The following is a 121,896-nucleotide window of genomic DNA, read 5'->3' on the forward strand; positions in this document are numbered from 1 at the left end:
GTTGCTTAGGAGAAATGGAAGTAGAAGAACTTACCCAAGGTTAACCAGCAGCCTGTGGCAGTCAGAATTACAGGAGCAGAGTCCTCCCAGCAATGGCCCCGATCCGCCTTGGGAAGAAAGTCAAGGGTACCTGCAGCATCCTCTGGCCACACCCCAGATTCTAAACACAGGGCTAACCAGAAGTCTACGTTTAAACTAGAAAATTACATCTTGATACTCGCAAATCTTTTCACATGCATTCACGCATTCATTTCATCATTTGTTTTTGAGGATTTTTAAACCCAATAAAAACCTCACGACCCCAAAAAGGAAGTTTTAATGGTGATGTGATAAGTGACAGCTTAAGGTGTAAATCCATTAGCCATCCGATCACTCTGTCACTTATTTCTTTATTAATACAACCAAAATTGATGGAACACTAGCCGGGCAGTTCAGTGTTGCTGTAGCTCAAGCCTTAACGAGTACTGTGCTGGTAGATAGGGAACAGATCTTACATGACATGAAAGAGAGGATTTCATCCTGTAGTTAAGGGTTAGCTATTAGAAAATTTGGAGCAGGGGTATGACTTGATTAGATTTTCTTGGCTGGTTCTGGCAACCATCTGGCAGAGAGAGGAGAGAAGCTGGGGAAGTAGCCATTTTCAGAGAGATGATGAGAACTTAAGCTAGACCATTGGCCATGGGTATGGAGAGGCAAAGACAGATTGTGAGAGACATCAGTATTCACAGGGCAAATAAACAGGAAGGCATGAGTGGATGTGGGAAGCAAGAGAAGAAGAAAGTCTAGGGTGACTTCTGGGTTTCTGGCTTGGACAACGGGGTTGAAAGGCTGTACCATCTGGTGAGCCTGGAATCACACAAGGGAAATCAGGAGGGTGCTGGGTGGGGTGCAGCAGATGCAGGGGTGGAAAATGTCTTTATTTCAAAATATGCACAGTTTGGATGCCTGCAGATATCTGATAAACAATTTCCAATAAGCGGCTATATGGGTCCAGACCTCAAGGTACCATCTGTGTAACATAAAGATTTGATGGTTGCAATGCGGTGGACACTCACTCACCTTGGCTGGCCATGATTTTTTCACCTAGCCAGGATACGACCCTGAATGGTGGTTCTAATCTTTAGAAGTGAAAAACTAGACATGCTCATTCATTGGCTCTTTGACTTTATTTTTTAATGTCTCTTTAAGCCATGAACAAATCTAATGATCTTAGGAAGTACTGTGGAAAACATGCAGTCAAATATCAAGATGTGTCCAATAATCTCTGATATCCTTTTATATGTAAGTCATGGATGCTTCCCCATCTTTCCTTTATTTCTAACGGCTTCCTTGAGTATTTTTGACATTTGCCCTCTGCCTCTTGGGAGTCGTTAAGATAAAGTGCCTTGCAAGCTACAAAGCGTTGCACAAAAATAAAGAATTTAAATGGTCACAAAGATGAAGATGACTAGAATTTATACACTTTATAGACTTTATAAGCCATTTAACACAATGTCTTCACACCACAAATATTCGATCGATATTATTTGTCTTACGCACTTCAATGGCCCCAAGTGCTTACAGCATCTCCAGCACAATAAAACCAGAGTGACACTAATAATCAAATTGCTAGTTGTAAGAAATCAATTCTAAAAATTCCATTCACTTTGCATTGATTTGCCCTAGACAATATTTTAAGGGTTTCCTTCTGCTTCTGTTATGCTGTTCAGTGCACCAAGATGAGGCTTTTTTATTTTTAATACCATACTGGTTTCTTGGAATATGTCTACTGAAACAAACCCAAAGTTGTTTAATATTAAGTTTGGAAAGATAAAACTGAAAGTCAGGAATTTCAGTTGAATTCTGATTGATCTATTCCAGTGTACCCTGAAAGTTTTTCTTTAAAATAAACAAGTTGTCATTTGTCCATGCTTCAGGAAAAGGAAAGTGAGGGTCAGTCAAGACATGCAGAGTAATAGCGACACCAAGTGGTACCATAGTGGAAATGTTTTCCGATTTTCAATATCAGAGAAATTACCTGGGAAAATGGTTGTCATGACCAGCATCATCTGTAATCTGGCTCTAAGTGGATGAAGTTTTTCAATTATAATTACAACCAGTGCTTCTATATTGAAAATTTTGTCTCCATCCCAGGCTCAAACAAAAAATTCCATATGGACAACCATGATTCGTATGGAAATGAGCATAGTTAATGTAGCTTGTCTTTTTGGAAATAAGGAGGAGGCAGGTGTTATGCATTCTGCAGAGTTACCTGCTGCCCCTCATAGTAAGAGATGTGGATGGGAAGGTTAATTGAGTAACATCAAATATTCCTTTGCTGCTTATTAAGTATATGATTAGCAGCCCCTTGTTCATAATCTCTCATTAGTAACTTTTTTCCCATCCCTAAAGTGGGGAAACCTAAACTCATTGGTGCAAAGGGAGCCTGGTTATAGAAGGATCCGTTATCACTTTCAGAGAGCTGGACTCCTCTCGTCTTACCTTTACCTGGGGGCCCCCTGCCAGGTTCTCCAGGTTGCAAAGTGCTCTAGTAGGCGGGTAGATGATGGCAAGAAGCAGAGAGGAAACACCCTGTTGGGCCAATATCCACAGATGGGAGGATATGAAGCAGCACGGAATAGAAATCACACTATGGGGAGAGGCTCGCTACCCCTGAACTATTCTGTACATGTGAGAGAGAAAATGGGAAACAATGCGATTAGAGAAGTAGTGAGGGGAGAGACCATAAAAGGCCCTGTCACTTGAACAAGTTTGGATTTTACCATGAAGGTGCTGAAAAGTGGAGAATGGTACGAATGTACGTACTTTTTAAAAATTATGACCCTAATGCCTGTTTATGGATTAGATTTGGGAGGGAATAGAGAAGCCTGGAGCAGAAGAACCAGGGGCAGGGTTGGGAAAATGGCAGGTGGGGTGCCAGGTGTTGGATTGATCGAATGTGGGGGTAGCAGAGAGCTGGCAATCAGGGATGGTGATCAGGTTTCTCCTGTTGTGTCTTGGCAGGTGATGTTCTATAAACAGAGGAGACGCAAAAACAGTTCTCTGTTACCTCTAGTCTCAGGGCCTAGAGCAAGGCTCAGAACAGGCCAAGGGAAAGGAAGAGTTGTAAACAGCAGAGACTCTTCTGGAGTCTCATGCTTCGTGCTTTTCCTCCACACACATAATTGAGGACCGCCACTACCTGGATTTGTGCTGCTGGACACTAATTCCAAAACTGTTTAATAAACTGCTATGATGTGTAAGGCAGGGTGCTCAGTGCTAGGTGCTGGGCAAGGCACACAAACCCTCCAGATCTTAGATTCCATTGAGCAGAGGTGGCATTTAGATTATTCCTAAAATCCCTCCCTATTCAAATACTGAATCTCTGTGACGTTCTAATAAATCCCTTCTCAATCACTTGTCACCCTTACCAATAACAAAATTTGCCTGTCCCTTGCACTCATCACCGATAATATTTCTCCCCGCTAGCTACCTAAAGGTAAGAAAATGATCCTTACTTCAATCTCCCCTTGAAAGCAGAAGTATCAGAGGTTCTGGGTTCTCTAGAACCAACCTGATTCCAAACTGAACAAACCTGATTTCAACCAGAACTATCCTGATTTCAAACCAGGAACAAACAAAAAAAGAAAAACAAAAAAACTGATTTCAAATTTGTTTTTCAGGAAACAAACAAGGACACCTGGATGGGTGGCTCAGCCATTGAGCATCTGCCTTTGGCTCAGGGCGTGATCCCTGGGGTCCCAGGATCAAGTCCCACATGGGGCTCCCTGCATGGAAACTGCTTCTCCCTCTGCCTATGTCTCTGCCTCTCTCTCTCTCTCTCTCTCTCTCTCTCTCTCTTTCTCTCTCCCTCTCTCTTTCTGTCTCTCATGAATAAATAAATAATTTTTTTAAAAAAAGAAGAAGAAAAAAGGAAAGGAAAGAAAAGACAAGACAAGACACTTGCCCCAGTTCAGGATCTGGGGGGAAGTGACGGAAGTGGGGGCAGCTAGAAAGCTTTCTTTATGCACCTTCTGGAATGCTCTGTGACCCATTGGATCTGCAAGGCCTCACCCAGCTGAAGGGTCTACGACATGCCTCACTCACCAGCTGTGCTTGTCAGGAAGTGATAACCGGCTCAGCTGTCCCTTCTGCCTCTAAGACCAAGACCTCGAGGCCTCTCCTCGGGAAGACGCACGTAGGGTCTGTCAAATATAAATGAGCTTACTTCTAAACAGCAGCACTAAAGCACCAGTGGACTAAGCCCCAGAGCAGTTTTTTCTCCTCCACAGCCTGGTCCTATACCTGAATGCTGCCCTGTTTATGGGGAAGGGAGACTGCCCAGAGACCTGGATGCAAACACCAGCTGGCTTGCCCAAGCCCCCTTCTCTGTCAGGAGCAGCAGCCGTGGAGAACTGTTAGCGAAAGCCTTCATTCTATTGAGAGAAACTTCAAAGGCCCCAAATGAGGGAAGAAGTGTCACTGGAAAATGTTGAAATGACAAATAGCAATATTTCCACTGACAAAAGATGAAGATGAAACAAATGTTAGAACAGAAAACATGATTTTATTTTGCCATGCTCTCGCTGGAAAACTGTCATCAAAGTCTTTAACCGAAATGAAAAAGGTGTCGCTCTAACAAGCACACTAGAGCCAACTTAGATTTCTAGCAACGAAAGTCATCTTTGAAATAACAAAAGCTTACAAAGTAATGAAAAAATCTCAATGAAGAAAGTAAAGCGCGTGGTCCCAGATAGCCTTGTGCGGCGCGTTTATTTGACAACGTTCAAGCTGGAAGGCACTGAGGGATCGTCTGGGCAAACCCTTTCTCTCTACAGAGGAGGAGACTCTGAACCCAAAGGACTCTAAATAACTTGCTCAAGGTCATATCACTAGTTAGTAACTTCTGAGTTGCTAGCAACTGCTTCCTCTCCATCCAGGGAGACAACCTCTGAAGTCTTCTCTCTGCAAATCCATCTTTACCAAGTTATTGAGGTGGCCCTGATCAGGGATGAAAGTGAAGGTCACCAGATGCTGGCACCTCGTATTGGCCTCCCTGTCTTTGATCTGCTCAGGGTCATGCTCGTTGTGCCCCATACGGGCCCAGACAGGCTCAGTATTGTGACTCAGTGGGTACTGAGGGAGAGAGGGCCGAGGAAGACAGACCTTCAGGGGTTCCCGCTGGCTCCCTGGCTCCCACCTTCCTGCTGCAGCGTGATGGGAAATCCAGAGCTGCTCCCTGGGGAATACACAAGAGCAAGAACTTTTTGGTAAAGAAATGCTTAAAATCTGCCCTGGGAGAGGAGGTTTTAATATGGACACTAGAGTCCAAGAGTAGAATTCCTCTGATTCTGAAATTTGAGAGAGGTAAGATAGGGAGCAGGAGAGTGGGGCTCGTGAGAACGGGGACAGCCACACCAGGCTTCTCTGCCTGTACACCCTCTGGTTCAGATGCTGGTTGACACACTAATGAGCACATGTGAGGCATCTCAATGAAGCACACTTTTTGAAGGGAAGCCTACTGAGGAAACAGACTTACCTAGACACATGTAACAGTAGAGATGATAGAAGCGAGTTGCCTACGCCAATAATCAAAATTATTTGTTAATGCTAGGAATGGAGAAACTTTACAAGGAACTTGGAAGACTATCATTGGTTTACTATAGAAAGAACAATGCTGATACTCAGAAGAGTTGATCTGGAGGAAACAAGTTAGACAAGAATGTTAAAAATTCCCATTAGTATTATTGGTTAATTCAAGAACTCATCACACACAACTCACGTGTGCGTGTGCACACACAGAGACTGAAATGGAAAAGAAATTATCAAAAGGCAAGAAAGTATGTATGTTTGTGAAACTTAAAACATAATTATCCAAAAAAGTCAAGAGAAGGACTAGGAGAAAACATTCAGGAAATCTCTCTGGCTTTAAGAATAAAAAACAGAAAAGTTGAGCTTTACGTGATCAATTCAGAAAGTTCCATACTAGATGCTCATGCACTCTAGGCGGGAAGATAGGAAAGGAAAAAAAATAATCCCATCAACTGTACCACAATTCATCAATTCTAAAATGATCTCAGCTCTAAAATGCATTATTATTTCATCTATTGCTAAGGAAATAAATGTTATGCCAATCACATTATGATGTAATACCTTATTTCACTTGAATTTTTATTTTATAAATATGTAAAGAATTCTTTTAGGTGTATTTAGATGTAGATTGTATTATATCTTCTACTTGTTCATATATAAAATTAAATATTTATAAAATAAATTACAAAATAACCTTGAAACCTGTTCAGAATCTGGCTCTTTAAATAGTTCCAGGGCTTAAAAGCACAGATGTTCATTTTTTTTGGTTAGAGTATTGTTTATTATGCCATCAAGAACTTTGGCATGTGACCATTACCAAACATCACCAAACAACCAAACACAAGCAGACCGAGCACTAGCAAGCATCTTTAGGATTCTCTTCCAAACCGGTGACACCCTTTCTGCAAGATTTGATACGGGCAGGTGATGAGTAATCCTATAGCACAGCCTCTTCTACTTGCCCACTCTTAGGTTCTATAAATCACGGTCAGTCACTGCTTTGCAACAGAGTAGGGAATTTTTACCAATTCCACCAAACATAAGGATTTGCTTCTCTAAGGTCAAATTTCCCATCATTGCTCCACGTTAATAATTTTTGGTATTCACAGTAATTTTTTAGTGCCAAGTAATAATATAATTTTCAAAAATTAATGGAAACTCTACGCAACACATATAGCACCAACAATAACTTGAAGTGAAAAAAAATAAAAACGGTGACTAAGAACAGGTACAGAACGACAATGACGTCGAGACACATCTTGCTTTTGGAAGTGTAAAGATGTACAAACGTGACTCTTAGTGTGAGGTACAGTGTAGTTTTTATTCATCTAGTTTTTGTTATTTGTTTTTTCTATGTGTATTGAAAGAGGCAAGTTTAAATATTATCTTCACTGTGAATTGTACCCTTCTCTGTATCAAATGAGAGCATTTCTTCCTTTCAACTCATTCCCTTAAAGTCTACTTTTTCTGATGTTAATAGCTTGACTCCTGCTGTCCTTTTGTTTAAGTTTGCCTGATATATCCTTGCTCATTTTATGTCACTTTATTTGAGATATGATCATTAAAAACCACATTTGGTTAAATACTGTTCCTTACTTTCAGTCTGAAAGATTTTTGTCTTCTGATAGGGAAGTTACATTTAGTTTGATTATTAAACCTAATAGTCTTATTTTCTTAGCTGACTGCATTTTTTATCATACTGTATTATATACCATGATTTCTCCATTCTTTTGTTAAATTTCTTTTTACTGTGAAATGTATCATGCGTACAACACGATGGATATACCAGTGGACATATTTAAAGATTAATAGTAAATTTAATAAACATCTAATATCTACTACCAGGCTTAAGAAACTGAGCATCATGAATAACTTCGAAGTTTCCTATTGACTTGACTTATCACATTCTTTCCCTGCCCTGAATTTAATAGTATCCTATATTTTGCATTAAGAACTCCTTTATTTTTTATGGCTTTACTACATGTATGTATCTTTTAACAGGATAATGATCAGTTTGCTTACTGTTTAACTTTGTGCAAAGGCAATTGACACTTGTTATTTTTGCTCTGCATTATGCCTTATGCTGATAGCTGTGATTAATTCATTTTCCCCAATATATGGTATTCCATACAAATTTGTACAGCCTCCGAAAGACACCAGTACATTATGATCTATATGAAAGGTGCTAACAATGTGAATAGTGCCCCAGAGCTAAGCAAGGTGATGACCCTGATTCCACTCTATGAATACAACATAGCTTATACATTTTAATATTTCAACATTTTTCCGAGGTTTTTTTTTTAACATCTTTTCTTACTATGAGGACTAATAATGCTATGAACATTATTTTACATACTTCTTGAACATTTAGTTTCTCTAGTAGCAAACTAGCAGTGGGATGCCTGGCATAGTGTATACAAATACATGCAACAGTGAACTGTTTTTCCCTTGTTAATCTGTCTTTTTGCTAAAGAGTCTCAGTGAAAACCTAAGATGGGTAGAGGTCAAGTTTTCCTGCTCTACAAAAGCACAAGATGGAGTGGACCACCATTGCTAACTTGGAAAATGGAAGAAGGAGGCAGCCAAGAAGTTGAGAAAGATCCTGGCGACCACTAACAAGGAAACAAGAACTTTATTTCTACAACCACGTGGAGCTCAATGCTCAACCACCAGTAACCTGAATGTCCCCGAAATGGATTCTTCCTCAGAGCCACAAAGGAGGCAGGCAGCCCTGCCAGTCCTCTGACGTGGACCTTGCAAGACTGGTGCAGACGAGCCAAGTCTACTGACCTACCAAAAACCCAAGACAACAAATCCACATTGCTCAAGACTCTGAGTCACTGGTCACCCATCAAGGCAGCAAAAGAAAACCAATAGAGTAGGCAACCTTCACTTGTAATAATTTTGTTGGTCCAAATGCTTTTAAATGACCACATCAATGTTACTTTAAATTAGTTTTTTTTTTTTTCTAGTCATGTTTATCTTTGATTGATGGAACAAAGCCATGAACTAACACATATCACTGCCCAATTAAGGCCAAAACAGGTCGGGTAGAAAGCAGACACTTGGTGATCTTCCAACCGTCATATTATAATAACTTCCTGTGGTTCATCTGTATGATTTTGCAAGAAGCCAGGACTCAGTACATCCTCGCTCCTTTGTCCTTGTTGTTCATTCTAGGATAACTAAGTGACAAAAGGGTCAATCCAAACAATGGATGATGAGTTGAGGGATGAAGATCCACCTCAAGTTCTGTGGAGAGAAAGAAGGAATCTAACACACAAAGAAACAACAAAGTCAGAAATGGAGAGTGAGCCCAAGACACTTGAGTCTACCGTCCTAGTTATTCCTCAGGTATTTTTCTAACCTTGATAGGAGAGAATAAATTACTTTCTTCTTAAGTTAGACAGAAATGTGTTTCTGTCATTTGCAAAAGAAAAGCATCAGTGCTGAATACTTTATTAGTTTCTTGTTGATGCTGTGACAAATTATTTAACAATCTTGAAGATCTAAAACATGAATTCATGATGTGAGAGCTCTGCTGGTCAGAAGTCCAAGGCAGGTCTCAGTGGGGCTAGAATCAGGTACCCACGGTACACTCCTCTCTGGAGGCTCTAGGGAATCCCCTTCCCTACCTTCTTCAGCCTATCCATCCGCATTCCTTGGCTCAGGACCCTCTCCTCCATCTTCCAAGGCCAACAACATTGCTCTGCCCTTCCTCCATGGTCACACATCCTTCTGACCCCTCATTTCTATTTTAATTTGCTTTCATTAATGATATTGAGCATCTTTTCCTATGTTTATTGATCTTTTCTGTTTTCTTCTTTGTGAAGTAGCTTCAAGTCTTTCCCCATTTTTCCATTGGCTTGTCATTTTCTTACGGACTTTACCATGAAAATATGAAAATATGTTTTGTATATTTAACATATTTAACCATAACATATTTAACCATTAATATGTTAAATTATAACATATAAATATGTTATTATTTAAAATATATAAACATATATATTTAAACATTATATGTTTATATAACATATAAATATGTTATTATTATTATTTAACATATAAATATGTTAAATTATAACATATTCATGGTTAAATATGTTAAACTCCCATCTCCTGGTTTAAGCCTACATTTTAATAATTTTTATGGTGTATTTTAAATGTATTTTGAAGCACATGTATCTTAATGTAGTTGATTTTGTCAATCGTTTGCCTTGTTTTGCTTTTCAGATATCCTTTAAGATCTCTTTCCCTGAAGTCATAAAATATTCTGCTATATTTTCTTGCAAAGTTTATAAAGTTTGGCTTTTGGATTTTGGTATTTAATCTCTCAATAATTAATTTTGTTTCCTTTTATGTAGGAAGTTGTTCCAGCACATTATATTGGGCTGTTATTTCCCTGTTGACCTCTAATGCCAGTTCTGTCCCATTTCCCATTTTCATATATGAATGAGTATGCTTCTTGGCTATTAATCTGTTGGTCTATCCCTGTGTAAACACTGCACTATATTATTAAAACCTTATAAAACTCTGAAACTTGATCTTTTTCTTTAGAAGTGTGCTGGGTATTTTTGGCCCTTTGCTCATTCGTATAAATTTTTAAGTATACTTGTTAAGGTCCACAGAAAACATTGCTGGAATTTGGATTCGAATTATGTTACATCTATAGGACAAGTAGGGGAAAACTGATGACCTTTCAACTCAAGGTCTCTCCATTCATGATATGAAATGTCTCCTTCTTTTGGCCATCTTTAATTACTTTTAATCGAATTTCTTAATTTTCTTTTTTTAAAAGAAGATTTTATTTATTTATTCATGAGAGACACACAGAGAAAGGCAAAGACATAGGCAGAGGGAGAAGCAGGCTCTCTATGGGGAGCCTGATGTTGGACTCGATCCCAGGACCCTGGGATCACGGCCTGAGCCAAAGGCAGATGCTCAACCACTGAGCCACCCAAGCACCCACCATTTCTTAATTTTCAACATAATAGTTTTGCTTATCTTAAGTTACTATTGCTGAGAACTTTTTTTTTTAGTGTATAATTAACTATATTTTCTAACAATTGCTTTTTAGATGCACCAAAAATGCTATTGAGTTTTGTCTAATAATGATAGTCACCCATTACATGTTGGCTACTACTATGCCAGGCCATTGTTCCAACTTATTTATGTACCCATTAAGTCCTCTCAACAATTCTATGAAGTGGGTCCTGTTACATAATCACTTTTCATATTAGTTTCTTGAGTGTTATGCCTGGGATGTAGAATGGCCCTCTTAGGACCTATGCAGTTTTGAGACCCCATCTGGGCCAGGTTTCAGCTGTATAAACAGCTGTGGTATGAAACATTTCTACTTCCTGAGCTACCCCCAGCCCAGAGATTTGAGACCACTGAACTCTGACCTGGACACAGTGTTTCTGATCCCCTTGGGGACAGAGGGATCTCAACCTGAACCCTAGTCTCCTTCATTTGGAAATCCAAGAGGTCTGAGTAAAGGTTGACAGGTCTCCTTAGCTCATTGTCATTGTACAGACCTCAGAGGGCTAACTGACAGGACTTCCCATGGCCTGGGACCTGCCCACCAGTTCCTCGGTTTGGTTTCATGGGTGCATACATGTGTCGAAATTTATCAAACTGTAACATGTTAAATATGTAAAGCTTATTCTGGATAAATTATACCACAATAAAGGTATAGATTTTTTAAAATTAGAAGTGGATATGAGATTAAAACTAAAAGATGCAAGCTTTCTAGTCCTGTGGCTTCACCTCTAATCAACAGCTGAGCCACCCAGGTGCTTCTACAAATCCTTTTTTAAGTCAAAAAATACCATAGGGAGGCCCATGCATAAGTACAATGTGCTGGAGCCACACGTGAGCATATGTGGTTAACTAGAGGGACACTGCTCCTGGCCGGTGCTTCACGTGAAGGTGTCTGGTGTGTGTGTATGGGGTGCTTCAGAAGGAAAGGGAATGGAGGAGACTATATGGCACTACATGGTTCCAAGCTCTGCCTCCTAGCTCAGGTCTGAAGGTTTATGGCAAGGCCATGTGAAGTTGTCTTCACGGGGGACAGTGTGAACCGTGGGACGTGCAGGTGGTCTGTGTGACACTGACAGGGGAGAGGCCCCTCATCTCAGCCACCCAGGCTGCAGGGTTTGCTCTGTGCTGTTGACCTCTGGCTGTGGACACAGTGGGGCCAGGCTCTGGCCTCCGGCAGTGGAGGTGAGCAGAGCTTAGAGGTCACTGCAGGATGGGAAAGCACTCAGTGGGCTGCTTCCCGAATCCTTGTCATGCTCCTCAGGGCACCCGCAAAAATGAGAACAGGCCGTCCTCTGATAGGTAGGTGAGGGCAGAATCGATGAGAACCAGGAGCTGCCCGAACCTTCTAGTACAGCCACAGCCTTCTCAGCCCCCAACTTCACACATTTGACGCCTCAGTTTTTGCAGGGGCCACGGAATATTTGGTAAGGACACTCACAAACTTCCCAGGGACACACGCTTTATTTTGACATTCAAATGACCACAGCAGTTCGGTCAAAAGGAATGTGCCCGAAGGCCAGGTGGGCAGGAGGGGGGGCCGTGGACAGCCGCCGTGCCTCCTCACGGGGAGCAGAACCTGCCGCAGAACAAAATACTGTTGGTGTGGCGGTGTATGATGAAGAAGAGGAAAGGGTGGTCTGCACAGAACCTTGGCTCGGCTCTGCTGCACCGAGCATTCCTGACCACGGCCGTGGCCGCCGCCGCCTCCGTGCCCTCCTCATTCACCTCCACGAAGCACTTGTGTGCCACCTTGGACACCGGCACATTCTTCTTCGCTGACATTCCAGAAAAGTCCGCCTTGGCCTCCTCAAATGCATCAATCATGCCAACACTTCGAAGAAAAGACTCCAAGTCATAACTCTCCTCCAGCTTCAACCGGGGAAGGAAAACTTGAACTTTGTTCTTAGTCATGTTTTCTGGATCTGTCCAGGCTCTGAACTTCTCATACGTAAGTGCTTTTTCCACCTGACGTAAGAAGGAGCCAAATCTTAAAACGTAGAAACAACAGCCTGGCACCCACCACCCCCCTGACAGACAACGAGATGAGTCCTGGTCCAAGACAATGTACAGAGACTTTCCTCTTGTACACATACCAAGCTTTTCCCTCAAATTCTCATCTTTCTCCCTGCTTTATGGCTATATGAAGAAAATAACCAAAAAACACCTGAGACAGGGGAGTTGTGGGGTTTTTTTTGTTGTTGTTTGTGTGTTTTATTTTTTATCTGTACCAATCTCATTTCAAGTGTCTTTTAGTTTGGCAAGTTCTCATAACCAAGTGATTGTATGTGTGTGATGCACGTCAGCGTGAATTAGAGAGTGTTTGACAAAAGAGACAGAGAATGGCTCAGAACTCTGATGGGCCAGAGTGGGAAGACCAGGGACCATCTGAACAGGAAGGAAGACTCAGCTTCTGGGGAGGTGAGAGCAGAAACAGAGAGTTCAACAACACTGTGGCTTCTGCCATTCTTGTTGGTCTTCGGCCTGCCCTGGCATTCGCTTCAAAGCCTCCAAGACCCGTCACTCACTCTGTTTAGCCACAGTTAAGAAAGAAAGGAAGAAGGGGCTTCCACCCCTCTCGCCTTTCTCTTCACCACCTGGAGTCCAGGCAGATGCTCCTCTATAGTGATGGTTGTTTGGGTGTTAGCTCGAATTCCCAGACCCTCCTAATTTTCTTCTAAAGCAGCTGTGACAGATCTCACCCTCGACTCATGCCAAGAGCTTTCTTGATTCCAAAGAGAAACCAGGGCAATTGCGCAGGCCCCACCCTCGTCATCCTGTGCGTTTGTGTGCTGGTGCCGGCTTGTATCTCTGGCAGGAGTCAACTGTTAGACCCTCAGTAGCCTAAACTCAGCCAGATGGGAGGATTTACACCAAGGGAACCAGATGCAACATTATATATGAAGCCTTTCCCATCCCCAGAGAGCCAAGATAATAAGCACACTACTGGTCAGGACCTACCTACAAATTTATTTCCTCCCACTGTGAACTCGTTCCTTTTCTTTCATGGGAAAAGAGCCCCCTCCTCCTGTCTAAAGAAAATTCTTCAGCTGTACTTGAGCCTCTTGCTACTCAAAGTGTGGTCCCTGACCAGCAGCATCTACATCACCTGGAATCTTGTTAGAAATGCAGAATCTCAGACCATCGCCCCCCCCAGCCCCAAATCAAAAACTGCATTTTAATAAGACACCCAGGAGTTTCCTATGCACATTCATGTTTGAGAAACACTGCCCAGGGATGCCTGGGTGGCTCAGTGGTTGAGCATCTGCCTTTGGCTTGGGGTGTGATCCCGGAGTCCTGGGATGGAGTGTTGCATCAGGTTTCTGGCAGGGGAGCCTGCTTCTCCCTCTGCCTATGTCTCTGCCGCCCTCTCTGTGCTCTCATGAATGAATAAATAAAATCTTTAAAAAAAAAAAAGAAAGAAAGAAAAGAAACAGTGCCCAGATTAATCCCTGTCCATGCCTAGTACTTTACTTCAATAATTATTGGGACCTCAACTAGCCCCTCCCTTCAGAAAGAAGCATAGCATTCTTAGAATTTTTGAAGTCTCTCTTCTCAGCTTCATCAGAATGTGACCTCGCCCAATTCCACTCCTGGATACATACTCAACAGAAATGCAAACAGATGTTCACCAAGACATGAGATGCTGTTCATTCAATACTCCTAAAAACCCTCAACTGGAATTCCTCAAATGCCATCTGATGGACGAACATTAAAAAATGGGCTCAAGCTGTCTCCGCAGATGCTCAGACTCCCTGGCAAGGGCTTACCTCGGCGAGATCGGTGTTGTCATCTGGCAGCAGAATGACCATGCTCAGCTCCTCCCCCGCGTAGGGCAGCTCCAGGATCTGAGTGTGCACGTCATCCACATACCCCATTTTAAATTTAGCCTGCTTAAACATCATCTGCACCGTCTTTCTCTCCTAATGAAAATACGAAACTAAAATCAGATTGCTGGAAAATGAGCACAGCTTACTAAAGATAAGATCTATCTAATCTGCAGAACCCCCAGGTACAGAGAATTACTATTTCTGCACATTATGCTGATAGATGCAAAATCTTCATTCTTACATATTAGTATCGAATACAACATGCTATTGTCCCAGCAGATCAACCATTACCAAGTGAGAGAGAATAAAATTGAATAGAGAGACACAAAACCCTACATTACTTCCAGAAGAAGTTGCGTTTTTCTTTTCTGAAAAGATGCATTAGAGAAACACTCCTAGCAACCTTATAGTTAAACTTTATTTATCCAAGTTAAGGGGAGAATTAACTAAAAATCAGGTTTCGTGGTTGAAGGATGTGGTTAGAAAAGATGTATAGGCCACAGAGACTTATATTTTTATTGCTCAATTATATGATTGGCCTTATGGCTTTGGTTTTCTTGGAGAGGGGACCTTGACGAGATTTGTTGTGTCCACCATTTCTAAAGCTTGCATCAAATGCATTCTAGACTTTTAAATCTGCATGCAATATCCTATCATCAAGTTGATGCAAGTGAAATTTCAAGCTAATTGCTACTGACGCCAATTATTAACATACTTAACAGTGAAGGGACAAAAGTGTTTTTAAAGTTAGGCTTTAAGTCTAGAGATCTGATGTCCAGTATGATGACTACAGTTACTAATACTTGTAGTGAATATGGAAATTTGCTAAGAGAGTAGATTTCAGGTGCTCTCATCACAAAAATAATACGGTAACCATGTAAGGAAAGTGTATGTTAATTGGCTTGACCACAACAGTTATTTCATTATATGTTTTACATCAAATCATCATCTCACTCACCTTATATACAATTTTTATTTTTAAAAAATTCTAAAAATAAAGACAAAGTTAGCCTGAACATCTGTTAACACTTTTTTTTCTTGTGTTCAGAATTGTATGGCTGTGAATTATAAGTGAATATATAGGCATAGTTGTCACTGATATTGCAAGAAGGTATCTACGTCAATATAGTGATATTTCAGGACAAACGTAATGCCAAGGGTTAGAGGACATTTTCTTTCGATCTAAATAATAGGCCCAAAGACAGACGAATCAGTTTACAAAGGATGTGAACACAAAACTGTCAATATAAAAATGATTTTACCTTTTCTCTTCCCCTCTCCAACAAAAAATATACAGGGGGTATGAAATTCATTCAGAAATATAGTATGAAATCAATTATTTTTCCTATTCGCCCACAATCTTTCCCAGCATATCACATTAAGGGAGTAACAGTGCATCCAACAAATACTTCCCTACCTGGTTGATTTTAAAGGGCATTCCCCTTGTGTTCTTTCTGTCAAACTGTTCATGCCATTTCCCTTTGAAATAGATGGCATTCACGAGAACCAGCTTAGTCAGTGCATCAACCGTCCCAGCACCCAGGATCTCTGAAATCTTCCCTGCAAAGAATATGAGAGAAGTTTATCGCTATTTGGGGGGAGAAGGGAGGGGAATAAACATTCTCTTCTGACAATGCTCCTGACATATGAAGCTTGGCTTGGCTGATAGCCAGGCTGGAATCCTGCCCTCCTGGCTGTCTGAGGAAAGGGCGATGGGATGTAGTGCTGCGCCCAAACATGACATGTACTGCTTGTCCCTAAACAGCGATCTCGAAGCAGGCAGGTCAGCTATCATTTTGCCCTCAATTTATTGATCTAGAAATTCAGGTCAAGGCATTTGCCTGACATTTTGCCAAGGTCACATAGGTGGCAAATGGCTGAGCCGAGACAATAGCCCAAGAGTCTTGCTTCTAATTATATGGTTGCCAACCTTGATGCCGCTACTGACATTGTAAGCCAGGTACTTCTTTGTTGTGGGAAGTGTCCTGGGCATTGTAGGATGTTCCACCAGTAGCATTTCCCCAGTTGTGACAACCAAAATGTCTTCAGCCATTGGCAAACGTCACCTGGGGGCTGACTCTGGTTGAGAAAATTGCTCTATGCTAAGCTTCAAATCTCACTTAGGCGAGGAGAAGCTTCTGAAGGATGAAAGAATACAGACCCGTAAATGGATGAAAGCAGCCCTCCTGAAGGCAGTGAATGGGGGGACGGGATTAAGGGGTGCAATAAAGGGGCCCGAATTAAGTTATCCAATGAGACCAGGGACAAGGTGATGCCCAATGTCCCCTATGGCGCTGATATCTTGGGGAAACACAATGGTAGTCAATCTGATGAAGAGGAAGTGAGTAATGTAGGGAGGGAGTGTGATGTATGTAGAAGTTTCTGGCATCCCCAAGTGAAGTGCTAGCAGTGCTGGATCAACGGGAAAGCGAGAGACCACTGCACATATAACATAGGAGGACGTGAGAGGCTGTACCCTTCCCACGATCATTATTTGATTGGCGTTCAGTACAATCGTGGGTTCAGCTGCTGCCTGACATGAAGTGGGTGCACCATAAAGACAGAGTGGATACGGGGCGCCTGGGTGGCTCAGTGGTTGAGCGTCTGCCTTTGGCTCAGGTCAGGATCCCAGGATCCCAGGGTCCTGGGATCGAGTCCCACATTGGGCTCCCCACAGGGAGTCTGCTTCTCCCTCTGCCTGTGTCTCTGCCTCTCTCTCTCTCTCTGTCTCTCATGAATAAATACATAAAATCTTTAAAAGAAAAAAAAAAAGAACGGATGTACTAATGCAGGCTAGGTGAGCACATGAAGAAATAAGTGATTTAACACCCCCCTCCCCATACATACACTTCTAGAAGTTTCTAGCTTGTGTCAGGTACTCCGAGTGCTTTAAAGCATGCCCTTCCCCTGTGAACTCTAGCCAAGCACTGGCAGAAGGATTCCTGCTAAGACAGAGGGTGGTCTGGGCAGGGGAGGCTGCAGGTTCCTCATGAGCTGCCCTTCCAGAATCTGGACCAAAAGCAGAGAAGCTCTTGCCCTGAAAGCAAATTCCACCACAGTCACGTGACAACGGGAGGACAGCCCCATAGACAAGACTAGCCTGTCCTCGTCACCACAGGGGGGTGACGTGAAATGTGGCCCCATCTCAGCCTCAACCTAACCCGAACATCATCCTGCCCTCAGGGCACGACGAGGGCTTTCCCCTCCTCACCAAGAAGGCTGACAGGGACCATCAGCAAAGGAACCATCAGTCAGGGAGAAAAAGTGAATCCATATGGTGCTGATGAGTCTATTTCCCTAGCTACAACGACGAAAGGTTGAGTATAGACGGTGCCCCCAGCAGATCCCTGTTTCTTTCTCAAAAGCTTGCTAGAACGGGGTTGGTGTCAGTCCCAACCTCTGAGCCAGCCCAGTTCATCCACCCCAAACAGGAAGCACTTCTCAGGCAGTTTCCAGCACAATCCAGAAGGGGAGAGGGTCTGAGATTCTCACTCGGTTGATGTAGCTTTTGGAAATGACCACTCCGTGACCTCATAAACCTGAGAAAAATACCCAAGCCGCATGGCTGGTGGGCCTCTCTCACCTTCCGTCTTCTCTGTCACCCAGTGGTTTATGTGCTCCCGGCATTCTTCGGTGTCTTTGGCGAACGACAGCTCCTCCAGCTCCGCCTGGTAGAACTTCTGGCAGGATTCCCTGTAGGCCTACGAACACGAGTACAGGTCTGTCCTGCTCAGCCCAGGTCCCACGTCAACAAACTTGTCACCATGCTCCCCCTCAAGCACGACCTCTGAGTGGGGCATCCTGCGCTGTTAGCGATTGGCAAAAATGTGCAGACCGCGGAGGCCGTGGCTGACCCCCTGCCTGGGGCCCGACACCAGGGAGGACACATGACATTGGCCCCCAGCTGGTTCACAGGCCACTGGGAGAAACGACAGAGGTCCACACATAGTTCCAAAGGCTTCGAGAACGCAGATGGTGGTGGGCATGCATGGAACAGCCCATGAATGGTCCTGTCCAATGCTTCTGCTCCATGCTGACTTCCTGTTTGATGTTCTGTCTGCCAGGCACTCTAACTTCCTTTTACCTGTTTCTGTATCACCAACACCAACCACAGTGTCTGAATTTGTGAACGATGGAGAATACTCCATAGTGGAAACAGATCCTCCAGGAGTGGACTGGATAGGCCTAGATCACACCCGGGGGCGCCAGGGCTGAGGGGTGGATTAGGGGAAACAGTGGCAGGGGATGAGCTCTGAAATGCAAGTTCAAGTCAGGAAGGGCCTACACCCAATGCGCGAAAACCCAAAGATAACTCACCTCACAAAAACTTGGTTTCAGATATAATGTGCCTGGCAATTGGCTCCCATCCTCCGCCCATCTCCTGTCCTCAAATATTTTAGCTTCTACAGAAGAAAGAAAATGTGGAGAGAAAGAGAAGCCAAGCAACTGACAAAAAGGGGAGGTGAGTCCCTGTGTCCCCAAGATCCCCCAATTACAATACTCAAAGAGGAGGATGACGTTCAAAAATGAACATCAATTAACCAGAAGATTCCTGGGATCATTAGTGCTTGTCCTAGAAGACCCAGAACATTCTCCAATGCTACTTAAGCCCTAAACAGGCGACCTCTACAGCAGCCAGGACAGGGATGTATTTGAATCGGACAGAGGCATCCTTAGAACTGCCGGCCAGGAAGATGGCAGGGTTTGCCCCGATGACTCCATTGATCTGAAGTCGCCGCGCTCTGCAGAGTATGCAACATAATTTTTTGGCCCTCACTTATTGCGTGATGGCAGGCTTTTACTGCACTGGGGAGCTTGGGAATGATAGGCTTCAGTAAATAGGAAGTGCACAGACTTAAAGCCTCACTTTTATGAACCAATTTTAATTAAAAAGACTCTTATGTCACTAGTATGGAAGAACCTTGCTGGACTGGAGAGATCCATCAGGAAAGAATTTAATGGTGTAGAAGATACAGTGAGAGTGGACTGGACCCAGGCAGTGGTGGCGGTGATTCGAAGAGGGGACACATTTAAGAGGCCTTGAGAGACTGGCCCTGCAGGAACCACCCAACAACCAGAGGTGAGACTGGGGACAGCTGTATACACACAGGAGACGATGTGGTCACTGCGGCATAGGGGGTCAAGGGGCAGGGAGGCAGGTCCGGGTGCAGGAGGATGCACATATTGAGGTTGACATTTGGGAAGAATCTCTCAAAAACAACTTTTAAAAAGACTAGAGGCAATCATAAAATTCAAAATTACAGAAGATTACAATTCTGGGCACATTTAAGGCACCAGAATTATACTTTATCTCTGTTCTTCTGCAGTGTCTATCTTTTTTTGCCTTTTTTTTTTTTTTTTTTTTTTGACCTCAATATGTGAGTACAACTTACTGGAAGAAAATCACATGTTTCCTCTCCGAAGAGTCTGTTGGCGGTTCTGAGCAAGTACTGAGTGCCGGATTTGTTAACCTCCGCGAGGAGCGACCGGAAACCTTGGTGAATGTCTCCGTCTCTGCTCAAACAAAGCGCCTGGTAACAGACAAGGACGGGGCCTTGTAACATTGCCATTGCCATCTTGCTCCCACAAAGAACCAACCCCTGCGCTGAAGATCACAACGGCTCCCCCATCTTGAAGGGGGTTTGGTTTAACTCTCCCACAGCACTTCTCCACTTGGGCGCTGTTGCATTTGGGGTCAGATACTTCATTGCGGGGGCTATTCTCCGTGTTTTAAGAGATTGTGAGCATTTCTAGCCTCTAACCACTAGATGTCAGGAGGACCTCTCAGCTAGGACAACCAAGCTGTCCCGTCAGTGGCAGATGTCCCCTGGAAGACAAAATCGTGCCAGGGCGCAAACCACCCGCCCTGGCAGATTGACCCACTTAGAAAGGCGGGTGTGATGACTCAGGAGTGAGACACAACAGAACAAATAGGTAGCTGGAATGAATCTGGCATGACCCAGGGAAGACAAGAATGAGCAGAAATCAACAGAGACTACGTCAGCAGCAATTTCAGATGTTCTGCAGACCACCCTGTGACTTCCATGTCAAGTCAGAGTGGAAGTTAAGGTTGTTCCTCTGTCTCCCAATGGCCCTCGTCCAAGGCCTCCCTCCTCCAGGCAGCTGGAAGAAACCACCGCCCGCCCCCCCCCCAACAGCTGCCATCCCCAAGGGCACTTCCAGAAGGTGCCCACATACCCCTGCTATCAATGGGGAAGTCCTGGGCACTGGCCATGTTCTGGGACTGTCCGAGAAACTTAAGCTAACAAAAAGGTTAGAGATTACTTCCCTAAAGTGTTTGCCACTACTGCCTTTGTAGCTCAGGTCCTGGGGACCCGTTTCAGCTCAATCAGATTACACGTTCCTTCTCAATGATTTCAGAGACATAAGTCCACACTGTGGTGCTTTCTTCTTGTGCTTATGCCTAATCATACCCTAGAAAGAACCCATGTAACAGAAAGTTCGTTCAAACAGCTACATCTCAATTGGGTATTTGACGTTAGCAAAAATCTAAAATGTAACAAAGGTGAAATTTTCAGACTTCCCGTGGGACAGAATTATAGCTCACCTGACTTACCAAAGTCACCACTTTGCTATCACATATTGATGCTCGGATCTAGTAGCAAAAGTGACATAATGACTCGTTTGGTCAAGGTCCTGTAGGTGGGCTGTCAAGGTAGGCTGCAGGTTCTGAAACAATTCCCATTTCTGCTTCCAGCTGCTCTTTTTCCCTCACCAGGGTGCCTCCTGCCACCCACCAGCCACCTGCCAGCCGCCCTGGCTTCCATCAGCTGCTGTCACGTATGAAATGACCAGCTCTGCGAAAGAACCGAAAAAAGCGACCCATTGTTCTTCCTCTGCGACAGGCACACATACCTGGGACATCTGGGCAGCGGTGTTTCCTTTGGCCCCCATGAAGACCATGGCCAGGGCAGAGGAGATGCTCAGAGGGGAGCAGAACACATTTCGCGAGCTGTCCTCTCTACCCAACATTTTTAATAAGTTGATGGCAAAACTGCCATTTGCTTCATAGAGATCATCCATCAGGGAAGGTCTGTATCAGAAGGACAACACGGAAGCACATCAGCCAAGCCCACCGTTGTGTCATCTGGCCAACAGCACCCCTGTCAGTGGTCAGTGGCATGGCCAGAAGAATAACCACACCCCCACAGCCAGCCACGTTCAACCTCCCAAACCTTTGTTATCTGGCACAGCATTAGAGGCCTTGCAGATATGATTCACTGAATCAAGGACTTGAGACAGGGAGATTTCCTCCAGTATCCAGGTGGGCTCAGCGTAATTCCTGGGTCCTCCTAAGAGGAAGGCAGGAGGCTCAGAGCCAGAGAAGGAGATGCAACAAGAGAAGCAAAGGTCAGAATGACACGAGGCCATGGATCAAGGAATGCAGGCAGGACACAGACTCTGCCCCTGCAACTGTATCTCCTTAGGCCTTGGGTGAGGCGGGGGTCTCCTGGATGTCTCAGGGGCAGGAGAGCAAAGGGGAGCTCAGTGGGTGCAAGAGGACAGGGAGACAACTGTTTCAACCAGGGTTGACTGGTTCCTTGAAAGCTTCTTCTTAAGGCTTTTTTTTTAAAGAGGAGATAGAAGATGTCTCTGATTTAGGAAGAAAAAAAAAAGGGTGATGTCAAACCAACCAACCAAAGAAAAAAAAAAAGTATAAGGTTGGAGTCTAAATATAGATTCTACAACAGACCCAACCAGTGCAAATTCAGGTTTAAAAGAAATGATGTAACATATCAACCAAGGGGTGCTTGAGTGGGTCGGGAGGTTAAACAGCCAACTCTTGGTTTCAGCTCAGGTCATAATCTCAGGGTCCTGAGATCAAGCCCCGCCCCCCGCCCTGTGTCAGGCTCCATTCAGCAGGGACTTGGCTTGAAGATCCTCTCCCTTTCACTATGCCCCTCCTCCTGCTCACACTCTCTCTCCAAAATGAATAAATGGATAAATCCATCCATCTATCAATCAATCAATACAACATCAACCAAGAGAATAGTGGCAAAGCTTGCACAGTGGTATGCTATACTTCACAGGTCACTTCTTAGAGGACAACAGTGGAAGTTCCTCACTGTCCTCCTCTCTGGAAGCCTCTCCAGAACCTTCAGCTGCTCGGCTTGAACCCGAGGGCTGCAGGTGTGGGAACGCTGATGTGTCTGCAGTGGCCAAGTCCCATGAGGGAGCAGTGTCCAGCCTGCCTGCAGGCCACCTCTGGCCGCATATTTCCTCGCCTGGCATTGGAGGACTTTCAGAAAAGGAACAGCTAGGAGCCCGAGGGAGACGCAAACTGCACAGCACGGGGCCCAGCACAGGTGGCACCAAAGGGATCCGAGGGAGGAGAGAATTAGGTAAAGCAGAGGTGATAGACACAACTCTGGAGTTGATCCTACCTGAGCCTAAACTTAGGCGGCTGCGTGTGAGTGCTGTGTGTGTGTGTGTGTGTGTGTGTGTGTGGTCCTGCCTGAACAGGCAAAGGAGTGTACTGGAAATTCACACCAATGCCAACTGTACATTTTAACTGCTCCTAATGGCAAATGCCTTCTTCTGGTTCCTTCCATCTTCCTTCTTCCTCTTCCTTCATTGCATTTCCACGTGGGCAGGTGCTGGTCAGTAGCAGGGTATTTCCCATCAGCGTCTGCCCCATCCATCAGCGATGACACACTGGCACACACTTATCCCGAGGGTGCCTCGAGGGTGTGTCCAGGTCACACCCATAAAGAGGCAGGAGCTGGAACAGGATAACCCTATGACTCTCTTTCCTCGTGATGCCCCATTACTTTGTGATGACCCAATCTCATGTGCACATTAAGCTTTCGAGAGGGCTGGGCTTGAAACAAAGAGGAATTTGCCCGATATAAATCTAAAAAGGGATGAATTTCAACATGATATGAAACAACACCTCTGGGTACCCGTGTCACCATCCCACTGCATCATAAGAACACAATATTGTGGAAAGGTCTGATTTCCAGCCTATAGGGAGCCACAAAAACATAGATGGGTGGTTTCAAGCCATCCCTGTGCTCTGTAACTGGATCATTTATAAAGTCCTAAGGAAGCCCACAGAGAAGTGAAATAAATTCTCTTTAAAAAAGCTCAGGAGAAGGCGAGGGGTGAGCTGGCTTTCAGGGGCTGGGCAAGAGCTTCTGGGAGGTGAGGAAGGGGGAGGTGACGTTAAGGCCGCGGCGATGGGATTGGCGGGAGAAAGAAGGTGGCAGGAGGTGCAGGGCAGGCGATGTGGGGTGGGGGCGCTGGCTCTCTGTGGTCGCGTGACACAGGGTGGCTGGAGACAAGAAGCCTGACCTTGAGCTATGGTCCGGAAAGCCAGGTATGGTTTTTAAACAAATGTTTTTCTATGAGTACACTGGATTTTAGAAACTCGGTGGCTCACCACTGAGCCTGGAAAAAGGCTGGGGAAGCTGCTGGCTGCCTACTGCCATGGAGCAGCGGCTGCGGGACAGGGAGGAAGCACGAGCAGGACAGGGTGGAGGGTGGCACTGCCCGGGCCGGGTGACCCATCACATGAGGGGCACGTGAGGGACACGGAACAGGAGTCAAGGATGACACTGAGGCTGGCCAAAAACAAGACAACAGGCCCCAGGTGGAGTTGCTTATGCTCAGCCAAAGATCCGGAGTCTTGACTTCATTAGTTTCGGCTCTCCCCGAAATGGGATCTTAAACCTGTGAATCAGGAGCCGCTTAGTGAGGTCCCCTGCTGACAGTCCCCTGCCATCCCCTAATGGGAGATAACTGCAATAACCAACCCTCTGTTTTGCCAGGATAACTTCCTTAGTCCCTCTCCCCTTCTGCTTAGAAGTCTTCGATTCTGGACAGCTCCTCGGATCCTCCCACTGCCAGGCCAGACGGGATGCTGCCCCATTCGAACTAATCTGCGCTCAAGTGAACTCAAGTCTTCAATATGCCTCAGTTTATCTTTTAGCAGACTCCTAGCTAATCGACACTTTGGGCCGGCCATGAACCATTGGAGGTTTATCTGAGGAGCCACATGGAATGAGGAAGGTGATACATTCCATCTGAGATGTGTAGACCATGCAGAGCCCCTGGGTACCTAGGAACCTGTGAGGGAGACAGGGAGGGGTGCTGCTGAATCCAGGCCGGTTCCTGAGGCCCGGAGAAGTCCCAGAGCAAGAGATCCGGGCCATTAGCACCAGGTTGCCAGAGATCCTAGGCAAATGGGATGAACCTACAAGGTACAAAGAGGCCTACAGGGGAAACCCACCTAGGTTGCTGTTGTTGTTGTTTTAAGATTATTTATTTATTCATGAGACACAGAAAGAGAGAGAGAGAGAGAGAGAGAGGCAGAGACACAGACAGAGGGAGAGGCAGGCTCCCTGCGGGACGGGGTCCCAGGCCCTGGGGACCACGACCTGACCCAAAGGCAGATGCTCAACTGCTGAGCCCCCAGGTGCCCGACTCGCCTAGTTTTTAAGAATTTCCAGTATTTGCAGGTAGGAAGAGGAAGAAGATAAGGGCCAAGGATGAGGGGTGCCCCTGGGGACGGGGAGGGCGTGTGCCAGGGGCCAGGGCAGCGGGAGGGCGCGGGTGGGGGGGCGGGAAGGCAGCACAGGCGGCGGCGGCGGCTGCGCCCCAAGGCCTCACCCCGAGCGGGAGCGGGAGCGGGAGCGGGAGCCGGGAGTCCCTTCAACGGATTCTGGGGCCGCAGACCAGGCGCAAGCAGGCAAGGGAGCGGGTCCTCGAGGAGAGGCGGCCACTGGAGGCCAGGTGAGGGCAAGACTCCGGAAGAGACAACCGGGCCAAGGAAGGAAGGAGGGAAGCGCGGCGGGAGGGAGGGAGGGAGGGAGGGAGGGAGGGAGCGGCCTCCTCGGGGCGCGGCGCGGCGCGGACGGGCACCTGCCGGGCGGGCTCCGGGGGGGGCGGGGGGGCTCCCCGGTCGGGGGCGCCTCTGCCTTCCCGCGGGCTCCGCGCAGCGCAGGGGGCGCCTCCGGCCCGGGCGTGTCCGCACCCCCGCCCCCCCCCCCCCCCCGGCTCGGTGCCTCCCCGGCCCCGCGGGCACGGCCCCCCCGCCCCCCGCCCCCCCCCCGCCCGGGGACCCCGGGGACGCGCGCCTCCGCCCGGTACCTGCGGCTCCGGCTCCCGCGGCGGCTGCTCCCCGAGCTCGCTGCGCGCTGGCGGCCGCCCCGACCTGGGCCGGGCTTCCGGGGCGGACTCAGCCGTCGGGGTGCGGCCGCCCGCGGCCGGGTGGGGGGGGGCAGCGCCTCCCCGCGGTCGCCTGGGTCCCGGGCCGCGCGCTCCGTGTTCGGGGCAGGAGCCCAGAGCGGGTGCACGGGCGGCCCCGGGGCTCCGCGGTGTAGCGCCGCCTGCGCCCCGCGCCTGGTCCTGGGGACCCGGGGTCGAGTCCCGCGTCGGGCTCCCTGCGGGGAGCCTGCTTCTCCCTCCGCCTGGGTCTCTGCCTCTCTCTCTCTCTCTCTGTGTCTCTCATGAATAAATAAATAAAACCTTAAAAAAAAAAAAAAGCGACCCTCCACTCTGGAAATTTACCAAAAGCAAGGCCAGAGGGTAAAGGTTCTTAGGGCCCGTGGCTTCCAAACTGCTTTGGTAGGACTTCAGTGCAGCGTCCCGAGCATGCATCTCTGGCATCCGTATTCAGACTTAGATGTGCAAATAGGCTAAGTACTACTATAAACGCTACGAACACTTCACATAAGAAAAACATTTATTAGAAATACACATTTTTAAGTACTCAAAAAGTTATTTCAAGATCTAATGAAATCCACGAGATCCAATATGTGTCTTAACCTTAATTTAACGCTTTGAAATACAGTAACTTAAAGACCAGTTTTGTTTGTTTTCTTTTTTTAAGATTTTATTTATTTATTCATTCATGAGAGAGAGAGAGAGGCAGAGACACAGGCAGAGGGAGAAGCAGGCCCCATGCGGGGAGCCCGACGTGGGACCCGATCCGGGGACCCCAGGATCACACACACACACACACACACACACACACACTGAGCCAAAGGCAGACGCTCAACCACTGAGCCACCCAGGCCTTGTCCCAAGACCAGGTTTTTTGTTTGTTTGTTTTTGTTTTTTTTATAATAAATTTATTTTTTATTGGTGTTCAATTTACCAACATACAGAATAACACCCAGTGCTCATCCTGTCAAGTGCCCCCCTCAGTGCCCGTCACCCATTAAACCCCCCCCCCCGCCGCCCTCCTCCCCTTCCACCACCCCTAGTTCGTTTCCCAGAGTTAAGAGTCTTTATGTTCTGTCTCCCTTTCTGATATTTCCCACACATTTCTTCTCCCTTCCCTTCTATTCCCTTTCACTATTATTTATATTCCCCAAATGAATGAGAACATATACTGTTTGTCCTTCTCCGATTGACCTACTTCATTCAGCATAATACCCTCCAGTTCCATCCACGTTGAAGCAAATGGTGGGTATTTGTCGTTTCTAATGGCTGAGGAATATTCCATTGTGTACATAGACCACATCTTCTTTACCATTCATCTTTCGATGGACACCGAGGCTCCTTCCACAGTGTGGCTATTGTGGACATTGCTGCTAGAAACATCGGGGTGCAGGTGTCCCGGCGTTTCATTGCATCTGAATCTTTGGGGTAAATCTCCAACAGTGCAATTTCTTCAGAGAGTTAGAACAAATTATTTTAAGATTTGTGTGGAATCAGAAAAGACAGCGGAATAGTCAGGGGAATTTTAAAAAAGAAAACCATATCTGGGGGCATCACAATGCCAGATTTCAGGTTGTACTACAAAGCTGTGGTCATCAAGACAGTGTGGTACTGGCACAAAAACAGACACATAGATCAATGGAACAGAAGAGAGAATCCAGAAGTGGACCCTGAACTTTATGGTCAACTAATATTCGATAAAGGAGGAAAGACTATCCATTGGAAGAAAGACAGTCTCTTCAATTAATGGTGCTGGGACAATTGGACAGCCACATGCAAAAGAATGAAACTAGACCACTCTCTTGCACCATACACAAAGATAAACTCAAAATGGATGAAAGATCTAAATGTGAGACAAGATTCCATCAAAATCCTAGAGAAGAACACAGGCAACACCCTTTTTGAACTCAGGCCACAGTAACTTCTTGCAAGATACATCCACGAAGGCAAAAGAAACAAAAGCAAAAATGAACTATTGGGACTTCATCAAGATAAGAAGCTTTTGCACAGCAAAGGATACAGTCAACAAAACTCAAAGACAACCTACGGAATGGGAGAAGATATTGGCAAATGACGTATCAGATAAAGGGCTAGTTTCCAAGATCTATAAAGAACTTCTTAAACTCAACAGCAAAGAAACAAACAATCCAATCATGAAATGGGCAAAAGACATGAAGAGAAATCTCACAGAGGAAGACATAGACATGGCCAACATGCACATGAGAAAATGCTCCGCATCACTTGCCATCAGGGAAATACAAATCAAAACCACAATGAGATGCCACCTCACACCAGTGAGAATGGGGCAAATTAACAAGGCAGGAAACAACAAATGTTGGAGGGGATGCGGAGAAAAGGGAACCCTCTTACACTGTTGGTAGGAATGTGAACTGGTGCAGCCACTCTGGAAAACTGTGTGGAGGTTCCTCAAAGAGTTAAAAATAGACCTGCCCTACGACCCAAGACCAGGTTTTAAGTTCAGTTTATTTCTAAACTTGGATTGGTTGCTGTCAGAGAGAAACGCTTCTCAGGAAATGGTTTGATTAAAATGGGATAAAGTCATCATCATTGGTTCTGCTGACTAAACCTTGACATTTGATTTGCATTCACATACTAACTATGCAAAGATGTCTGGTTGAAATCTCAGTATTAAAAATCTATTTATCCTCCTGAAAATCATTGGCTTTGCAAACTCATGTTTTCCGACTTATATTTTCAATATTTGAACAGTGAGAAGCCCACCAAATCTTCTCTGTTTGGAAGACTTTCATGAAGTTTAGAAAATTATATTTGCAAGTTTTTTTAAGTGCCCATGTTTGAGAGTTTTAACATCTTTTTTCTAGTAATAAAATCATATCACGATGGAAAAACATCCCAATGGATGTTCTCAAATGATCACTTTGCAATTCTCCGCAAGCAGTTGATTTCACATTCATAGCTAAAATACACCTTTACCTAAAGGCAATCAATTAATGGCAAAAAAAAAAAAAAAAAAACCTTTCTAGGGGCACCTGGGTGGCTCAGTGGTTGAACATCTACCTTTGGCTCAGGTCCTGATCCTGGGGGCCTTGAATTGAGTCCTGCAGTGGGCTCCCCACAGGGAGCCTGCTTCTCTCTCTGCCTGTGTCTGCCTCTCTCTCTCCGTGTCTCTCTCATGAATTTAAAAAAACATTTTTTTTAACAACACTTTTTTACTGTAGATGTTCTACTGGTGTCAGCCACTTAGCATCACAGGAGAGATCAGTACGTTGGAACACTAGGCTTTTTAAAAAGAAATTAATAATAACAAGTAACTAATAATAATAATAAACTAATATTAATTAACTAACAAGAACAAGAGGTGAATTAAAAGGCTGAATTAGAACATCAGGAAATGCAGTAGAGAAATCCCTGCAGATGAATAGGTGAGGTCTGTAGGGAGCAGGACCTGACTGCTCTGACATCTTTTCTAAATATTTACAAAATTAACAATTTTACCAGTCAGAGCATTCTAACCCATTCACAATGAGTCATTTGTAGACAATTAAAAAATTTCAATGCATTTGACTAAAAATATTTGATTTCCATATGTCAAAAAGGTGCCATAAAATTAAAAGATGAATGACAAAATAAGAAAATATTTGAAAAAAATCTTTAAATGCCACTTAAATAGTTCAAGAGAAAAGTTGATTTAAAGAACCAAACCCCAGGAAAAACATGTACAAAGTACATTAGCAAATTTGCAACAAAGAAAGGCAATGGCTCTTGTAGTCCTGAAACTAATGTAACAATAGTGTGTCGACTATGCTCAAAGTTAAAAATTGAAAATCAAAGAAGGAAATAAGAAAAGCTATGGCAATCATTAGATGAAGTATTATCCTTGAAGAAAATATTGAATTTTTTTTAGTATAAACTATCTGCTAGATCCTATTCTAGAACTTCTCTTGCAAGATCTGAACAACTCTGGGAGGTAGGGGCTACGAATATCTAAGCAAACCATTGAACCTTAGCTTTTTAGGTTTCTGGTCCTCAAGATCCCACTGCTCCAAGGAACAGAGAGGATTGGAAAACCAGGTCTGTGTGAATCTGGAGTTCGCTGTTCTAATCACTGTGCTACACTATGGCCTTCCAAAAAGGAGGAAGTGGCAGAGAGGAAATTAAAGTTATTATTTTAAAACATAAAATTTGCAAGTATTCTTATTCTCCATAAGCAATGTCTGTAAATTGGGAACCAGTTACTTCCAGAATTGTGTTTAAAAAAAAAAAAAAAAGAAAGAAAAGAAAAAGAGAGAAGAAAAGAAGGATGGGTGGAATAAGGAAGAAGAAAAGAAATTACCATGAAAACATTGATATTTTCTGAATCCAAAATTGAATTTCAAAGAATTTCACTGAAAGTAAAACTCACAAACATGGGCCAAAATATTTTGCAGAATGATGACCTCTTCTTCTTTTACTTCATGTGCATGGAGAAAATCTCCCAACAACAGAGAAGAGATTAGATTCTCTCACATCCCTGATAGGATACGAATGGAAATATTAGTAGAACAAAACAATATTGCCACAGGAGCATGCGATATTAAGAGTAAATTAGGAGTAAAGTTACCTGTGAGCATAATCTATAGATCGATGAGAAAGAAAGAAATTCTGTACCTTGTGTGTTTCTGAGTGACAAGTCATTTTTCTGTTATTTGTGTTTTTCTGAGAGTTTTTAAACTTTTTCCTTTTATGAAATTAATGTACATACGCTTAGCTGAAAAAAAATCAGATAAAGCTAGAGGAGATAATTGAAAAGACAGTGGATTCCTATTCAGTCTTCCCAATTCCCCAGGAGCAGTCACTCTTTTTCCTCGTATCAACCTCCATATTATTTCCAAATAATATGGCTATACTCCCATTCTTGACTTAACAATTCTAGACATTTATTGCCTTCCTATTTAGGGGCTAAGTATTCAGTCTTCTGGCACCATTCACACTTTTTCACTTGTCCTGAGTGTTAACTTTATTGCAACTATAGTATTCGTTGCTAGATTAACCAGTGTACTTAGAGTGCATTCCTTTTTTTCTCATAAAGCCATTTTTCCTTATGTTCATATTTCCTTCTTCCCCAGTTTCCTTTATACTGATGGCAAATGTGCCTCCAAATGTTCTACATATCGAGCAAAACTTGTCAATGTTTTTTCACATGTGCTCTCCCATATGAGAAACTCAACAATCCATCAATTTTTCCTCTCCTAGTCTGCCACCAACCAGTACGGGCAAGGTTCTTGAAAGTTTGTGGGATTTTTCCCTCCCACAGCTTAACTTTATAAGCGGGGTACAACTTTCCCTCCTGTTATACTTTAGTTAGCAGGCAATTTATTATTTGTCAATGGAGTAAAAATAATGTTTTTCTCGAACATTAAAGCACACTGCTTAAATAGCAGATGCATTATTATTTTTCTTAAATATTTAGGCATTGATAACATAATCTGTCTGATTTTTTTAAGCTTTAAATACTTTAAAGGCAAACTTACAAGGTTCACACACTTTTGCAAATATTTGAACTTCTGTAAGTCTAATAAATCAAGACTTACAAGTCCAGTGAACTAGACTCTCCTAAAACTCAAACATTGCAAAAAATACACAAAATAGTACAATGATTGCAAGACTTATTCTAAGATTAGAATGAGTAATCTCATTCTTACTCATGTGAAGTTTCTAGTATCATCCTTTTTCCTCCTTGTTTGTTTGAAAAATACTAATTTTAATACTCTCTCCTCGTTGGTCTCTGAGAATGTTATAATGGTCTTCCTGTATGATATTTAAGAACTTTTAATTTACTAGAGCAGAGACACAGAGAACTTGTCTCCTCTACTTAGTGTGAGACATAATGAATGGAGCCAAAATATTTCATAGAGATATGATTTTTTAAATTGTATATATTACAATTTCCTATCTTTGAAGCTAAGGCATAGATATGATAAAATGTCATATATATTACAATTTCCTATCTTTGGAGCTAAGGCATTTTTTATGCTAAACATTGAACCAAGATTTCATACAGAAAACACATTTTCTTATACTACTTTATATTGTTCATATTAGATCTAGTCTTTCATTTTATTAGAAGAATATCAAAAAAATATAACCTAGAATATATAATCAATCTAAACTTAGAATAACAGCTGATGAGACTACCAATAAGCAGTTGTGTGTGAATATTTTTTTAAAGAACATAGGAAAAGCACAGCCAATTTTACAGAGATTTAGCATGACTAAGAGTATCTTTTAATAACTTTCAATACATATTTATATCAATTAGAAATGTATTCTTCTGGGGCACGTGGGTGACTCAGTTGGTTAAACGGCTACCTTTGGCTTAGGTCGTGATCTCAGGGTTCTGACATGGAGTCTGCTTCTCCCTCTCCCTTTGTCCCTCCCCCACTCATATGCTCTCTCTCTCTCTCTCTCTCTCTCAAATAAGTAAATAAAATCTTAAAAAAAAATTTTTTTCTTCCAATTCATAAGATTTTTAAAAGCAGGGAATGTTAATATGACTACACTTTGACACATGATAAATGCCTTCAACAAAATGTTTATTTTTTAATACTTTTAGCTTCACAGAAAAGTTGCAAAGATAATCCAGGAAATTCTGTGTACTCCTAACACATTTTCTCCAGTGCTAACATCTAATTATCAGTATACATTTGTTCAAACTGAGAGGACAGCATTGGAACACTGCTACTAACCAAACTCCATATTTCACTTGGATTTCACTAGCTTTTCCATTAATGTCAACATTTAAGTATTTTTTTAAATACTCAGCCAAAAGGGGAGGGCCTTAAATTTACAATGGTAGTTTATGAATTATTAAAATTATGTTCTTGAGAAAATTCTTGCTTATCCATATATCACCTTTGTAAAGATTTTTCTTGACCCAGTGAGGTATGTGAAATATAAGTGACAATGATAATAGAGTGACCAAGTAGTTCAAAAATTGTATAGCATTCAATTGAATAACATAGTACTTCTGAAATGTAAATAAAAGTCACTTGAAGACAAGATGTTAAGTGGTAAACTCTACCTCTAGCTATATAGGTATGATAAAATTGCTAAAATGCATTGTTTCAAGGTTTATTCACTAACATTCAAATGTGAAAAAAGATGCAAGCCACAAACTGGTTTTTATTATAATTGCGTTTTCCCATCTTTTGGTGCACTTTTTACACCATAAGATGGTCTTGTTTGATGACAGAGAAATGTGGTTTAGGGGGAGCAGAATCTCCCATAAAAGAGAATGCTAGCAGTTTTGTTGTGCCTGATGAAGAAGAGGAATGGATGGTTTGCATTAAATTCAATGGGGGGGAGTCTGCTGCGAATACTCACCTCACTCCCACTGCCAGCTGCAGCCTCTGTACCTTGTTCATTTATTTCTATAAAAGACTTATGGAAAACATTGGACAGAAATAAGTTTCCCTCCATTGACATTCCTGAGAAGTCAGCCTTGCCCTGGTTAAAGGCATCACTCATCCCCATACTCTTCAGGGATGACTTGAGATCATAAGTTTCTTCCAGCCTGAACTTGGGGAGATGCAGCTCCACTTCATACAACTCCATCATGTCTGCGCTGGTCCACTCACTCAGCTTCTCGTAGGTGATGGCCCTTTCCAGCTGCAGGTGCACAATGAGAAGGAGAGAGTCAGTGAGAAATATTGGTTGAGTGAGACCTCAAGGGATTACACAGAGGAATTACCATCACTCCTGTTATCCAGGGTAACAAAGCACACACATTTGGAAATTCCTTGTGTCATGAGATTCTTCACACTGTCGACCTATAGAATCTTCGTTTTGCAACACAGTCCTTCCCAGGACACGGGAGAATTTGACCTTGATTCAAAATGGCAGTACTTCTGTGCCATCAACTACACACAGAAATGCATCAATGTAAATGTGCATTTAGGTGCTGTCTACACTAAAGTATAAACTTTAGAATAAATTATGTGCCAGGGAACAAAAATACATTTGTTATATTAACATGGGAGATGATTCTCTGAAAACAAAATCGGAGATAAAATGTCTGTATAATCACGACAATATGAAATTATTCATATAATTGCTACTTTGCTTTTGCTACTTTGAGAGTATTCTACACCCGAATATTGCGGTCAGTGACATACTTGTAGATGATATACATAGTAATCTGACAACATATTTAGCTTCCTGCACTCTTAGGAAGAAAGGCTTATCTTATAAGGGTGTGACTCTCATGGTTTAGTGTCCACACTTGGTCTTATTTTTACCAATCTTTCTAGATTTTATGATACAATTTGGAAACTTCTTTTACATTCCAGCAGGGCTGTGGACACTTAGAAGTATAAAGAAAGTGATGTGCATGAAAAGTTATACACGGTGCAATGAAAGCCAGGCTGCCTATTGCATGAGAAACTATTGTTCAATTTAAATATACTGATTGCTCAGACACATGGTCTGACCAAAGTTATATCAGACTTCATAGAAATTTGGCTGATAAATAACTTAAATAATACTGGAAGGTAGTACTGATACACACTGTTTCTCCTGAGGACTTAAACAAGACTCTGACTTCCAAAACTTGAAAAAAAAATCCATTTTAATTAAATAGAGTCTTGTTTAAAAAATATGTATCTAAAACTAGATTAATGCAAATGATTAAAAAATTAACCTCCAATTAAGGAGGCCCTGGCAGAGGGAGAAGAAAGACCTAGAGTGAGGTCAGCTCTGTGGCTGACAGAGAATATACGTATTTGTTGCTCGTGTGGCTGTTTGTTTAGCTACACATCATAAGTTTCTTATGTTTCTTACACAGGGCTAGAGCCTATAGATTACTTAACCTTTCTGAGGAACAGTAATACCAACTTAAAGAGTTTTATAAAGCTTAAATGCCACTGTGAAGGTAAATTCCCTAGGGAGCAAGGTACATTGGTTGTCTTCCTCTACAGGAATCAAAGAACAGACAGGGAGACCAGGTCTTATATTTCTACCCAGAGGGGTAAATACCAGAACCTTCCCAGGAGACAGACTGTACCTGATCCAGCCCATCAACATCTTCTGGCAGCAGTACAAGCAGGCTGAGGTCATGGCTGTCATAGTAGAGTTGAAGGCCTATGGCTTGTGGCTTTTCAATGTGAAAAATTTGGAGCTTTTCTTTCATGGACATCATTAGCACTGGTTTGCTTGTACTCTACAGAAAGTAAGTGGCAAAGTCACTGAGGAAGTGTTTCAGCAAATCCTTAATTTTGTTTTATCATCATTAGTTCCCAGTACTCTGGGACACGGGCAAAATTGGTGATTCTCGACAAAATGCTGAATAAAGTTATTTAGACCTTACTTTCTGGAAACAGAAAATTTGAATTTCAAATTGGCAAGACTTTATCTACCAATCGATAACATTATCAATAAGTGATGTGGAAGTCTCTATTTATAATGCTATTGCGGCAACCCCTGTAAATTATAGCAAGCTGGATCCTACCGAACACTTTAAAAAGTAATCTTATGCAAACTATATAAATGTCGATGATTCAAAAACTGAATAAGGGGTATTTCACCTGCGAACATCTGAGAAAGTATTTTGGTGTCATAAACACTGAAATTTATTAAGAGAACAAAAAGACAATAGGCCAGGAGGAAATGTTTGCAAAACACATATCTGATTAAGGACTGGTATCAAAATATATAAAGAGCTTTTAAAAACTTAATGACAATAAAAGAACCCAATTTTATAAATAGGCCAAAGATAAGAACAGATACTTCACCGAAGGAACACGTACAGCCTATGAAAAGATGCTCTATCATATGTCATTAGGGAATTGCAAATTAGAACAATGAGATACTACTACAGACCTTCTAGAAAGGCCAAAGTCCAAAACACTGACCATATCAACCACTGGCAAGGATGTGGAGTGACAGGCATTGTCATTACCCATCAATGGGAAGGCAAAGTGGAAGCCACTTCCGGGACACAGTTTGGCAGGTTCTTACAAAGCTAAACATAGCATTGCCATGGGATCCAGCAAATGTGCTCCTGAGTATTTACCAAAAGGAGTTAAAAGCATATGTCCACAAAAAACCTTGCACCCAGATATTTATAGCAGCTTTTTTCATAATTGCCAAATATTGGAAGGAACCAAGATGTCCTTCAATAGGATGACTGGCTAAACAAACTGCAATACATCCACACAATGGAATATTATTCAACAGGAGAGTGGGTGGTCTAGAAAATCATGGAACGACAGGGAGAAAGCTTCAAATACATATTGCTTCATGGAAGAAGCCAGTCTGGAAAGGCTACATACTATACAATTCCAACTATATTATATGCCAGAAAAAAACAAAACGAGAGACAATGAAGAGATCAAAGAGACTAAAAGGTTGCCAGATGTTTAGAGGGAGGGATGAACAGGGGGAGTACAGGGTATTTTTTACAGCAGTTAAACTATTCTGTATGCTACCTGGTGTAATGGCGGATACATGACATTATGTGTTAGTCAAAACCCATCGAACTATACAAGACCTAAAGTGAACCCTAATGTAAACTGTAGACTTCAGTTAATAAAAATGTATCCATATTGGCTCATTAACTGTAACTAACGCAAAAGGTTAATAAGGGAAATTATGTGAGGGGAGTTTATAGGAATTCTACTTTCCTCTCAATTTTGCTGCAAACCTAAAAATGCTCTTTACAAATGTCTATTTTTAGTAAAGCCCATGCTCAAACAAAAACAAAACTGCAATTCAGATGCTGTAGACATATTGTTTTGTCTATTCTATGTGGAGCTGTTAATCACAAGTCCCAACCTTCTGCTAATGTAGTGGTCATATGACTAGACCTGTCCATTCAGAATACCTCATGACACAGTGATTTTTCAGGGATGAGCACATGAACGGCACAAAACAGAGACCTCCTTGGGAGCATTCTATCAGAGTCAGCAGCAAAGGCTTTATCTACCAGGGTTGTGAAGCTCGAAGGCTCACGACAAGGCAACCATATTCCTGGTCATATAGAGAAATCATATCTTCAGTATTAGAGAATGAAGGCAACCACCAGAGGGACTGGTGACGGTGGGAGTGGAGGCAGAGAGAGATAGAGAAATGAGATTATGGTTTGAGACTCCCTGGATGTCTTGGTTCATCTTAGTTAGGTGACTAATGCTAATACAATTCCCATTTTCCCGGAGCTGGTGTGCAATGCTATTGTATCACTTGCAATTCGTGGATACACTAAGCCAGGCAACTATCCAGCTCATTTCTGGTTAGCCTATCCCATTGTATGTTTGGTCCGTTCCTATCTTTAGCCCACTGATTGTCTGAGGGCCGCCCATGGCACGCATCCCCAGGATTACCCTGATAGGTCCTTGGCAGCACTGTTTATGTGAGAAGACTGCACCCCACCCCCCAAGGACTAAATAGCTTTAACCAATGATGGCTAATCAATTCCTTTCCTAGGAATTTAAAATGAGATCAGACTGGTCTCTAAAACAGAGGCAGCATTGTGAGTAGCTGTGTTCTGTCCTTGCTAAAGGGAAAGAAGAGAAAGTTAGACTTCAGCCTGAGGGAAGAATATGATGGGAGAAGCAGAGCTGAAAAGATAGAGACTGAATCTTGACCACATCCGACTCCTTGTTTCCACTCAAGTTCTAAGGCCCAGCCACATTCCAGTCCTGGGATTCTCTGCAATCTATCTGTCACCTCTTATTAGTCTCCCTTCTTGCTGTCATCGGTGCGTTCCTATCACACAAACAAGCGTGTTGTGTCCTAACATAAAGAGGAAACTTAATGAAAGAGATGAGATTTTTTAATTTTTATTTCTTTTACTTATGGAAAGGTAAGAGTTTCGTAGAAGAGAGTACTGGTCTAGTAGAGCAAAAACAGAACTAATAGTGAAGATTTGAGGTTAGAGTTCTGGTAGATGTCTAACTTAGGCATGGCTCCAGTCACTTTACCACCTGAAACAAATAAAATAACCACCTTATCTACTCTATCCTAGTCGTAACAAGGACTAAGTGATAAAATATGTGAATAGCCTATTTTCAGAGAAGAAAAAACAATGGAAGAGGAATTCCCAGGTGGGATGGACCTGGCTTTTAGCTCAGCCATCCCTGGCCTGGTAAGAGCCAGACTTCATAGGAACATATACTCAGCCAGAAGAGTGAATTTCAAACAGAATCTCCTTTATGAAGCCATGTAAAAAGCCATGATGACTATTAGAAAGTTTCTACCTTGTTTATTCTGAAAGGCTTTTCTGTGGTGTCTTGAACTGAGAACTGATGTTCCCAGATTCCTTTAAAGTAAAGAGCGTTCACCAGGACCATTCTGGTTGCAGAATCCACAGCATCATCAGGTAGGAGATTTGGGATTTTTCCTACGAGAACAAAAGGACAGATTGCAAATGGTATAGTTACATCCTAGCAATATGCCACACTTGCAAAAATGATAATTATGAAATACTGCTAAGTGATAATATCTTATATCCACCAATGAGCCACACCAGGAAGTTAGCATTAATAGAATATTACTAACAGGTCCTGTTTAAATTTCATCTACTGTTCCAAAAAGTCCTCTTTCAGGACCAGAAGTCAATCTAAGATCTCAAGTTGTATTTAAGTGTCATTCCATCTTTGTGCCTTTTTTAAAATTTTTTTTATTGGAGTTCAATTTGCCAACATATAGCATAACACCCAGTGCTCATCCGCCAAGCGCCCCCCTCATTGCCCATCTTTGTGCCTTTGAATCTGGGACAGTGCTTCATTCCTCCTTTGTCTTTCACGACTATGACACTTTTGAAAAAGTTTGGTAGCATGCCCCTCAATTCTCAGTTCAGATTTGTCTGATGTTTCTCCTCAGTTGTATCCACCCCCCCCCCCCACATACACACACCAGAAAGATATGTTAGGCCCTAACTACCAGCTCCTATGAATGTGAATTTATTTGGAAATAAAGTCTCTGCAGATCTAATCAAGTTAAGATGAGGTCGTACTGGATTAGGGTAGCTGTAATCCAATAACTAATGTCCTCACAAGAGGAGGAAAATTTGGACATAGGCACACAGAGAGGACAAGACTCTGTGAAAACACAGACATAGGACAGACGTAAAGAAGATTATATGTTGACTGAGGCAGAGATTGAAGTGTCCATAAACAAAGGGATGTCAAGGATTGCCAGCAACCACCTGAAGCTAGGAGGGAGGCATGCAACAGTGCCTGTCCTAGAGCATTTAAAGGAAGTATGACCCTGCTAATACCTTGATTTCAGATTTGCAGCCTCCGGAACTGTGGGAAAATACATTTCTATTGTTTGAAACCATCCAGTTTGTGGTAATTTGTCATGACAGCCCTAGGCAACCAACACAACCACAGGAGCAATGTTGTGCTTCTCAATGAATCATACCAGGAAATATATTATGTTCCTATTTCTCATTATGGGTGATGTTAACTTTGATGATTTGAATCCCACAGGTTTCTCACTGTAAAATTACAACTTTTACCCTTTATAATTCCTAAGTATCATTCAGGGAGCTACTTTGTGACCACATAAATTTCCCGTTTCTCATCAAACTTTTGCCCATCAATTTTCGCATTCATGGCTAATCTTGCCTGAAACAATTATGACTGTGTGTTTGCCCAATGGTGATTTTTCAATTTCCACTATTTTTCTACATTTACTAATTAGAATTCTACTATGAGGAGGAACTTTTTCATATCTTCCTTTTATTTAGGTATTCAATAATTTATATCAATATAGACACATGGATATTTGCTTTATTCTATGGGCTATGATCTATTACTATCATTGCCTATTTTTTTTGCTCAAATCATCCCCGATTTGGTTATTGGAAGCCTCCTCGAGGTGGCTCCCATGCCCTTTTGACATGTTCCCAAGTATTTTGAGCACTTCCCTACATTCTGCTGCCACAATGTGTCCTAAGGTTTATCTGGTGCTTTCCATGTCCCAGACCTAGAATTGGCATTTCTTCCAGAAGCCCTGATTACTTTTTTGAAGAATGGCTTTTTAGAAATCAAGATGTGGATATTAGCCATGCACGATATTACTAGAGTGTCATTGCTCAGCAGAGAAAGCTAGGAAATACATATATTACACACACATCTGTCAATAGTTCTATATCAAATTCTCTTTCTACTTATATATTAAAAATGAGGAAGTCATATTGCTATCTCCTATTTCAATCCAGCAGCACGGAGTTCATGCTCACCTTTGCTTTTCCTTATTTGTAATTCCTTTCTTTGTCAGTGAGAAACCTGGACCTTATTAATTCCAATATATTTATTTATCTGCTCCATCCTAGAATATACATAAGGTAGTTTCAGACTGGCTAACCCATTCTTCTATGAAAAACAAATTTGATAACTAGGTTACAAGATTTGTGTACAGTTCTCTTTTTAAAGCCTTAGAGTACATGGTCAAAATATTATTTTTTCTAGGACAAATATTTGTTCAAAAGAATAATTCTGCAACAGGAAGGTCCGCTAAGAAAACATGCTATTGAAAGAGAACTTTGAATTTTGAAGAGAAAATACAGATGGGGTAGGCTGATAGGTGAAACCCTGCACACTTGTGCAATACCAGAGGGCTACTGAGCAAGTCCAAGTGTTATCCGGGAGTTGGAAGCTCACAAATCAAGAGCAATGGAGCTTCTTGGGAAAAGGGGAGTGTCAATGGGATTGAGGGAATTATTCCATTTACAGCAATTATTCTTCCTTGACTGTGATTTAGAATCACCTAAGGATTTAGAAATATTGATGCCAGAGCCTCACTCCCAGAGATCTGAATTAATTCATCTGGGGTTGGGCTTAAGAATTAGTAAACTTAGTTTCATGAACAGCAAGGACTGAGCGCCACTGGTTTGGAGCCACTTCATCTATTGGCCTTTTATACCTCTCTGCATGCCAGCAATGGGTAGCAAACCTATTAGCTTGCAGGTTAGTGCAGTGAGCAAGGATACTCATGTCACAGTGGGGTTAGGATATAATGGGGTAGCTGAATTACATTTTTTTAGAAAAAGGATTAGATATAACATGTGTAATGAAACTTTTGGAAATAATGAAAAACAACTAAAGTTAAGTCTATTTAACTTCTCAATTTCCCTTTATTTCTACAAATGAAAAGTAGGTAGGGAAAACAATAATACATAAGTGAAATATAATAAAACAACAATAAAATGAAATCCAGAGCTCCAGCTTTCCATTTTTAGTAATTTGCTGGTAAACTGGGTCCAGGTAGGGGTGGGAGAGAAGGAGATTTTTGATTTATAGCCACTTCTGTGGTGTAAATATTCCCACCATATTGATTTCAAGCTACCAGCATGAAGTCTCTGAAAGGGGGATTGGGGAGAGATGTGCACATGCAGTAAACGGGCTCCCTTCTACGTCAGCACACACCCTGCCTGCGTAGTCCTCACCGGTGCACATCAGAAGCACTGGAGTGGCTTTTTTTTTTTTTTTTTTAAGTTCTGGGGGCAGCAGTTTTAGAGATTCCAGTCGATTTGAGGCATGACTTGGCTATGTCTATTCAAAACGAAACAAAACAAAACAACACCTCCCTCATCTACAAAACAAACATTTTGATTTTAACAATTAAATTTGAATTCTATTTTATTTCTTTTGAAGATTTTATTTATTTGAGAGAGAGAGCATGAGCGGGGGGAGGGGGGTGTAAAGGTGGGGGATAGGATGGTGGGCAGAAGGAGTGGGAGAAGCAGGCTCCCAGTTGAGCTGGGAGCCCAATGCAGGGCTCTATCCCAGGACCCTGAGATCATGCCCTGAGCCAAAGGCAGATGCTTAACTGACCAACCCACCCAGGCATCTCTGAATGTGATTTAAATGCTGATGTCAAAACTTTCTGAAACGTTTTAGCGTTGTTTTTGTATCTTATTAATGACAGTATATTAAACTTAATTTAAAATTTGATGATTCAACATGGGGAGGCCATCTACATTATTTTTTTAACTTTATTTTTGCATGGAAGTTTACTTTTTTAAAGGTTCTGTGTAATTTTTTAATTACTCTTATCATTTGATAGAGTTGTAGATGCAAATAGACAACATCTCGAGGACTAAGTTTTGCACAGGCTTATCTCAAGTTGGTTGCAATCCAAATGATGTTAGTTATATTGTATTGTTCTCTGGATTCATATGTTTTCAAAGAAACCAACCTTTTGAACCCAGGCTGCATTAGGACATGTAAAATATAATTATTTTACAAAGAATGTACAAAGTGTAGTTAAATACAACTTTAAAGTATCAGAAAAATTGGACCATGATTTTGCTTACTCTTTAGAGCTAAAGTGCCACCTACTGGCTCACTTATTGCACACACCCTTGGTAGTTTGAGGTCACGAGAAGGACAGTCTTCGAAGATATTCATAGTAAATCCTGCTGAGCACATTTATTAATGTGACACGAGAGTGCCCATGGTGTGCCAAGCGCACAATCGATTTCGAGATTACAAACATGTAGATAATAACCTTCCCCAATATCCACTTTTAAGTAGCTTCTAGCTGTAAAGAAAACAAACCAGAAAAAAATGTGCAACATATACCTGACACTATCATTGAGACTTTGACTCTAAATGCCATGTATATCCCAGTAGTGCATATGGCTACTTGAAAGCAGGCCTATTTCAAAGCTTACAGAAAGAAGCTTCTTTCAGGTGATTCAGATGGAATGTAGTCATGCCAAAGAGTTTCTTAGCAACTTTTTCTTAAGGATGTGCAGAACTCTGCCCTGACAAAGTCAAAGTTCCTGAGTAGCTGGTTAATTCCTTACTTTACTTGGTATTGAATAGCCCTCAAACAACTGATATTTGTGTTTAATGTGTAAAGAGAGAATACAGAAGGATTACAGCTTTCTTCCTCTTTGGAAGATTCCACTTCTAAGACAGAGCTGGCAGGGCCAGTTGGAGCAATGAAGTCATGAGATGTGGGAAATAGGGGCTTCATAGAAGATCCTGTGAAAAATCGAACATGCCCTGGGTTAGCTAATTTTGGAGGAACTCTCATTTTGCGAGTAGTATGACAACAGAGGATTTTTCAAAGTGTATCTACCCTATATCTTGATCATAGAGTAGCTGTAATCTGAACTCTATTCTTTCCTCCATAATTTCAGATTATTAATTCAACTCTTCCACAAAAGCAAAACTTCTTTTGTGCTGTCAAATATGGTGGCCACTAGACACACATGGCTACTTAAACATAAATTAATTAAAAAGAGCTCAAGTTAAAAATTCCGTTCCTCAGTCACATTAGCCACATTTAAACTCATCCATAGTCACATGTGGATAGTACAGGTGACCATAGCACACTGGGCACGGCAGACTTATGGCACATGTCTATCATTGCAGGAAGATCTCCTGGGCAGCTGTGTGATCTAGATAGATGGATCTGGTCATGTTCCTTGAGGGACAGTCTGTTCTGGGGCAGCATGGCAAGGACCCTAAGAACCGAGCTTACAGCAGCAGACAATGGCTCTCCTCTAGGCTCTAAAAAGCTTTGCTTGGTGCATAAGTCTTTTCAGAGCCTAGAGGAGGGCCATTGTCTGGTGCTGCATAAGCTCAGCTTCTTCGAAGACAGTAGATCAACTGCTCTTAGCCTTTCTATCTGTAGGGCTCCCCTTCTCTTCCAGTCAACACAACAGTCACTGAGCTAGGAATTTGAGACCTCAGATTTAGTTTACTCTCAGACCATTCTTGCAGCCACTTCTGCAATGTTGAATTTGTGTTTTATGTGACAACATACTTTTGCCTGTACAATCCCATTTGGTCTTCCTGCCAACGGAAACAGTACAAGCACTCAGCAAATCCTAGCTAATCTATAATTCTAAAAACAAGCTTGCTTTTGAATGAATCTAAATCAGGTGTAAGTTAAGTAAAACAGTCACTCTTGCCTCACATGTGGCTTTTGAGTCACTAGTTCAATGAAAAAGGAACTGAGAACTCAGGGCTGCCAAGTTCCTCAGTGTATTTCGATAAACATTAACATTCTGAACAACGACAATTAGCAGGCCTGCTGTGTGTTAGTGACTTAAAGCTGAAAATCCCATCAGGCAGCATCATTGCACTTGAGCCCTTGAGTCTAGTAGGGGAGGCTGCAGCAGCTAACTTCACTAGCAGGGTGATGCATGTCAAAGTAAATTTTCACACCTAGTGCTGTGTGAATAAAAAGGAAGGCAGAAATAAACTACTGGAAGTTCATTAAGATAAAAAGCTTTTGCACAGCGAAGGAAATAATCAACAAAACTAAAAGGCAGCCTATGGAATGGGGGAGAAGATATTTGTAAATGACATATCTGATAAAGGGTTAGTATGCAAAATAAGTTTTAAAAACTTAGAAAACTTAACATCCCCAAAATGAATAATCCAGTTAAGAAATGGGCAGAAGCCATGAATAGACGTTTTTCCAAAGAAGACATACAAATGGCCAAAAGACACATGAAAAGATGTTCAACATCACTTGGCATCTGGAAAACACAAATCAAAACTACAATGAGATATTGCCTCAAACCTGTCAGAATGGCTAAAATCAACAACACAAGAAACAACAGGGTGTTGGTGAGGATGTGGAGAAAGAGGAACCCTCTTACACTGTTGGTGGGAAGGCAAACTGGTGCAGTCACTTTGGAAAAGAGTATGGAGGTTTCTTAAAAAGTTAAAAATAGAACTACCCTATGACCCAGCAATTGCACTATGAGGTATTTACCCAAAGATACAAAAACATTAATTCAAAGGGATACATGGACCCCTGTTTATAGCAGCATTATCAACAATAGCCAAGTTTGGAAACAGCCCAAGTGTCCATCAACTGATAAAGAGATAAAGAAGATGTATATATACTCAATGGAATATTGCTTAGTCATAAAAAAGAATGAAATCTTGCCATTTGTAATGATATGGATGGAACTAGAGGGTGTTATGCTAAGTGAAATAAGTCAGTCAGAGAAAGATGATTTCTTTATACCAGATAATTTCACTCATATGTGGAATTTAAGAACAAAACAAATGATCATAGGAGAAAAAAAGAGAGAGCAAACCAAGAAACAGACTATTAACTACAGAGAACAAACAAATGGATGGTTACCAGAGGGGAGGTGGGTGGGTGGGGGATGGGTAAAATAGGTGATGGGAATTAAGGAGGGCACTTGTGATGAGTACCAGGTGTCCTAGAGAAGTACCAAATCACTAAATTTTATACCTGAAACTAATATTACACTACATGTTAACTAACTAGAATTTAAAGAAAAAATAAAAGCATTAAAATTAAAATTAAAAAATTAGGGATGCCTGGGTGGCTCAGTAGTTGAGCGAATGCCTTCGGCTCAGGGCGTGATCCTAGGATCTGGGATCGAGTCCCACATCGGGCTCCTTACAGGAAGCCGGCTTCTCCCTCTGCTTGTGTGTCTGCCTCTCTCTCTCTGTGTGTGTCTCTCATGAACAAATAAATCAAATCTTTTTCAAAAATTAAAGACGTTTATGTTGGCAAATCAAACTTCAATAAGAAAGTAAATTAAAAAAAATTAAAGAAATAGAACACTCACCTTTTAGGTTAGCACGAGGCTACCCAGCTAAAAACTACATCTTATTGATCTTTATGACAGCAAGTCTGGGTGACCAGCTATATCCTGGTTTGCCTGGGCCTGAGAGGCCTTTCAGTGCTAAATCCAGGAAAGTCTCAGGCAAATCAGAACAGGAACATAAAGTCATGTAACTGAGTTTGGGATATGAGTGCAACTGATGTGTGAAACTTTCAGGTCATCTCCTTAAAAAGCAAAGAAATTTTCTTTTCCCCATTTCCTGGTGGCTGTTAAATGACAAAAGCAAGAATCATCTTAGACTTAAATATGAAAACCAGGTTTTGAGGGTGGCGCAGCTGACCCTCCAGTCTGGGTCTCCAGATCACCTCAGGAAACAGAATACTTGTCTATCTGCCTTTTGACTATTATGTGAAAGATTAATAAGCTTCTACTTTATCATTAAGCCACTGTATTCCAGGTCTCTCAGCTGCAGCAGCTTAGCCCACTACTCTAATATGATCTGATTTTGAAAATTACTTAAGATTACATCTAATGCCACAATTTTGTTGTTAATTACTAGCTATTTTTCCTTAGAAATCACAAATGTAGCAGTATGTCAACTTTCCCCCTTGCATTTTCCTGCTTTTTGTCCCTGGGCTCCTCTTTGGAATTATTGGGATATGAGAATTTTCTTGTCCACTTAGTAAAGTGGGTATCTTGACATGTATGTTTTAGATACGACCGATTGGGAAAGCTGTGGATCTGAAAATCATGGGCATGAATAGAAAGAAATATTCTGAATATTTAAAATGTGTCCATAGTTCTAGTTAAGAAATACACATACTTCCACACAATGCAAGTTCAAAAAAATACAACAATGCTCAGCAAAGACCCTCTTCCAAACACCTTGGTGAAAGCTTACCCTCTGTCTGGCTTTCAACCCAAGAATTGATCTCCTTTCGAATTTGTCCAGAAGCTCCCACAAAGTTAACAGACTGTGGTTCTGCACCGAAGTATGCTTTCATGTCTTCTAAGTATTTCTGGAAGATAGAGGTAAAATCTCCTTTTGTAGAGTTTGTCCAAAACTGAGAAATCCAGTCTATTGAAGGACAGTTGCAAACCCTCACCCTGTTGTCCCCTTCTGTCTTTCCATACTCTGTTTTTGGTCAAAAACTAAGGGCTCCCCTCTTTAAAGTTAGCTGGACACTGACTAGCCATGTAGAAGTCCAGGTGTGGAGGAAGGCCTGCCTCCCATAGTGCTGGGGGCTTCTATACCCTCGCCTATTTTTTTTTTAAGTAGGCTCTACTTAAACCCAACGCAGGGCTTGAAGTCACAACCCTGAGACCATGACTCAGATGCTTAACCAACTGAGCCATCAAGGTGCCCCAACCCTTTCCTATTTTTATTCATGCCTGTGGAATGGGGCTGGAATGAAAATGAAGAGAACTCTAGGAATCTCAGGACTGACTCCAGTGACTAAGACATATTAGCAGTTGCACTTGGCTTTTTGCAGCAGAGCAGGAACCAACGTGAAGCCTGTAGGTGTGGCAGCTGCCTGCTATGGACTCTAGTGCCCAAGAACCTGTGGAGGGCCCCTGTGGAAAACTGTAGATTGCTAAGCATGACCAAAGGTTCAGAAGCCTGTCTGAGTGAAGAAAGCTGACGTCATCCTCGCAGCCCTTTGACGTCCAGCCTGGTGGCAATCATTATAAGCAGGCTGTAAGGGTTGTTGCTATGAGGGTACTGCCATGAGAGCATAATTTATTTCTCAGGACTGCTGTCCTTCATACTCCTTCAGTTTATTACTCTAATGGAGGAATTGTGTGCAATAAAAAGTGTGAGTTAATTTAGCCTCCAGGCAGCAGTTTGAAGATTAGGAAGTCTAAATTCTGTAGAAATTATCACCTAGTAAGAAAGGAAAGCTTAGAGATTCACAAGGCATCATTCCCTGTCTCAACTCAGCAGGTTCTGATCAACCTCTCCAAGCACATCCAGAGCTTGTGAACATTTTAAAAGACGTATCATTTTGTATTTCTGCATCCTTCTCATCTTTAAGTACCCACTCCACTCAAATACCTCCTACTTCTAGACCAAACCCAAATGCACGAGACTATCAGTAACAGAAATGTCTTTAAGGCCTCGTCTGGATGCTCTTCTGTCTTTAGTAATAACAAAGCCCAACTCCTGAACTCCCCAGAATTCACTGGCTACGGGCAGGGACAGTACTGCTTGTTATCACAAAAAAGCTTTATCTTTTCTATTGCTCTCCCTCTACCCTACCCAATTTCCTTGCTCTTTGCTCACTGGGCCAAAGGATGTGATGGACTAACATGAAAGAAGTCAATGCTTGGCCTGGTTCAGGGTTGACCACTCTGAGGAGCCCTTGAATCTGAACTGAGGACAAAAGCATGGTCTGCATTGTGGGGTCTCAACCATCTGAGAAGGGGAGAAGTTGATTTTATCCCATGTTAAGAGTCTTTCGTAAAGTCTCTAAAGTTATGCTGTGACATGACTTGTTTGATCTCAAAGTCAGCTTTGCACTTGAGGACACACACAGTCTCTTGCCTCACTCCTAGGACCAGCATCACCTTCTGCTCCTGCAGATTGACCCTACTAAGTTACTTGACATCTTTTGCTCCCATTTCCTGTGAAACACATGCTAACCTACACAACCCACATTTCTATGCATGTTCGTCCACTGAGGTGAACCCCTTCATTCTGAGCATAATGATCTGCTCACTAGATGTGGTTTGAGACCCATTATTGGTTTCCTTTACAACTAGACACGTATTGGTGGTCTATATGATTGTTTACCAGTAAAGCTGACCACGTCCATTAACATTATCCTGGGATCAGTAGAGAAATGTACAGAGTTTCCTGACTGGTCTCACATGGCTCTTTCTTTCCCACCAGCTTAAAACAACATATTTGCACTTACAGTGTGAAATGGGTAAGTTTTCTCTCCATATAGCCTGTTGGCTGTTTTAAGGACGTAAGATGTGCTGGGATTGTTGATTTCTGAGATAAGAGTCTGGAAGTGGGAATGTATTTCTTCAACCTTGCCCAAACCGAATTCCTTTAAAAGAAAAGGCGTTAGTCAAATAGTCAAATGAAAACATTGAACAAGAACTATGTATATATGAACACCCTATACCTAAATGATTTGGTGTACTGCAAACAAAAGCTGAAATCAATTTATGGTGGACAAAAAATGTTTTCTTGAGTGTTAGCAGGGCAAGACTTTAAATGTTGCTGGGGTCATCGTTTTCTTCACATTTAGTTTGAAAAAGCAAGAACAGATTAGAAGGTGGGGAAGTTTTGAAGGGGAAGAAAAGATGGAGAGAGAGAAAGGGAATGAATACAACACCCCTTCCAAAAAAGTGTACAAATTTTTGTATTTTTGAAAATGTTCCATAACTTTATGATATTTTTCTAAGAAAAGTTCCCTATCAAAAGTTGCTTAAAATAGCCACTAAAATACATGTGCTGCAAGTGTTTTCTGCTTAATTATCAAATGTATATTAAAAATAAGACATACCATCTTTCTTTTCTTTTCACTTTCAGGACAAGATTTGAGGTCCTTGTCTCTGCTAAAGTGAAGCACCTGTCATTTCAATAAAAAGGCAGTAAGTGAACATGCTTTGTGAATACATAATTATATGAAATACTTATCAGCAAATACAAGGCAGTCATTCCCATCACTACAGAAAATATAATTAATTAACTAGGGGGGCTCTGATTTCACTTAAATGATGTGTTAACTGAATGGATGGTGTAAGTCAACAACAGCTTTTAAATAAATTTTTTAAACTCCTGTTTAAATAGCTGGTGTCTTTATTCTTATTCTCTTTATAGGACATTTAAGATGATGTTGGGAAGATCCTTAGAGGTAAAAATCTCTTGTATTCCATGTATTATTTTTTTCTCTAAAGTTCTTTTGAAAACTAGGTGTTCAATTGAGAGATTCATTTAGACAATTTAAGCGTAAGCCACTGTTGCCCCAATTCAGGGATTTTAGTCATTTATTCTAGTTAAGTGTTTATTCTCATTGTCTACCCCACCTGGCAATTATAGACACAGTCTCTGTGGTCACCCCAGCATTTCATCTGAAAGTTAACTAGAAGGATGTGGACTTCCTTGCTTTCCCTGACTTGTACAACAGTAGAAAAATAAGGTGATTATTCCATCTCCCACAGCCTGGACCCAGCTCACAATAAGGAAAAAACTCTAGTTTACCAAAGGTTGTGCTGACACATAGTGATGGGGTGCTTGAGTGACTCAGTCTCAATTACAAACCGATGCTGTTGATATATAAATAGTATTTAAATAAAACAAGGTCAAGAAACACACAGCAATATATTTATATGAAGTTGACCTAAATTGGAATCCATCTAAGATTGTCTATCTTAGTAATAAACAATTATTAACTAGTGGTGAACCAGGATTTGCTGTGAACCAGGATTTTGTTGTTGTAAACTACGCAATATCTTGTGAACTAAAAGAGTAAGGGTGACATCCTAGGTCCAAACTGACAAAATATACATTCTTCCTATTTCATTCAGAATTACTGGCTGCTGCCTTTTTCTGTATTTGGCCCTGAGGGCGCCACCTTGAGTGGAAATTCTATCACTTGGCCTTTTGATTATTGCATGACTTAGGGCTGGATTTGCTCTTTTCTATTTCTATTTTAAAAACTGACACATATATTTATGTTTGCGCACATGCACACATATACACGTGGCTTTTTTAATTATGTTTTTGCTATCCATGGCTATACTTGGGTGCACACGTGCACACACACACAATGCTTTGAAGATGCTTACAGCAAATCAATAATTACTTATACAATACTATTGTTTTGTTATTTTAATGCTCTCAATGGACTCTTTACATTCATTCAGACAACCAGGGATTGAGCACAGAAACAACCAAACAAGACAGAAAAGGCTGGATTCACTTGATTTTTCTATTTGTGTCTCCAAGAAAATCCTTCTGAGATTGGAAAGATGATGACTAATTCTATTGTTTAAAGTATGAGCCATTCAAAAACGAAACGGTATCACTCAAATGTATAATTTAAGAAACAAAACAAATAAACAAAGCAAAAAGAGACAAACAAAAAACCAGGCTCTTGACTACATAGAACAGAGGGTTACCAGACAGGAGGTGGGTGGGAGGGTGGGGGAAATAGATGAAGGGGATTAAGAGCTCACTTGTCATAATGAGCACTGAGTAATGTACAGAACTGTTGAGTCACTATACTGTACACCTACAACTAATATAACACTGTAGGGTAGCTTCACTGGAATTAAAATTTAAAAATAAAGTATGAGCCATTTCTTCTTGAAATATATTAATAATCAAAATAAAATTGTTTTTGGTGTTGAATCAAACTTGATAACCTTATCATTTGATCTTGCTAGGGAACACGAGCTCTTACATGGTTTTTCAAGCAGCAATTTTCCAGGTGATTCTCTTTCTCAGACTTCTTTTTACATCCTAAAATAATACGTTTAAGAGTATCTTTTATTTTGAAGGATATGGCTATAAAATGTAAGCTATTTGGACTTGAGGAAGCAAATGACGATGAAAATTAAAGAAACACTCTGTTTACAGGCCACAAAGAATGCTTGCCCTCTTCTGCTCACCTGAGCCATTTGGGCTGCAGTGGTACTTCCGGTGCCCAAATATACCATGGCCAAAGAGGTTGAGATGCCCCAGGGAGAAAAGAAAATATTTTTGCCCTCAGCTGATTCAGCTAGCTTTTTGCTAAAGTCCAGGGCAAATTGGTTGATTGATTTTGCTAGAGAGTCCATTGGGAAAACCTAAGAAAAATAAAGCAGAGATGGAAAACTTGTTAATAATCCTTTCCATTTATTTTACTTTTATATTTTACTGTTGGCTGACACAACTATCTTCTTCAATCACTCCTTCTTGAAATGACAAAAATATATATCTAATTTGATTTTATATAGTATATTTAATGTATATACGTTCATCCATTTTATATGCATGCATTTCCATTTATTCTTACATGGGTACCTATTCATAACAACCAAATGGGCTGGAGGAAACTCTCATACCAACATTATTAATTTACATATTAGAAAACTGAAATCCAGAGAGTTTAAGAGAATTGCTCAAATTTTTGTGCTAAGGTGCAGAAGAGAACAATTGGGGGCTGGTTAGTTGGCAGCTCCTTGTTGAGAAAAGCACAATAACAATGGCAATGGAAGCAGGTTTTCACACTGTCAGGCTTGAGCTGCTTTTCAATGCACAACTTGACTATTGACTTTAAGCAGTAGTTGAGAAATCATTAGACATATTTTCAAGACACTTTGTTTTTTCTCACTTATCAATCACTCATATTTTTATACTTTTGAACCTTATTTATTCATTCATGCCTTTAGATATGCTCTTCTTGTTTCCGAGAATGCTCTGCTCCTCCTTTACTCTATTGGAATCCAATTCTGTTCAAGTTTCTCTTTTTTCTTTAGAAGCTTTTCCTGATCTCCGTGTGCATAGAAGTTAAGTCTCACAACATCATTTCTGCCCTTTGCTTGACATTTATCCCACTGGTACTTCTGTCTTCATATGTTTATGTCTTTCCAACTCCAGCTAAGTTCCTTGAGAGTAAAATTGTCTATTTCTCCAACCACACCTCACTCAGGACTTTACACAAAATGTGTGCATATAAATTCTTGTTTATTATTTCTTTACAATATTCATTATTTGGGCTTCAGCCGCCATTTTTTATTCATTTAAACTTAAAACCATACAGTATAGTGGGAAATGCTCATAGAGAAGTAGGGAGATCAAGGCTCTTTGCCTTTACTCCCACTCACTTGAGTCCCTCTGAAACTGGTCTTCTTGAACAAAATATCTCAGTTTTTCTTATTTAAAAAAAAAAAAATTATGTCACCTAGAACTTCATCTTATACTGGCATTACCTGACCCTTAGAACTTTAGAAAGGTCAAGAGTTCTCTCTAGTCAAATAGTTGAATCAAGGGAGAGCCATATGTAAGCCAAGTTTTGATTTCATCATGAATTATATTAACAGTGATCCTGCTAAAATCCCTCCTAACCATAGGCTGATACCTAGTCAAAGAACTTCCCAGCCTCTAAATCCTGCTTCAGCCATAGTTCCTACCTATTATTAAAGATGATGATAATCCTAGGCTAGTATTACTTGACTAAAGAAGAAACAACTTTAGTTTTGTAGTAAATCTACACCCTTTCAAAATGTTCGAAACTTGCCAGTACGTATTTTTTCTTAATAGATCCAGTGGCATCTTGGAAATAACCTCCTTAATCTCTTTTCAGCTATATTCATTCAACAATGTGTTGTTTATTGCCTATATATTAAGTTTTATCTCTTTAAAACTCATGAATCACATTCATATGGAAAATTCTTGGCTCCTTGAAACCATACTAACCATGAAGGGAGGAAAAAGTAAAGTCTTAGGGCCTGAGATTTTTATCTTTCTACCTAAACCATAGGTAGAATGTAATAAATTCCTGAAAACAATAATTTTATCTAATGAAAGAGCTCATTTCTTGTAGAAAGCTAATACCCAGTTATGTTCAGCTTCATTAATTCTCTTGTTAATATCATCATTAATATATGAGATATTGCCCAGAAAATAAAGGAACAATCCCTGTCATTTTTTTCTTACAAAAAATATATAGACATGATAATCCATTAGTAAAAGTTAACCCAAGTGTGAAATGTGCTTTCTGAAGAATGCAGAATTTTAGGATGATTTTTTTAAAATATTTTATTTATTTATTCATGAGAGACAGAGAGAGAAGAAAGGGAGAGAGAGAAAGAGAGAGAGAGAGAGGCAGAGCCACAGGCAGAGGAAGAAGCAGGCTCCATGCGGGGAGCCCCAGATGGGACTCAATCCTGGGTCTCCAGGATCATGCCCTGGGCTGAAGGCAGGTGTTAAACCGCTGAGCCACCCAGGCTGCCCTAGGATGAATTTTTATAAGAATTCATTAATCCATACAAGGGTTAGACAATGATTTTTTTCAGAGATTATAAACATTTAGATCAGAAACCTATTATGCCATTTTCAAAAAAAAAGTTTTCTTTGCAGTTTTTAGGAGTTATAGATGTGTCAGCTTACATATATATGTATTTATATATGTAATATATGCAAATATATGTATGTAAAGTATGTAAAATTTCAATCTCTCAAGGGCTTAGGGGAAAAGCTGGAGAATTATGAAAGTAATAAAAGGATTGTGTCATTCATCAAAACGTCCCATCATACACATAATCCCAAAGAACCTTGGAGTCCCCTTTGGTCCAATCGTCCTTGTTCTATCTACTAGGAAACTAAGGCTCAGAGAGCTTACACGTGCTGCCCAATGTGTACAGCCAGCTAAGAGCAAAGTTACTGCTGCAATTCCATTCTCTGGGCTCTGAATACGATTGTTTTTGTCATTGCATCTCATTGTCTTCAAGATTTTAATGGTAAAAGGGAAGGACTGGGTGAGGAAAGAAGGTGAACAAGAGGAAGAAGAAAGGAGGGAAAATGGTGAGGAGGAGGAAGTGGGAAGGATACTCGCCCCTTTTTCCATAAAAGGATACCCAAGGTTCCTTGACTGCCCAACAAGACTACACTGCCCACTTTGCGGAGCTGTGCCTTCCAGAGGATGACATCTCTCCTCAGCACTTCTACATTTACCCAAAGCCATTTTCTGAGGGAAGCAATAGTTTGGGGTCTTTAACATTGAGCACATAGTGGAAGGCTGGGGCTGAGGCTACTTGATGGAAGAGAAGAAAGCTACCAGCCCAGGGAATGGTGGCTAGGATGGGATGTGGAGTGGGGACAGAAGAGAACCAAACCATTAATTCTACTCATTAATAACTGGGACCAATTCATATTGCCAAGCCTGTTCTCCTGAAGGGTTAGAATGGGTTGGGCTCGATTATTCTGAGAATACTCTATTTCTCTTTGCCTATGTTGGCAGACACAGAGGTGGCCAATCTAAAAACGTGACAAGAGGAGATTCCATTCACGGCCTCACAATTCTTGGTGAAACCATTTCTCTACCTCCTTTTAAATGAATGCTCTCTCTCTCTCTCTCTCTCTTTGCCCTCTTTCTCATACAAACTTGGAACCAGTCCGGGGTTAAATCCATCTGACTTGCATAGAATTCTCAGGAGGATGAAGCTTTATCTATTATTTCTGTTTTCGGAGCCTTGATCATTTGTTACTCAGGTAGGCACTTCAGTAAAAAAGGAAAACATAAACATTTTGAAACAAAGAAATGCGTACAATACCTTGTTTTCTTCTGCTGGAGCAGAATTGGCAAGTGGTTCGTTCAGTAAGCGATTGTGGCTGAGTTAAGTAACTTCTAACTGTAGAAATATCTTTAAAAATACTAACTCCTCCCTTTTCTTAGCTCCACCCTCTGACTCACTTTTACAAGCCCTTACACTCTTCCTTTCAGGTCTTGCTTGGCCAGGAACTCAAATAAAAAGACAGAGATAAACAGTTAAGGTTTTGCCTGAATGACTTAATTACCCACACTTTCCATGTCTGTTTGCATGTGGAGACCTGAACTCTGACAAATTGTAACTCACACTTTCCTTGCTTGCTCTCTTCTCTAGTCTGCCAGTTGGCAGCAGTTATAGTAGTTTCCCCAGTTGCCTTCATTAAAAAAAAAAAAAAAGGCTCCAAATTAGTGGAATAATGGGCAGTAAAATGGAAAATATGATAGGTGAAATATTTGCAGTTAAACTGTTAAAGCTGCTCTAAAGGGGCGCCTGGGTAGTTCAGTGGGTTAAGCATCTGCCTCCAGCTCAGGTCATGATCTCAGGGTCCTGGGATCAAGCCCTGAGTCTGGCTCTCTGCTCAGCAGGGAATCTGCTTCTCCCTGTCTCTCTTTCTCTGCCCCTTCCCTCCACTCATGTTCTCTCTCTCTTTTTCAAATAAATAAAATCTTAAAAATAAAATAAAGCTGCTCTTCAGGTGCCATGTGCAAGAGTCATCCAACAAATGTTGGTGTTCTTCTCCCTTGATGGGTTGATGCAGGACCCAGGCACAATTCCAACCAGTCCCATATCCAGGCTCCCACCCCAGTGACAAAGGGTCTAGATCAATGTTTTAGGGACACTGTGTCAGATGCTGGTTCATCATTTTTAAATTTTCTTTTATTTCTTCCTATGAATGTTCCTTCACTCCTTCATATTTATTGGGCAGGAAAAACAACAGTTACCATTTTATCTTCTACCACTAAATACCTGTCCATGGTGAGGTTGTAAGAGGATCAGAGAGAGGAATGGAATTGAGGATAATTCAGAGGGATCAAGGGAAAGAAGGAGCCTCTCTACTTATCAAAGATTTGGAATGTTCTTCATACACTTTGCACTTTCCTTTCACTGGTAAACTGGCTCAGAAAACATTTGAATGTTAGTGGGGACCCCAGGGCACAGTTTTTCTCTTGACCTCACTAGGGAATGTGACCTGTGTAAGAAACTCTATCGCACCTGCCTAATGTGGGCCAAGTAGATAATTATATCTATGGGCGCCTCCAGACTCTAACATGGAGGCTGTAGATAGAGAGGCTTCATCTCGCCAGGCAGCAGTTCACCCGAGAGTGACCCGGGCTATATCAATGCACAGAGACATGCTCTAGTTATGTTGCATTATTTATGTTGCATTAAATGCATCAACACAGAAACTGCCAAACCAGCCAAGAAATTCTTTCATTTTCTCTAAAGTCACAAACTAAGTTTTACTCATTTGTTTCCCCCAAACCTTCTCCAGATTCCTTTCCCACTTACCCCAATTAAAAATAGTATCCTTGGGGGACACCTGGGTGGCCCGGTGGTTCAGAGTCTGCCTTTGGCTCGGTTTGTGATCCTGGGGTCCTGCTTCTCCCTCTGCCTATGTCTCTGCCTCTCTCTGTGTGTCTCTGATGAATAAATAAAATCCTTAAAAAATAAAAATTAAAACAGTATCCTAAGCTAACAATGTAATATTATCAACACAATTTTGTTTGTTGTTATTTATGACCTGCCTATGTATATGTGGTAATCCATACAGACATTACTAATGGGGCTTTAAGGATAGGAACTATATGAATGGGGAAGAGCGGTGGGAGGGATAGTTTTTGCTTCAGCCTTTTAATGATATTGTTGTTTAGACCACATGAATTTATTAGGTATTCCAAAAATTTCCAAAACAGAGAGAACCCCAGATGCATCAATATTATTCTAACAGGAATCCAGAAGAAGAGCATGAATTGAATGGACAGAGACAATGAGTAGATAATAGTTGTCCTATTTGGTTTGAGTTGCTATAGAGAATACCAAAGACTGGGTGGCTAAAACAACAAACATTTTTTCATAGCTCTAGAGAAATCTGAGATCAGGGTGCCAGAATGGTTGGATTTTGCATAAAGGCCCCTCTTCTCAGGTCACAGAAGGCTGTCTCTCTCTGTGTCCTTATATGGTGGAGAGAGGAAGCTCTGATCCCTTCATCTCATCACATCAGGAATTAGGGCTTTAACATTTACGTGGAGGTGAGGGGCTACAAACATTCAGTCCACAGCAATGGCTGAGAGTTCCTAGAACTGAAGCAAGATACACATTTCCAGATGGAAAAAAATATCTGATGAACAAGATAGATTTTGAGGAACAATTAAAAAATATACTTAATGCAAGGAAATATCAAGAACACCATGAAGAAAAAAAATGTGAAAACTACAAGGAGCAACAATTATCTTGACATAACTTTTCCTATTAGCCACTTTGGTGCCAGAAGACCGTAAGAATCGTACCTCTAGAGTGTTAAAGAGTGCTCTGAATCTAGAATTCCACACCCATCTTCTAAGTCCATTATGAGCGTGAGACATATAGATACCCCATGAGGCACGATGATTCCAAAAGCTACTACCTGTTGAATTGCTTAATTATTGAAGAGCATAGAAAAATGAATCTAAATGTAAGAGAATGAAAGAAGTAAGAACTCTTAATTTTTTTTTAATTTTTTAAAATTTATTTATGATAGTCACACACAGAGAGAGAGGCAGAGACACAGACAGAGGGAGAAGCAGGCTCCATGCACCGGGAGCCCGACATGGGATTCGATCCTGGGACTCCAGGATCGCGCCTCTGGGCCAAAGGCAGGCGCTAAACCGCTGTGCCACCCAGGGATCCCCCCCAAGAACTCTTAATTTTTAAGAATGTCTAATTTGGAGGAAGCAAACCACAGTGCAAGCCTTAAGGACTCATTTTTTAAATAATTTCCAGGGATTCTATATTTGACCAGCTGACTGGGAGACAGTTTTACTTCTGACAAAGATAATAAATATCAACACTAGTACTAATTAAACACCGTACATGCTCAGCATTCTCCAAATTGCTTATGATGTGTAAATTCATTTAACCATCATGGCAACCTTATGAGAAAAGCATTGGTTTTTCTAGTTTACACCAAAAGAAAATTGAATCATAAAGAAGCACCATTCCTGGCCCATGGTTAGATGACTCATAAGTACTAGCACTGAGATTTAGGGACTGACTGTCAAGGGCCTAGGGTACTTGTTTAGCCACCATGTTCCAGTGGGTCATCCGTCCCTGCCTTGTGTCACGGGGAAGGTGCTGCCTGGGAGACACTCTCAGAGTCCAGCCGCACTCCCGCAGCCAGGCTCTGTAGCCAGCTCGGATACCCCAAACCAGATCTGTCTTCATTCTCATGACTTAAGCTATGATCTGCTCTGTCTCTGATCCACTCAAAAGCATTCTGTGCTATTTGAAGCAAACACCTCTAAAGGAAGACATTTGTGGTTCCCCTCTTAGTCTTTTTTTTTTTAAATAAAGATTTTATTTATTTATTCATGAGAGACACAAAGAGAGGCAGAGACACAGGCAGAGGGAGAAGCAGGCTCCCTTTGGAGAGCCCAATGAAGGACTTGATCCCAGGACCCCAGAATCATGACCTGAGCCAAAGGCAAATGCTCAACCACTGGGCCACCCAGGCGTCCCTCCCTCTTACTCGTATACCCAGCCCATCTCCTCTTCCCTGAACTCTCAGCTCAATCCTTGATCTTGATTCTATGTCTGAACCACTGGACCAAGTGTTTATTCCCACTATCCTTGAGGTTTAAACATGAATATTCCCAAAGGACTTTGACTCAAACTTTTCTGAGTTGCTTTTTTTTTGCTGCTATAAGAAGGCAGCTCTAAACCATTTTACACACAACCCCATCTGACTCCTAATACTGGGCTCCCAGCAGGGGCGATTATTCTCTTATATCATTTATTCTGTTTTTCCTTGTTCTCCCACAAAATGAAGCATGATTCCTGATCCCTGGGAATCAAGGTATGACAGGTCTTATGAACTAATGACCAATGGAATGACAAGAAACAAATGGTTGCATGGAAACATGTTTATTTTTTATATATATTTGCAATTTTACATTAGTTATAGACACATCTATGTAATAATAATGCTAGAAATACATATATTTCAATGCTTTCTTCTAAGTATTTATTATAAAAGGGCATGGAAGGGCAACTACTCATCCCTCATTATACAAACAAGTAAATGCATATTTTAGAAAAATAACTGATCACTCGCTTCTGTAACTATATCAGTTACATAAAACTGACAGTGAACAATAATTAAAACCATTATATAAAATAATAAATAATACAGTTAAAGTTAATGCTATAAAATAAACCCATAGTAAGGAAGACCTAACTGGGACATCCTTCTACTTATGAGAACAAATGATTAGTCAGCTTTGTAATGCTAAGGTGGATAGTTGTCTAGTTATTTCTGTACTTATCATTAGTGTGTAGAAGAAGTTATTCAGAAAAGAGCAGAAATGTGTAGGAAAAAAGTCTCTAAATTTTTGGCACTCATTGCAATTCTGAGGCTTACAGCTCATACTACAAAATCCTGTGCAGAAACAGAACTTTTCAATTTTGGGGTAAGACAAGCCTGCCAAAAAAGAGGATGCTCTTGGTGATTTTGTGCATGATAAGGAAGAGGAAAGGATGGTCTGCCACAAACTGTGGGCCTCCGTGGCCAGTTCTCCCTGACAGAGTGGCCCCAGTGCCAGCAGCTGCTTCCGTGCCCTCCTCGTTCACATCAACTGTGGCTTGATGGAACACTTGGGACAGAAACAGGTCATTTGTGTTGGACATTCCTGAGAAATTGGCCTGGCTTTGGCTGAAGGCTTCCTCCATGCCCATGTTCCTGAGAATGGATCTGAGTTCATAGCGCTCCTCTAATTTGAACTGGGGGAGGTACACCTCCACATTATCTTCGGCCATCGTGTCTTTGCTGGTCCACTTAATGAATTTGTCATAGGTTATTTCACTTTCCAGCTACAAATTAAAACATTAAAAAGAAAAGCCTATAAGTGCTCAGAAAAGAAGGCAAATAACTTAAAAATATGTTAAAAATCAATGACTTTAACTTTACCATATGGTGGGTGATATAAAAATTTTATACACCGGTAAAATTTTTGCATGAATGTAGCACGTATGACATATGTTAACGGTCTAAATTAAACTTTGAGACATGAACATTTATTATCAACCAATTCACATGTTTCTGTGAGGTGCTGCACACCATTTTCTATGCCTGTAGACATGTTTGTCATGAAAGGTAAGTTTAGCTGCAGAGGTTTAAAACAGTACAAGCTAGAATGGCTTACCAACTCCAAGCCAGTGGACACATCAGTAATTTCGTCTGGAAGCAACAAGAACATGCTGATGTTTCCAGCATATGGGAGTTCTAGAATCTGAGTCTTCAGGTCCCCTATGTATCCAATGTTCAGGTCTGCATGCAAGTACATCATCTGTACAGGAACACGCTGAGTCTAAAATTATTAAAAAGCAAATTATGAAAGTCGATATTAAGATGTCAGGAGATCATAATTAGACATAAAAGATAAGTAGGTTCTGCTTTAGTGTTGAAGAAATATCTTCTTAAAAATCAACAAACTATTTATACCCTCACAGCTGCTCTGATCTTATTAGCTTTCTCATGATTACATCTATTATTAAGATGGACAATGATAATACTTACAATAATACTAAAATATTTGTTCAGCACCTGCCATGGGCCAAGAACTCTGCGAAATCTCATTAAATCCTTACAATAGTCAAATTCCACTGATCAAAACATGGAATCCATGGAAGATAAATATCAGTAGAACCTTAGTGTAGAACCTACATCTGCATCCAGAATTATGTAATTCTAAAGCCCATGGTCTCAACATTACTCATATAGCCTCTCAGAAAATTACTGAGTGGTACTCGGTAACTTGAGTCAACCAACTGTCCAAAGTGCATAATTTATGACTAACAAGTCATGTAGGAGCATGAGTGGTCTCTAATTTTTTTTCTCTGTCTTGGCCAAGGTCCTAAAATATATGTTAGGAAAAGTCCATCTTGTCTCATACCGTGTTCACACGGAAAGGATAAAGTCCATTTAATTTCTTCTCAAATGGAGTCTTCCATTTTCCTTTGAAGTAGACAGCATTCACCAGGACCATCTTGGTGTCCCCATCTACAGAACCTTTAGGTAACAAGTCTGGGATTTTGCCTACAGAAAACATGACACATGTTTAGGTTTCATGACCAAGAACTGCGACGTTATTATGATTTGAATCTCTTGAGTCCCCATCAAACTCAGCATGTACATTTGTCAGATTCTGCAGAGGTAATGACCTCAAGCTCGAGTTTTTCTCCCAATGTATCTAAAGCAAAGCAGACTACATTTCTTGGAAGGTTTGCAAAGTCCAAGTGAAAATGAAGAAGTAATGCATCTAAAATTTAGAATGCCTATCAAACTGGAAAATTTTCACCTCGTTTTTTGTTGTTTTCTCAAAGTTTCTCAAAGTTTAGAGCTCCTTCTAGATCTGATCCAGACAATCTATGAGTCTGACCCACTGACTCATTCAAAAACTTTTTTTTTTGAAGTCACGCTACACCTACAGCAGAAGTCAGGCAGATACAAGAGAGGAGAAATGAAGAACTGCCCTGGAGGGAAGAGAATGTTGGAAGAGGTGTTCAAAATAAGCAGTGAAACAATGTGTCAGAAATTCTACAACAGAATGCAAAGTGCTTTGGCAGTGCAGAGAAGGGAGTACATGAGCGTGCCAGGGAAGGAAGGGTCTCAGAAATTATCACATCCAAGTGTGATATTTAACAACAACAACAACAACAAAATGGCTTAAGAAACAGCCCATGTATAGTAAATATCTGCTCTATAATTTTTCAAAGGCTCAAATACATCATTTTACTTAATCCTCATAACTATTCTGTTGGGGTCTCAGTAGTGTCATTTTACACAAAAAGATCCCCTGCTGAGAAAGGTTAGCAACCTCGTCAAGCTCACAAACTGGTAAACTGGTCAGGCTTGTGTGCCCACCACCAGTGCTACCAAACCTACCGACAGACACAAGACTAATACAAAGGTCAGTGTAATCTGACCAGCTTCCATAGATTCATCATTATATCCCCAGTCAACTGAAATTCTTGGTGACTTATAGATCAATGGAACAGAATAGAGAACCCAGAAATGGGCCCTCAACTTTATGGTCAACTAATATTCAACAAAGCAGGAAAGATTATCCACTGGAAAAAGGACAGTCTCTTCAATAAATGGTGCTGGGAAAATTGGACATCCACATGCAGAAGAATGAAACTAGACCATTCTCTTACACCAACACAAAGATAAACTCAAAATGGATGAAAGATCTAAATGTGAGACAAGATTCCATCCAAATCCAAGAGGAGAACACAGACAACACCCTTTCTGAACTTGGCCACAGGAGCTTCTTGCAAGATACATCTATGAAGGCAAGGGAAACAAAAGCAAAAATGAACCATTGGGACGTCATCAAGATAAAATGCTTCTGCACAGCAAAAGAAACGGTCAACAAAACAAAAAGACAGCCTACAGAATGGGAGAAGATATTTGCAAATGACATATCAGATAAAAGGCTAGTATCCAAGATCTATAAAGAACTTCTTAAACTCAACAGCAAAGAAATAAACCATCCAATCATGAAATGAATTGGCAAAGGACGTGAACAGAAATTTCACAGAGGAAGACATAGACATGGCCAACAAACACATGAGAAAATGTTCCACATCACGTGCCATCAGGGAAATATAAATCAAAACCACAATGAGATACCACCTCACACCAGTGAGAATGGGGAAAATTAACAAGACAGGAAACAACACATGTTGGAGAGGATGTGGAGAAAGGGGAACCCTCTTGCACTGTTGGTGGGAATGTGAACTGGTGCAGCCACTCTGGAAAACTGTGTGGAGGTTCCTCAAAGAGTTAAAAATAGAACTGCCCTATGACCCAGCAATTGCACAGCTGGGATTTACCCCAAAGATACAGATGCAGTGAAATGCCAAGACACCTGCACCCCAATGTTCACAGCAGCAATGTCCACAATGGCCAAACTGTGGAAGGAGCCTCGGTGTCCATCGACAGATGACTGGATAAAGACGATGTGGTTTATGTATACAATGAGATATTAGTCATTAGAAACTACAAATACCCACCATTTGCTTGGACATGGGTGGAACTGGAGGGTATTATGCTGAGTGAAGTAAGTCAATCGGAAAAGTACAATCATTATATGGTTTCACTCATATGGAGAATATAAATATAGTGAAATCCGGGATTAGAGGGGAAAGGAGAGAAAGCAAGTGGGAAATATCAGAGAGGGAGACAGAACACGAGAGACTCCTAACTCTGGGAAACGAACAAGGGGTAGTGGAAGGGGAGGTGGGCGGGGGGATGGGGTGACTGGGTGACAGGCACTGAGGGGTGCAGTTGACAGGATGAGCAACTGGGTGTTATACTATATGTTGGCAAATCGAACTCCAATAAAAAAATATACAAAAAAAAGAAAAGAAAAGAAGAAAAGAAAGAAAAGAAAGAAAAGAAAAGAAAAGAAAAGAAAAGAAAAGAAATTTAAATTAAATTCTTGGTGACTAATGACAATTCCTACGGCTTCACTTAACTTTGTGACGTGAATGACAGCACTAATGTGATCATCACAAATAAAATAGACAATTCCCTCAAATTATTATAAAATATGGTAAAGCAGTCAGCCCAGGGGACCACGAGGCATTCTGGCAACACAACTGTTTCCTTCACAGCCACTGAAGACAATGTGTAAAGAGAAAAAAGAATTGGTGCTTTTCTCAGAAAAGCAGAACCTCCACATCTCTTGAATGTTGCAGCTTTTACTTTCACTTCTGCTAACCTTCACTTTCCCTCATTCCTCTGTGTCTGTGGTTTGTCAGTATTTTAGGACAGTAATTGCAAAATCTGTTATAGAAATGAAGAACAAAAGTAATCAACTATTTTCAGAGGAACAGAAATATTTTATAAATTCTACAGAACTCAGTTCATGTGTTTTTTCCCATTATGGGCGCCAAGAAACCAAGACACCAAACTATTGCTGGAAACAAAGTTTTAAAACATAGGAGTTACATGAAATTTACTTCCTGCCTAAATTGTCTAACAGACTCTTTAAACACCCACATGAAGAATTCAGAATTAGACTAAGGATCGAACAAGAGGAACCCCCACTTTCACCACTAACTGGTAGTGGGATCGTGAATGAGCCAGTTAACCCCTCAGGGACCCGAGGTCCAACAAAAAAAAAGGGGCAAATTTGGGTAAATTATCTCCAAGGACCTTTCTGTCCTATCAGCTCATAAATCTATGGAATACCCAAGCAATTCACCTTTGCAGTAATCTCTATATTATTCTTCTTAGAAATCTGTCTACATGTTGCTAGTCAGCAGTTACTTATTTAAGTCCTATTATTCTACCTGGAGATTTGGAAGAATGAAGGATTTTCATGATCGGTCAAAGGCTGTGCTAATTTTTGTGGGGACACAGGAGAAGGGTGACATATTGCCCTTACCCTCAAATTATTATAGTCTATATGGGATGGCAAGGCAAGCAAAATAAAATCAGTTCAGTCACAGTTGAAGGCTGTACAAAGCAAATGTTTAACAGGAGTCATGAAGCTAACAAAGCTCCAGAAGAGTGGAGAAGAGGCGAGTGGCTGGGAGATACCGCTAAGAAAGGCTAGGACTCTGGTGAACCCCTTAAACCCTGAAGTTAGGGAATGCAGAAAAAGTAAGCCTGGAAGTAGCAGCTGACATGCCATGGAGAGCTCGGGAGCCAGCAGTCATCAAGCACAGTCGGTTGGATTATTAAGAATTCAAAAGTCAGGGCCAAGAGTAAGATCCTCTGCAGAGGCCAGCTGGAGGGCAGTGAAGTTGTTCCCATGTGGGGACGTTGGGGATACAGTGACTGCATGACAAGTGGCGTGACTTCACCTCTGCAGTCTCATCCCCTCCCTTGTGCTTTACATTCAAATCCAGCCAGTCTCTACTCCTTGCCCCAGAGGGCCAAGCTCCCTCACCTCTGCATCCTGGAACTGAGCCCTCTGTCTGGAACTCTCTCCCCGAGCCTCACCAGCTGCAGCCCATTCTCATAATCACAACATAAACACTTCTCATTCCCAGAAGACCCTTCCTGTCATAACATTGGAGGCAAGGGCCTTTCTCGTGTGCCCCCATAAAAGCACGTAAGACCACCTTGCAGCCATTGCCGATTGAACTGAACACCTCCCCTAGGCCGTGAGTTCTAGGGCGGCGGGGTTCTGTCTCCTTTCCATTTTTATCCTCCTTTGCGTGTATGGTGCCTGGCTCTTGTAAGTGCTGGATAAACCATTGTTGACTGAAGGATTGAATTCAGTAACAATGAATGGATGACTTAATTAAGTTTGAGTCCTGGTAAAAACCACATAGTGAGACAGGAGCCCATGAAAGAAGTAGGGACATGAGCTGCACCAGCAGGGACCTAAGACCTCACAGCAGATTGGCTGTGAATGGTGAATACCAGTTAAAATACTTTTCTGATCCTGCCTCTTCCATTGCCAGTGGTCTCGCACCACTTACTCAAGGGGAGGGGGTGGGGGAGGAACACATCTTCTTTCTTTGTTTTTGTCCACACCGGACATACAGCACAATTATTTCAACACTGGTATTTCCTGCCTTGGAAATCCTCTCTGCCTGCCCTCATCTTCCATTCTTAGGTAACATCCAAAATCAGATTAGTAAGTACGGAACAGATGTCTTCCTGCAGGAGGCCTCAGCTCTCCTTTCTCACTTAGAACACTCAGTTGAACAAGAATAAGGCTACACTAGCCGAAGTAACTACGGTTGGGTGAATTTTGAGGGAGTTAGGGCTAAGTGCAGGGAATGATTTCTTTAAAAATTAGATGGGAGGTTTCTAACTGAAAAGAAGAACAGGAAATATTGCTTTGGTTGTACCTTTGGTTTGAGTCTTGACCCAGGAATTAATCTTTTTTCGGGTTTCTTCAGCACATTCTAGGAAGTCCACTGCCTGGGGTTCTGTGGAGTAGTATTTCTTGGAGAGTCGCATATATTCCTTTAAAGCAAGAAATAGGCCAAAGGTGACACAAAATGAGACTTGGTGTCATTGTAAATCATGGGCTTCCTGCCCAAGACTTGGGGGGAGGGATGGGGGGGCCCGAGATAGGGGAAGGGGGGCTGGGAGGCTGAAAGAGGAAACGGGGTGGATTATGCGTGCTCCGGGGACCCCCTTGCCCACACTCATTTGCACTCCTGCACTGTGCACTACGGCCACTGGGTAGGAGGGGAAGGCTGGGCTCGCGGGAAGGCTCGGGAAACCGGCGCTCCCCCAGCTCGGGCGCTCGCTGTGCACGCGGGGCTTCTGCAGCCGCGGAGGGAGCGCCCACCACGGAGCATGCGCAGCGGCCGCCGTGACCCGGGGCGCGGGCTCGCCGCCCTCTCGGCCTGGAGGGCGGCTGCACGTCGTCGGGTGGGGGCCCAGCCTTTGCAGCTACAGGTTTCACTCACTTCCTTGAACCTCGCAGTCTTCTCTCCGAACAGCTGGTTGACGCTCTCCAGTAAGTACTCCCCGGAGGCTGCGCTGACCGCGGCGCTGAGGGAGCTGAAGGCCGAGTGGAGGGCGGCTCCCGCTTGGGCCTTAAACACAGACGAGGCGCTCTTTAGAGAACACAGGACGCCAGCAGGATTATTTGTTAAGCAAACTTTTTTTTTTTTTAATGCCACAATGAAATGCTGTATTAATGTATGCTTTGAATTTTCTTTTTTTTTTCCCCTAAAGATTTTTTTCATTTATTCATGAGAGACACACAGAAAGAGGCAGAGGCACAGGCAGAGGGAGAAGCAGGCTCCACGCAGGGAGCCCCATGTGGGACTCGATCCCGTGACCCCAGGATCACCCCCTGGGCCGAAGGCCGCCGCTCAACCACTGAGCCACCCACGTGCCCCTACTTATTTTCTGACATTTTAGAGGAATCTCTGAGGAAATACTTTCGGTGTAGTGCATGAAAACTCCTAAGGTAAGGTTTTCCTTGTTTCAGACTTAGCTGCACCTACAGATTGTGTTTAACCGGCAAGTGACCAACATCCTAGAAGAAAGTGAGGCTTCTTTGAGGAGTTCCTAAACCTCAGGGTCTCTAAGGAATTTTATTCTATTAAAACGTTACCTTAGAAATGTTTTAGAAAAAGTTAGTATATATAAAAAAAGAAGAAGTCAAAAAACTTTAAAAAAAAGAAAAAGTTAGTATAACAGCTGAAAGTATCCACTTTATAACTAAAGGGTGGTCTGTGCAGTGGGAAATCTGGGTTCTAGGAAGCCACGAGAATGCGGGTGGCTTCCAATCCGCTCCCCCCCCCCCCATTTGTAAGCGTGATGACAGACACGGGGCACAGTCACGCCCAGGAGGCAGAGGTCGGGGCCCTGCAGATGGGCTGCCGGGTGTCACAGGAGGCCTGACGAGCCTCCATCCTGAAGAGGCCTTCTCCACCTCCTCTGGCCCATGATTCCCTGGGCAACAGGCCAATGGAGCAGCCTTCTGAGAAGGAAGCCATGCGGGATTCCCCCCCCCCCCCCCAGCCCATGAACATATTATGGAAGTTGCTAATCAATAGGAGTATATCTATACCCAATTTCTGTAAGTTATCTGGATAGCTGGTGCTGAAGGAAGTAGAGTACGGAGAAGAGATATTGGTATCTGAGATAGGTGAGAAATAGATACATATGTATATACATACAGGGACAGGTGATAAATAGGTAAATAGAGGGGCTGGAGAGGGATATCTGAGGGTCCTGGTCTCTCATGACGTCATCCCATTCCTCAATTGTTTGTCACTCTTTACCTTCTCCCACCTGGAAATCTACATCCGGGCATGTGCATTCTCGTTGCCACAACGGTTTCAGAATGAATTGCACATCCCCAACCAGAGGCAGAGTGGTGTGATCGAATTTAGAAACAGTTCTGGCCTAAAAGCCATGAAGCCTAGGTTCTACTCCCCCCCTGCCCATACTTATCAGTGTGCTCAGAGGATATTTGTTTAAGGGCTCTGAGTCTTTGTTTTCTTTCTATGAATGGAGGAAGTTGTACTAGGTTCTTTCCCTGTCTACCACGGTGACTTTAAGATGAGAAGATTCTAGAAATAAAATGCAAAATAAATTATGAACCAATGAGTTAGATACCTGCGAAATAGCCTCAGGATAAGGGCTCTTCTGGATCTGCTGCATGAGTTCACAACCTGTAAGGTTTTCTGGGGTCACGGGGGTCTCAGGGGCTCCAATTTTGTCAAACTGAAACACCTATAATTGGAATTAGACAGAACACAGTTAATTGTATCCTTTCCTGCCAGATTATTCACCTTTAAACCAGCAGCTCTCAGGTATCTCTTAGTGGTCCTGTCTACTTCCCGCCTTTGTGTCTCGGGAACAAGCAGATGCTCTTTATACATAATATATAAGTGTCAGCAACTAGAATTTTCCTCACAGGAAACAGCTTGAGTTATTTTATACTAATCCATAGACTGGCCATTTAGACAACACTTTGTTATTATGAGGTGATTTGCAATCTCTTCACTAAAGTATCTAAATTATCATCCAACCCATAAATGGCCTTGATAAAAAATGCTAGTATTGTGAAGAAAGTAATAAGATTAGCTCATGACCTTGTATTTCTCTGTCTTTTCAATGGCCTTATATATTATACACTTTTCATCTGTCAAAAGTCAGTTTAAGCATAAAAACGGTTATTCAATATGAACAGGGATCACATAAAATATTTGCACATACCGTATTACACATGAAGACCAACATCTATGTGGGAGACAGGCAACAGGGGTCAGATGACATATAGACAATCTTTATATTGTGAGTGGCAGATCCAGAAAACACAGGGAAGCTGTGCAGGTGAAGGCTGGCCCCTAGGAAGCTGCTTCAGGCTCCTTCCCAAAATTACAGCTTCCCAGCCTGGCCTCTCCAATCTCAGCACCCCCACGCTGGCCCTGCACCCAGGCCTTCCCCCAACCTCCAACATCCTCTTGGTCTTGCTGGTCCTGCAGGACATCCTTTGGGGGGCCCAGGGTGAGGAGGAACTTATCTGGTAACTAGATTGATGGTGGGGACTCTGCTAACAAAGGAAAAGTAGGCTTGCCCAGCCAGGCAGTGAGTTTCTGGGTTGGCAGGAAAGGTGTCAGGCGTTGTGAGATCTTTCTCAGCTCATCAAATTATATATCAAGTGGCCCTACTCTGCCCCCACATAAGGGAAGAATATTTCCTGAAACAGCTTTTCTGCTTTTCATCCCCTCAAAGGAAGTTGATGCTTAAATCAGGAGTCTCCTGGCTAGCACCAAAGCCTTCCTGAATCATTGCAAAGCCTTCCTGGATCATTGCAAAAGCCCCCACAGAAATGGGGGATGGGGGGGTGCTGGGTCACGTGGAGGCCACAAGATAGAGGCAGGCACAGTGCCCAGACAGGCAACTGAGCCCGGGCAGGTCTGGGGCCTCATCCAGAACATAAGAGCTGGGAGGACCGCTCCTTGTGCACATCAATCTCTTACAGACTTATGTGCTCTAGGAGTTCATCTCTTTTATGTATTCATTGTCTCCACTTCCACACTATCACCTTGCCCAGCAACACTGAGTCCCAGCTATGTGGCCTCTCCCTGGTATGTAAGATGAATGTGGGGATCATAGCCTCTGTTTCACAGGATCGTGCATCATATGGGCAAATTCACAAAACGCTCCTCAAAAGGTGCCTGGCGAAGGCGCTGAGGAGCACAAGCTGCTAGAACAGGTTAGAACAGCGCCTGCTACCAGGCGCTCTGCGGGTTATCTCTAATCTGCACAACCATCATGCAGGCTGGGCATTTGCGTTCTCACTTTGGAGATGGGAAAGCTGAGCCTCAGACCATGCCTTCCCTCACACACCTAGTAGGAATGCCAAAGCCACCACTCAGCACTGCCTGGGCTGTCCCCAAAGTCCGTACTTCTTCCTCCAAGCCAACCGAGCCTCTCTTTTCCTTTCAATAGGGAGTTAACCCAATTTTCCTTTGAATTGTAAAATCAGCACAGGCAGCAGAGTTATAGGAAAACAATATGACATCTTTGCATAGACCCACGTGCTTCAAGCTCTTTACAGATATGGAAAAGCTGGCTGGACCCGGAGTGACCAATATGTTCCTTTGCCTCTGGTATCAACATTTATTTGTTTTTTTATTTTAACACCCTACCCTACCTCATTTGTCATCCCCCCAGCAAATAACATTGCTTTTGATTCCTTTACATTTAAAAAATCAAGATCCTGATGTTTTCTAAAGCTCACCATGCAGTGCACGTTTTCTTTTCTCCAAGGGGAAGAGAATAAAGGGGAAGGAGTGTTGCCACATCGTGCTGGTATTAGAGTTGAGCAAGTGTTTCGTTGTAAGCCTTGATGTTTAAACTTCCACACACACAGGGAGTGAGGGCTTTTACCTCCCTTCCTCCTGCAGTGAGATTAGCCAACACCCCCCCAGTGAACCACCTCATAAGAGGCAGGTTGTAAATGGGTCACTGTGCACCAGCGAGGGACGTATGCATCAGGCAGGGTTTTCATGGGAAACCCAAAAGTGGCCGGAGGCATTTTGGTGTAACTAAACACACAGTGTGTACCCGTGAGAAAGCAGAGCCTGTACTGCGAGCATACAACGTCAGTGTTTGTCGCTACATGAATCCGAAAGAATCATTAGATGATGACCTTATCTGTCTCCCTGACCTGGACATAACAGGAACGTGTGCATTTTAAATGTGCTGAATGCATCTCATGGGAGCACTGAAGTATGTGGTGGAAGCAGGTCAATGGATTTCTAAGGCCCTGGGTCCAGTCCCCTGACTGAATGCCTTCACAGAGTCCTTCCACCAATACCTCACGATGCTGCCCCACATCCTGTTCACCCTGATTTTGAAAACTGGCCATCATGCCAGCCCCTCATTTTGAGTTGATAGCATGGCTGGGGCTCTCTGAAGTCACGCTGCTCTCCTTGCATCTTCAACAGCTCTTAAAACCAAAGGAGAAATTCTTTACATGCGTGGGGAGCAAACACAGCCCAGTGGGAGAGGCACAGAAGGAGCCTGAATGGACTAGGCATCAGGAAACCGTAGGAGACCCTGGCAGGTGCGCTGTTCACGCTGCTAGGCTTCCATCTATAAGATGATGCTTGTCTTAAAACCAAATGAGATAAAGCATGCAAAATACTTTGAAAAGTATAAAAATAATCTTATAAAATGTAAGACATGGTCCCTATTTCCAGCCTTGTAGGATAAGAAACTGCAGTATGCCTTCTGCTTGCCACAGTTGAGAGTTTTTGTGGTTTAGCTATTTTGCAGATTTGAACCTAGAGAACTTGTGTTGTAATAGCATGTGACAACCATCGACCTTGATAACATCAAGCTGTCTGAAGCATGAAATTACAATTCTACACTTCCATTCAGGTGGGACCCAGTCCTAATTTGGAGCTTTAATAGACACTCACCTTGGCCATCTGGTCTGCAGTTTTTCCCCGGGCACCCAGGTAGACCATGGCTATGGTGGATGAGATGCTCCATGGAGAGAAGAAGAGATTCGGGGTGGCAGTAGTATTTGCCAGATGCTTGAAAATATTGAGGGCGAAGATGGTGTTTGCCACATAAAGTTCTTCCATTGTTTCAATCTGGAAGGAAAGCGAGGAAGAAAAAAGCTCTAAAAGATGACAACATTTTGGGTGATGTCAGCCAAGTAGTACAGGTGAACCCTGCACAGGACAGGGCTTCCCTCTCTGTTCTTCCTTCATGGGACAACATGAAGTAGAGCTTGGATGGCATCATGGTCCTATGACCTGTGCAGCCTTATGGGGCTCCACACTTGGTGTGATGCTCTGCTGTCACCAACTTAAAATTCTTGATAATTTTGAACAAGGGGCTCTGCATTTTCCTTTTGCACTGGATCCTGTGAACTATGTAGTTGATCCTGAGGTGCAACAAACAGTTAAATGATGAGTAGGGACATCCCATATAATAACCATAATAACAGCAATGACAATAAATAACATTCATTAGATTCTTACTATACAACAGATGCTATTCTAAACATTTTACCAACCATTTAATTCTTGCCAAAACCCTATGTGAAAGGCATTGCTATTCATGTTCTACGAGGGAAGAAACTACAGCACAGAGGATCAGAAAAGTGACAAGTGTTACCCAACTATAAGGGGCAGGAGGCATGGAAGCCAGGTGGGTGGCCTCCAGAGTCATGATTTCAACCTCTGCTGCATCTGCAAATATCAGGGACCCACATGGGCAAATACACACCTATTCAAACATATGCCACATGCACACATATTCTTGTTGGTCCCTGGTGAGATTGTCAATTCTTTCAGATTCCCTGTTTCGAAGAGTGTCTCAGATTCATCATCTGAGGGTTGTTTTTTACCCAGCTCCTATCTCCTGTACCATCCCCCAACACCCACACACACACACCTATATCCATCAATGGCCTGCAGTGAAACAGCTTCCTACATTATGAGGGGCTGTGCTGGAAATGCCACCTGCTTCTCCTGCCACCCCCCAGCAGGGCAGTCCATTGCAGCACTGCGGGGATCATACGTACACACACCCTGTCACCACCTGAAGATAAAGGACAGACACACCTTCCATGACCCAAGTCTCTGTGTGAAGCGGAATGTGGGGACACACCCAAGGTATGCACGGGTATCTGTTGGTACTGGCCAGTGATCATTCTCTGGCTGTGTGTTATGCTTTCAATGTGGCTTAAAACACACCCTATAATTACCAAAATATATGAATATACCAAATGACGCTGACACTCAGCATCCCACAGGAAACTTTGTGACAGTGGCTTCCCAGAGCTGAGGAGAGGCTGAGGGAGGTTCCAAGGTTAAGGACGTCCTGCATCTGTAGGGCTTGGCTCACTCAGCAGGCTTCCTGGCAAGCGCCAGCTCCCACGCCCCTCCCTAATCCAGGCTGTCTTAGGTGAACACTTGGCTCATGACCACTTTTTAAGAAAATCGTTGCAATTTGGATCAAAATGGCTCATGTGAAATACCACCCAATTGTATTTTAGCAAGACAAAATTGTAAATTAAGCAAAATTTGTCCCTGAAGCTACCTCTTCTCATTCAATCCTCACAAGATCTATAAAAGGTAGGTACTGTTATCTTCATTTTATAGGTAACCTCCTGATGCTCAGAGAGATTAAGTAACTTGCATAAGGTCACAGAGCTTCTATGAATGATGCAGGAATTCAAGCCTAGGTCTGTTGCAGGAACCCACTGCCTCACACTGCCTCACACTGCCTCTCCTGCTGGAGGTGAACTTCACTATTATGTGTAAGAGTTTAGGCAGCTTACTAGCTTGAGAAATGTTAGAAAGAGGAAACAAAAATAGGAAGGTAGTAAGTCCACAATGCTCCTAGAAGGCTTATTAAGTAGGGGGAAAAAAAAAAACCCAAACCCCACTATTGTATTTTGTTTCATCACAGAGATTAGGTTAACTTGGGTGACTCAGACATTTGTTTCCTCATCCTTCTACTGATTTAAAATTGTCTTTATATTAATTAGTCTTACTGGGCAGATCGTTTTTGTAAGTTACCTCAGTAACATTTTGGAAACAAATTGAGAATTAATATCATAAATAAAATACATCTCTATCCTCTTGTGAAAAAAAATAAATAAGGACTCAGCGCCAGATGAGTAACTGTAGCCTTCTCCTAGACTGAATTCTTTATAGTATCCTGCGTAGTAGTAGGTCATTGACACTAACAAAATTTAAGTGTTAGAGAGGCTTTTGATAGCTTTCTGGTGTCTTTATAAATGAAACAAGTAAAGAGGGACAGAATTAAATTGTCCCAGGTGCATTTACTTCTTTTAAAAATAGTCTAGTTTTTATACTTTTAAGTAAGGTGCAATTAACTACATCTAACATTAAAAAATAAGATCTCATGTCTATATTGCAGTTACCAAATTCCTTCAGCAGCATTGTTTTCATTTAATTTGTGGCATTACTTGCTCAGGAAAACCTAATAATTTCTTGTTACCAAAACCTGAAGATGCAGACTGCACAGCTAGTTAGCTTCAAAGCCTAGACCGAATCTCAGCCTTCTGATTTTGAGTCTGGCGCTTTTCACATGAAGTTTGAGAAGTTTGTAGTCTTAGAAATATATGAAGGCACACATATAGCATGTTTCCTCTCAGACAAGTCCATGCCTTACCTTTGGGTAGGAATCTGCCTGACACAATGTAAAATCAAAGTCACAGAATGGTGTCAAATAGCATAATTGCCCGAAACAGGTAACACCTGTTGTGAGTTTCTTACCACTCAAAATTTACAACTTCATTAACTTCCAGATATCATGCTGCTAATTAAGGTTTAATATTATCATGAGGAAGAATAAATGGAGAGCATATGTGGGGCTGGGCTTCTTCTCATTGGCACTGGATGTTAGATTGGAGTTTGCTGTGGCATTTAAAACAATTTGTTTTGCGACTGCATAGTCCAAATATTTAGAAATTGACCACAAAAATCAAAGAAAACAAAGAGGAAATAGTACCTTCAAGGAAACGTCCCCTCCAAACTTAGTGCATTCTCTCCCCAATTAAAAGCAGTTCCTGTTATTTGATGACTTTCATAATGAATGAGTGTCTGTTTGGGGGCATTAAATTATTTATCGAACTATTACTTCAGTCAATCCAACAACCAGTTTGGCAAATTTTTCTCTCCCATTAAATTGACCAATTATTGACTAAATTCAATAAATATAATGGGGTGTTCAACAGACCCAACCCAGATTGCTGCTGAATTTCTGCAATTTCTGACAGTTTTAGGTAAAGACGGTCATCCTTCTTATTTTTATTATATTTATATGATACTTATAGATTATTTTCATTGCTTAAATTACTGCATTTTAATGACATGTGAATTATATCAATTAATAATCGATATAGCCATTTCCATCCAGTTCAGTGTCAAAATCCTAGTCAGTAAAGAATATACATTTTCTAACCTGTTTGATAAAATTGACATCACCACTGAACTTTGGTTAATGTTACACAGGCATCAGCTGGCTTCTGAGACTCAAGAGTAAGCCTTACTATAAATTTAGGTCAACTCTTGAACTAAAATAGTTTCACTTAAAAATAATCTAAACAAGAAAACACCATGACATTTCTCCTCATTTTCTAAAGACATCCCACACTTTAACTTTCATTATTAATAATACCAATACAAAGGAAGAGGGGGGAAAAATGAAAGCCTGTTTCACAGAGATGGCCACAGAAATCACTGAAATACCTGGTTATTCCCGGAGGCGCTGCTGACAAGAAACCGTCCTCAGAGAGCTGTCAGAGTGCACACATGAAGAGGACTGGTTTTATAAAGCTCTGCCCCTCCCACACAACATTTTTTTTTCTCTTTCTAATCTGTATCCTTTGAGTGATTCAACATTTTACTCAGAAAGACATCACTATTATAAAAATGCTTGTTTGCTAAGGCATCATTTAAGAAATTTGTCCAGAGGATGACATCATTCAGAAACCTAAGAATTTGGCAATACCTACACATGCCTGTTAAAATTAGCTGAAGTCTGTCAGCCCATTTCAAGTGTCCCCCTCTAAACCGGTGCCCAAGGACAGTGCCGAACTCGACAATAAGCCTTCTGTCGTTGTGCAGAGATGGCCGGTGGGCTCTTGGCAATATTTAAAGACAACAGAATCCATTCTCTCTGAATCTAGACACCCCTGAAGCGACTCTTTGGGCATGGAAAGGAAAAGAGAACCACTATTTTTCTTTCTTGGAGATTCTCTATTTTAAATTGTCTTAGGTATCTCAAACTATAATTTCCTAAATAATTCTGGGTGCCACCCTAATCTCCTGTCACCAACCACACCCAAAGAACTTTCTGTTTGCCCCTGTCTCCAACACAGATCTTATCTTTTATTATACAGAGAAAATCTGTGTACTTGATACTGACTTTTAATTTTAGGATCATCATGTTGAAAACTTGATTGAAAAAAATCACTACGCAGGGGTGCCTGGGTGGTTCAGTCAGTTAAGCACCGGACTCTTGATTTCAGCTCAGGATGTGATCTCAGGGTCGTGAGATTGAGCCCTGTGTCCTAGGGCTCCTCTTGAGCATGGAGTCTGATTAAGATTCTCTCCCTCTCTCTCCCTCTACTCTTCCCCACCATTGCCACACATGGCCACTCTCTCTATATAAACAAACAAACAAATAAGCAAGAAAGCAAGCAAAGTTAAAAAAAAAATCACTAAGTGTTTTGATACAGCCAAGGGAATTTGAGGACAAAAACAGATTTAAAAAATAGTTATGATAAAAGACAATTTAAGTCTAAAAAAGGTTATATTGTTAGAACTAATCGAAAAGTGCAACACATTATAAAGGTGGCTTCTCTTCTATTTGCTTTACTTCTATGTACAGAAAATCCTCAAAAGGAAGGGAAGGTTAGAAGTAAAAGCATTGTATTTCTTCTCAGTTGCCCTGGGGAGCTCCGTGTCTGTGCTGGGAGACCTGGGTTGACAATCTGAGTGTCAGTGATGCCAAGTCTGTGGGTTTAAGCCCGGCATGAGCTTCTTCATTTGCCTGTGGTTTAAAGAACCAGATATCCCCTGATCTCATCGCACTCATGTGGTTTCCTGTCCAAAGGAGTGGGGGTGACTTAGCCCAAACCCCTCGTTATTATCAGAGGGACAATGGGCTAGGCGTATTCTTCAGAGTCTGTATCTGGCAGCCAAAACCCAAATTATTTGATTTTTTTAATTGCTGGAAGATCTCAGCTCACATAAAGAAAAAGCTGGAATCCCACCCTCAATAATGATCTTTCAACTCCTAAGTTCCTCCGTGACACCAAAGGAAACTCATAGGCAGCCATTGACCCTTTTACTAATTTTCACATCCCCAGGTGCTCGGCCAGCTCTCTGCCTCGGCAAGTGATCAGCAGGTGCCACTTCTGGTCTAACAATCTCTCCCCTTCCAGACTCCGTCCCCTGGAGGGCCCTTCTGGCAATGTCTACAGGACCAATCTGTTCAACTGTTCTTGAGCCAGTGCAACAGTCTGCTGAGCTAATAGAAGATGAAGCTAGAACCCTAGTAACCCTTTGCTTTGCTCACTTTTCAGACTCCACTGTTTCTACCTGATTGCTTTCACTCAAGTTATTCTTCTCAACAGGAAAGCCATCCTTCTTTCTCCCCACTGACCCAAATCTGTGAGGTTCTACTCATACTCTACAGCTTCTATGACATCTGGTCTGACTTATACAATCCTCGGTGAACTCCTGCTACACAGAACTGCACCTCTTAGAGCTACAATATAAAAATATATTATTAATTAACTAATTAATCAGATGTCTTCTAGACATTCCATTGGAGTGGGCTTCTATTCCTACATAGATTCTACACTTGATGCCCCTTCAGCAGCAAGAACAGTGCTGAGTCTCAAGTTGGTACTTACAAAATATCCCTTGACTGAGTGAAATGCTAAAATTTTCTAGAAAGGCTCTTTAGTATGGTGAGCAAAGATATGGATTCTGAGGGACTCAGAAAGGTATGACTTGAATTTTCTGTCAATTGCGAGTGTATAATCTTGCACAAATGTCTTTCTCAATCTCTCTGAGCTTAAGTTTCTTAATGGATGCTGGTATTGTTCATTGCCTCTGCAAAAGCAATCCATTTTTTGTTTTTCTTTTTCCTGATTTTTCTTAGGTATCAGATATTCCTTGTCTTGGGAAAAGAGGGCCCGGTTGTTGGTCTTGGAGGGTAGCTATATAACCCAATCTTGGTCAACAAGGTTTGGAATAAGTCTGTTGGGGTGTGTCTGGGGGAAATTTTTCCTTCCTGATAAGAGAGAGACATACAAAGAGAACCTCCCCTATCCTACGCCATCCTCTTCTACCAGACTTTGAGCATGGCTGTGTGAAGATGTGATGCCAGGAAATGTTCCCACCATATATCAACCAGAGAAGAAGGCCAAGAGGTTTGCAGAGATGCCAAACCAGAGCCCTGACTTCAGAGCACTCCCAAGTCAATGCTGGAAACTACCTACCTCTAGTTTTTGTTCTTATTGTTACCTGAGATGCTAAATAGTAAGTCTATATTATTCCTAAATGACACAGACTTTTGTGAAGAATAGATCAGACAATGTCTGTCAAGTGCTTAGCGTACTATCTTTCATACTGTGAGTGTTCGACAGAGTGGGTTAGTGGGTAAAATAGAGTACTTGTGGGTGGCCAGATTTGGAAGTTGTCTTCCCTCCTAGATTAGAGAAATTTGGGGGGCTCAGTATAAAAAAGAGAAGATGGTCACACATCAAACTATCAGAGGAAGCGTAAAAGGCAATATATGATTAGAAGCCAAAATGAGTGGCACCAATGGTAGGTGGTGTCGCAGGAAAGAGAGGAAGGGTTGATACATGTGTGTTAGGGGCCTCAGAGAAAGAATAAAGATAAATGAAAAAATTGAAGATTTGAAAGGGGAAAGCACTAAAATTACAGAAGTGGGAAGTGATGGCCGTTCACTGGCTTCCTGAGATCTGCCCGGTGTGGTCAGTGTTGTAGGGGAAGGAGAGAGGGGGAAAGGCGACAGCATCTCACAGGGGGGACTTGACACCAGAATGGGCTGAGATCTAATCTAAAGATATCTTACATAAACTCCTGAGAGGGGAAGTTGCTTGTGAAAACTGTGAAAGGAAAAAAAAATCCGAGAAATGTAGAAGAAGAAGAACTCAGATGGTGAGACCCCTACCAAGAAACCACTGCAAGAGCCCAATCAGTAGGTAAATTAGAAGAGCAGAGCTACTACCATTAGTAGTAGCTACCAGTCTTACCATTATAAGATAAATAAGATTAAGTCTCTCAATTAACTTCAAACAGTACTTACAACAGGTCTAGGTCAGATCACTTCTACCAAAGCTGAGAATGGTAGAACTGGCATGACTCTTACCAGCTTGTTTTCTTATCTTCTGGTGGTAAAGAGGATATAACATTATATATGCAATGTGACCTCAGCCATATAAGTAAAGTATGTGCAGAAATATGACTTGAAAGAAATGTGTCAAAATGTAAACAGTGATTGCAGTAACTTTATAGATGCTGGTCAATTTTTTTTTTTAACTTTAAAAGAATTCCCCACATTTTCCACAATAGGCATGCATTACTTTTAAAACCAGAAATATATGATCAAAATATCTACATGGAGGTGTTTATTCTCTTCCCAGTAGCACTACAATGAAACATATCTAAAGAGAAATAAGACCGAAAATAAGAAAACAAGTAAGGTTCTAATATTCTAATCGGGAGATTACATGCATTGTGTTTTTTCTCTGAAGCACCTGTCCAAATGTGATTGAGTAGCTTTAACCACCGGGTCTTTGTCTCCCTGTATGCAGTAAGCACCATGAGTTCCGAAACCACGGTAGTCTTCCCCATGACTGAGATACGCACTTGGCTCAAATTAAGGTGCTCACTGTTTGCTGAATGACTTGCTCATGCTAAGCACGTTGCCATGTTATTTCTTTTCTCTTATCCACTTTGAATGAACAACCACTGGTGCTTCCAGAATTACCCTCTCCATGGGATTTGCTGGTAGATGGGAAATATACAAATGTATCCTCTCAAGAGCATCAGTAATGTCACCACTGAAATTATCCAAAGCACAGTACAATTGTAGGTCAAAAAGGAAGTCCCATTTTGACATAAAATGCCATCTAATAGTCTTACTTTACTAATGACTTTCCATTAAATATACTGAAACACTGTTTTTATAATGGATCATTAATATTAATTAGCCTGAGTATTACAGTAGCATGGTTCACCCTAGAAATTTAAGCAGCTGTTGCTATGAGCAAGACCCAAGGCATGTGAGAGTGGCCACCTCCGTGGTGTGAATTTGGGGTCATCTTGGCTAAGACATCATGCGGTATATACTTTTTGAAATATAATTATCAGAGAATAAATATCTTCTATTATTAGCAATAAAAGTCATCATGTTAATGGCTCTGGGAGAAATAATACATATTTCTAAATTCCTGCAAAAAAAGGCTTTTGACAGAGTAGGGAGAGGCGGTCAGGCCAGGAGTCTTGGGGTGTGTGAAGAGGATAAGAAAGGAACAAGAAGGTTTTGAATGAGAGTGAGCCAGGCCATAGAAAGGGACAATACCAGGATCCAGGGCAACAGAATGCAAACCTTATCTATTTTAAGATATTGCCCTGGGCCAGCCAGGAGTATGAGAAAGTTTGCACATGAAACAAGCTCTGTTAGGGAGTGTAACACTTCAGTCAGAGTATTTATCTTGTTGCCAAGTGATAATCCCAACATAGATTCCATAGTTGGTAGGCCGTGGGAACGCATATCCAGTGTTCTGTGATTCAGCTGTGTAAGAAAACCAATAACCTTCCTAAAACCTGTCATGCCAAAAGCATGCAAAGAGAGATCACATTTGCAGAGCAGCCTCAGAATGCATCATGAATCATGAATTCACTCATCCTATACATCAGATGAAACTCTGTGTTTATAGTGATGCATTTCCTTCAAGGATCTAATGATACAACACCGGATTCATGTAACCACAATTGCATGCACCATTTGGCTCTCTGTTATCCTTGTGGATTATTTTTGGATAAGTGGATTATTTACATTACTTAACAAGTGCTAATTTAGTCTCTCTTTTATCTAGCATGTTCCCAGTGCATCTAGGCCAATGCTGTATGCCTAATAAGAGTCACACATTTCAATGATAACTTTCATAAAACATACTGAGAAAGTAAAAAAATAAGACATGTCATAGAATATATTCCAAATCAGGATGTCAATTACTTTTGTTTTGTCCTCTTTATGAATTTCTGTATCTTTTTTTCATTAAGAGTAGATAAAAGACCAGACACCCTGTTGACACTTTTTACTAAAATACGTAAATGATTCACACACAGGTTTCAGATTTGGTCCCATCTAAAATGACTAGGTGAATCTCTGATTTCTAGGAAGGAACTGTCAAAAGAAAAGAGTGTGAGCTGGGGGACAGTGATGCATTTCATCACAGGGTGAGACCAGAGCACCTAGTCTCCAAGTTAAGACAGCCTTACATAGACTTGTGTCAAAGTGAGAAGGATGGGGAAATGATAGCTCAGTTCTCTCTCTGTTAATTAGTCATCATTCATGGACATGGTGGACAGGAATATGGGAATGCAAATGGGATGCTTGGGTGAGAGTAGCAGGAGGGGAGGAAAGCAGACAACAGAGAAAAGGCTGCTGCAACTCTATCGCCAATCTTGACCTCTCCCCAGATCCTGAGCTAACCAAATGCAGCCTCCTAGCAGACAACCGCCCTTGACTGCCAATGGTCCATCATTCTCCACCTATTTCTCAACTACTTCCCATTCATCTATCAGTCATCCAAACCAAAATTGAAACAACATCTTCAATTCTTTTCCTTATATCCACATTCACATCTATCATTTAACAAGTCCCACTAATTTTAGTTTTAAAATATTTTTTGAGTTGATGAGCTCCTCTCTTCTCTCTCAAACTATTGCCCTTTGGTCTCCATCATCTCTGGTCTGATCTCTCAGTCTCTAGTGTAGTGTCTTGTCCCTTAAGTCATAAGCCTGCTATATTTACAATGTAATCTGACCTAGCTATGCCTCTTCTTAAAATTTTTCAGTGAGTCCCCAGCAAATATAAGATGTATATTTCAGAATTGGATTCATATGTCCAAGACCATCTGTGATCTGGCCCCTGCCTTTTTCTCTAATAACATCAATTTAAATATTGTAAAATAGTCTTTAATATCTAGTACATAATAGGTGCTCAAATTTGTTAGCACTTGTGATTGGCTCTATTACTGTACTTAGAACACTGGATTAAGTTCTATTTTTACATATTTGTTTCCCTGTAAAGTTTTTGAGAACAGAAGCTGTATATCTCAGTTTTTATACCCACAACTTTTGGTATAAGGTGTGCTCCCTGGGGATGCCTACTTAGTGTTTTTTTAACTAAACTGGAAACAAACTTTTGTATCCTAATTTTGATCCTCCTTAGCACTACTGAGATAGCCTCAAAATATGGGTCTTCCTTCTCTTCCTCCTTTGGTATGAAGATAGAAAACTTTATCTTTTGGGACAGGGAGCAGTTAAGGTTGAGTCTCATGAACTAATGTAAGATAAATATCGGGATCCTGCTCTAAGAGTTCGGAGAACTTCAGGGGCAGGTGCTGAGATAGGACTCCATAAGCAGAGGAACAGAGACCTTGATCTTGCCTAGCTAGCTGTAATAGAAACAAAGGGGTCAGACCTATAGCAGGGAAAATACCCCCTCTACTCCAGGGTTTGCATGAAGGCATCATAAGAGTTGAGGCCCCAGGAGCTATAAGCAGTGAGCAAGTATCAACCACTGAGAAAGGAGGCTAAGAGCTATGAGAAGATAGGGGTGGGGGTGGTTAAGACCACAACAGAAGAAGTCTACTTTGTGTCAATTTTCTAAGTTTTGTATTGAATACTTGCCTACAAACAGAAATACATAATTTTTAACGGAAAAAAAGTTGAAGATACTGCTAAACACCATGCTAGTAGTAGGGCTGCAAGAATATTGGCTCCAGGGAAAGAAATAATTTAAATGATTTATGTATTTGACATTGAATAGGTTAATGAGATCATAAAAAGATCAGAACATCTCAGGTTTCCATCAGGTCAGGACTTGTGATGGTTTTGTGCGTGCCTGTGTGACATTTCATTCCAGATACTTAATCTATTCCTTTGGAGTGCTTGTTTATCTGAAGTCTGAGTCAAAGGAATGACTATCTCCAAAAGGATATAATTTTTCAGTGATTTTTGCTCTTCCCACTTTTCCAACACTATTTCAATCATATTTCTTGATTGTTTCAATATTTGTACCCATATGCTTGTTGCCTTAATATGAAAGTGATATTTCATTTTGTACCCAGGCAGGGTATAGTTCTGAGTAGAGTAATTTAAGTTTTCTATAATAATGACTTCTTGGAGTTCAGTGGCTCTTTGATTAATCAGAACTGTGTACTTCATTAGTCTTACATTTCATCAACTGATGCTAAGAAACCCAAATACATGGAGGGATAAAGAATAAATCCATACCATTTACTTGAGGAAAGTTCCAGATCTTTCCACAGCACTCAGGTATGTACATCTTTGTGATCCACTCACCCACTCCTAGGGTTACAAATGTTTAACTCTTACTTCATAACAAGTTCCTGTTTGCCTGAACATGAGTACATAAAGCTCATTTCAAAAATTTTTTTGAAAAACTTTACCATCAAGGAGGAACCTCTGGTCATCACACTATGTTAATGAAGAGTCATAACCCCTTCGCCTGACTCATATTGAAATTATATTGCATGATTTTCTAATACAGCATCATAATCTTGAAGTGTAAGATCCTCTTTTTTCTTAAATTAATATAGAAAGTTAAGCACATCCCTGCATTTTCAAAATTTCTGACAAAGTCATGTAAAATATAATAATGCTCATGAGTTCCATCAGCTCTGCACAAAATTATAAAGTAAGAGAGATATAAAAAGAGCCATATATTATATATGCAAGACTAAAGTATTGTTATAAATGAAATAATGTAAAGTGTAAGACAGAATGTCTAATAATAAATAATTGATATTATTACTATTATTATTTTTACTATTGAAATCTTTTTGGTAATTATCTCCGCTTGAGTATTATACTAACATCTGATAATAGTCATGTGATCGTGGATAGGTGATTCTACTTCTTTGGCCTTCCTTTCCTTTACATTATAGTGGTCTCATACAAATTATGAAATACTTCAATGCATCTTATCTTATTATTTTCAGTGATTGTTTAAGTAGGTTAAATCATTGTTTTACAGCTGAGAAAACAGAACAGTATTCAAGTGATTTGCCTCATTGTTGGTAAATATTAAATTAAACCCAAATGTTTTAGGTCAATGCTCTTTCCATGGACAATAGCTTCCATGTTCTTTTCAGTTTTTAAATGTATAATTCTAGGTTTCTGGAATTGTTTAAGGAGCTGTTAGGAACTCAAGGACAGAGACAATGTCCTATTCATTCTTGACTTGCCTAGTGCCTAGTGATGTCATTAGCAAATGGTAAGTCCTCAATCAGTGTGCTAAACTGGACCCTCCCTTGTCCAAGCTACCCATGATAAGGCATCATCCAGCATCCCACCTTACTAATGGCTAGGATTTGCTCTGTATAGGATGCTGTTAGAAAAGGGAGGGAGTGTAATTCCTTGATTGGCATCTCAATAAATTTTGTTTATAGGGAGGATTAAACGGTAAATGAAGTAGAAATCATTTTTGGGTAAGAGGCAGGGGTGTTTGGTATTTAATGGGTGGCACAGTGACCTTGCTTTTGTCTGTACTTGAATAAAATTATGAAATGTGCAATTTTATCTCATTTTTTCATGGTCTCAGAGTAACTTGTCTGAGGTTGGTATCCCATGATAAAGTTTATGTCTAATAGGAGAACAAAATGACCTGGAAGTTTCATACTAGTTTCTGAGTGTCAAAAGCTGCTTTCTTTTTCTTTTCTTTTCTTTTCTTTTCTTTTCTTTTCTTTTCTTTTCTTTTCTTTTCTTTTCTTTTCTTTTCTTTTCTTTTCTTTTCTTTTCTTTTTTTTTCTTTCCTTTCTGACTGCCAAACAGCACTCATTTGTGGAGGAACAGCTTCACATGAATGGAAAGATTGCAGAATGTGCTAAAGATATTACCAAGAAGATAGCGTCTCATCCATGAATTCAATGTGACTTGTTTAGTTCTTTTTAAGGGAAAGGCTAATTCCAGATATTGCTATACTTTCTAGGATGGTTGGTTAAACAATTGTATTGTATTTAATACATTAGGCTTTGGTTTATGGTGTCTTTTTGTAACTTATTTTTTAAATTGTAATTAGAACAGGTACAAAATTTTTCTTCTCAGATTTCTCCCTCCTTAAAAGAATTAGTTTTAACTTCCTTTAGCTAATTCTTTCAGTATTTTCCTCCATATCTCTCCTAAAATTGTTTTAGGAAGTAGCAATATAAGCATGGCCTTTAGAACTACACATGTGCACATTTCCCATCCTACCATATTCTAATATAGTAATACTAAATTATATTTAGGTCAAAATTCTCTGTTTTCATTATTATGATTATGTGCATGGAATTCATAGCTGGGCCATATTATATAATTGTACTTTCTGTACATTTTGCTTTCCTCACACTCTGAATAATCTTGTCTTTTAAAAATGTGTTTAGTTTTATATTAGTTATTACTAACTCAACACAAACCTCTATTCACTAGATAAATCTTAATACATTTAATGAGATAAAAAGCAGGAGGTATCACACTCTCAATTTCAGCTATCCTATAAAGTTCTGGTCATCAAAACTAGCATAAGAACAGAAGAACAGGGCAGCCCTGGTGGTCCAGTGGTTTAGCGCCGCCTACAGCCTGGGGCATGACCCTGGAGACCCGGGATCAAGTCCCACATCGGGTCCCTGCATGGAGCCTGCTTCTCCCTCTGCCTGTGCCTCTGCCTCTCTCTCTCTCTCTCTCTCTCTCTCTGTCACTCTCTGTGTCTGTCATGAATAAATGGGTAAAATCTTAAGAAAAAAAAAGAACAGATCAATGTAACAGAGTCAAAAGCCCAGAAATAAACCCAATAATATATAGTCAACTAATATTTGACAAAGGAGAAAAGATAGTCCCTTCAATAAATGGCACCGGAATAATAGGATACTTACACATAAGAGAATGAGGAAACTCTCTGAGGAAAGTCCATAGTATTTTAATAGGGATTGAATTGAACATGTAAATTGCCCTGGGTAGCATAAACATTTTCACAATATTAATTCTTCCAATTCATAAGCATGGAATATTTTTCCATATCTGTGTGTCTTCCTCAATTCCTTTCAGAAGTTTTCTGTAGTTTTTAGGGCATAGATCCTTAACTTATTTGGTTAGGTTTATTCCTAGGTATCTTATCTTTTTGGGTGCAATTGTAAATGGGATTGACTCCTTAATTTCTCTTTCTTCAGTCTCATTGTTAGTGTATAGGAATGCCACTGATTTCTGGGCATTAATTTCGTATCCTGCCACATTGCTGAATTGCTGTATGAGATCCAGCAATCTTAGGGTGGAGTCTTAGCCAGGGGAATACTGAAAAAGAAAACCAGAGCCGAGGGCATCACAATGCCAGATTTCAAGTTGTACTACAAAGCTGTGATCATCAAGACAGTGTGGTACTGGCACAAAAATAGACACATAGATCAACGGAACAGAATAGAGAGCCCAGAAATGGGCCCTCAACTTTATGGTCAACTAATATTCGACAAAGCAGGAAAGACTATCCACTGGAAAAAGAACAGTCTCTTCAATAAATGGTGCTGGTATAATTGGACAGCCATGTGCAGAAGAATGAAACTAGACCATTCTCTTACAACCACACACAAAGATAAACTCAAAATGGATGAAAGATCTATATGTGAGACAAGAATCCATCAAAATCCTAGAGGAGAACACAAGCAACACCCTTTCTGAACTTGGCTACAGCAACTTTTTGCAAGATACATCTATGAAGGCAAAGGAAACAAAAGCAAAAATGAACCATTGGGACTTCATCAAGATGAAAAGCTTCTGCACAGCAAAAGAAACCGTCAACAAAACAAAAAGACAACCTACAGAATGGGAGAAGATATTTGCAAATGATAGATAAAGGGCTAGTATCCAAGGTCTATAAAGAACTTATTAAACTCAACAGCAAAGAAACAAACAATCCAATCATGAAATGGGCAAAAGACATGAACAGATATTTCACAGAGGAAGACATAGACATGGCCAACAAGCACATGAGAAAATGTTCCGCATCACGTGCGCAGGGAAATACAAATCAAAACCACAATGAGATACCACCTCACACCAGTGAGAATGGTGAAAATTAACAAGACAGGAAACAACACATGTTGGAGAGGATGTGGGGAAAGGGGAACCCTCTTGCCCTGTTGGTGGGAATGTGAACTGGTACAGCCACTCTGGAAAACTGTGTGGAGGTTCCTCAAAGAGTTAAAAATAGAGCTACCCTACGACCCAGCAATTGCATTGCTGGGATTTACCCCCAGGTACAGATGCAGTGAAACGCCGAGACACCTGCACCCCAATGTTCACAGCAGCAATGTCCACAATAGCCAAACTGTGGAAGGAGCCTCGGTGTCCATTGAAGGATGACTGGATAAAGAAAATGTGGTCTATATATACAATGAAATATTACCCAGCCATTAGAAACGACGAATACCCACCATTTGCTTGGATGTGGAAGGAACTGGAGGGTATTATGCTGAGTGAAGTAAGTCAATCGGAGAAGGACAAACATTATATGGTTTCACTCATATGGGGAATATAAGAAATAGTGAAAGGGATTATAGGGTAAAGGAGAAAAAATGAGCGGGAAAAATCAGAGAGGGTGACAAAACCTGAGAGACGCCTAACTCTGGGAAACGAACAAGGGGCAGTGGAAGGGAGGTGGGTGGGGGGTTGGGGTGACTGGGTGACAGGCACTGAGTGGGGCATTTGACGGGATGAACACTGGGTGTTATACTCTCTGTTGGCAAATCGAACTCCAATAAAAAATACAACAACAAAAAAGAATGAAATGACCCGTAGCTTACACCACTCACAAAAATTGACTTGAAATGGATTAAAGACTTAAATGGAAGACCTAAAACGATGAAACTCCTAAAAAAAAAATAGGAACAAAGCTCCTTGAGAAAGGTCTTGGTACTGATTTTTTGGATATGACACCTATAAGCACAAGCAATAAAATACAAAACAAATTGGACTACATCAAACTAAAAAGCATCTGTACAGCAAAAGAAACCATCAATGAAGTGGAAAGACAACCTTTAGAATGGGAAAAAGTATTGGCAAACCATATATCTGATAAGGGTTAATATCCAAAATATATAAAGAAGTAATGAAACTCAGTAGCAAAAAATCAAATAACCCAATTTTTAAAATGGGCAGAGGACCTGAATAGACATTTCTCCAAAGAAATATGTATAAAAGATATACTAAAGGCAGGTATGAAAGATGCTCAACATCACTTGTTCTTAGGGATGTGCAAATTAAAACTGCAGTGTGATATCACCCCCTGCCATCAAAAGAGAAGAGATAACAAGTGTTTGTGAGGTTGTGGAGAAAAGAAAGGGCATCCTTGTACACTGTTGATGGGATTGTAAATTGGTGCAGCCTCTATGGATAGCAGTAAAGAGTTTCTCAAAAAATTAAAAATAGAGCTACCGTATGAACCAGCAATTCCACTTCTGGGAATATATCCAAAGGTAATGAAAACACTAACTCAAGAAGATATCCGCACCCCCAAGTTCATAGTAGCATTATTTATAATAGGCAAGAAATGGAAACAATCTAAGTGTTTATTGATGGATGAATGGATAAATTGTGGTTTTGTATATGTGTATACACACACACACACACACGCTGGAATATTTAGTTAGCCATAAAAAATGAAGAATGGTAGGACCATTGCAACATGGATGGGCCCACAGGGCATTATGGTAAGTGAAATAAGTCAGATAGAAAAAGAGAAATAATATATTGTCTTACTTATATATGGAGTCTTAAAAAAAAAAAAGAAAGAAAAACTCATAGGAAAAGATATCAGGCTTGTGTTTACCAGAGATCAGGAGTGAGGGGAAGAGGAATTGAAAAAAGGTGGTCAGAAGGCACAAACTTCCACTTACAATAACTGAGGACTAGATGAATGTACAACATGACATGTCATTAACACTGCCGTCTGATATATCAGAAAATTGGTTAGAGAGTAAATGCTAATTATTCAACCACCCTAAGGAGAAAATTTGTTTCCTTTATTCTTTTCGTCTTCCTTTTTTAAAAAATTGTATCTATAGGAGAAGGTGGATGTTAGCTGAACTTGTAATCATTTCACCATATATTAAATTAAACCATCACACTGTACATCTTAAACTTCCAGAGATGTATGTCAATTATTTCTCAATAAAACTGGAAAAAAAATACATTCAAATGCTTGAGATATCGAATCAATTACGTTTTTAAAAATGATGATGCTCAGAGCCTCTGATCTGGTGCAGACCAAAACAGTTGCTCTCAATGCTCCTGAAAGTCTGTTGTCCTCTTGTAATGACCTAGAATCTGAGGTTTTTTTTTTTTTTTAATTCTTATCTCTTTTGGATTGGATTCTCTTCCAACATCCTTTGTCATCCTCTTTTTGTTTCACTGACTCGATTTGGGGGAGCACAAGCTCCATCAACAACTTGAGCAAAGAGACGGGGAATGAGGCTTTTTAGATCTTGAACATCTGAAAATGATTTTTCTCTCTCCTGTACTAAATTACTAGTTTGGTGATGTATAGAATTCTAGACTAAAAAGCATTTTCCATCCAAAATGCCAATAGGTATTTTCTGCCGTATTCTCAAATTCAGCTTTGCTATTAAAAACTCAAAGGTTGTTCTAATTTCTGATCTTGTATATATGACCTTACCTTTGATCTCTGGAAGCTTACAGAATTTCTCTGTCTCCAACGTCCTGAAATTTCATAATGATGTGCTTTGGGATGGGCTTACTTTCATCCAATTTTACTGGTACTCAGGCCCTTTTTAATCTGGAAGATTATGTCATTCAGTTCTAAGAAATTTTCTGGAATTATTTATTTTTGTTTTTTAAATGTATTCTTGTTATATTTTTAATATATTATTTAATACATAGAAGGGAATAGTGCCATTAATTTCTATTTACCATGGGTTTCTCCCCAGTTTCACCCTCTACCTTCTTTCTGAATGCTACCTGAGGCAAACACAATTTTGAATTTTTATTCATCATTCTCTAGTTTTATTTGTATATCCTTACCGAGAAAATCTGATAAAATAATAGGTTATCTTTGCTTGTGTGTGAGCTTAATTAAAATTTGGCACTATCTTGCACATACTCTAGAGAAGTGGGGTGGGGGGCATCCAGCAAATGTGTTTGGTAAAGGGCCAGATAGCAAATATTTTAGTTTCTGTGGGCCATATGGTCTCTATTACCGTTATCCTGTTGTGGTGGGAAAACAGACATGAATAAATGGGTGTGGCAGTCTTCAAATATGATTTTACTTGCAAAAACATATGGTGGGCCATATGCTGTAGTTTGCGGACTACTGCCCTAGGGAAAGTCTGCATACATACACAGATAATGCAAGAGTCTCTCGAGGTGTATACAACACAACATCAAACTGTTTATAAAAATCCTACATATTCTATGTCTTTTTCATCTTGGTTGTTCCATTCCATCTTATGTTTCTCAAAGTCAGGTGGTTTCTAGGTGTAGTTCATTTTTTCACTGCTATTCCACTGAATAGCAATTAATTGAATGAAATAGAGTATCACAAATTTTTTATCCATCATCCTATCAGTACATATTTAACTTGGTTCCAGTTTTTGTCTTCTGATGTGGTTTTCTAATACATATTCTCTTCAGCACTATACAAAAACATCCCCAATATGCACCTCGACAGCACTCGATATTGTCAAATTTCTTAACTCTTGACTATTTACCACAGATAAGATGATATGTCATAACTTACATTTCCCTGATTGCCAAAGAGGTTGAACATCCTTTCCTAACACTGTGATGATGTGGATTTCCTCTTCTGTGAAATTTTTATTTGAAATTTACTTTTGGTCAGGGAAAGTTTGGGGAAGATTTTTTTCTTTTTCCTACTAACTTATCAGAGTTCTTTCTATATAGTGTTGATTATATATGATGCAAAAATGTTCTAATTTGGCATTTTTACAAATTTTAAGATGTCTCTTGATGCTGTTAAATATATCTGTATTTTCTTACATGCTTAGCATTTTGTGTCTTTTTAGGGACATTTTTTTCCTATCTCAGAGTTAGAAAAATATTCTCCTATAGTAGCTTCTAAAACTTTTGTTGCTATAGAGGACTAGGGCTACTTGAAGAAAATAATTGATTCTAGGTCTGGGGCAGGAAAAATACAGGATGAGTCTAAACATGTTGTTATGCCAGAAAGCAAAGAAGCCATTAAAGACTACTAGGGTCGTGTCAAAAGGACCCAGAAACCAACATGAAAAAGCTCCCACTAACCAAAAATAAGGCAACTTGAGCATGAAAAAGAAATGATAGTGGCAATGAATTTAAACATTTCAAGTATATTAAAATTCATGAGTTAAAATGATACTTAAAGGGAAAAACACTAAAGAATACACCAACAAAACTATGGAATTTCATGGGAATATATTTAAGACAGGTTAATAATTTTCTTCAAAACTTGTAATTTTAGGATAAAAAGAAATCTAGATTGAAAGAGATTTTATATATAATTGAAATTTGTGAACTTATTTGAATTAACCAACTACAAAAGGAGAAAATTAAGAATCAAGTAGAGAAATTTAAAGAATGATGGGCTTTCTGATGGCAGGAAGAAATTACTTAATGTTTCAGTTATGATAAAGATATTGTTTTATGATTTTAAAGAGTCCTTACCTTTAGTGAGATGTACTGAAATGTTTGCGGAAAACATGGGATGATGCCTAGAATTTGTGTCAAGGCAGATTCTAAGTTCATCTAAGTTCAAAGTTGAGGGAGAAAGAGAGTAGAGGAAGAGACCTTGAGTGATCATAACTAGAGCTAGCTGGTGAGTATATGGAAGCTCATGAAATTGGTATCTCTACTTTTGTATGTATTTGAAATCTTCTATAATAAAAGTAAAATAAAAATCAGTATCTTAATGCAATAAAAGCCTACTTTTCGTTTCTCCATTGTCCCGTGTGAATCAGTAGGTAGAGGGTGAACAGTCTGCTCTTGATGGCCATTCTCAGACCTGGGTGTAGTATCTGATGTTGTCCAGCAAAAGAGCCTAGGGCAAAGCTCGCGTGCTAATGGTTATCATTGGGTCCCATTCCAGGGCATCGAGAGGAAGAGAGAAGGAAAGTGATACAGAGGAAGAAGGAAAGCTATTACCTTGTTGGCCAGAGCTTGAAAACCCAGCCAGATTCACACATCTCATTCATCTCAGAGAAGCTGTATGAAAATAGCACCTGTTGGAACAGCCTTTCAAAGTGAAACTGAGAGGGGTTATTCTATTCTCTATGGGCTTATTCTATTCTCTGGTCTCTCTGGTCCAAGTTATTCTGTGGAACATTAACTCTTTTAGCTTCTGGGCTGTTTCCCAGCCCTTCTGGACAGCTGTTGAGAGAAGCATCTCTAACACAGAAAATGCTTTGATGTTGTTCTTTCATTTTAGATGCCTTTCTTAAACGCATGGGGATACTTGTCAGTCTACTGTTTTAGAGTAGTGGGGCATCAAAAAGTTAAGTGGAAACTCTGTTTAGAAAGGAACCAGGGAGGAAAGGAGAGAAATGTAGAATGTAGAATGATCTAGCTAGGCTGTTTCTTTGGGCGATCCCCAGTATTATTATCTTCAGATGCCCAGAGAAGACCGTTTTGGCCTCCTCCTAGCTGCAAGATAATGACTACTGGATTTCTGGGGCCCAGGGGGACCTGCACAGTTCAGAATTTAAACTTGCACTTACTCCTCTTACGTCATTACAGCAACCCTGATCTTAGCCGTGTCCAGTGTACTACTATCTGAAGGCGACCATCTGGTTCACTGTCTCTAGAGAATCAGCCTCCAGTCACCTGCCAGTCTTCCTGGACAGGGAGGGGCAGCACTGGCTGCATGGGTGGTGGAAACGGATCTGAATGTCAAATCGACTATCAATTGTCCCACTGGTCTGTTTCTGCTTCAAGCTTCCATCCTAGTGCTGCTAATTCTTCAGCCTTTACAGACATTCTGCTGGCACATGAAATTGATTATCAGCCTTCCCCATTGCTCATTCTCTAGGACTCAATGATCTTGGTTCTTCCAAGCCAATTATCACCCATAATAACCAATCTACTCTTTTAGCCTCCAAAAAGCTACTGCTGTTATATTCTCTTCAATTCCCTTCATCTTCCTAACTTAACTGCTTTAAACCAACAGCAGCCAAAATAAGAAAACCGTTATTTTCTCACGTGATTTTAGGAACGTCCTGAGGTTAAATGAGTGTCTGTAATCTGTGTCTCTAACCAGATGTCCCACTTGCTTGTCCAGCAAGCAGCCCTCCAGACATGTGTCCCTCCGCAGATGGTGTCATGGGACTGATGGCATTGTGACTCTGATTGCAGGAATTTTCAGTGTTGCGGAAGAGACATTTTTGTACTATTGGGGGCCTTCTGGTGACCAACATATTTTACCCCAGAGGTTTCTCCTCATGCATGAGTTGTGTCATGACTCCTTAATGATGCATATCTGAGTCAAGTGATTTACCTGCTGCGACTTTTCAATATGTTTTCAAGCTTAAATTGTGGGGTCAGCTCTAAATCTTGCCTTCGTTTATATTTTCCCTTCCTATGTCAGCACCCAAACCCTTCCTCCTCATCCTCTCCTCCACCTCCCTGCAAGCCTGGCGTGATAGGGCTCAGGGTAACCAAGTAGGTACTGCCCTGCTCTCAGCCAGGAATGCATTCTCTTGCCCCTGGTTTCAGTTACTGGGCCAGAAGACCTGAGACAAAGAGCTTTCCAAGCCCATCATATTGCATAAGCATCGCGATGCTTATTCCTGCCAGTTAGGGAGGTGAGTAAATCATTTTTTCTAACACTCTGGAGCCAGGTTTCTTGGAAGTTAATGTGCATACCTATCTCCCAGAGATCTTAATATTCAGATTCTGATAAACCAGGTCTTAGATGAGGCCTGAGATTGCACCATTCTAACAGGTTCCTCATTGATGGATCCTTGTTAGACCAGATGCCACTGCTCTGAGGCCACACTTTAAGTAGCAAAGCTCTGGGTGCTCTTTCCTTCTTTATGTCCTGTCTACAACCTCCCCCACTGATGAGTGTGGTGGACACTGTTGGTGCTTTGCCTGTATGCTCATCCCCAGCTTCTGTCCACTTGCTGCTAATGGCTTGCATCTGGAACATTCAGAAACTTTCCAGTGGATGCCAAAGCCATGTCTTCAGTAATGAGAACTGGGAGTACCTGTGAGTTTTACATCTCCCAGGAAAGGCCCACAGCCAGTAGCTGACAGATGTGAGAATACAAAAGCCCAATTTCTATGTTCTGAGTGTTACGTTCTAGAGCTCCCCGTGGGGTCAGGCCAAGTCTGGGACTTCACCTGAAATTCCACCCTCATTTGGCTGTTTCTCCTTCCTCATCCCCCTGAGCCATTCCTGGTTTCCCCCAAAGGGAAATCACTTTTCCAAGAATCATAGGCTTGAGGTCTGTTTCAGAGAGAATGCAACCTAAAACAGGTGGCCTTCTCCAAGAGAGAGATGAATAATAGAAAAACCCCACCTGAAGGGACTGTGCTGCTGTGTGCCAGCACCCAGCATAGCACCTGGCATGTGGTAGGTGCTTTGTCAATTTTAATTTGATGAAGGTAATTTATATATCTGGGCCCACAAAATGGAGGCCCTACCCACTGGCCTGGCCCACCTCACAAATCTAAACCAAAGTCAGCCTGCACTTAAGAGGAAATGCCTGTCAAGGAAAGCGAACACAGACCAGTCACAGTGCTGCCACTCAGCCTTAGCTAGCTCACCTTACCCTAGAAAACAGGACCCGCCGGCCTTCTAACGTAATCCCCAGCCTCCTAGCCAGTCCTGCCCTGTTACCCATCTCTCCTAAGGCGCCATAAACTTCACTCTTGCCTCTCCCTCCAGAACGGTGCTCCACTGCCTGTGATGCACCCATTGTTTCCCTTGAATAAAGGACACCAAAGTCTTTACTAAATTGTTTTAGTTTTGGCAAACAGAATGCCTTGTATGACTGAATCAAATTTCTCAAGAAAGTTGATTTAGAGCAGCCTGGGTGGCTCAGCAGTTTAGCGCTGCCTTCAGCCCAGGGCGTGATCTTGGAGTCCCAGGATCGAGTCCCATGTCAGGCTCCCTGCATGGAGTCTGCTTCGCCCTCTGCCTGTGTCTCTGCCTCTCTCTCTCTCTCTGTGTGTATCTCTCATGAATAAATAAAACCTTTTTTTAAAAAAAAAAAAAGTTGATTTAAAACCTTATCTGATTTTCAGATCATGTGGTCACAGTAGAACTGGAGCCCCCCTCCTACACAAATGCCTGCCCAAGTAGGGCAGTCCCATTTCCACCCACACCTCTAAACCCCCCAGTACTACTGGGATCCCCAGAGGTACAGAAGGTTCAGCAACAAATGCCCTCAGATCTCACTCTTTTAACATAGATCTGAACTGGGGGATCCCTGTGTGGCTCAGCGGTTTAGCACCTGCCTTCCGCACAGGGCGTGATCCTGGAATCCCGGGATCAAGTCCCGCATCGGGCTTCCTGCGTGGAGCCTGCTTCTCCCTCTGCCTGTGTCTCTGCCTCTCTCTCTATCTCTCTCTCTCTCTCTCTCTCTTTCTCTCTCTGTCTCTCATGAATAAATGAATAAAAATATTTTTTAAAAAACCACACAGATCTGAACTGAAGACCTCAGTAGTTGGCATGGCTGTCCTAGTCCCTTTCACCCCCCACCCCCTCCCACCCCGACTCCAGGAAAGAACACCAGAATATCTAGTAAATTGCCACATCAACACAGAGCTGCTGACCCGGCACTCCCTGGTAATACAGCTTTCTAATCATGAGGAAAGACAGGAAGATGGCTCCACACGCAAGCCCATTTCCTGCATATTTGCAATGGCAGGACTTCACACAGCTGCTGGATGGTGTAGCAACCCCACGGTGCACGTATTCTTGCAACATGTTTGGAATGCAGGCCCGGCAGACGCATGTGGATTCGAGCATCGTCATTCGGGATTTACACGGAGCATTATGAAGAAAATGCTCACAAAATCTTATTATGGTCCCTCAAATTATTGCATAGCGTAATAAGAAATGAGGCAGAAGGTCAGAGTATATCATGGCTCATGCGGACACAATGTGAAATAATGAAATTATAGACACAGTCGATCAAAGAAACACCCAAACATTAAAAAGGTGAAACAAATGTTTTGCTGTACTGACAATTTCCATCTCTGAGGAGGAGTTTGAAGCATCGTATGTTGGCTTACAAAGGAATGAAGTGGGAGACAAAGGATGTTTGCTTAAAACACTCTCTGGGAATGGCAAGTGAGTCTCTGTGTCTTATATTTTGCATTGCTGTTTCCATCCACTGGTTCTTCACGCAATTTTCTCTTGTTTAGTGGTTTTTCGTAGCCTTGTCCCACTTTAGTTACTTCTAATTATTCCTTCATGCTTTCGTAAGAGACTATGAAGCCTCATTAGTGTGGAAACAAAGACTGAGACTTTTCCTTGCTTCCACTGGGATTATGCACCTCATGTCCGAGGAGAGACAGACGGCATCCTGAGGTCATTAATAACACTGTCTGTCAGATCTGGCTATGGTCTCTCAAAGACTAAGACCCTGAATAAACCTGGACCCCTTAGGAGAAACTAGAGTCTTTATGAATTTTGCCATATTGATATCTGAAGCCCTTGTGAATATAATAGGAGTGTATGAAAGTTCTTTCCTCTCTGTGAATGGATTCATGGAAATTCAGAAACCATGATAATTTTGCACATTATTTCCTCAGGAAGCCTAAAGCTAACTTTTTCTCTCCCTTTCTGAGTGTTTGTGTCTCTCAGTCTTCCTTTGATGCCCATTCCTCCAGCTTCCACCCAGATAAAGCCCGTCCGTGTTTACCACAACACCACCAGAAATGTGTGGCCCATAGTATAGCCTGTCCTGACAGTGCAGTGACCAGAAATAATCAAGCAATTGTACCCTTTGCCTTGATCTCCTGGGAGAACACTGAAGGGTTTCCCCCGGCAGCCCAGAGCACCTCCTGGTAAGTCCCTTGACCATTCTCTTCTCACCCCTCTTCCTATGGCTCCAGCTCCCGCTCTGCGTCAATCATCCATTCAGAACCCCTTGCTAAGATGACAAGTCATTGGCCTCTCTCCTCGCTTCCTTTTTATCAGCCCTAAAGGACTGTATCAGTTCATTTACCCTCTGGCTTCTTTTCATTTCCTCTTTGTTATATGCATTACTCAGCCTCTCCTGCCTGGAAGTGAATCCATGAAGCAAGAAAGCTCCCCACCTAATAGCAGACAGAATGGAGGGAAGCAGGGGTGGGGAACATTGTGTGAAGACTCATGCATTAACAATTCATTATTGTAATGATTTATTAACTTATTTTTATTATTTATACGATGAAGTTAATAAATCATTACACATTTTTAATTCAATTTAAAATGGTGGTTTAGGTTATTTTAACTGGAGAGTGTTCTATTATGGTCATAAAACTCATCTATGGCCACAAACAGCTGAGCAGAGTAATCACCTCTCCCTATTCCCCACCCCACCTCACCCAACTACTCTTAACTTGTTTAAACCTGTGTATTCCTTCCTGACTCCCACTTTCTGGCTCCATATTCCAATTCTCATAACTGCTTTTTGGCTTCCTTGGACCTTAGCGATTCATTCTTTTTCTTTCTTCTTTCTTTCTTTCTTTCTTTCTTTCTTTCTTTCTTTCTTTCTTTTTTTTTTTTTTTTTTTACAATTCTTAAATTTCCCCTTTTGCTCTTTTTTGGGTAAACAGTTCACATCTGACTTCAGTTCTTCTTGTTCCTTGCCCTAGATATAACCATTTCCTGGGCTGAGAACTACCCCTGACCCCTCACCACACACCTGGTTCCCTACTAGTACCCCAGATCCAAACAGATGGTGGTTTCCTTGTCTGTCTTACACTCTTGGCTATGATTTTACAGTATACTGTAGTTGACTTTGCTTCAAGTAAAGCAAGTATCCAGTGAATGTTGAGTGATTTTCATTCCATTGAACTATTTCTCATAGTGCTCAATCAAGCTCCCTGGCTACCCTAAGCCATCTTCCACATCCATGCGGGCACCTTCTCGGGGAGCCCTCCAGGAAGCATGTCCTCCTTCCTGCTTCAGCCCATAGTCCTCTTCCATTGATGCTTCCTTATTTGTGCTTCCCCTATTTTCATACCTATATATAGTCTGTTTTTCCAATGAAGAGAGCACAAGATTTATTGAATTAATAACAATAACAACAGCATAGTGATAAATAACTGTTGTTGCATAAGAACGGTTGTTGAGTAGCAACCACGGGCATTCACAGTACTGAGGGATTTACATGTAATCTTGGTTTAATGTTTACAATAACCAATGCATTAGTACTATTGTTTCTCCATTTCAGAGGAGAAAACTGCACTTTAGAAGCCATTTAGGCTACACAGCCAGTGAGGATCAGAGCTGGAACTCCCATTCTCTCAGGGCAGAGTTAAGGGCATTCCAATTCCTGGATTTGTGCTTTGGGGTGGTGGGTGTTAGGGGCTGAGGGCCAGAGAGCCCGAGATCAGCAGGGGATGCACCTCCAAGCCCCAGAGAGAAAGCATACTGCATGACACACCGTCTAGTTTCACATGGCTCTACTCAGTTGACTATACCACTTTTCTTAAGTCTCTTAAAACAGTTTCAGCCTTGTCCTAATCAAGTTTCAGAGTATCAAAAGGTAGATGATGTTTGGCAACCAGGAATTATCTTCTATTACCATACATGCGGAAACCCACTTTTGTTTTCATTAAGAAAGAAGGGTATTTCCATACTTAATCCTCTCAGAGCACTTCTTGGTTTTCTCGACTGGATTATCTAGTTATATTCCCTTCCTGAAAGCCTTAAAACATTCTATTATTGTCTATCGTGGCATTCATTATATTGTTCTTAGCATTAGATGTTTTTTAAAAAGATTTATTTCTTTATTTGAGAGACAGATTAGACATGAATGGGAGGAGCAGAGGGAGAGGTAGAGAGAATCTCAAGCCGAGCATGGCGCTGGAGGTAGGGCTTGATCTCACGACTGTGAAGTCATGACCTGAGCCAAAACCAGGAGTTGGACGCTTAACCAATTGCACCACCCAGGTGCCCCTACAGTTGTTGTTGCTGTTGTTTTTAAATTCCTTCATCAGATTGGATTAAATGTGCTAACAGGGACCGCGTCTTCCTCCTCTTTAATTTCCTACAGCAAGTCACTGTTAACTAATGTCAAGAAAGAATGCTTGCATTAGGTGGGATTTCCCAAACTTGGTGCTACTGATATTTTGGGCTGGATGATTCTTTGTTGTGGGGGCTGTCCTGTACCATAGGATATTTAGCAGCATTTTTGCTTCCATGATCTATCGGCCCTCCTCTCAGACTCCCAAATTGACAAAAATGTCTCCAGACATTGCCAAAAGTCACCTGAGAGATAAAAACCGCTCATGGCTGAGAACCATTGATAAAGAATATTGTACAATTCAAGTGCTTTCACATAAAAGACAGCTGTAAAAATATTAAAGAAAAGAGGGATAAATAAAACCTGGCTTAAGTTAGATGAATCATGTAATTTTCAAATATATATTTTGGCAATTTATTTCTCATGGCTACCAGCCTCTAAGAGCTCATGCTCCGTATTTTGGCAATTTAAGAAAAGGTCTCAAAATAGATGGAAGAAAGGGAATTAGCATTTATGTAGTATACCTATTGAATATTAGGTACTTAACTTATAGTGACTCACTTAATGTCCAACAAAATGTAATGGAATAAGGTAATATCAGGACTTAGGGAAGGTTCTGTTTTCTTACATGTTCTCCCCTGAAAATCTACCATCAATGGGGTAATAAAAGAACAGCATTAATACTTAAACCTGTGGGCTATAGAGGTAGATAGTGGATTCCAAGCCTGGTTTTGTCACTTAATAGCTGCTTGGGGCAAGTTACTTAAACTTGCTGAGCTTCAATTGACTCATTCGCAAAGATGAGTTTAATTATAGCGCCTCTTCATAGAGTTTTGTGAAGATTAAATGAAATAATGTGTGCACAGTGCTTAGAACACTACCAAACCTTGGTACTCAATAATAGTATCTAAAAATAAAAATATTAATTGTGCACAAAAAGAAGTACATCATTTGCAAGCTCATTAATTGTAAGATAGAACCCAATTTCAGAGGCATTAGAATACACATTTATCATTTCTCTGAGAACTATTGATATTCAGTATCTTTTCATGTACTTATTGGCCACCTGCCTTATTTTCTTTTGTGATATATCTACTATTTTATTTTTTAGAATATTTTATTTACTTATTCATGAGTGACACACAGAGAGAGGTAGAGACACAGGCAGAGGGAGAAGCAGGCTCCAGACAGGGAGCTTGATGTGGGACTCCATCCCGGGTCTCCAGGATCACACACTGGGCTGAAGGCGGCGCTAAAACGCTGAGCCACCCGGGCTGCCTGACTCACATGACTTTAAATGAATCTGGAAATCATTAGGTTGAGTAAAAGAAGCCAGACACAAAAGAGTAGATGCTGTATTATTCCATTTATACAGAATTCTAGTAAAAGCAGACTCATCTAGAGCAATAGAATGCAGATTAGCGGTTGTCTAAGAATGGAGATGGAGACAGGATGGATTGCAAAAAGACCTGAGGAAATACTAGAGGCTGATGGAAATATTTGGTATCTTGATTATGCTGGCGTGTACACAGTATGTAAACTAATCAAATAGTTCCTTTTATATATGTGGTGCTTTTTTGTTTTGAAGGTAGACTTAATTTCCTTTTATTCTTTTTATTGTTTTTTAGTTAAATTCCAGTGAGTTAACATACAGTGTAATATTAGTTTCAGGTATATAATATAGTGATTCAGCATTTCCATACAATACTTGGTATTTATCACGAAGAGTGTTTCTTAACTGGACTATTCATTTTAGGAATGTTGAGTTTTATAAGTACTGTATAGATTTTGGATACTAACCCTTTATCAGGTATGTCATTTGCAAATATCTTCTCCCACTCCATAGGCTGCCTTTCAGTTTTGTTGATCATTTCCTTCATTGTTGCAGAAGTTTTTTATCTTTTTTTTTAAGATTTTATTCATTTATTCATGAGAGACACACAGAAAGAGAGAGGCAGAGACACAGGCAGAGGGAGAAGCAGGCTCCATGCAGGGAGCCCGACATGGGACCGGACCCGGGTCTCCAGGATCAGGCCCTGGGCGGAAGGTGGCGCTAAACCACTGAGCCACCCACCCAGGCTGCCCAGAAGTTTTTATCTTGTTGATGTCGGAGTAGTTTATTTTTGCTTTTGTTTTCCTTGCCTCAGGAGGCATACCTAGAAAGTTCCTATGGCCAATATCAAAGAGGTCACTGCCAGTGTTCTCCTCTAGGATTTTTATGGTTTCAGGTCTCACATTTAGATCTGTAATCCATTTTGAATTTACTTTTGTGTATAGTGTAAGAAAGTGGTCCAGTTTCATTCTCTTGCATGTGGCTGTCCAGTTTTCCCAACACCATTTGTTGAAGAGACTGTCTTTTTCCCATTGGATATTCTTTCTGGCTTTGTTGAAGATTAATTGGCCATATAGTTGCAGGTTCATTTCTGGGTTTTCTATTTGTTCCATTGATCTATGTGTCTATTCTTTTTTTTTTTTTTAAGATTTTCTTTATTTATTCGTGAGAGACACACAGAGAGGCAGAAACACAGGCAGAGAGACAGGCAGGCCTGATGTGGGGCTCGATCTCGGATCCTGGGATCACGCCCTGAGCCGAAGGCAGATGCTCAACTGCTGAGCCACCCAGGCATCCCTATGTGTCTATTCTTGTGAGTATCATACTATTTTGATCACTACAGCTTTGTAATATAATGTTAAGTCCAGAATCGTGATGCCTCCAGCTTTGCTTTGCTTTTTCAAGATTGCTTGGACTACTTAGATTCTTCTGTGGTTCCATACAAATTTTAGGATTATTTATTCTAGCGCTGTGAAAAATGCTGTTGGTATTTTGATAGGGATTGCATTAAATCTGTAGATTGCTCTGGGTACTATAGACATTTTAACAATATTTGTTCTTCCCAGTCCATGAGTATGAAATGTCTAATGGAATTTGTGACACTAAACCAGCCCTGCAAGAAATATTAAAGGGAACTCTTTGAGTGGAAAAGAAAGATCTAAAGTGAGAAAGATAAAAAGGGATCAGAGAAAATATCCAAACAATGACAAAACAAGTAATAAAATGGTAAATATATATATCTATCACTAATTACTCTGAATCAAAAGAATAAGGTGTCAGAATGGGAAAAAAAAAAGACCCATCTAAATTCTGCCTATAAGAGACTCAATTTTTTTCTACTTTTTTGAAAATATTTTATTTATTTATTCATGAGAAACACAGAGAAAGAGAGACAGAGACATATGCAGAGGGAGAAGCAGGCTCCATGCCGGAAGCCCAATGTGGGACTTGATCCTGGGACTCTGAGATCATGTCCTAAGCTGAAGGCTCAACCACTGAGCCACCCAGGCATCCCTAAGAGACTCATTTTAGACCAAAGTCATCAGCAGGTTGAAAGTGAGGGTACGGGGAAACATTTATCATTCAAATGGATGCCAAAAGAAAGCCAGAGTAGTGATACTTACATCAGAAAAACTAGAGTTTAAAACAAAGACTGTAATGAGATAAAGAAGGGCAGTATATCATAATAAAGGGAAAAATCCAATAAGAAGATCTAACAATTGTAAATATCTATGCACCCAACAAAGGAGTACGCAAATATATAAAAAGATTCATAACAAACATAAACGAACTAAGTGATAATAATACAATAATAGTATGGGACTTTAACACCTTACTCACAGCAATGGATAAATAGAAAACAAGGATACAGTGGCTTTGAATGACACACTGGACCAGATGGACTGAACAGATATATTCAGAGCATTCCCTCCTAAAACACCAGAATACACATTCCTTTCAAATGCACATGGACATTCTCCAGAACAGATCACATGTTAGGTCACAAATCAGGCCTGAACAAATACAAAAAGATTGAAATTATACCATGCATCTTTTCTGACCACAACGTTATAAAACTTAAAGTCAAGAAAAAAAAGAAAAAATTTGGAAAGACTACAAATACATGCAGATTAAACAATGAATGGGTCAACCAAGAAATCAAAGAAGAAAATTTTTTAAAAATACATGGAAACAAATGAAAATGAAAACACAACAGCCCAAAACCTTTGGGATGCAGCAAAAGCAGTCCTAAGAGGGAAGTAGGTAGCAATGCAGTCCTACCTTAAGAAGCAACAAAAATCTCAAATAAAAAACCTAACCTTACTCCTAAAAGAGCTAGAAAAGAAATGCCAAATGAAGCCTAAAACCAGCAGCAGGAAGGAAATAACAATGATTAAAGCAGAAATAAATGATAGGGAATAAAAAAAAAAACCCACAATAGAACAGATCAATAATATATAATATATATTATGCAAATTTTATATATTGTACTCTGAAAACCATAGAACGATGAAATAAATTGAAGATGACACAAAGAAATGAGAGACATTTCGTGCTCATAGATTAGAAGGACAAATAGTGTTCAAATGCAGCTTATTATACATAACATGTCGATAAAGTTGTAAAAAAATATGCATTTGAGATCAAGGAGATACAAAATTTTTCTCATCAGTTAATGCAGAATTAAGATCCTTCACTCACCTCATGCCAACTCCAGCATCTGTCAGACTCCTTAAACAACATTAATACTCCTTACTTTACTAGTGGCTGACATTGGCTCTTGGTGGTATAAGTTCATTACCTGTCCTCTAGAGGTCAGCCTTGTTCCAGAAAAATAACTCAAACTGGTAAACATACTAGCTCACCTGGACTGTGGGAAGTAGCCTTAAGATGTATTGGAGGAAGTGTGTGTATGTGTATTTAGTCTTGCATCAAATAAAAAACTGGTGTGTTTTGGTATGACAGCCTCCTGCCCTACCACTGTCCAAAGAAAGCGTACCCCTAGAGTGAGTAAGTTGACAGCTAACATTCAATGGGAGGAGAACTCTTTAGAGAAGCCTAAAAGGGATCTTAAATTAGGAACTCTTGGTTTCATGCAGATGTTTGGGAGAAAACAGGCACATCTAGCTATTTGGGTTATTTTCTGCCAGAAGGGATGTTGGAACAATTTAGTAAAGAACAAGTATTCATTGAAGGTTGACTGTGTACCTGGAACAATGGTAAGTACTTTTATATGTGCCACCATATTAATCTTTACAACACTCTGAAGCTGGTGCTAGTCTTCCTATTTTTACTGAGGAAGCAGATGGCCAGAGAGGCAAAGTAAGTCTCCAAATTCCCATGGCAGTGGAGCCTGGTTTCAGGCCCTGGTCTTGCTACCTTCAAAACTTAATTATCACTGCAAGATACTACATTTTTGTTATTTTTTCTTTTTTATTTAAGTTCAATTAGCCAACATAAAGTACACACTTAGTTTCAGATGTAGTGGTCCTCTCAGGCCTTAACCCAAAGGTAGATAGAGTTCAGTAATATAAGCAATTTCAGGCTGTGGCTGATGTTTTGGCATATCCCACTAAGGGGGCACACAGTGTCATTGGATATGTTATTGAAAGGCTTTATCAAAAGTAGTGATAAGTTGTTTGAATTTGCAGATAACAAGAATCTAAGAAGAATAGTTCAGAAAATACATTCAAGTATATATCAAGCCCACAAATATAAAATTTAATAAGGATAGATTTAAAAAGAAAACCTTGCAGACATTTGCAAGAGCATTATAGAAAGAGGATTTCAGCATTTGAAAATGAGGCAATATTTTTGAGGGTATGGGTCCATGATTCCCACATCCTACAGGAGATTGATGGACCAAACTAGAAAGGGCTCCCAGTCAGGCTATTTGGAGGAAGCAGGAAAAGGGGTAATACAAAACAAAAATTCTTTGATTTCCATCGTACAGAAATTAGAACATCCAAGACAAGGGAAGGAATTTGGAACCAATTGAGACCTTGATCAACCAATTGAGATCCACATCAACACAGATGGCCTATCAAGAATGGTATTGTAGGGCTCCAGATTGCAAAGCAATTGACTCTTTCTTTTCAGCTCAAGTCTGATCTCAGGATTGTGAGATCGAGTCCTGCATCAGGCTCTGCTCTCTGCTTGAGTTTCCCTTTCCCTCTCCCTTTGCCCTCTCCCCTCCACTTGCTCTCTCTCTCTCTTTCTCAAATAAATAAATAAATCTTTTTAAAAAATGACAGAACTCTGGAATGCTCATTTCTTAGTTCTTCATGGAGCCAAGATGATGCTAAAGTGCTGGTCCACTTCAGAAATCTGCTAGGGCCACAAGATTGTTAAAATGACACATAATATTTCCTATAGCTTAGGATCATAGTGGTCAGGGAATCTGGCTGTATAGTCTAATTCTTCCCAGGTCAATCTGCTGATAGTATGTTCTAGTCAAGAAGAGCCCCTTCTTGGATCAGCCAAGCCTCTAAAATCCTGATTCCTCAGTTGAGGGCTTTGTCCTGAATGATCTGAATCTCTTTATTCCTTTTTTTTTAAAAAAAATTCCACAAACTTGGCAGCACTTCTATTTCCCTTCTGAGGCAAAGATGGTGTTGTGGTTAAAGAGAAACTTAGGGACAGTCGGGACATTAGTAATGTCTGGAGACATTTGTGACATTTGTGACTGTCACAGCTTGGGAGAAAATGGTGCTATTCTCGAGTCGGCAGAGACAATGGATACCACCAAATATATATATATCTTTTTTTTTTTTCAAATATATATATCTCTTGATGTACAGGACGATCGACCACAACAAAGAATCATCTGGCAGAAAATTCCATTCATGTTGAGGTGTGAAAACCTGAGTCAGGCCAGGCAACTCCTTCCTGGAAAACCATTTGAAAAGTACAGATACAGTGAAGAAAACACTAGAGGTCAGTAAAAACTCATGAAATGTCGCTTCCTAGGCAATTGTCGCCTTGTTAAAAAGAGTCCCAAACTGTTTCTAAAACAATTTCTATATGGATTTTAGGAAGTAAGTAAATATATTGCAGTTTCTGAGAAGCAGGTCTTTCACTGTGGGAGAATGATTCACAAATAGGGAAATGGGGCAAAGTGAGGGCAAACCCTGCAGGGTTGGATTTGACTTTGATACATGGCTACCAGAGGGAATGCATGAACATATTGTATTATATTATATATCATAGCATATATCATATTATATCATATCATATCATGTTAAATGTTTTGTGCCTACCTAAGTGTCTTAGAAATGAAGATGCTCATAAAGCAAAGAGTACACCTGGCACCCAAATCTAGTTCTCTAAATACCACTCTTTACTTAAAGGAATTAGAGATTCTCAAAGAACTGGCTGATCTCAGGAACAGGACAGGGAAAGTACAGGATAATCCTGAGATACCTTATTGGACTAAACAGTAAGGAAGTACTCAAAGTGGGATGAGGACATGTCAAAATAACCTGGTGTTGGCCATCTTCCAATGGCCAGATTTGGGGCAATTTGTGCATGATAAAGAATAACAAGCTAATGGATAAAATATCTTAGGCTAATTTAAACAAGGGACAAATTAATGAGAGAAAAGATATTATTATGGATATATAGTAGCTACATTCCAGCAAGAATCATAAAAGTACATTAAAACCACTAGTTGAAATGAAAAGTTATAGAGAAGAGCATATTCACTATCTCAAAGGATCATCCCATAGACATATATAACTTTTTTCTAGATTGTATAGTAGATTTAAAAAAGGCAATATTTCACAAAGATTATTATAATATTCAGTTGCTTTGCCACCTGGATGGATTCAAGAAGCACTAATAAAGAGAAAGCTACATACACCAGCACTTCTTAGCCTGGGATCCATGTACAACTTTAGAGGTCTGGGAAATTGTGTGAAACGTTTTGTGTGAATGATGCAAGTGTGTCATTTTATGAGTAAAGATCAATAGCTTTTATCAGGGCAGCCCTGGTGGCCCAGCAGTTTAGCGCTGTCTTCAGCCCAGGGCCTGATCCTGGAGACCCGGGATCAAGTTCCACGTCGGGCTCCCTGCATGGAGCCTGCTTCTCCCTCTGCCTGTGTCTCTGCCTCTCTGTGTCTCTCTCTCTGTGTCTCTCATGAATAAATAAATTAAATCTTTTTAAAAATAGCTTTTATCAAATTCTAAAAGGATTCCATAACTTTAAAAAGTCCTGTTAAATAGAGGACATCCCACTCACATATAGCTACGTGTATTTATCACACATTTATGGGAAAGGTGTGTTTGCCAGTTAAAGCACTTTGCTTCATGAATGCATGGTATGCAACATTTCATTCATGGAAACTCTTAAAACATATTGCTTTCCATTAAAATTAAGCCATTGTGTCTTTTTCCACCACCAGAAAAAATTTTTTTGAATTTTCTTCTGTATTCATATTTCTGCCCACCACCTTACAGATGGGAGTTTTTTAATGATTTGGTCATTTTGAAGAATCCTCTTAAGAGGGCAGTCTTGGAGTTCAAGGGCTCTCTCTACCAGTTTGTTCTTAGAGCCTAAGACCATTAAAAACAACCACAGCAATAGCTACATTTCCATTCTATCATTTTCCAGTTATGAAATACAGAACACTCAAAGTTTTTATTCAACTGGACTACTACTGTGCTAAACAGAGGGAAAATAATTTATGAGTATGATGAATTTTTGTGTTGTTTCTACACATGAAAATGAAAGTCTGTGTACATTTTGGTTTAAATCAACAAGGTTCTTTTTGCTACTCTTTCCTTTCTGCATGTGGGAGTGCAGTAACAGAGGAAGGAGGTAGGTAGGTTCCTGACAAGATACTTTACACAGAAGCAGTTTTCTCTTATTCTCACCTGGAGGCTACAATGATACTTTGGTAAAAGGAAATCCAGTGTTCTTGATCATTTTTCCTAAACTTCCCAAGTCTTGTCTGATTCCAGATTATGTTGATGGGTACCCACTTCATACTCCTGGATGATAAATATTTGGTTATTATGTGATAGCTATGATTAGAACAGGACAACATTTAAAGCCTCAACATATTATATGTGTGAAAATTCTCTTTCTTATCCCAATCCCTGTATTTTCTAAAACTAGCATATAAATCGTAAATGAAATGAATTTTTACCAAATGGCCTCAGCTGAAGTGGAATATTACAAGGAGGTAAACAGCCTAAGTAAAGTCTAGATGGAAAATGCTTTGAGAATGAGTTTTCCCCACTGCTTCTTCTTATTTATATACCTAAAGTAGTCCAACCCAATTCCCTAACTAGCATGGCAAAATTTTTGACAATAAAAATAAAATGTAAGATATACAACATACATATTAAATAAGAAGTTTGTAATATAACAATATATAATAATATAACAAGACTAAGAATGTGGATTCTTATTTACATATTCTACTAGAGTCTGTTGCAAAAAAAGAACTATACACAAAATAAATTCTGATTTATCTTTAAAATCTGTGTGCTAAGTAAGGTATTAATATATGGTAACTTTAAACATCTTTCCTCACTTTATTAACTAGTACTCTATTAAATTCAAGGCATTTGCCTCATGTCAGCCTTCTTATTTTATGTCTTCTCTGTGTCTTCATAGATCAAAAGCCCTACCCAATTTTAGAAATACGACCGCCAGCCTCTGACCTAAGCACATCATGACCCAGATAAAATTATTACTTAAAACCGGAAGCAAAAAAAAAAAAAAAAAAAAAAAAAAAAAAAAAAAAAAAAAAAAACCGGAAGCAAATAAATGCTTTTACTCTTATTTTTGTTTAAATTGTCATCATTATCATTACTATTAGTATTATAACTTACTCCTACAGTTTTGTTGTTTCTATTAAAATTGCTCATCAGTATTATGGTAGAGTATATGGCATGGGTTGTTAAAATTTTGTAGAATACCCACAGAAGTAGAGGGAGGGCTCTTTTCTAGAAAATTATATATGTTTCAATAGGAAACAATAAAATAGCATATGAATTATAGTCCATAGCTTTTATGGTTTTCTGTTTTAGAAAAAATTCCTAAATAGAATATTTGCTTCTAAACAACAATTCACAAAAACATTTAAATTTTATTTCTCAAACAATATTATTCCCCATATGGAAATATACAGTTTTCTGCTTTGAAATTGTAATTACTCCCATAAAATTATTTACAAGTGTTTACTCCCGATCCTTTGGCATAGATGACTTGGTCTTAGATAGAATTAGGTGAAGCTATTTTAAGTGTTCAAGTTAATGATTTATTCATTATTTTGACATGTATGTTCCCTTCATTCCTTGTTCTCAATTTTTGAATGTCAAGATCAAAGAGATTAATTCATGAGATACTTCATTTCAAATCTTGTTTTTAGTCTTATGCCAAATTTTTCTTAAAATGGCAGCATATACCTGCTACAACAGAATTGCACAGAGAACAGCCCTCAGGCATTCTGCCCTAGAAGAACAGCTGTGTGAGGGAGCTGAGGTTTTCTGGTGCAATGGAATCTCCTTGTTGCTATGTTGAAGGTGGAGAGAGAAATCTTTGGGTGGCACCATGTTCCATATGGATGTTCATGCAATGGGTGATGGCTGGCTTATTGACTAACTTCATTAGTACTTTCAATTCATGGATAGACCCAAGTATCTGAATACTTGGGACTGAATAAGGGACTGAATAAGCTATATACAAGGTGAGGCATATAAAGAAGTAAAGTCTGATGAATAGAAATGAAATATTTTTATCAAGTCGGAAGTACGGAATTTCTTTGAACCTATGGTTCATGCTATTATGGAACTCCATGGTCACTTTTGCTTTTCTATGTATATTACACACACATTTCAGACTCTTTTAAAACATATCTTCCTTATTTGAGGTAAAGACATTTTTCTTTAATCCATCCTATCTACTAGAAACCATTGTTAGTTTTTAAAAGCATTTATTTTCAAAATAAATGTTTTTTAGAAGTAGTACTAAACAATATTTAGATTCCTAATTTTTAAAAAGATTTACTTATTTGAGAGAGAGAGAGAGAGAGAGAGAGCTCTCATGCATGCTCGCACATGCATGAGCAGGGAATGGGGCAGAGGGAGAGGGAGAGAGAGAATCTCAAGCAGACTCCCGGCTTGGTGAGTGCCGGGAGTGTGGTGCCCCATGCAGGGCTCTATCTCACAACCCTAAGATCACGACTTGAGCTGAAATCAAGAGTTGGATGCTTAACTGACTGAGCCACTCAGGTGTTCCCTTAGATTTCTATTTAAAAAAAATTTAGTTATGGATTTTTAGATGTATTCCTTTTTTCTTTTACACAGGTATTTTCTCTCTCTTAATGGGTAGATATTTTTCTGTTTTATTTTGACTTTCCTCATTAGGTGAAATTTGCATAATTCTGTTTACAATTTCTGTCTTTGGATGTTAGGAAATTTAATGTATTTATGGGTGGTAGTTAATTTATGTGACTTTTTGGTGTGTCCTGTATGCAACATGCTTATCTATACCTGTTTTCAGGAAATAGAAATTGTGATCTAATTTTGATTGCATGTATTTCCTTCTATCAAATGGATTGTATGCTGTTTAAAACAAAATATATTAATCAAAGGTGTCAAACTACTTATACATTCAGTAAAGATTTTGTGATTAATCTTAAGCTGTCACGCATAACAGTGAAAAGAAAATGTTTATTCTTACATGTTTGGCATCATTTAGTATCAGTTTGAGGAGGGAGTTAAGTCTATAAGGGAATTAGTGATATTCTAGTAGACCCAGAAAAATTTACTTCCCCAAGGGAAAAGCAGAAAGAAACATGGCTAACAGAATAAAAATGAAAGAGTAGAAAATGACAGAAAAATCTCATGAGACAGAGTATGGAAATGTGCATTGTGAGGGGTGAAGTAATGCAATTTGGAGGGAGAAGGCAGAGGAATTTGAGGAATAAAATAATGAATGTACAGTAAAGACACAACTACAGTCCCACACTATCCAATCAGTATTGAAATGCAAGAATATAAAAAAAAAGTCAAAATGTTTTGAATTTTTGAAGAGAAAAAATACTAATACAGCAGGGCACCTGCTCAGGTAACTGATGATATAACCCAATGTAGAATTCAGAAAATATAATCAATGAAATCATTTGAGGACATATCCATGCAGTTAGCAAATTCATTTATGAAATTAATACTAAAATTATTTAGATATCTCTTCTTTTTTATCAATAACACTTTTTTTCATGAGTGAAACCAGTCACCGTATTAAAACAACAACAAAAAATTCTACTTGGGAGAGCAAGGGTTGGCATTCCATAATCCAAGGGCTCCCTCCAGCAGAATTGGCTTCCACATCTTCGAGAAGCATGTCCCTGCAAGAGGGACCTGTTTGTTTTATTTACATTAGAGATACAATAGTTTAGTATTTAGCCTCTATACATTCTGTTTGAACTAAAGATGAGACTCTTAGAATGTTATTTTTTTTTTTAAAAAACATTTCACAGAACTGTGTGAGTCCCACTTCCCCCAATTATACTTTTTTCCCTTTCCTTTCTTTTTCTTTTTTTCTTTTTCCTGCATAATCGATTAGAGGCATGGACATACAACTTTTAAAAAGAAGAAAAATCTCAGCATTACAATGAAAAAAAAAAAACCTATAGTTAAATTGTTGCTCTATGTTACTATATACCTTGTCCTTCCTCCCCACCTTTTATTTATTACTTCCTTGGCTTGTCCACCATTAATTGTCTTCTCATACATCTTTGGCTGCTTCTGACAGTACTTCATTTGGAAACTATGATGACTCAAATGTCTGCTTAGACAATGGAAGGTATTTACAACAAATTCTGGGAATGTGTTATTAGGGTGTACCAACCACAGAGGGTGTGCAAAGTGACTCGATGGAAAACACTCTAAGCAACTAATAAATTTTTAATAGTACAACATCACCAATATTTCCTCAGTGGTTACACATTACAGAATTTTTATTCAGTCCTGTCAAAATAATTGCTATATCTAACCTAAAGCAATTAAAATCTAAATTGGGAGGTAGTGGAGATTGAGAAACAATTTCATTACAATGTATCAGCATCACTGGAATGATTCACCTGATACGAGTTACCAATTAAATGGATTAAGGGAAGTGTTTAATATTAGGTTTATTATATCAATAAATTTAAATTCAAATGGTAAAGCTAAAAAAACAATGCTCTGACATGAGCAAAGGGATTGAAGGAGTTGTCCCCAACTCACTTAAAAGGAGAGATACATTCAAATTTTAAAAATCCAAGAAAAGTGTTCAAAACCATTTCTCTGAATCGTTCCCATCAGATAAAAACTAGAAATGCAGAATGCCTGCAAAATGACACCACAGAGGTAAGGAAGGGATTGGCATTAGATAATCAAGCCTGCAGATAACATGAAGAAGGAGCAAAATTAAGAGGGAGGAAGCAGAGAGACACAACACAGGAAGGGATGCCCCAAAGAGCATTCTTTATGCAGGGCTCCCAAACAGCTGTGCATTTTGGCAGCATGTAATTTTATTATTTTTAAAGATCTATTTATTTATTTATTTGAGAGGAAAAGAGGGAGTGCACAAGCATGGGGAGGGGCAGAGGGAAAGAGAGAGAGAAAGAGAATCCTCAAGCGGACTTCTCACTGAGCATGTAGCCTGACACTGGGCTCGATCCCAGGACCCTGAGATCGTGACCTGAGCCAAATATCACGAGTTGGATTACTTAATCACTTAACCTACTGAACAACCCAGGCACTTCTATAATTTTAAAGTTAACAATTTATCAAGCCCTTACTTGTGTGTTAACTTGTGAGTCTCCCAGCAGCCTACTGAAGGAGACAGACTTGGAAAGCCCATTCTGCATAGGAAGGAGATTGAGCTCCAAGTGGTGGGGGCCTCCCCCAACCCTGTTGGCTTCTCGATGCCCAGTTGGAATCTCTGACATGGAATCCTGGGCTCTTTCCATTCCATTATCAGGGTCCCCTGGTGAGGGACCTGAGATGATGAGCACCTAAAAGCCAGAAGAATGAAGAGTGTGATGAAGAGAAGTGGAAGCTATGTGGAGACAAACACAGGAAAGAGAATGAGCACACTTGCCTATGCAATGATTTCAAGTATGAAACTGCTTTGTCAACTTGAAAATCCTCTATAAATGTTATTTCTAAATTGTGCCCATGCCCACGAGAAAGGAAAGGAAGGAAATGACTCCTTTCTGTTCCTCTCTGCTTCATTTTCCACCACAGAGGCCCTGACTCTGAGTCTCACAACACAAACCAGTAAATAAGTCTGGGTCGATTGTGGTCAAGGTCTGGGGTCTCATATCAGACTTTCTGGGTTTGAAAATCCAGTCTGTCACTTTTTATTTCTGTGTTGAATTACTAAGCCTAAGCTTCAGTTTCCCATCTCTAAAATGGAGGAAACAGTAAGTCCTGCTTCTTAGGGGTTTGATGAGAATTACATGAAGTCACACGCGTGAGTGCCTGGCACATGCCCAAATAAATCATCGTAGGGAATTTCTACTTTCTTCTTTTTATGACCCCTTTATAAATAGTACAACATGTATTATAACTGCACACTATATGTAAGTTCCTACCTTTTTCTCTCAACCACATTAAAAAGACTCCTTTGGAACATGAGATCCTCTGATTTTGATGACATAAATTATAATTCTAGCCTGACCAACTTACTTTTCTACCTCAACTCAAACCAACATTCTTATTAGGCATCCATAGAGATCAACACCACATCTGCAAATGATTAGAATCAAATAATCTTACATTTGAAAGAGATCTCCGAGGAAGGTGTCTCACAGCATTGGCAACACCAATAAGCACCCGCTTGAGAAGCTCTGTGTCAGTGCACCTCTTTATGAAACAGCCAGGCTCATGGTTGCCCAGCTAAGCTTGCAAGAAAGGCCCTTCCCATTTGACCATAAATCTCCTTCCCTGTAATTCCCACCTATTCATTTTTGTTCTCATTCGGGGAGCTACACAACATTATCCACTTGTTCTTCACAGGGCCACAAAATATTGTAAGACAACCAACACACTTCCTAATGCAGGGCCTCTTTCCTTATTTGCTTTTCACAGGGCACCTTCTCTGGCTTCTCCTCATTCCAGTTGTCCTTGTGGGGAAGAGATTTAAGTGTTTTTGTAGCTCATTAGATTTGAGGGGATGGAATCTATCAGGAAGTAGGCTGACCAGACATCAATCAATGCCATCTCTAGCAGTAAAAAAAAAAAAAAAAAAAAAAAAAAAAAAATTGTTTTGCATGGAATTGACATCCACCATATCCTGTCTCCAATCAAACTCATTTATGAAACCAGGAATGACTGTCTTCATGCACAGAGATGAATTAATGTGAGGTATCATAATAGGAAAAAATTGGTTGACCATAAAGACCTACTAATTCCACCTATTCCCTCTTTAAGATCATTTTATCCAACTGTGATTGTACTTCAGAATCTGCTTACTTCTTAGAGATCTTAACATTACTCTATATGTTCCAATTTTATGACGCATACTAAGGATATTGAAGCACACCACAAGGTACTGACAATGTAATCATGTAGCTTATAGTAGATGGATGCTATTTCACTGAACTTTCATAAGATTATCAAATTTGAGAGCTGAAAAGAACCATAGGAATCATTTACCGTAACGTCCTCATAGTGTGTATAAAGTGAGGTTTGGAGAGATTAACTGCTGAACCCACAGCCCTGTAGTGAGTTTGTGGCAAAAACCATGGTCAGATTTCAATGTCACTACCTATAGACTTGGCATTCATGCACTGTCTAACCATGGGAAAGGAAGTCTGTAAAAATAAATCTATCTAGCATTAATAATTTTTAATTAGCTGTAACTCAAACCTCATTTATCAGAAAGGCTTTATTTGTCTGTCTTATTTTTCTTCACAGCTCATAGCAATCACATTTCTTATGTAGAAATATATTTTTATATAAGGACTGAGATTTTGATTTTCATCCATATTCATGGTGCGTCTGAACAACTTAAACATCAAGCCAGAACAGGCCGAGAGGCCAGGGAACTGGGCTATCATGGCATCACAGACATGAGTTGCTATGAAAAACTGAGCAAATCATGGCTTGGTCTCCGCGTTTCCTCCCCCTGTTGGGCTGCCAGTGTCTGAGGATCCTTGCCACCAGGGATGAAGAAATGTTGAAGGTGAGGATGAGAAGTCTGTAGCCAGAGAGAAACAGGTAGGAACAATGTGAACTTGGAAGATGCATAAAATGCAGAAGAAAAGGAAGAAAGAGAGGAATTTAAAGAAAGCTACAGGGGAGAGATCCTTTCAATGCTGGGAGCAAGAACACACCAGCACAGTGCGGTGCAAAACATCCAGGTGGGGCTCAGGGGAAAGTACCTGAGAAGGAAGCGCAGGGAAAAGCCTGAGCATTGAGTTTGTGCATTTAGGCCTCGGGTGTTGGTGAAAATCAATTTAGTTGGTTGGCAGCAGGTCCAAAAGAGATATCAGTGCGTAGTATTTTTTTTAAAAATACACGTAAACCGATGACCAGCTGTGAGGGATGAAAGAGGAAATGTGCATGGCTGCTTTGAAAGCCTAAAACTTATACAAGTGGAAGCAGCAAGTCCCAGTGCAAGGGCATGTACTTACTTCATTTGGGGCCTCTGCTTATTTTTTTAAGTGGACATCGCACTGCATTAAGTAGTTGTTCAGGTGCTCATTTTAAAGCCCCAAGCCTTCGGCATGGAATCCTCAAGCAGTGCCTTTTCTTGTGGCTCTGGCTGCGAAGGCCAATGGTTCCCCTGTCCCAGGCTGATGTCCTCACTGCAGAGCACGACGACCATGCTCAGGTGGCCCTTGGTGGCGGTGGGCATTGCGAGGACCTGTGCCCAAGGCTCCCTTACAGAGCCAGGTCTGAAGTGTCATTGTGGCTGCATTTTCTGCTCTGCTTTGCTCTGGGGCTGTAGAAGGAAAAACCAAGAAAATAACAAAGCCAATTTCTTCTTGCTGTTCCATTTCAGGCATGGGAAATTCATGCTTATAGTCATCCTCCATCACTGCCCGTGTTGCGTGACCAAAACGAAATCTGTTCATCTTTCAGCAGAAATATCTGAGTGATCACTGTTGCAATGATTTGAAAGGAGGAGTCGTCTCAACAAAGCAGGCCCTGAAGTACAGAGTGTCTCTCAATATGTTATTTTCACTCAACTGTATGTGTTTGATGCCCAGAAGCAGTTAATTCACTTCAAAGAGCCAGGGAAAATGCACCAAAAGATCTTATCGGTAAAATTTTTTAAAAGTCAAATAGGCCCTTTCAAGAACAGAACTTAGAAATCTTTCCAGATCAAGTAAAATATGACTAATCTGGACGAATCTGTAGAATCAAGTTGCATGGTACAAAGTAGTCCAAAACAGCTAAGAATGTAGTGAAGTGCTAGGTGAGTTGCATATAATGAAGCTCCTTTAAGGAAATTTAGTTAAGACCCCAACCATATTTTATGTTTGTCTGTATGACAGACTAGGTAACATGACATAAAGATCCCTGCATTGTGTATGTAAATCAAATGGACCAGATTTTACTGAGAAATTAAAGATTCCAATTGCCTAATTCTTTCCTAAGGTAGATGCATCCCCTTTTGGGTATATTTACCCTTCAAATATTTCTCTATGAATCCTGCTAAAATCTCCACTGCATTTTCCTTATTCTGAGGTCCCCCAACTGGGCTGATCCTTGGAATGACCTACAGGGGCTATTTAAAAATGCAAATGCTCAAGCACTTCTTGCGAATCAGAATCATCAGGAAGGTGGCCCTGGAATCTGCATTAAAAAAAAACCCATCAGCAATAAAAAAGGAACATAATTTCACTCTATGTCTTATGACCCCAATATGTGCTGACAATATTCTTTAGAAAGAGAATACTAGATACTTCCAGATGTGACTACTCTGGCTTGAAGGTTATTTTTTTTCCTTAAAGTCATTCACTATTTCTTTTGCATAAAAATGTTTTATTCAGAACTATAAACCCTCTTTATTTTTATAGTTGACTATAACAAAATTTAAGTTGACCAGTAATTTCAGGCATTTGTTGCTAGTACATTTGAGAGAATAAACACATTTGATACTTCAGGGACTGAGTTATGCAAATCTATTATTTCTTATTAAATAACATGTCTTATTTTGGTTGCAGCCTGATATCTTGGACACCTATGGGACGCTAAGAAAAAAAAACTGAAGAATAGACTGGAGGTAGGAGCAAGACAACATCTGAAACCTTTTTTTGTGATTGTGAATCTTGTTCACCAGTTTGGCTTTACTGAAGATCACACCCATTTTCCAAATGACCTGCCCACTAGTTCTGAAAGTGTTAATTCCTTGTTTTCACCTACCTCATTTCCAGTTGGCAAGTAGTGAATTGTTTAATAATGATTTAAGTTTACCCCAAAGCCCAAACCTGCTTTAAACCTTCTCGAGGTCTATATGTTATACTTCTTAATTTTACAACTTGTCATGCCAAAAAAAATAGTGTTTGTATTTTCAGGTAGGGTAAAAAAAACTATGGAGAATTTAGAAGAAAGGTTTAATAGCAAAAGCAACATTTTGTAAATTAACTCTGCTCTTGTTTGAGTATGCAGTTAGAATAGTTGCTTGCAAATTAATTACATGCCGAAAGCCAGAAACAATTCAACATATTTTAAGGCCAAAATTGTTGAGGATTACCTTGAAGAGTAAAATAAAGACACGAGACTACCTCATCCAACCTGAAAGCCACTGCTTTAGTGTGGTCTCTCTGAAAGGCACAGAGATGGGTTAACCAGCACTTGATGATGGGACGCTGTGAGGCTATTGGGTGACAAGAGGATCTGCATTTCACCTTTACAGAGAGAAACATGACTGATCAGTCATGGGATAGGAATTCTTCCCACTGGAATTAGATGAGATAGTAGATGTTATAAATGTGAAGACTCAGAACAGTCTGTGATGTAGATGAAGTATTGTAAGAGTATTCACCAGCACCACCATTTAACAGATAGGAAAGGGATTTTAAAAGTTAGGAATCCTGTTGAAGTTAAAAAATTGAATTAATTCATATGATGATTGAGATACCCAGGTAAGAGATGGTGTAGAGATACTAACACATTAACCATTCAGCTTTGGGTTTCCTGTGACATTTCTCCTCCTCTTCTGCTGAAAACATGAATGTCAGAGTAGGTGGTTTTATGGATCACCACTGTCATCTGACAATGACTTTCTGCTCAAATCAAGCAAAAGAGATCACTGGGAAATTGCAGAAGAAAGATTTTATGCTTTTTATGCCTCCTCACTTCTCAATAGTAAAATTAATAAGTAACTGTCATGGGTTTTCATTTTATGAAAGGAAAAATGTCTTTAGATTATCTACAAATGATTTTGAAACAACCAGTTATTCACATGGAAAAAAGAAAGAGCCTTTACCCTTATTTCACCTCCTACATAAAAGTCAATTTGAGATGCATCATAAACCTGAATGTAAACACTAAAACAATAAATGGAAAAGAAAAAGTGAATACCTTTGTGACCGTAGGATAAGCAAAACTTTCTTAGAGAGTATACAGAAAGCACAAGCCATAAGAGAAAAATAATGATAAATTGGACTTCATTAAAATTAAAAACTTCTGTTCATCAAAAAAAAAAAACAGTTAAGAAAATAAATACACAAGACACAGACTAGGAGACAATATTAGCAATATATGCATCTGACAAAATTATTTGTCTCCAAATAATTGTTAGTAAAGAGTTCCCACAACTCAACAACCAAAAGAAAACAACCCAATTGAAAAATCTTAATAAGGAAAGACGTATTAAGGGCTAAGAGACATATGAAAAATGATAGTCGATGTCATTAGTTATCAGAGAAATGTGAATTAAGGTCACAATGAGATACTACTATAGCCTACTGAAATAGTTAAATGAAACAGATTTATAACACTAAAATTGGAGAGGATTTGGAGCAACTGGAACTTTCATACAGTGCTAGTGAGAATGTAAAATGGTTCAATTCGGCAGCCCGGGTGGCTCAGCGGTTCAGCATAGATCAAGTCCCACGTCAGGCTCCCTGCATGGAGCCTGCTTCTCCCTCTGCCTGTGTCTCTCCCTCTCTCTTTCGATCTGTGTGTCTCTCATGGATAAATAAATAAAATCTTTAAAAAATATATGCTAAAAGAAAAAAGCAGTTCACAAAAAGTACATACTCTATTTTTGCATTTATTTAAAACTTTAGAACAGACAGAACTAACCTCTGACAATACAATCAAATCAGTGGTTGCTTGGTGGCATGAAGGAACTTTCAGGACGATGGGCATGTTTTGTGTCTTCATATGCATTTGCCAGAACTGTCCAAGTGTACTTTTTTAAATTGGAGCATTTCACTGAATGTAAATTTTTCCAAAGAAGAAGGGAAGGAGAAGATTAAGAGGGAGAAGTCTTAGGTCTCTTTTGTCTTATTTTCAATCCATGAGTTAATCTGCATCATGGCTTCTTCTAAATTATTTTTGAAATCCAAATTTTCAGGTTTTGGTTTATATAATTTTTCAGTATAGTCTAAATATTCCTATAAAGTCAGCAGAGAAAAAGAAGAGACATAGCAAATAAATCATGATTTTAATACATTTACCCCATACATAGTAAAAATCATACGTTAATAAAGGCAGAAATATATAAAATGCAAGTATGCAGGACTAAGCACAACTAATAAAAATATATACATTTGTCATATTTGAGGCATATAGTGAAGTAAAACTAAAATTATTATAGGATGTTATTTCAATGACAAAGACATTTCTCTTTCTTTTCAGCTTCTGAGGGTACACAGCATAATTAGGATAATCTGACAAGAGAATGAGTGTCCTCAGCAATTAGTGTCAGATATCTTAGGTTCTAAAATGTCAATTCCTTTTTTATTACCAATATCAAAATTTTGTCAGGGTTGTTGTTTTTAATTATAAACTATGTATCTGGGCTTATCTGAAAGATGATTAAACATGTCACAAATTAGCATCTGAAAATTAGAGTCCTAAACCCTTCTATATGAAATAAACACATCTATGAAATACATTGTATGTTCTTTATATAGCAATATCTATCTCAGTATATATCTTTTTTATTTTCCTGCAGTTTTGAAAACACAAAGAGTGCTAGAATTAATTAAAGGAAAGAAGCAAAGGCTTCTACCTTACTTACGGAAACATGTTTTATTTTAACTCCCCAGGAGGAATGGATGGGCTGCTTCTGCAAGCATCCCACTTGCCATGTGGACTTGACTGGACGTATTGATTTCCAAGGGAAGTGCTTGAATGTGTGAAGAAAGGATCTTTGTTTCTTGTTCACACTAGGGTGAAGCTAGAAAATACTTGAACAGGAACCTTGGTATCACCCATTTAGGTATCAGCTGAGGTTATTCAAGAGGATCTTGCATTTGCATTAAGACATGCAATTCCAGAAAAAAAAATGCAATCAAAGTCTACTAGTTCCACTATTTGGACATATCGGAATTTTTGCTTTTCACTGACTGTGTTGTCTGACAATGAGACCATGCTTGGAGAGCAGGTGCCACAGCGTGTCACCATCACCTCATGGGCATGAGGGACAATGGTCACTGAGCAGAGCTTGCCTGTCTTCTCCACAAGATGGCCCAGGGCACACATTCATATGGACATATTAATTTTAGTACAGCGGGCATCAGAGAAAATATGTTTGTAATATTTTATAATAAATAAGAATTCTGGGGAATGAAATTTGATCTTAGTAGTCCACCATAGATAATAGTGGGAAGGTCACATCTAAAAAGCTATAGATCCCCTTACATAAATGAAGGAATACATTACTTTGTTTTTTAGAAATTACTAATGTTGAAAAGCATTTAAAAATAAAACTTATAAAGATAAGCCATCTTTAGTTACCTTTTCAAAAAATAATATATTTATATATTTTGAGCACTCACTATGGCCCAGGCACTTCTACTGTCTGGGTAGCTTTTGGGTTCCATTATGAAGTCGCTCTGTTTCTAAACTCCCTTCTGCACTTATTGTTCAAGGAAAGGAATAACCCTTCTTAGACTGTCTCTCCTTCAATGTTTTGACAATGTCATCATCTCTTGTTTCCAAAACTCAAGATGATAGTTTTAACACTGCATGTGCAGGAGTTTGACTATATACGTCTATATTCTAGACTCAAAGGATATGTGGAATAAATAACCTGCTTTATTGCCTTAAACCTTTATTCCTCATAGACTAAAGATAAACTGCCATAAGAGAAACGAAAACAGAAATAGGAACTATACATACCATTGTGTTTAAAGAATTTGCATTCTTGTTAATTCATTCAAGTGAAGCACCTACAATGGGAAACAAAGAATTATTCTCAAAGGCTATTCAAATGCTTCTACAAGAGACCACATGGTGCCATAGGAAATCAATGTCTTGCCATGAATGGTAAGCTGTTTACCTTTTATGAACTTTCTGTAATTCATTGCACCTTTCTTTTATCTGTTTCTCAGTTTTGTTTCTCATAAAAGAAAGGTATTATTTCAAAGAGGAAAGGTGAGTTTGAAAACCAAAATCTTTCATCTGCTCTTAAGCAGGAGTCTGGGTGTTACAGCGTGAGGGATGGGGTGCAGGCACTAGGTGTGTATGTGTTTGAATATATATTTACCTTTATAATCACTGTGATAGAATGCAAGTTGAAGGTTTAAAAAAGATATTTAAGAATAATTCAGAATTGGGCACCTGGATGGCTCAGTTGGTTAAGTGTCTGCCTTCAGCTCAGGTTATGATGTTGGGGTCCTGGAATCGAGCCCCACATTGGGCTCCCTGGTCAGTGAGGAGCCTGCTTCTCCCTCTTCCTCTGCCCCTCTCCCTGCTCATGCTCTCTGTCACTATCTCTGTCTCTCTCAAATGAATAAATAAAATCTTTACAAATAATAATAATAATAATTCAAGTTTATTCATTTGTGTTGTACTTCATTTTGTTCATCCCTACATTGTCAGTTGTGAAACATAGTAGGAAGGCCATAAGTATTTGTTGAATGAAGAATGAATGTGTGGATTAATGACTGATCTTAACATCATTTGCAGACAGTTAAAACTGCTAGTTACTCACAAGCATGCAAAGATAATGATTAAATTCATATAACAGGTAATTACTGTCAAGTTATATACACAAATAATATCTGATTTGATGTTCACAGTATCTCTTTGAGATTTCAGTAGCTTCTATCATTTTCTCCACAAAGAGTTAATAAGCTTCCTAAAGTCCTATTGACTAACCCAAGGTGTAACCATAGTTTCTTAAAACCTTTATCAGAGAACAACTGAAATAAAACATTGCAACTCTCTTCAAATATTTAAAGGGTGAGTACATGTAACCTGCTTTGTAGAAATGGGATAAAGAAGTAG

The 121,896-nt window shown here is 40.5% G+C and overlaps 3 protein-coding genes and 1 long non-coding RNA gene across 8 annotated transcripts; 1 reads left to right on the top strand and 3 right to left on the bottom strand.

The window, feature by feature from the left end:
* Positions 1-12,059: 12,059 nt before the first annotated feature.
* Positions 12,060-25,674, bottom strand: LOC112644010 (serpin B8-like). 2 transcript variants are annotated; one of them, XM_025422069.3, is made up of 7 exons: positions 25,557-25,674; positions 21,321-21,498; positions 19,838-19,975; positions 18,028-18,145; positions 15,862-16,004; positions 14,385-14,537; positions 12,060-12,582 (listed from the first exon to the last, which is right to left on the bottom strand). In XM_025422069.3, exons 2-7 carry the CDS (start codon positions 21,486-21,488, stop codon positions 12,178-12,180), a joined length of 1,125 nt encoding a protein of 374 aa, XP_025277854.1. In that variant the 5' UTR covers positions 21,489-21,498; positions 25,557-25,674; the 3' UTR covers positions 12,060-12,177. The 2 variants fall into 2 exon arrangements, with proteins under 2 accessions (XP_025277854.1, XP_025277855.1); XM_025422070.3 differs by lacking the exons at positions 21,321-21,498; positions 25,557-25,674 and adding an exon at positions 18,762-18,847 and having other exon boundaries at positions 19,838-19,976.
* A 6,494-nt stretch (positions 25,675-32,168) lies between these two features.
* On the bottom strand, positions 32,169-54,570 carry SERPINB10 (serpin family B member 10). Its single transcript, XM_025422071.3, has 8 exons — positions 54,439-54,570; positions 50,794-50,970; positions 48,684-48,749; positions 48,084-48,221; positions 46,067-46,184; positions 37,844-37,986; positions 34,654-34,809; positions 32,169-33,260 (listed from the first exon to the last, which is right to left on the bottom strand). Exons 2-8 carry the CDS (start codon positions 50,959-50,961, stop codon positions 32,856-32,858), a joined length of 1,194 nt encoding a protein of 397 aa, XP_025277856.1. The 5' UTR covers positions 50,962-50,970; positions 54,439-54,570; the 3' UTR covers positions 32,169-32,855.
* A 3,968-nt stretch (positions 54,571-58,538) lies between these two features.
* Positions 58,539-75,085, bottom strand: SERPINB2 (serpin family B member 2). Of its 2 annotated transcripts, none has more exons than XM_025422073.3 (8): positions 74,875-75,085; positions 71,062-71,238; positions 67,742-67,858; positions 66,076-66,204; positions 65,506-65,623; positions 60,582-60,724; positions 59,832-59,996; positions 58,539-59,499 (listed from the first exon to the last, which is right to left on the bottom strand). In XM_025422073.3, the coding sequence occupies exons 2-8, from the start codon at positions 71,227-71,229 to the stop codon at positions 59,089-59,091; spliced, it is 1,251 nt and encodes a 416-aa protein (XP_025277858.1). In that variant the 5' UTR covers positions 71,230-71,238; positions 74,875-75,085; the 3' UTR covers positions 58,539-59,088. The 2 variants fall into 2 exon arrangements, with proteins under 2 accessions (XP_025277858.1, XP_025277857.1); XM_025422072.3 differs by having other exon boundaries at positions 66,076-66,225; positions 74,875-75,005.
* Positions 66,353-121,388, top strand: LOC112644014 (uncharacterized). 3 transcript variants are annotated; one of them, XR_007411835.1, is made up of 7 exons: positions 66,353-66,584; positions 101,126-101,290; positions 105,279-105,414; positions 114,397-114,664; positions 115,487-115,748; positions 116,655-116,713; positions 119,712-121,388. It is a non-coding gene; the product is annotated as an uncharacterized LOC112644014 (long non-coding RNA). The 3 variants fall into 3 exon arrangements; XR_007411842.1 differs by having other exon boundaries at positions 115,567-115,748; XR_003126057.3 differs by lacking the exon at positions 101,126-101,290.
* Positions 121,389-121,896: the final 508 nt, after the last annotated feature.

The sequence above is a fragment of the Canis lupus genome, chromosome 1 (assembly GCF_003254725.2).
Source record: "Canis lupus dingo isolate Sandy chromosome 1, ASM325472v2, whole genome shotgun sequence".
Taxonomy (NCBI): domain Eukaryota; kingdom Metazoa; phylum Chordata; class Mammalia; order Carnivora; family Canidae; genus Canis; species Canis lupus.

Coding starts and splice junctions, on each gene's coding strand:
- LOC112644010 (XM_025422069.3), bottom strand. CDS start 21,488: ATGGATGATCTCTATGAAGCAAATGGCAGTTTTGCCATCAACTTATTA. Junction 19,976..21,320: donor CCGCTGCCCAGATGTCCCAG/GTATGTGTGCCT, acceptor GTCTGTTACCAG/GCGCTTTGTTTGAGCAGAGA. Junction 18,146..19,837: donor AAACATGTGATTTTCTTCCA/GTAAGTTGTACT, acceptor TCGTGTTCGTAG/GCCTACAGGGAATCCTGCCA.
- SERPINB10 (XM_025422071.3), bottom strand. CDS start 50,961: ATGGACTCTCTAGCAAAATCAATCAACCAATTTGCCCTGGACTTTAGC. Junction 48,222..48,683: donor GTGAAAAGAAAAGAAAGATG/GTATGTCTTATT, acceptor TTTCTTTTAAAG/GAATTCGGTTTGGGCAAGGT. Junction 37,987..46,066: donor GGTTGAAAGCCAGACAGAGG/GTAAGCTTTCAC, acceptor TTGTTCTCGTAG/GAAAAATCCCAAATCTCCTA.
- SERPINB2 (XM_025422072.3), bottom strand. CDS start 71,229: ATGGAAGAACTTTATGTGGCAAACACCATCTTCGCCCTCAATATTTTC. Junction 67,859..71,061: donor CTGCAGACCAGATGGCCAAG/GTGAGTGTCTAT, acceptor TTCCAATTATAG/GTGTTTCAGTTTGACAAAAT. Junction 59,997..60,581: donor ATCCTTTCCGTGTGAACACG/GTATGAGACAAG, acceptor TAATAATTTTAG/ACTCAGCGTGTTCCTGTACA.